General features: G+C 37.7%; 1 pseudogene; it reads right to left on the reverse strand.

Moving 5' to 3' along the window:
• Positions 1-15,847: 15,847 nt before the first annotated feature.
• Positions 15,848-92,479, reverse strand: LOC105856796 (cytoplasmic 60S subunit biogenesis factor ZNF622 pseudogene; annotated as a pseudogene).
• Positions 92,480-144,179: the final 51,700 nt, after the last annotated feature.

Here is a 144,179-nt window from a genome sequence, read left to right on the forward strand (position 1 = left end):
CTATTAATCCATTTTCTTAGCTCCAGTAAGGTTTGCTTTATGAATCTGGGTGCACCTAAGTTGGGTACATATATATTTAAAATTGTTATCTCTTCTTGTTGAAGTGTGCTCTTCACCATTATATAATGACCCTCTTTGTCTTTCACTACTTTTGTTGGTTTAAAAACTAAATCGTCTGAAATTAAAACAGCCACACCAGCCTTCTTTTGGCTTCTATTTGCTTGGAATATTGGTCTCTACCCTTTTATTTTTAGTCTATATGCATCCTTGCCAGTTAGATGTGTTTCCTGAAGACAGCATATACTTGGCCTGTATTTTCTTATCCATTCAGCCAGCCTTTATCTTTTGAGTGGAAAGTTTAAGCCATTCACATTTATTGAGAGAACTGATAGGTAAGGTAGATTACTGTTCATTCTGTTGGGTTGGATGTTGTTGCTATGATTTCTGTATTGAGCCATTGTAATATCTGGCCTTTAATATCTTTGGGTTTTGGTTGTTTTTATATTCGTGGGTTATTATTATGATGTTCCATGCGCAACGCTCTTTTATGTACTTCTTATAGGACTGGTCTAGTCTTGGTAAATTCTCTGAGCCTTTGCTTGTCTGAGAATGTTTTTATTTCTCCTCCATATACGAAGCTTAGTTTTGCAGGGAATAATATTCTAGGCTGGGCATTGTTTTGTTTCAAAAGAGTGAGAATGGGGCCCCAGTCTCTCCTTGCTTGTAAAGTCTCATTAGAGAAGTCTGATGTTATTCGAATTGGCTTTCCCTTGTATGTTACTTGCTTCTTTTGTCTTACAGCTCTTAGAAGGGCCTCTTTAGTTGATACTTTGGTCAGTCTGATGACTGCATGTTGTGACGTCTTCCTGTTTGCATTGAATCTCCCAAGGGTCCTCTGAGCTTCTTGAACTTGTATATGGAGATTTTGAGCAATGCCTGGAAATTTTTCCTCTATTATATCTTCAAACAGCTTGTCCAACCCTTGAGTGTTGTCTTCTTTCCCTTCTGGTAACCCTATGACCCTCACATTAGGTTTCTTCACATAATCCTACAGCTCTTGTACTCTTTGCTCTTTTGTCTTGTTTCTGTGCTCTATCTGTGACTAATTTATTTAATTGGAGGGTGTTATCTTCAAGCTCTGAGATTCTTTCTTATGTTTGATCTACCCTGTTCTTGAGACTTTCCACCGTATTTTGTAGTTCCTTGAATTGATTCTTCATGTCCAGGAGTTCAGTTAAACTTTTCGTCATTGTATCTATTTCTTTTTTCATATCCTGGAGGCTTTTTGTGGTTTCTTTGTGTTGGTTATTGAGTTGTTGTTGCAGCTGGGTGAGTGTTCTTATGATCCACATACGAAATTCCTCTTCTGTCATATTGGTTGCCTGATTTTGGTTGGTGTCCGTTTCTAGGGGGCTGGTGCTCCTCTTGGTGGTGTGTTTTCCGTTTGTGTCTTCATATTTCCTGAGTTCTTTCGCTGATTTCTTCCCATGTCGATCAGTTGTTGTTTCTTTCCTTTAGGTTATTGTTTGGGTATTCACAGACCTTGTTTTATTTTTGAAGCGTTAGGTCATGTCTGTGGGTGAGATTGGACCACTCCCTGTATATTGAGTCAGTGGGTGCAGTGGAAGAGCTGTGCAAGATGCCGTCCCCGTCAGTAGGTGGTGTTTGCTTGGAGGGACAGGCTATGCTGTTGATTTTGTGTCCTGTTATCAGCTCTTGCTCTGGGTAGAGCTGGGTTGGCTAATCCTGCCCTCAGGCAGTTAGCAGGGGTCAAAGTTCTGTTCTCTGCTTCCAGGAAAATTTGCCAGGGTGGGGCGGGAATGGTCCCTCTCAGTCAGAAAGTCTGTGTGTGAAGGTGGGGCTGTCTGAGACCCGCAGTCTGGAGTGGGCCTCGCTTTTTCCACCCTCCCCAACTCCACAGCTACTCGTGGGCCTCTGCCAGCAGGCCAGACCACAAGGCACCAGGCCTCCCCGGACTGTGATGCCGGCGCGGAGGTTCATTGCAAGGAAACGACACCTAAGCTGGGCGCACGGCCTCCTCCTGGGAGGAGGGTTGCCCTCTAGGATGCTGATCTGCCCCTGGAGGCACACACACCTCAGTAGGCTGTTCACGTATAACCCTTCCGTGTCCCGGGCAATGCTATCCCAAGGTTCAGGGGATCTGGTCTGTATGTCCGACCTCTGGGTCCCAGAGTTCAAACTGTATCCCCACCAGGGAGAGGATTTCCGGTCCCAATTCACCCACAGGGAGCCCAAGCTGGGTCTATGTCTCTCAGCCTCTGAGTCGGCACCTTTCTCCTGAGAACACCGTGCCAGCATCACCTGGGAGAGGTGGCGGGTAGTGAGCTCACAGTCTGAGTTCCCCTGAGTCAGCTGTAGGGTCCCAAACAGGAAGATCCAGTTCCCTGGAGGTGCCTCTGGCTGGTGACTGTATTGTCTCTCTGGGCAGCTGCGGGTAGGGTCAGCGGAGGGGAGGAGTAGGCCTTATGGCGCTTTCCGCGCGGCTCGGTTCTGTGCACATGGAGGTGCCCGGTGGAAGTTGGGAACCTGGTACCACGTCTGCTACAGGCTCACCGCTGGCTGGCGGCGGCCGTTTCTGGGCTGGTTTCCGCAGGTCTCTCTACCCGCTGGGGAGCCCACCCGCAGTCCCAAATGCAGGGGAGGGGAAACAGCAAATCCACCTACCCTTGCTGCTGGTTTCCGGGCTGCTATGTTGGTCTCAGCCTCCAGTTCTCCTCCACCTCCTCTTCCTGTGGAGTCTCTCAGGGTCTCAGGTACCCCTCCTTCCGGCCCTCGTCCACTGTATGCTCGTCTTCTTGCTTCTTTTTTCTAATTTCTGCTAGAATCCGTCTTTTCTCAGAGACACTCTGTCTGGCAGTGTTTCTCTTCCGCCATCTTGCTCCAGCCTGATTTATATTTTTTTTAAATTTCTTGAGACTAACTTTGTGTCCTAGGATATGGTCAATCTTAGAGAATGTCCTGTGAGCTGATGAGAAGAACCTATATTCAATTGATTTGGGGTAGAATGTCCTGTAGATGTCAGTCAGACCCAATTGTTCCAAGGTTTTGTTTAAGTCCATTATTTCTTTATTAATTTTCTGTTTGGAGGATTGGTCTTCTGTCATCAGTGGCGTGTTGAAATCTCTGGTGATTATGGAGTGGCTATTCATCCATTTGCTTAGATCCAGTATGGTTTGCTTTATGAAACCGGGTGCACCTAAGTTGGGTGCGTATATATGTAAAATTGTAATCTCTTCTTGTTGAAGTGCATCCTTCACCATTATATTATGACCCTCTTTGTCTTTCACTACTTTTGTTGGTTTAAAAACTAAATCGTTTGAAATTAGAATTGCCACGCCAGCCTTCTTTTGGCTTCCATTTGCCTGGAATACTGATCTCCACCCTTTTACTTTTAGTCTACATGCATCCTTGCAGGTTAGATGTGTTTCCTGAAGACTGCATACACTTGGACTGTATTTTCTTATCCATTAGCCAGCCTATGTCTCTTGAGTGGAGAGTTTAAGCCATTCACAATTATTGAGAGAACTGATAGGTAAGGTAGACTACTATTCATTCTGTTGGATTGGATGTTGTTGTTTTGATTTCTCTCTTGAGCCATGGTTTTATCTGGCCTTTCATCTTTGGGTTTTGGTTGTTTTTATATTCGTGAGTTTTTATTATGGTGTTCCATGCATAACACTGTTTTGAGTACTTCTTATAGGGCTGGTCTTGTCTTGGTGAATTCTCTGAGACTTTGCTTGTCTGAGAATGTCTTTATTTCTCCTTCATATATGAAGCTAGGTTTAACAGGGAATAAGATTATAGGCTGGCCTTTGTTTTGTTTCAGAAGAGTGAGAATGGGGCCCCAGTCTCTCCTTGCTTGTGAAGTTTCATTAGAGAGTCTGGTGTCATTCGAATTGGCTTTCCCTTGTATGTCACTTGCTTCTTTCTTCTTACAGCCCTTAGAAGGGCCTCTTTAGTTGATATTTTGGTCAGTCTGATGACTGTATGTTGTGACGTATTCTTGTTTGCATTGAATCTCCCAGGGGTCCTCTGAGCTTCTTGAACTTGTATATGGAGATTTTGAGCAAGACCTGGGAAATTTTCCTCTATTATATCTTCAAATAGCTTGTCCAACCCTTGAGTGTTGTCTTCCTCCCCTTCTGGTAACCCTATGACCCTCACATGTTATCTTCAATCTCTAAGATTCTTTCTTCTGTTTGATATACCCTGTTCTTGAGGCTTTCCACTGTATTTTGTAGTTCCCTGAATTGTTTCTTCATTTCCAGGAGTTTGGTTAAATTTTTCTTCATTGTGTCTATTTCTTTAGTGAACTTTTCTTCTAGGTCCTCGAGGCTTTTTGTGGTTTCTTTGTGTTGGTTATTGTGTTGTTGTTGCAGGTGGTGAGTGTTCTTATGATCCACATACGAAATTCTTCTTTTGTCATTTTGATTGCATGATTTTGGTTGGCGTCCGTTTCTAGGGGGCTGGTGCTCCTCTTTGGGGGTGTGTTTTCCGTTTGGTTCTTCATATTTCCTGAGTTCCTTTGCTGATTTCTGCCCATACGGATCAGTTGTTGTTTCTTTCCTTTAGGCTTTTATTTGAGTATTCACACGCCTTGTTTAGTTTCTGAGCCATTAGGTGGAGTCTGTGGATGAGTTTCAACCACTCCCTGTATGATGAGTCAGTGGGTGCCGTGAAAAGGCTTTGCAGGATGCCGTCCCTGTCAGTAGGTGTCGCTTGCTTGGAGGAACAGGCTATAGTGTGGATTTTGTGTCCTGTTATCACCTATTGTTCTGGGCAGAGCTGGGTTGGGTAAGCCTGCCCTCAGGCACCACCAATGCTGTTAGCAGGGGTCCAAGTTCTATTCTCGGCTTCCAGGAAAAGCTGTCAGGGCGGGGCTGGAATGGTCCTGTTCAGCCAGAAAGTCTGTGTGTGGGGGTGTGGCTGTCTGAGACCTGCTGTCTGCAGCGGGCCTCACTTCTTTCCACCCTCCCCAAATCCGCAGCTACTCCTCAGCCTCTGCCAGCAGGCCAGACCACTCGCCACCATGCTTCCCCAGACTGTGATGCCAGCGGGGATGTTCCCTGCGCAGGAACGCCACTTGGGCTGGGTGTAGGACCTCCTTTTGGGAGGAGGGTCACCATCTAGGACGCTGATGTGCCCCTGAATGGACACACACCTCAGTAGGCTGTTCACGTATATCCCTTCTATGCCCCGGGCAATGCTAGCCCTCGGTTCATGGGATCTGGTCTGCAGGACCGACCTCTGGGTCCCAGAGTTCAAACTGTATCCCAACCAGGTAGAGGAGTTCCAGTCCCAATTCACCCACAGGGAGCCCAAGCTGGGTCTATGTCTCTCAGCCTCTGATTCTGCACCGTTCTCCTGGGAATACGGTGCCAGCAGCACCTGGGAGGGCTGGCGGGTAGGGAGCTCACAGTGTGAGTTCCCCTTAGTCAGCTGTAGGGTCCCAAAGGGAAGGTCCCATTCCCTGGATGTTCCTCCGGCTGGTGGCTATATTGTCTCTCTCTGGGCAGCGGCATATAGGGTCGTCGGAGGGGAGGAGGAGGGAATATGGCGTCTGCTGCGCGGCTCAGGTCTGTGCACACGGAGGTGCCATGAGGAAGTTCAGAGCCTGGCACCGCGTCTGCTATAGGCTCACTGCTAGCTGGCAGCGGCTGTCTCTGGGCTGGTGTCCGCAGGTCTCTCCACCCTCTGGGAAGCCCACCAGCAGTTCCAAATGCAGAGGAGGGGAAACGGCAAATCCACCTTCCCTTCCCGCTGGTCTCCGGGCTGCTCCGGTGGTCTCAGCTTCCAGTTCTCCTCCATAGCCTCCTCCTGTGGAGTCTCCCAAGTGTCTTAGGTACCCCTCCTTCTGGCCCTCGTCCACTGTATGCTTGTCTTCTTGCTTCTTTTTTCTAATTTCTGCTTGAATCTGTCTTTTCTGCAGAGACATTCTGTCTGACAGTGTTTCTCATCCGCCATCTTGATCCACCCCTCCTCTTTCATATTTCTGACATCACTCAGCATTTATTTGCAACATTACTTGAACAAAATCTGAGGATCATATTATATCTATCTTAGCAACAAAATATTCCGAAAATTGGCACTAATTCTTGCTCAGCTCCCATTTTCCTTATTTCTGAGTCCTTAATGAATTGTGCAGTTGATGCTATTAAAAATATTTTGTATAGTTAAAGGGATTAATTATATGTTTGAAAAGTGGTTAAGCTCTTCTGGTCTCACTATCTCAGATTTTTATTCAATTATTTTCTATTGAATTGTACAAATTCTTCTAAGCTTTAGTAGTCTGAATTCTGATAGCAAAATCTAACATATTTACACAAGTAACTCTTCCATTATGTCCCTTAATATCTAAGGGGAATTTAGTTACAGCTCACTATAGAAATAAAACAGTATTGTTAGATAATCACAAGTTCACAAGAAGGCCAGAAAATAGTACAAAATATTTATATACCTTTACGTTTGTATCAGTTTGTTATTGCTTCATAATAAATTACCACATAATTAGTAGCTGTACCCATTTATCACTCACAATTTTATAGGCCAGAAATCCAAGTACATTTGAATTAGTTCTCTTGCTCAGAAGATCACAAAGCTGAAATTAAGGTGTTCACCAGGCTGGAATCTTATATAGACGATATGGGAATGTATATTGTTTTTTATAAAATCACCCAGGTCATTGGCAGAATCCAGACTAAGGTCCCTATTTTTGATGTTTACCAACCAGGGCATTTTCTCATCTTCTAGAGGCCATACTTTGGTTTTGTCCTGTGGCCTCCTTTATCTCAAAACGCACAAAAGCATGCTAAATATTTCTCACACTTGGAATTTCTTTTATTTTCATTTTTGCTGCCAGCTAGAGACATGTTTTAAAGGGCTCATGTGATTAGATTAGGCTCATTGAATAATTTTCCTTTCTGATTAATAAGCCATCTGAAAAGATCCCTTCTAGGTGAAACTGCAAACTAGTACTACTTGAGGAAATTTGCTATGTCTGAGTTGAAATCCTCCTCAAATATTTACTAGTTATAAGCCACTTAACTTCTATCTTTATACAACATGATTCCAAAAGCATCAGCAAGGAGATATGGGCTTTTGTTGAAAGAAACTATAGTCAAATCATTTTGAATCTTTAATGATTCACATAACCAAGCTGAAACAGTTCAGAAATTTCACAATCAAAGAAATGAGCTATTGGAAGAACTGATTCTAGTGGCAATATAACAAATCATAATGTAGAAACTGTTTACAGTTTGTGTCTCAATAAAATTGTCTTTGATGAATTGAATTATATGTATCATAAGAAATTTGTTTAAATGTTTTATTTGCTATTATTTTTAATGCCACTTAAAGGGAAGCATGGAATGAACTATGAACAAATTTACAAAAATACAATATGGAATGTACACTGCTGTGAATTTCAGCTCCATATTAACAAAAATAATGATAATTTGAAATAATAAAACAATTCTTCCTAAAAAATCTGATGAAAATTTATTAAGTCACTTTAATATACTTACAAAGTATCTAGAAGTTAGCTATGACAGAGGTAGGTTGCTGACCATCAAAGATTCTTGTTTTTCTTCCATACAATACCATTTCTCCCAGGGACTGTATTACCAGTTTTCCCTTGCATCTAGGTGAAGATACATGACCAGCTCTGTCTGACTCATTAATTGAGAATGCAGCCTCCTTCTGTAACTTCCAATCCAAGGTAGTTAATTAGCCATAGGGACTTCTTCATGCTCTCTTTTCTTTCCATAGTGACCTTGAATACCATGTGTTAAGGATGGCTATATCACCAAACCAGAACCTCCATCTCTGACCCAATTTCTGGAAGAGAGATATCCAGGTAGATCATCTAATCAGGAATTTTTTCATGAGGGACAGGTAAAACTCATTGTGCTACATCACTGAGTTTGGAGTTATTTGTTACAACAATGTAGTCTACCCTGAGTAATATAGTGACTCAGAAGTGAGCAGGGAGATCGAAAGAGAAACTAGTTTGAAGTCTTAAATAATCAATGAAATAATTAATGTAAAAGTGGTTTGAAACATATAAAGTACTTAAGAGATTCAAAAGATTTGTATTATCAATCTATAACACAACTAATGCTCTTGAATAATCAAATTGATATATGGGAACTTCATTTTCCTGGTATTTTCCCTATATTTCATTTTAGTTTTATTTAAAAAAATAATTTCAATTAATGCAATAAAAACATAAGCTGCTAATGAAAAATAAGTCATTCATTTGTGAACATTTAGCCAAAATAAAATAAATAACCTTTTAAAAATATTTCTTTGACCTCGTTTAGTTCACCACTGTTAATAAAGGAACTGTGTGCTACACTGAAAAGTAATACCAAACTGAGAAAATGGGGACAATGTAAACAAAGTAATAATGGGTTCCTTTCCTGACTATATAGTTTGCTTTTAAAAAATTAACAATACTATGTGGATTGTTGGACAGATGTGGGTTTGGTTCTAGCCTTGGCTCTTGACTAAGTCTCCTTAGTCAATCTTCCAGCTGGGTGCATTTTATTATCCGTGCAATAAACTGGTTAGACCAAATGTCCTCAAAGGTTCCTTCTATTTCCAAAATGCTTATATTTATCCATCTATCATTCATACAGTTATCCATTTTTTTTTGGAGAGAAATAATGGCAAAGAGGTGGGGTTTTTGGTTGTTGTTTTCTTGTTTGTTTAAGGAGCATATGTATATATTCTCTCAGCTAAGTTATCATTTCTATAGACAAGAAATAATTAGGGGAAGAGGGAAAAGTCAGACTTTCCTTCCACATTTATTTTATTTCTTTGGTCTCAGAATGATATTCCAGCTCCCTGTCACTAATAAAACATCTAGTAACAGGTGGCCTATTACACTATTCTGATAATAAAGCTTATAAAAAAGATCCCATAATAATCAATGTTATTTCTTGTACATTTATGGTATGTCAGGTACTGTGCTAGGCATTCAAAAGATTATCTTATTTGATAACAACAACCCTATAAGGTGACTGCTATTATTATACTAGCTTTAGTAATTAGAAAACTGAGGTTTCAAAAGGTTATCTAAGATAATACAAAAATAGTAAGTGAGACAGGATTTAAATCCAAATCTTCCTAACTCTTATAAACAAAAAAATATATAGAAAAGCTAACGTTCAGTGTCCAGAAATATACAAATATATAGATATAGACATAAATATATAGACATAGATATAAATATACATTAAATTATAGACAAATATAGATATATTTGACAGAGAAGGGTAAAGAAAAGCAGAGCCACCTGGAAGTTTCTTTTGACACTTCTTGCCCTAACTATTGTTTTCTGGATGTTCAATGCAGTATATAGGTATTTCACGGAAAATTTCAAATTACAGACACAGATTTCCTGCCAAACATGGCTTGAGTGATGAGAAAAAAAAGAAAAGACAAAACTCAAGAGCATTTTTTCTGCGGAATATTAACACTAGAATCTCTGTTTATTGGTACTGGAGAAATTATCTTTTTGATAGCTAATATTATGATCATAATGTACAGGGCATAATAGAACTGAGTTATGAAATCAAGATGGACTGAATTGAATGGAAATTTTCCATTGAGAAGAATATATCTAAACTTCTTGCTTATTCTGTCACTGGGGAAGTTGCCAGGTACACACCTATGACTATGGTCAACAGTCTTAGTTGGTATGGAAGGTACAGATCATCGCTTCATCAAGCAATAAAAAACAAACTCTCCAGGGATTGTTCTTTCAAATTCATCTTTTTTTCCCATCATAGTGCCACTCCTTGTCACCACAGGTATTCTGTAACCTGGTCAAAAGTTTGCTAGAATGGACTAATAATATCATGGCTACCCTAAGCCATTATGTCATTATATCCTTTAGATATTCTAAGGGGCACTTTGAAATATGCATGAAAAAAATTCTTCTCAATACATAAGCCATATAAACTCTAGGCAGGAAAGACAATTCAGGAGAGTGACAATTCTCTATGAGTTTAAGTTAAAAAGCAGAATGGCCACTTTTATCTCCTGACATATAAATTTCTTGGCAACCATGAGTGCTTAGTAAGTTTTATTCCCTGGTAAATCATCTGATAATCCTTATTGTGGCTCAATTTTTAACAAATGTGTTATATTGAAATAATTACAGATTCACAGGAAGATGCAAAGAAATATACAGGGAGGGCCAGGCGTGGTGGCTCACAACTGTAATCCTAGCACTCTGAGAGGCCTAGACTGTAGGATCATTCTGGACTCAGGAGTTCAAGACCAACCTGAGCAACAGGAAGACCCCATCTCTACTAAAAATAGAAAAAATTAGCTGGGCAACTAAAAATAGAAAAGATTAGCTGGGCATGGTGGTTAGCATCTGTAGTCCCAGCTACTTGGGAGGCTGAGGTAGGAGGATAGCCTGAACCTAGGAGTTTGAGGTTGCTGTGAACTAGGCTGATGCTATGGCACTCTAGCCTGTGCAACAGAGCAAAACTCCTTTTCAAAATGATAATAATAATAATTATTATATAATAACATTTATATAATTAAATTTATTCTTATAATAATATAATAATTGTATAAATTCATGATATACAATGGAATGGTTTGATATATGTTATGAAATTATTATCACAATCAAATTATTTAAAATATATATTACTTCATATAGTTCCATTTGTTTGCATGCACATGTGTATGTGTAGTGAGTACACTTAAGATATATTCAGCAAATTTCAAGTACATAATGCAGTATTATTAACAATATTCACCGTTCTGTACATAAGATACCCAGAATTCATTCATTTATAACTGAAAAATTTTACCCATTGACTAAAATCCCCCCTTTCCTCTCACACTCAAGCCGTTAAAAAACATTATTCTACTCTTAGCTTCTATGAGTTTGGCTTTTTTTAGATTTAATGTATGTATAAAAATATACCATATTTGTCTTTCTGTGGCTTATTTCATTTGGCATAAACCCTTCCAGGTTCATCCAAGTTATCCCAAATGGTAATATTTTCTTCATTTGTAGTTGAATAATATTCCATTATAATTATAAACACACACACACACATATATCACCTTTTCTTTATTGATTTATACATTAACAGACACTTTCATTGTTGGTATATCTTTGCTAACATGAATAATACACAATAACCATGGGGGTGTAAGTTTCTCTTCAAGATACTGATTTTATTATTGTTTTGGATATATAACAAGAAGTGGAATTTCTGTATTGTATGGCACTTATATTTTAAATGTTTTGAGAAACCTCCACACTATTTTCCAAAATGACTGTACCAATTTACAGTTCCACCAAGGGTATAGAAGTGTTATCATTTCTTCACACTCTAGCTAACACTTCTTATCTATTATCTCTTTGATAATAGCCATTTTAACAGGTATAAAGTAATATTTTTTTTCCTTTTATTTCATCATATTATGGAGGTACAAATATTGTTAGGGTTACAAATATTGCCTCTGCTCCACTCCCTATCCCCGATGTGTCCAATCTCCGGGTGGTGTGCACCACACACGTTATGTAAATATATACCCCTTTCCTCCTCCCCCCTCCTGGCTGCTGACCACCCGATAAAAAGTTTTTTTTTTTTTTCTTTTTTGTTTGTTTGTTTGTTTTTGACATTTTGGTTACATTGTATATCTTTGCCTTTCCCTAAAAAGGGTTAGAGTTATGCCCTTTCCCTCCAAAATGCTTGCCACATCCCTAAGATTGCGTCCCCCCACCCCAGAATCTCTGGTGAGCATTGCCACCATTTGAAAACCATAGTTTTAATCAGTCAGTACCAATTTGATGACGAGTAGATGTGGGGCCCATTGTCTATGTCTTGTGTCGCCTCACTTTGAATAATGGGCTTAAGCTTAATCTAGGATAGCATCAACGGTGCCATCTCATAGTCATTCCTTAGGATTGAGTAATATTCCATTGTGAGCATATACCACATTTTAATTATCCACTCATGAATTGACGGACAGTTGGGTTGTTTCCATGACCGTGCAATAATGAATTGTGCTGCCATAATCATTCAGGTGCAGATGTTTTTATAATAGAATGTCTTATGCTCTTTTGGGTAGTTGCCCAACAATGCTATTGCAGGGTCGAATGGTATTTCTATTTCTAGCTGTTTGAGGTATCTCCAAATTCTTTTCCACAAATGTTGCACTAATTTGCAGTCCCACCAGCAGTGTAAGAGTGTTCTTGTCTCTCCACATATAACTAAGTTCACATATTTCATATAACATAAACTTTAAAATAGCAAAAGTAAATAAAGACAAATATGGTCACTCTATAATGGTTAAAGTAAAACTCCAACAATAAGACTTAATAATCCTTAATATTTATGCACCCAACACAGGAGCACCAAGACACATAAAGCAAACCCTATTTGATCTAAATAACATGATGCACCATAATGCCATAGTAGCTGAGGATTTCAACACTACACTGACTGAACTACACAGATCCTCCGAGAAGAAAATAAGCAAATAAACAATGGACTTAAACAGAGATTTAGAACAAATGGGTCTAGCAGACATCTATAGAACATTCCACCTAAATAAAGCTGAATATACATGCTTCTCAACATCTCACGGAACTTCTCCAAAATTGATCACATTCTAGGCCACAAATCAGATCTCAAAATATTTTTAAAAAAATAGAAATTAGACCATGTATCCTCTTACAACACAATGCTATCAAATTAGAGTTTAATTCCAACACAAACACCACTTCAAAATGTCATGGAAATTAAACAATCTATCGCTAGTGTTTTAAAAATATCACTCCTTTGAGTCTAATGCCATACAATCCATTCTCCTCCTTCCCTGTGTCAGGTTCACACCTTTCAGCCATTCACTCTCATTTTTTAATTCATGACACCTAAATCACTGGCTATCTCTCTATCTTATATTCTGCTATCATAGAGATAGGAACAAGGGCTTCAGAGCCAGTCTTTCAGGCTTCAATTATAGATTCACCAATTACTAGCTCTGTGAGACTGGGAAAATTACCAAAACTTTCTGTTCATTTGCTTTCACATATATAAAATGGGGATAATGATAGCATGAAGCTCATAGAATTATAGAGAGAATTAATTGAATTAATAAATTTATGTCATCTAAAAGACCATTTGGCACTTGGTAAGCACTGTTTAAGTTTTATCTAATATAATTATTGTCCTATATGGTGACTTTTAAATATTATGGCTACAAAGTTTTCAAAATCTTCGATTCCCCAATTTATCCATATTCTACATCATTCCCCTTCACCCATGGCCATAACTTATACCTTATACCTTATTATCACCCAAGAGTTTTCTCATATATAAAATATTAAATCAAAATATGCATCTCACTGATAGCATGCATTGAACAATTTTGTTCTCACATCTCTTTCTCCAACTTCACTCATTTCTTTGTTATCACTGAAATCCTAACACAGACTACTAGACATCCACTAAAATTAGTAATTACTTCTTCCACTGCAATGAAAATAGAAGACACATGACTGGACAGCTACAGTACATTCCCATCCTTTATTTGAGATACACGTGTCTATATAACAAGTTATCATCAATGGAAAGAGAGCAGAAGCCATGAATTCTACTTGTCTTCTCCATTTGCTCATTACAATTTTTCCAGTTAGAAGCAGACAATGTTGAGTCCCTAGTTACAAGATGGAACACTAGAGTAAAAAAGGTGCTATATTTCTACCAGGAATTCTTACGTTGAATTATTTTTGAGCTAGAAATATAAACTTCTACCATTTTGTATCTAACTAATAGAAATTCTTAATCCTTGGCTGTCAACCGTTTTCCTTCCTTATAGAGGTATAACCTTGTTTTCCATCACTTTAATGACTCAGCTATTCAATTTACTCATCACTGGATCTTTTTTCCTTCCAGCACATTTGCCAGATATAGTACATATTATAGTGCTTTCTCCAGATGCATTCTTCAGGGTTGTTTTCATTGTGCAGCTGCTGGAAATATCAGCTACTGACAGTTCATAGCTCTGTCAATAATCATAGATTGACATTTCCCTAGGTTATTCCCTCCTTCCAGAGTACAGTCCATAACAGAGTCTATTTGTTGAAGACAAACAGACTCTAAAATGTTTCTTTTTGGTAAATTCTGCTCATTCACATCTCAATTTAAGACAATTTTAAAGAGTCATTACAGATGCAGAGATGCCCACAGACAGAACCTCAAATTTAACTGGGCACTTTGTAATTCAGAATAAAACATTACATTTTCCAGATTTCTCTGTAGATAGGTGTAGCTATGTGACTAAATTTTGGGAAATAAGTTGTAAGTGAATATTTTGTGGGTAACTGCTGCAGATGTAACTTAAAGAAAACTGATTCAACCAGGAAGTTCCCCTTTTTGCATTTGTTCCTACTTCTGGTGATGGTAATATGGATCTAATAGATGGAATCAACTGCCATGTTGAACCATGTTATTACCTTGATAATGGAGGTCATGTACTCCCAAAAAGACAGAAATAATTTATATCTCTGATAACTGATACCACAACACCAATCCAGACTTTCAATATCTAGGCTTTGTCTTACTTGTATTCTGTCTACTTGCATCAACATGTATACTGACTTAATTCTCTCCCGTTAAAAAAAATGTTCTTGTTCGCTGTGCAGAAGCTGTTTCAGGTGTTTATCACATTTTTATACATGTAGTTTAATCAGATTATCTTTTTATGATTGTTGAACTATGTATAGCTCTGAAATTAAGCATGGTAGACAAATGCTTAGGCAGTATGGTTTGAGATATTTTGGAAGACAACCACTTGGTTGAATCTGCCCACCCTTTCACTGGTCATTAGAGTGATAAATAGGTTAAGGAACAAAGACAGCAGTTTAAATGCTACTTTATTATAAAAGATAAGTTCCCACAAAGTTATTTCCCTTTTCACAGTACAATAAAAATGTTGTGACTCAGTCTCCAAACGGGTGTGATTTAGATGAGAGATATTTTAATGGTTGAGTGCCAGCATGGTGAATGGAAACTTTGTATGGCTGCTCCAGGTTAAGAAAATGGAATGAGGATTGTATAAAAGCCTCAGGGGCAAGGAGGGGAAGCTAAGGCCAAAATACTGGACAGTGACTGATCCAATGATGGTTCCCTCCTAATCTACTATCATAAAAGCTACCAGTGAACAGTTTGTGGTCTTTTTCCCAAAATAACACTTTTTTTTCTGACCTTCTGACACCTAATAATTCCCTTCTCTTCAGCTCCCTAATATTGCATGTTCCTCGTTATATATTTTTTCTGGCAACTACTTCTCTGCCTCTTTTACCCATTATCTAATTTTGAAAACTATATCAATTCTTCAGTAAAAAATAAAAATGAAAACAAACTTTTTTCCAATGCTAAACTTACAAAGTAATTTATCACATAGGACCGTGTCTAGAGGAAAATTATTATTATTTTTTTTTAACTTTGTCTGGATTTAATGAAAGTGCCCAAATACATTCACCACCTCCTAAGCCACAACATAGTCAACAAGTGACATTCAACTTTGCTCCTATATAAGCCTCAAAGCACCCTCACATGGATCCCAGTGCTGTGGCATGGTGAGTTGTTCTGAAAATTAAACTAAGTTTGAAGCAGATGAGTCACTCCTGAGTTTCCCACATTATTCTGACAGCCATAAATCATTCAACAGCTGAGGCAATGAAGCAACTGCCAAGCAGCAGTGCAGGTCCCAGGTCCAGCAGACAGACCACTCACTTTGTGACAACATAACCTTTAAACAATATTCAACATGAACTTTGAAAACCAGTATGATTCTGACTTTTATTATTAGGTCAGAACAAATGGAGTAGCAGCAAAAGGGCCCATCATACAATCTGGCCTTCCCTGGTCCTCAGACAAGGAGGAAACTTGAGCAGGAGGTTGACTTAATGCCGCAGACTCTCAGAATCTCACTTGGACCCTAAAGTGCATCTGCTTTGTGGCATTATTCTTCATTCCTGTCTTCAGCATCCACTTTGATTTCATCCTTTGGACATACTGCATGTCTCGTTCTCGCATAAGAGCCGCTCCTGTGCTGCCAGTCCATCCCAGGGCTCTGTATTGCTGAAGGACGTGGCCCACAGCCTTCTGGTTTTTCGCAACTGTCACAGCTCTTGACAAGCCAAATCGCTGTTTGTAGTATCTCATCAAGGAACGATGACCCACTCTGGCACCAGAAGGCAGAATCAGCTCCATGGTTTTATAATTATATTCTAAGTTCTTTTCTGAGGGCAACTCCTCAGACTCAGTGACATCCTCCCCTTCCTTGTGATCTGGGTAGCTACTCCTAAATTCATAGAAATCTGCAAATTCCAAAGCAGCATCGCCATCTGTGAAGAGCTTACAGTGGCTTTTGTCATTCATGTGTGCCTGCACAGCCTCTGTGGAGTAAAAGGATTTCCCTTTCTCATTGCACCACAAGCAAATCTTCCCAACACCAACTTTCTCTCCTAAGTATTTAATCAGTCCCTTAAGATCTGAAAGATATTCTATATCAGGAATAAAGAAGCTGTGGACTTTTGTCATATGAGCCACATTCTTCACGAGTGAGCTTGAATGATGGGAACAAAATAAGCAGTCTCTTATAGGGATGGCTCCAAGGGGTGGGTTTTCTCCAGCCTTTTCCTCCTCTGCCTCATGCTCCTCCACTGCTTCAGTATCCTCACATTCCAATTCTTCATCAGAATCAATATCTTCCCAATCGTCTTCACCTAAGTCTTCCTCGTCCTCACTGCCCTCCTCCTGCTGCTTTGCTAGAGGAAAATTATTGATATAATGGACAGCATCTTTGACAACAGATGGACAATAAATGAATAAACTATCTTCTAGTATATATTCCTTATTGATACTTGATAAAGGCCAAAAACATAACTTTAAATGATAGCTAATTGAAAGCTATCCTAAGAGAGTCTAAAAGAACAAACTTCATGCAGATAACTTTCTGTTGATCAAGTTTGATTGAGTAGGAGAATAACACATGCTTTTCTTTGAATGCCTTCTTAAAATATCACTATTTTTAGCCCAGAATTTGGTTAGCATGAATCATTTTATTTACATGCATTATAATGAACACTTGTATCTGATGGGCAACAGGAAAGATTCTTATTAATTATTTGTGTGATAAAAGAAAGCAAAGTGGAAAAAGTGGAATTTTGGAAAAGGAAAACATTAAAGGCAAATGGTAAAAACTACATGTTTTCTATAGATCTACCTCTATAAAAGAAGAGAGATTTTTATTTTGCTTTCTTTTATTTTGGGGGTTGTGGTATATATTTTTTCTCTTTAACTGCCTTCTCCTTTTCTTATATTTCTTTTCCCCAAAGGCAAGTCAAAGATATAATTTTGCCAAGGGGATAAAATAAGGGTCTATCTTACACTGTTCCTGTAATGCATAATTTATTGATTGTATTTTAAAAATGTTAAATGGAATCATCACACTAATTCAATGCTACTGAAATCTAATAGTGATTTAAATGAAAGAATTGCATGCTCCCTAAATGTTCTTAAGTAAATTAGAAAAAAAGAAAATACTGTAATAGAGCATGGCTTACTTTTGACTTTTGAGTACTCTGATTTTGTACTGAGTTGGTTTTCTCTGTGCTTGTTAAGCTCTCCATATTCCTATCCCTTTGGCAATAAACACACATATTTAAAAGGGGAAGAAAGTCATTGTCTACTATCCTTTGAATTATCTGCTCAGAAGGGACCTGAGCCAGCTGTGATTCTGGTATCTTATGTATGGCATAATAGTTAAGAGAACTACATCTACAGGCAGCCTGTCAAGTTCAAGACCTGGATCTACTATTTATTAAGTCTGTGAACTTGGAGGCCAGTTATATCTCAATTTCCTCACCTATACAATGGGGATATGATGTCATCAACTTAATAGGCCACCGTGAAAATTAAGTGTGATATCACATGTCAAATAAATGTTAGATCACTAATGGGTCTAGTGATTTCGGTGGTCTAGTTAGGTATCAAAATTAACTAGCAATGGTGTTGGAAACATGATAAAAAGTTTTTTTCTTGTTGTTATTGTTGTTTTTATCATCTGTTGGCTGTAACCTTAATCAGACAGTTTGTCTTGTTCCTGAGTTGTTCTACAGTGGGCATTTCATGTAAACTTTTCAAAAGATAACATCCACTAAGTTAGGTAATTCATATATACCTAGATAAGTTTACTCCAGTAACCCCAAATAAAAATAAACATTTATACACATAACTTTCATTCTTCCTTTTTATCCATTCATTAAATATTAGTTAGAAACTTTCATCTGTCAAGCCCTTTTATAGACTGTTGAAAGGCAATAATTTCTAAGATATAGTTTGTGAACTCAAGTTGTTCATAGGAAAATAGAAAAGGAATATTAAAAAAACACATAATTTATCAAGTGTTTATGATGTGCTTGACTTAAAGATGAAGTTACTTGGCCTGTCAGTGTCTTAAAACTAGTATGACAATTTGGAGGAAGTGGTAAATTTGTTATTTGAACATAAACTGTCTGGACTTCAAAGATCATACACATAAGCACCACTACTATATTGACTTTATAAACATATGCAGTTGGCTCTTGGAAAAACTGGGAATGAAGGAAACTGACTTACTGTGCAGTCAAAAATTCATGTATAACTTTTTACTCTACAAAAATTTAACCACTAATGGTCCACTGTTGACTGAAAAGCTTACTGATAACATCACAGGAAAGTAACACATATTTTTATGTTATGTAGCATATACTGTATTCTTACAATACAGTAAACTAGATAAAAGAAAATTTTATTATGAAAATCATAAGGAAGAGAAAATATGTTACTATTCATTACGTGGAAGTGGATCATCATAAAATTCATCATCTTCATTGTCTTCAAACAGAGTAAGCTGAAGAGGATGAAGAAAAGGAAGGGTTGGTCTTGCTGTCTCAGGGGTGGCAGTGGTGGAAGAGTTGGAGGAGGTGGAGGAAAAGGCAGGAGAGATATATTGAAATAAATCCACATATAATTGTAGCCATGAAGTTCAAATCTATGTTGTTGAAGGGTCAGCTGTAATTTCAATACAATGAAATTTATTTCTAAATCCTGCAATAGTTTTAGCATCAAGGCTTCAATATTGATGCAAATCAAAAATGCAATACACTTTACTATAGCTCCAAAGAAAATTAAATATCTAGGAGTTTATCTAACGAGAGATACAAAAGATTTATATAAGGAGAACTATGAAACACTAAAAAAAGAAATTGCAGATGCTTTAAACAGATGGAAACTCTACCATGCTCATGGCTAGGAAGAATCAATATTGTTAAAATGTCAGTATTTCCTAAGGTGATCTACAGAATCAATGTAATTCCCATCAAAATACCACCAGCATTCTTTACAGATCTAGAAAAAACAATCCTTTGCTTTGTATGGAACCAAAGAAAACCACGCATAGCCAAAGCAATCTTAAGTAAGAAAAAAAAACTGGGAGGGATCAGTCTTCCTGACTTTGAGCTATACTATAAGGCAATAATAGTAAAATCTGCCTGGCACTGGCACAAGAACAGAAACATCGATATCTGGAATAGATCTGAGATTCCAGAGATCAAACCATCTGTATATGGTAACCTAATATTTGATAAAGCACACAAAAATATACTATGGGGAAAAGATTCTCTCTTCAATAAATGGTGCTGGGAAAACTGGTTAGCAATATGCAGAAGAGCAAATCAGGACCCTAACCTCTCACCCCTCACAAAAATTCACTCAAGATGGATAGCAGACCTAAACCTAAGACACAAAACTTTAAGAATTCTAGAAGAAGATGCTGGGAAAACCCTATCAGATATTGGTCTAGGCAAAGAATTTATGAGGAAGAGCCCCAAGGCAATCACCGCCACAGCTAAAATAAACAAATGGGATCTGATCAAATTAAAAAGTTTCTGCACTGCCAAGGAAACGATCATTAGAGCAAATAGACAACCCACAGAATGGGAGAAAATATTTGCTCTCTACACTTCTGATAAAGGACTAATAACAAGAATCTATCTAGAACTTAAAAGAATAAACAAGAAAAAATCAAACAACCCCATCAAGAAATGGGCAATGAAAATGAACAGAAACTTCTCCAAAGAAGACAGATTAATGGCATGCAAACATATAAAAAATGTTCTCAACATCTGTAATCATTAGAGATGTCACTTAAGTCAGGTGAGAATGGCCTGTATGAAGTTTGCATTTTTTATACCTAGGACTATATGAGGAAATTTCCAGGCTGGGTCATCTGTTCCCTTGTGATAACAGTTTGTAATCTTGTCATAGATAACTCCATTAATGCAGCCTACAGCCCAGGAGATATGTAATTTTGAAACACGCAAAACAAACAAACAAACAAACAAACAAACAAACAAACAAAAACAATTGTCTACTGTTCACACATGGCCAAATTTCAATTCTCTTACAATAAAGATTTATAAAGAAAGTAGAGAAGCATGATCTTTTAACATATTAAAAACCACTTAGCCTCTGTTAACTTAAAACAGTAATAAAGTTTTGTAGCAGAGTAAATACAAGCTTCAGCTCATGATTTGCCCTTTGTCACATAATAAAATAATCGCCAAATGGATATTCTTTTCAGATAATCTTCTTTCGCCTTTAAATCCTGCCAATAGAAGAATTTGGACCTTTGTAATTAATGGCTTAATATCCCTATTTTTTTCTTTCATAGATTCCTCATTATATCTGATTACACAGTATATAGCAGAGTCCAGACACTTTCCCTCTAGAATATATGATTTTTTATTTCTTGATTTTCCAAAGTACTGTACCACCTGAAAATTTCTTTCATCAGAGTTTTGTGGACAAGAAACATCACCAAACAAACTCAAGAATTTTGATATGTTTCCACTTTAACACAGTGGTTCTAAGCACATTTTTACCACCCATTCTTCCCCAAACCCCTGTGTAATGACAGGAAGTAAAAAGTTACAAAGGAACTAATCTTATAACAGAGAGAGGGAACATAATCATCATTTAATGAGAGCATAGTAAGAGGATAAGTAAAGCATAGTATGTGCAGAAGTTTGGAGATGGGATCCAATAATTCCAGAGAAGTACCAGAGAAGCTCTAAATGAGTACCAAACATAAGAGTGATATGAGGTTGAAAAAAGGGCTGCATCACTAATATCCCTACACACACTCACACACACACACATACATGCCTCTTCTATAGTGATTGGAAACTTGGTACTTACCAGCAGGCAAAATAACTTTTAAGTTTATTTTTAAGAAATTTTAATAAAATACCCTCAGAGAACTATGGCTCCAAACGTGGGATATGGTATACTTGAATAAAGATCTCCTTATTCTGTTACTTGAACTCCCACAATTTATCCCAAACTATACTAATGTGCTGGTATACTCCACACACATGTACCCTAAATGAAATCTATGGTATGCAAATGCAAATTAATATATTTTACCTATGTACACAGAGCTATACTCAAACTGCACATTAGGAAAAAGATCAGTCATGAAAAAAGATGAATACACAGTTTAAAAAATGAAACCAACACCAACTACCTATAAAAATCAAATTAAATCATTCTTAAATATGAACAGTAAACTCATTATCAGCACACACACAAAAAATGTGCATAATATTTGACCATAAAAATCCTAATAAAAGGGAAAAAGAAAATAGGGCCTAAGAAATTACCACAAAGTTCGGTGACAACAGGAATTGATAAAGTAATCAGCTTCAAACTCCTGTTCCCTCACAGAAATATCAAAAATAATGAAAAACTATGTCAGAAATGTGAAAAACAATAAAATATTTATTGCAAAGCAAAAACGCAGCAGCTTAAAAATAGTAGAAGAGGTTTTTTTGGTATTTTTATTTGCACTTGGTTCATCAGCTATTTGGCTCAGTAGTGATCTTGAAGACAGCAGCTCATATTCGCAGTGTGGGACCATGGTTCCTGGTTCCTGACAAAGCAGAAGACAATATTTACAAATTAATTGTCTTATCTATTCTGGATTTTGTCTACGGGATACCTGAAGAAATTAAACAAGGTGCTTATCTCTGTTTTTTCTTACTGGTACCTTACTCTATGTAAAAGTAGCAGGCTTTCCTTAAAAATATTGTAAGGTGATAAAAAAAATCCCCAAAGCTACCTGAGGCAAAGGATTACAGTAAGAAAAATAATAGAAAACCTAAGATTTTAAATTTATCATTAAAGTGAATAGACAACCTACAGAATGGGAAAAATATTTGCATATTATACAGCTGATAAAGACCTGATAAGTAGAATCTAAATAGAACTCAGGAAAATCACTAAGGAAAAATCAAACAATCCCATTAAAAAGTGGGTAAAGGACAAAACCAGAAACTTTTCAAAAGAAGATAAACTAATGGCCAATAAACATATTTTAAAAATACATTCTATAATAAAGACATCTGCATTCAAATTTTTAGAGCAGCACAATTCACAGCTGCAAAGCTGCTGAAAAAATCCAAGTGCCCATCAATACATGAATGGATTAATGAAATATGGTATATGTATTCAATGGAGTACTACTAAGCTGAAAAAAACAATCATCTAATAACTCTTGTATTGTCCTGGATAGAGCCTGGAGCCTATTTTTCAAAGTGAAGTATCACAAGAATGGAACAAGCACCACATGAACTCACCCTTAAACTGGCACTTTTTGATAAACACTTATGTGTATATATTGAAGTCACATTCATAGGGTGTCAGGCAGGTGTCAGGGGAGGGGATGGGTAAATTCAGACTTAAGGGATGCAGTGCTTGTCGTCTGGGGGACAGGCACACTTATAGCTCTGACTCGGCCAGTGCAAATGCAATTTATGTAACCACTGTTTGTATCATTGTAATATACTGATATTAATAATAATAGACAATCTAATGAAACGACTCAAAGAGCTGGAAAAAGAAGAACAGACCAACACCAAATCCAGCAGAAGAAGTGAAATTAACAAAATCAAATCAGAACTCAGTGAAATTGACAACAGGGAAGCTATACAGGAGATTAATAAAACAAAAAGTTGGCTCTTTGAAAACTAAACAAAATTCACAAGCCTTTGGCTAGGTTAACAAAAAGCAGAAAAGAGAAATTTCTAATAAGCTCCATCAGGAACAAAAAACGAGATGTCGGGAGGAGGGTGGAGCAAGAAGGCGGATGAATAACACCACCAGACAGAGTGTCTCTGCAGAAAAGACAGATTCTAGCAGAAATTAGAGGAAAGAAGCAAGAAGACGAGCATACACCGGACGAGGGCCGGAAGGAGGGGTACCTGAGACCCCGGGAGACTCCACAGGAGGAGGCTGCAGAGGAGAACTGGAGGCTGAGACCGCCGGAGCAGCCCGGAGACCAGCGGCAAGGGTAGGTGGATTTGCTGTTTCCCCTCCCCTGCATTTGGGACTGCTGGTGGAGAGACCTGCGGACATCAGCCCAGAGACCGACGCCGCCAGCCAGCGGTGAGCCTGTAGCAGACGTGGCAACAGGTTCCCAACTTCCTCCGGGCACCTCCGTGTGCACAGACCATAGCCGCAGGACAGACTCCATATTGCCTCCTCCTCCCCTCTGCGGACCCTACCCCCGGCTGTCCAGAGAGACAATAAAGCCACCAGCCAGAGGCACCTCCAGGGAATGGGACCTTCCCTTTGGGATCCTACAGCTGACTCAGGGGAACTCAGACTGTGAGCTCCCTACCCGCCCGCAATCCCAGGTGCTGCTGGCACCGTGTTCCCAGGAGAATGGTGCCGACTCAGAGGCTGAGAGACATAGACCCAGCTTGGGCTCCTTTGGGTGAATTGGGACTGGAAATCCTCACCCTGAGGGGGTTACAGTTTGAACTCTGGGACCCAGAGGTCGGACCTGCAGACCAGATCCCCTGCACCGAGGGCTAGCATCACCTGGGGCACAGAAGGGTTATATGTGAACAGCCTACTGAGGTGTGTGTGCCTCCAGGGGCGGATCGGCCTCCTAGAGGGGAACCCTCCTCTCAGGAAGAGGACGTGCGCCCAACTCCTGTGCAGGGAAACTCCTCGCCGGCATCATACTCTGGGGAGGCCTGGTGGCTTGTGGTCTGGCCTGCTGGCAGAGGCCCAGGTAGCTGCTGAGTTGGGGAGGGTGGAAAGAAGCTAGGCCCACTCCAGACTGTGGGTCTCAGAGAGCCCCACCTCCACACCCAGACTTTCTGGCTGAGCTGGACCATTCCAGCCCCGCCCTGACAGCTTTCCCTGGAAGCAGACAACAGAACTTTGACACCTGCTAACTGCCTGAGGGAGGCTTACCCAACCCAGCTCCGCCCAGAACAACAGCTGATAACAGGACACAAAATCAACAGCATAGCCTGTTCCTCCAAGCAAACGCCACCTACTGACAGGGATGGCATCTTGCACAGCCTTTCCACGGAACCCACTGACTCAATATACAGGGAGTGGTCCAATTTCACCCACAGACACCACCTAACGCCCCCGAAACTAAACAAGGTGTGTGAATACCCAAACAATAACTTAAGGAAAGAAACAACAACTGATCGACATGGGAAGAAATCAGCGAAAGAACTCAGGAAATATGAAGAACCAAACGGAAAACACACCCCCAAAGAGGAGCACCAGCCCCCTAGAAACGGACACCAACCAAAATCAGGCAACCAATATGACAGAAGAGGAATTTCGTATGTGGATCATAAGAACACTCACCCAGCTGCAACAACAACTCAATTACCAACACAAAGGAACCACAAAAAGTCTCCAGGATATGGGAAAAGAAATAGACACAATGAAGAAAAGTGTAAATGAACTCCTGGAAATGAAGAATCAATTCAAGGAACTACAAAATACAGTGGAAAGGCTCAAGAACAGGGTAGATCAAACAGAAGAAAGAATCTCAGAGCTTGAAGATAACACCCTCCAATTAAATAAATCAGTCACAGAAATAGAGCAGAGAAACAAGAGAAAAGAGCAAAGCCTACAAGAGCTGTGGGATTATGTGAAGAAACCTAATGTGAGGGTCATAGGCTTACCAGAAGGGGAAGAAGACAACACTCAAGGGTTGGACAAGCTGCTTGAAGATATAATAGAGGAATATTTCCCAGGCATTGCTCAAAATCTCCATATACAAGTTCAAGAAGCTCAGAGGACCCCTGGGAGATTCAATACAAACAGGAAGACATCACGACGTGCAGTCATCAGACTGACCAAAGTATCAACTAAAGAGGCCCTTCTAAGAGCTATAAGATAAAAGAAGCAAGTAACATACAAGGGAAAGCCAATTCGAATAACATCAGACTTCTCTAATGAGACTTTACAAGCAAGGAGAGACTGGGGCCCCATTCTCACTCTTTTGAAACAAAACAATGCCCAGCCTAGAATATTATTCCCTGCAAAACTAAGCTTCGTATATGGAGGAGAAATAAAAAGTTCTCAGACAAGCAAAGGCTCAGTGAATTCACCAAGACAAGACCAGCCCTACAAGAAGTATTTAAAACAGCGTTACACATGGAACATCATAAAAATAACCCACAAATATAAAAACAACCAAAACCCAAAGATATTAAAGGCCAGATATTACAATGGCTCAAGACAGGAATCATAGCAACAACATCCAACCCAACAAAATGAACAGTAATCTACCTTATCTATCAGTTCTCTCAATAAATGTGAATGGCATAAACTCTCCACTCAAGAGACATAGGCTGGCTGAATGGATAAGAAAATACAGGCCAAGTATATGCTGTCTTCAGGAAACACATCTAACCTGCAAGGATGCATATAGCCTAAAATTAAAAGGGTGGAGATCAATATTCCAACCAAATAGAAGCCAAAAGAAGGCTTTTGTGGCAGTTCTAATTTCAGACGATTTAGTCTTTAAACCAACAAAAGTAGTGAAAGACAAAGAGGGTCATTATATAATGGTGAATGGCACACTTTAACAAGAAGAGATAACAATTTTAAATATATATGCACCCAACTTAGGTGCACCCAGATTCATAAAGCAAACCTTACTGGAGCTAAGCAAATGGATAATAGCAACTCCATAATCAACAGAGATTTCAACACCTCACTGATGGCACGAGACAGATCCTCCAAATAGAAAATTAATAAAGAAATAATGGACTTAAACAAAACTCTAGAACAATTGAGTCTGACTGACATTTACAGAACATGCTACCCAAAGTTCACTGAATATACGTTCTTCTCATCAGCTCACGGGACATTCTCTAAGATTGACCATGTCCTAGGACACAAAGTAAATCTCAAGAAATTTAAAAAAGTAGAAATCACACCATGTACCTTCTCAGATCACAGTGGAATAAAAGTAGAAATCAACCCTAACCGAAACACACATTTCTACACAAAAACGTGGAAATTAAACAACCTCCTACTAAATGATTACTTCATAAATTAAGAAATCAAAACGGAAATAAAAAAAAATCTATGAAGAAAATGACAATGGAGAGAAAAGTTATCAACTCGTCTGGGACACAGCTAAAGCAGTTCTGAGAGGAAAGTTTATCTCCATAAATGCTTATAACCAAAAGAAAATAAGATTACAAATAGACAATGTAATGAAACAACTCAAAGACCTGGAAAAATAAGAACAGACCAACCCCAAACCCAGCAGAAGAAGTGAAATCAACAAGATCAAACGAGAACTAAACAAAATTGAAAACAGGGAAGGAACTCAGGAGATTAATAAAACAAAAAGTTGGTTCTTTGAAAATATAAACAAAATTGACACACCATTGGCTACGCTAACGAAAAGCAGAAAAGAGAAATCTCTAATAAGCTCCATCAGGAATAAAAAAGGAGATATCACAACTGATCCCAAAGAGATACAAGATACAATTTATGAATACTACAAAAATCTTTATGCACACAAACTGGAAAATGTGGAGGAAATGGACAAATTTCAACAAACACACAGCCTCCCTTGGCTCAACCAGGAAGAAATAAATTCCCTGAACAGACCAATCTCAAGAGCTGAAATAGCAACGGCAATTAAAAATCTCCCTAAAAAGAAAAGTCCCGGTCCAGATGGCTTCACACCTGAATTTTACCACACTGACAAAGAAGAACTAGTACCTATCTTGCAGAAACTATTCCACAACATCGAGAAGAACGGAAACGTCCCCGACACCTTTTATTGAGCAAATATTACTCTAATACCAAAACCAGGAAAGGATGTAACAAAAAAAGAAAACTACAGACCAATATCCCTAATGAATATAGATGCAAAAATTTTCAACAAAATCTTAGCTAACGGAATCCAGACACTTCTCAAAAAAATAATCCACCACGACCAAGTGGGCTTCATCCCAGGGATGCAGGGATGGTTCAACATACGCAAATCTATGAATGCAATTCACCACATAAACAAAAGCAAAAACAAAGACCACATGATTCTTTCAATAGATGCAGAAAAAGCTTTTGACAAAATTCAACACCCTTTCATGATACGAACACTTAAGAAAATAGGCATACAAGGGACATAGCTAAAAATGATACAAGCCATATATGACAGACCCATAGCCAACCTCATACTGAATGGGGAAAAATTGAAATCATTCCCACTTAAAACTGGAACCAGACAAGGCTGCCCACTATCTCCACTTCTGTTCAACATAGTGCTGGAAGTCTTGGCTACAGCAATCAGAAAGGAAAATGGAATCAAACGTATCCAAATAGGGTCAGAAGAGATCAAACTTTCACTGTTTGCTGATGATATGATATTATATCTAGAAAACCCCAAAGATTCAACCAAGAATCTCCTGGAACTGATCCATGAATTTAGTAAAGTCTCAGGATACAAAATCAATACACAGAAATCAGAGGCATTCATATACGCCAACAACAATCTAATTGAGAACCAAATCAAAGACTTAATTCCCTTCACAATAGCAACAAAGAAATCAAAGTACCTAGGAATATACTTAACCAAGGACGTAAAAGACCTCTACAGGGAGTACTTGAGACACTGAGGAAGGAAATTGCACAGGATGTAAACAGATGGAAATCCATACCATGCTCGTGGATCGGCAGACTCAATATCATCAAAATGTCTATACTACCCAAACTGATCTACAGATTCAATGCAATACCTATTAAAATGCCATCAGCATACTTCACAGATATAGAAAAAATAATTTTACGCTTCATATGGAACCAAAGAAGACCCCGAATATCAAGAGCAATTCAAGGCAACAAGAACAAAATAGGAGGCATTAATATGCCAGATATCAAACTATACTACAAAGCTATAGTAATTAAAACAATATGGTATTGGCACAAAAATAGGAATATTGACCAGTGGAACAGATGTGAGAATCCTGATATAAAACCATCCTCATATAGCCATCTCATCTTTGACAAAGCAGACAAAAACATACGCTGGTGAAAAGAATTCCTTTTCAGTAAATGGTGCTGGGAAAACTGGATAGCCACCTGTAGAAGGCTAAAACAGGACCCACACCTTTCACCTCTCACAAAAACCAACTCACGCTGGATAACAGACTTAAACCTAAGGTATGAAACTATTAGAACTCTAGAGGAAAAAGTTGGAAACACTCTCCTAGACATTGGCCTGGGCAAAGAGTTTATGAAGAAGTCCCCAAAGGCAATCACAGCAGCAACAAAAATAAATAAATGAGACATGATCAAACTACAAAGCTTCTGCACAGCCAAAGAAATAGTCATGAAAGCAAACAGACAACCTACAGAATGGGAGAAAATTTTTGCATCCTATGCGTCCGATAAGGGACTGATAACTAGAATATACCTAGAACTCATGAAAATCAGGAAGAAATAATCAAATAACCCCATTAAAAAGTGGGCAAAGGACTTGAACAGAAACTTTTCTAAAAAAGACAGAAGAATGGCCAACAAACATATGAAAAAAATGCTCAACATCTCTAATCATCAGGGAAATGCAAATCAAATCCACAATGAGATATCACTTAACCCCAGTGAGAATGGCCTTTATCAAAAAATCTCCAAACAATAAATGCTGGCGTGGTTGCGGAGAGAGAGGAACACTCCTACACTGCTGGTGGGACTGCAAACTAGTTCAACCTCTGTGGAAAGCAATATGGAGATAACCTTAAAGCGATACAAGTGAATCTACCCTTTGATCCAGCAATCCCATTCCTGGGCATCTACCCAAAAGATCCAATGACACTCTACAAAAAGGACACCTGCACTGGAATGTTTATAGCAGCACAATTCATAATTGCAAGGCTGTGGAAACAGCCCAAGTGCCTATCAATCCTAGAATGGATTAATAAAATGTGGTATATGTATACCATGGAGTACTATTCAGCTCTAAGAAACAATGGTGATATAGCACATCTTATATTTTCCTGGTTAGAGCTGGAACCCATACTACTAAGTGAAGTATCCCAAGAATGGAAAAACAAGCACCAGATATATTCTCCAGCAAACTGGTATTAACTGAGTAGCACCTAAGTGGACACATAGGTACTACAGTAATAGGGTATTGGGCAGGTGGGAGGGGGGAGGGGGGCGGGTATATACATACATAATGAGTGAGATGTGCACCATCTGGGGGATGGTCATGATGGAGACTCAGACTTTTGGGGGGAGGGGGGGAAATGGGCATTTATTGAAACCTTAAAATCTGTACCCCCATAATATGCCAAAATAAAAAAAATTAAAGTAAAAAAAATATATGGAAACAACCAAAGTGTCCATCAGCAGATGAATATATAAATGAAATATGGTATATGAGTGTAATGGAATATTACAGTCATAAAAACAGAAATAATTTCTGATATATACTACAACATGGATGAACCTTGGAAAAATTATGCTATGTGAAATAAGTAATACACAAAAAGAAAAATGCATGATTCTACTTATATTGAGGTTCCTAAAATAGGAAAATTCATAGTGACAGAAAATAAAATAGAGTTTGCCATTCCTCCCCCCTATGGTATGGAGTAATGACTGTTTTTGCTTGACAGGTACAGAGTTTCTGTTTAGGGTGATAAAAAAATGTTGAAAATATATTGTAGTGAGGATTGCATAACATTTTGAATGTAATTAATTCCACTGAATTATGTACTAAAATATGGTTAAAATGACAAATTTTATATCCTCTTTACTCACTGTTTATTTTGTAATCAAGAAGCTACTTATATTAGTGGCCAGTTGATCTTTGTGGTATTGATTATGCCAGTCCTGTAAACCCTAAGATACATTTATAAGGGTGATAAAATGATGACTTTTAAAATGGACACATAGGTACTACAGTAATAGGGTATTGGGCAGGGGGGAGGTGGGCGGGTATATACATACATAATGAGTGAGATGTGCACCATCTGGAGGATGGTCATGCTGGAATCTCAGACTTGTAGGAGGGAAGGGCATTTTATTGAAACCTTAAAATCTGTACCCCTATAATATGCCAAAATAAAAAAATAAATAAAATGGCTACTATAAATTTAATATTGGGGTTTATACACAGGTACAAATTTCTTACACTTTTAATTCCTTTGGCAGTGTAATGGGTATGTGTCTGAACTATACAGGGCTGGTCCTTGCAGGTCTTTCTTGCATAATTAATGTCTCTGAATATTTCTGTCCTTCTCATTTATGGTTCACAGGTGGCCAGCACTCAAAACGATTCATCAAGAAATTTTGGGTCCAAATGCGAATACATAGTGTCTCAGAAAGTAGTAGTGAAGTAGATGAAGAAGAAAGGCAAATTTTAACGTGGAGTTGCTGATATTTCTTCCAGTTTTGACTGTTTTTCTTATTGAATAAATTTATTCAGTATCTACTCCAAAACATACCAAAGCAGCTGGAAGTAACGGAGGATAAGAAGCTTTGGCCTCAAACATTTCAAGGGAGCCACCACTTCACAGCTGTGTAGCATGTGCGTTTGATCCTATCACTCTGAGTTTCAGTTTCTTTATCTGAAATATGGTAATAGTAAATACCTCCCAACAGCATTAAAGTTCCTATTAACTGAGATATAATTTAAATCAGCTAGAGTACTAGACCAATAAATTGTGGCTAATAATGTCCTATACAGTAGGTAGAATCACCTTCTTCTTTCTGAGATAGTTTCCTAGTTTGTTCCTCTGTAACACTACTGAGCTAGTAGATTTTTGCTCTTACCTGTCACAGAAAAGAAGGATCAGATCTGTCTCCGGCTTAACTGATGGGTTGATCCTGGCATCTACGGATGAATAATCTCAGACTTCCTGCTATCTGATATGAGAATGACTATACAGTTTTATTGGAGATGCAACTGAGAGATGATCAAGAGACCAAAGGTCAATAATAGAATCTATTATTTCAAATTTCTGTTAGGAGAAATACATTTTGAAGTCTATTGCACAGCAGGGTAACTATAGTCAATAATAATAATAATGTATATTTCAAAATAAATTATAGATTACATCTCAAATATCTTACCACAAGAGATATGCAAATGAGGTGATGGATAAGTTAAATAGCTCGATTTAATCATTCCACATTGTATACATATACCAAAACTTCACATTGTACCCTATAAATATATGCAATTATGATTTAGCAATTAAATATCAATAAAAATAAATTAAAATAAAATATATATTGTTTACTGATTTATCATTTTGTTTTGTTCTTAATGTGGGATTTATTAGAATGTTTCTATATTTTAAATGAATTCCCATTATTTATCCATCAATCTTACATTTTTTACTCTCATGCCTTCTTCTAATCTATTTTCCTTACTATTCATTACTTCAATTACCTTATTTAAGAAAATATCTCATTCTTATTCTAATCAGGTTTTTAAATTCTATAAAATTTTCAATATTTTTAGCCTATATTTCTTCCTTTATGTAACATTCTCCATTAATATAGCAATCTATTTATTTTGAAATTCCTGAGTCTATTTTTATATTATTTCCTTTCTATTTGTCATATTTGCCTTTTTAAAATCGGTTTAATCTGTTTTGTTTCTGTAAGTAGAGATTCAGCAAACTAATGGCAACAGAAAAAAATGTATTATTTAGTTCAATACCTTAAATTCCAAATTATTATTTGTGGAACTACTTTTATAAATAGTGCTTGCACCTTCTTTCTTTTCTTAATGATGTTCCAATAATACTTATGTGTTTTTAAGAGTCTGCTGATTTGTTAACTCCTTCACAAACCTTTGGTGACATTTCTCTTACTCATACTCAAAAAAATGATTTTTTGTGCCTCTGTTGCAGATCTTAGCATAATCTTCCTCAGAGCACACTCTTTTAAGTTTGTATTTGTCTCCCCACTAGACATGGTGCTCCTTGAGAGAAGGGTGTCTCTTTTGGATATTTCATGTATCTCGAGTAACACCTAACACAGTATCTGAGACATATTAGCTAATTAGTTGAACTGCCTCTGTTGTTTGGTTATCAATGTAACTCATTTGTATTACAAATATGTCTTTATTGTCTGTCTGTAAATTCTACAGTCCTTCAGATCCCTGAAGGACAATGTTAGAATAGTTCAACCAGCAAACTCTTCACCAACTTAATGCCCCTTACAATTCACAGAAACATTTATTACTGAAAGACAAAACTTGTTTTTATTAATTCTTTGTATAATCTACTCCATGAGTTTAAACCTCACCTATCCACATATTCAGGGACCTAGAAACCCAAATTATCTCCTGCTATGTTTAAAGCCTCCCTGCTTGTGGATACAAGATAAGATTGTGGAGTCTTTGTTACTGTACTGTTTTTACACCCAAGCATAAGTTATGGATATAGCAACAGAGAGTGGAATTTCTTTGTGTATCCTATTGGCTTTGGTTCACTGCCTTAAATGGACTGAGTCAAGGCCATGTTTTCATGCCATAGACATGCTATTCAAAAACCAGTATGACCACATTTGAAAAGCCAGCCTGTACCACTTCATTGCCGCAGATGTCTTTTACATCTGGCAAGGGCCGTTTCTCCGCATGTCAACAGTAATTCAGTTTAACAGCTGTCTCTTTTGACAAGCTTAGTGTCAGACCCTAAAATGACAGGGTGACAGTTTTCTTTTTCTTGAACAGAACATAGTGCAAATTAACTATTTGAATACAGGAGCATTGAATATATTTAGAACACATTTTTTTTTTCTGAGTAAGCTGAATAGGCTTAGGGATCTTATTTGTATGATTACATGGTCTATAAAGCCATTGAAGCTGATGATTGAAGGCATTTTTCAGGGTGCCTCAATTGTACCTGAAATGTGCTCACCTGCAACTTAAACCTTAAATGAAGATAGGGCAATTACTCTAAAGAAAAAGTGGAATTTGAGAAACTGGAAGAATAAACAGTTGAGTTGCATTGTCTAAACTCCCTAGAGTTCTCTGTGGATTTAGGCTGCAGAGTTAAGTGCTTGCTAATATTGCAGCTCTTAGTATCATACAATAAAGCTTTTCAGTTTCAAAGAGTGTGCATACCATCTTCTGTAAATAAAACCACAAACAAGAACTGGACCTTGGCAAAATCATGAACATAGTAACAACACTGGCCTATGGTGCTTTCTTAAATCCTATTTATGTGTTTTTCTTCCTTATTCTAATGCCTGTCTGCCTCCAAGAGAGATGCAGGAATTTTATTTGTCTCCAGTTTGATTCTGTTGAGTTCACCAAATCTTGATTAAGCAACTGCTCTTTGCCAGGCACAGAGCTACACAACTGGGGATACTATGGTAGACAAAGACAGATATAATTCTTGTCTTCATAGAAGTTTCAGTCTATTGGTGTATATTAGATTTTTACTACTGCCATAATAAATTATCATAAGCTTAGCATTTATAACAGTAAAAATTTACTATCTCACAGTTCTGTGGGTTCAACTGGTTCCTCTGCTTAGAATCTTACAATGCCAAAATCAAGATATTGATAAGTCTGTTTCCTTCCAGAAGCTATAGAAGTTCCCCACTTCTCTGCAGTCAACTGGGGGTCATTTACAATTTCCAGAGGCCACCCACATTCCTCAGTTCATGATCCCCATTCTCCATATTCAAAACCAGCAATGGTAGGTGAAATCTCTCTCATGCTTTGAATCACTCCTTCCTCTTCTTCTGCCATATCTCTTTGACGTTGGCAAGGAAAGAATCTCTGCTTTAAAGGATTCATGTGACAAAATTGTGCCTATGTGATAATTTAGGATGCTCTTCCCTTCTCATGTTTAATAACCTTAATAGCATATGCAATGTCCCCTTTGCCAAGGATATGTAAAGTAACATATTCACAGGTTCTGGAGATTATAACATGGATATTTTGAGGGGAGCTATAATTCTGCCAACTTCATGGAGAAAGTAGAAAGAAAACAAGTATAATAAGTATTATGAAAGGAGGAGTACAGTATGCTATTTGGAATCCATTACAAGAAGAACCTAACCTAGAGGTTCAGAAAGTATCTTCCTAAGAGAATGATTTTTAAAGCTGAGACCTAAAGAGTGACTTGGAGTTAATCATGAAAATAAAAGTATGTGGAAGCAAAGTTTCAGAAAGAAGAAAAAGCAGGTGTAGAACTCTAAAGCTAGAAAAGTGATACCAAAGATATAATAAAGTCCATTTAAGGAATTGAAAAAATAGTGGTATTGCACAGAAGGAAAGAGGTGGAGATTAAGATAATAATGCTGGTAAAGTGGGCAGGAGACATATTATGTTGATCCTTCCAGTATATACTAAAAATTTAAGTCTTCTTTTTTAAGCTTTATTGAGGTATAATTGACAAATAAAAATTATATGTATTCAAGGTATACAAAAAGTGATATTTTGATGTACATATACATTGTGAAATGTTTATCACAATCAAGCTAATTAACACACCCATGTTCTCACATTGTACCTTTTTGTGATGAGAATACTTAAGAGCTACTTTCTTAGCAAATTTCAAGTATACAGTACATTATGATTAACTGTATTGACCATTCTCTCCATTAGGTTTCCAGAATGTATTTATCTTGTAACTGAAATTTTGTACGCTTTGACCCAATATTTCCCCATTCCACCACCACTGACACCTGGCAATGAAACTTCTACTCTATGTTTCCATAAGGTCCACTTTTTTAGATACCACATATAAGTGAGATCATGCAGTATTTGTTTTTCTATGACTGGCTTATCTGATTTAACTTAATGACCTTCAGGTTCATCCATGTTTTTGAAAACGTCAGGATTTCCTTCTTTTATACGACCAAATAATATCCTATTAAATATTTCACACACACACACACAGACGCACACACTTATGTTGATTCTATATCTTGGTTATTATGAATGAACATGGGAATGCCAATATCTCTTCAAGATGACAATTTTATTTTCTTTAGATATATATGAGAAGTGAGTTTGCTAGATCATACAGTAGACATATTCTTAATTTTTTGAGGTACTTCCATTCTGTTTTCCATAAAAGCTATACCAATTTACATTTCAATGAGCAATGTACAGGGTTTCCCTTTATTCATGCCCTAGCCAACACTTTTTATCTTTTTACTTGTTGGTAATAACCATCTTGACAGGTGCAAGATGATATTATATTGTAGTTTTGATTTTAAGTTCACTAATGATTAGTGACATAGAGAAAGTTTTTACTTACCTACTGACCATTTGTAGACATTATTTGGAAAAGTAATAAGATTCCTTGTTCATTTTAAATCAGTTTTTTGGGTATAGTTGTGTAAGTTCCTTATATATTTTGAATACTAACCCCTTATAGAATATACAGTTTATAAATATTTTCTCACATTACATTAATTGTCTTTTCATTTTTTTTATCATTTCTTTGCTGTGAAGAATTTTTTTAATTTGGTGTAGCATCATTTATTTATTTTTGCTTTTGTTGCCTATGTTTTCAGTGTCATATCCAAAAAGTCATTACCAAAGGCTGGGTATGGTAGCTTACACCTGTAATACTAGCACTTTGGGAGGCAGAGGTGGGAGGATTTCTCAAGGCCAGGAGTTTAAGACAAAGCTGAGCAACATAGTGAGACTCCCATTTCTACAAAAAAAATTAAAATTGTCTGAGTGTGGTAGCACATAACTGTAGTCCCATATACTCATGAGGGTGAGGCAATGGAGACTTTTTTTTTTTTTTGAGACAGAATCTCACTCTGTTGACCAGGCTTCAGTGCAGTGGCACGATCATAGCTACCTACAATCTCAAACTGCTGGGCTCAAGAGATTCCTGAGGCTCCTGCCTCACCCTCAAGTGTCCATCAATTCATGAGTGGAATAATAAAATGTGGTATATGTATACCATGGAATACTATTCAACTTTAAGAAACAATGGTGACATAGCACCTCTTGTATATTCCTGGATACAGGTGGAACTCATTCTACTAAGTGAAGTATCTCAAGAATGGAAAAACAAGCACCACATATACTCATCAGCAAACTGGTAGTAACTGAGTATCATATTTATTTTGTTACTATAGCTTTGCAATATACTTTAAAGACAGAAAGTGTGATAACTCCAGCTTTGTTCTCCCTGCTCAAGATTTTTTTTTTTTTTATGCTCAGGTATTTAACTTTTATTTGTCTCTCTTTTTTTTTTTTTTCCTTTTCGCAAGGATTTTTTTTTTTTATTTTGGCATATTATGGGGGTACAGATTTTAAGGTTTCAATAAATGCCCATTTCCCCCCTCCCCCCAAAAGTCTGAGTCTCCATCATGACCATCCCCCAGATGGTGCACATCTCACTCATTATGTATGTATAAACCCGCCCCCCTCCCGCCTCCCACCTGCCCAATACCCTATTACTGTAGCACCTATGTGTCCACTTAGGTGCTACTCAGTTAATACCAGTTTGCTGGAGAATATATCTGGTGCTTGTTTTTCCATTCTTGGGATACTTCACTTAGTAGTATGGGTTCCAGCTCTAACCAGGAAAATATAAGATGTGCTATATCACCATTGTTTCTTAGAGCTGAATAATACTCCATGGTATACATATACCACATTTTATTAATCCATTCTTGGATTGATGGGCACTTGGGCTGTTTCCACAGCCTTGCAATTATGAATTGTGCTGCTATAAACATTCGAGTGAAGGTGTCTTTTTTGTAGAGTGTCACTGGATCATTTGGGTAGATGCCCAGCAATGGGATTGCTGGATCAAATGGTAGATTCACTTGTATCGCTTTAAGGTATCTCCATATTGCTTTCCACAGAGATTGAACTAGTTTGCAGTCCCACCAGCAGTGTAGGAGTGTTCCTCTCTCTCCGCAACCACACCAGCATTTATTGTTTGGAGATTTTTTGATAAAGGCCATTCTCACTGGGGTTAAGTGATATCTCATTGTGGTTTTGATTTGCGTTTCCAGGATGATTAGAGATGTTGAGCATTACTTCATATGTTTGTTGGCCATTCTTCTGTCTTCTTTAGAAAAATTTCTGTTCAAGTCCTTTGCCCACATTTTAATGGGGTTATTTGATTTTTTCTTCCTGATTTTCGTGAGTTCTAAGTATATTCTAGTTATCAGTCCCTTATCGGATGCATAGGATGCAAAAATTTTCTCCCATTCTGTAGGTTGTCTGTTTACTTTCATGATTATTTCTTTGGCTGTGCAGAAGCTTTGTAGTTTGATCATGTCCCATTTATTTATTTTTGTTGCTGCTGCGATTGCCTTTGGGGACTTCTTCATAAACTCTTTGCCCAGGCCAATGTCTAGGAGAGTGTTTCCAACTTTTTCCTCTAGAGTTCTAATAGTTTCATATCTTAGGTTTAAGTCTGTTATCCAGCGTGAGTTGGTTTTTGTGAGACGTGAAAGGTGTGGGTCCTGTTTTAGCCTTCTACAGGTGGCTATCCAGTTTTCCCAGCACCATTTATTGAAGAGAGATTCTTTTCCCCATCGTATGTTTTTGTCTGCTTTGTCAAAGATGAGATGGCTATATGAGGATGGTTTTATATCAGGATTCTCACATCTGTTCCACTGGTCAATATTCCTGTTTTTGTGCCAATACCATATTGTTTTAATTACTACAGCTTTGTAGTATAGTTTGGTATCTGGCATATTAATGCCTCCCATTTTGTTTTTGTTGCCTAGAATTGCTCTTGATATTTGGGGTCTTCTTTGGTTCCATACGAAGCGTAAAATTATTTTTTCTATATCTGTGAAGAATGCTGACGGGATTTTAATAGGTATTGCATTGAATCTGTAGATTAGTGTGGGTAGTATAGAAATTTTGATGATATTGAGTCTGCCGATCCACGAGCATGGTATGGATTTCCATCTGTTTACATCCTCTGCTATTTCCTTCCTCAGTGTTTCATAGTTCTCCCTGTAGAGGTCTTTTACGTCCTTGGTTAAGTAAATTCCTAGGTACTTTAATTTCTTTGTTGCTATTGTGAAGGGAATTGAGTCTTTGATTTGGTTCTCAATTAGATTGTTGTTGGCGTATATGAATGCCTCTGATTTCTGTGTATTGATTTTGTATCCTGAGACTTTACTAAATTCATTGATCAGTTCCAGGAGTTTCTTGGTTGAATCCTTGGGGTTTTCTAGATACAATATCATATCATCATCAAACAGTGAAAGTTTGATCTCTTCTGCCCCTATTTGGATACCTTTGATTCCATTTTCCTGTCTGATTGCTGTAGCCAAGACTTCCAGCACTATGTTGAACAGAAGTGGAGATAGTGGGCAGCCTTGTCTGGTTCCAGTTCTAAGTGGGAATGATTTCAATCTTTCCCCATTCAGTATGATGTTGGCTATGGGTCTGTCATATATGGCTTGTATCATTTTTAGGTATGTCCCTTCTATGCCTATTTTCTTAAGTGTTCGTATCATGAAAGGGTGTTGAATTTTGTCAAAAGCTTTTTCTGCATCTATTGAAAGAATCATGTGGTCTTTGTTTTTGCTTCTGTTTATGTGGTGAATTGCATTTATAGATTTACGTATGTTGAACCATCCCTGCATCCCTGGGATGAAGCCCATTTGGTCGTGGTGGATTATTTTTTTGACAAGTGTCTGGATTCAGTTAGCTAAGATTTTGTTGAAAATTGTTGCATCTATATTGATTAGGGATTTTCGTCTGTGGTTTTCTTTTTTTGTTGCATCCTTTCCTGGTTTTGGTATCAGAGTAATATTCGCCTCATAAAAGGTGTCGGGGAGGTTTCCGTTCTTCTCGATGTTGTGGAATAGTTTCTGCAAGATAGGTACTAGTTCTTCTTTGTAAGTATGGTAAAATTCGAGTGTGAAGCCATCTGGACCGGGACTTTTCTTTTTAGGGAGATTTTCAATTGCTGTTTCTATTTGAGCTATTGATATTCGTCTGTTCAGGTAATTTATTTCTTCCTGGTTGAGCCTAGGGAGGCTATGTGTTTCTAGAAATTTGTCCATTTCCTCCACATTTTCCATTTTGTGCGTATAAAGATTTTTGTAGTATTCATAAATTGTATCTTGTATCTCTTTGGGATCAGTTGTGATATCACCTTTTTTATTCCTGATGGAGCTTATTAGAGATTTCTCTTTTCTGCTTTTCGTTAGCTTAGCCAGTGGTGTGTCAATTTTGTTTATTTTTTCAAAGAACCAACTTTTTGTTTTATTAATCTCCTGAATAGCTTTCCTGTTTTCAATTTCATTTAGTTCTGATTTGATCTTGTTGATTTCACTTCTTCTGCTGGGTTTGGGGTTGGTCTGTTCTTCTTTTTCCAGCTCTTTGAGTCGTTTCATTAGATTGTCTATTTGTGATCTTCTTGTCTTTTGGTTATAGGCATTTATGGAGATAAACTTTCCTCTCAGAACTGCTTTAGCTGTGTCCCAGAGGAGTTGATAACTTGTCTCTCCATTATCGTTTTCTTCATAGAACTTTTTTATTTCCGTCTTGATTTCTTCATTTACGAAGTAATCATTTAGTAGGAGGTTGTTTAATTTCCATGTTTTTGTGTAGAAATGTGTGTTTCTGTTAGGGTTGATTTCTAGTTTTATTCCACTGTGATCTGAGAAGGTACATGGTATGATTTCTATTTTTTTAAATTTCTTGAGATTTTCTTTGTGTCCTAGGATATGGTCAATCTTAGAGAATGTCCCAGGAGCTGATGAGAAGAACGTATATTCAGTGGATTTTGGGTAGAATGTTCTGTAGATGTCTGTCAGACCCAATTGTTCTAGAGTTTTGTTTAAGTCCATTATTTCTTTATTAATTTTCTGTTTGGAAGATCTCTCTCGTGCCGTCAGTGGGGTGTTGAAATCTCCGGTGATTATGGAGTTGCTATTAATCCATTTGCTTAGCTCCAGTAAGGTTTGCTTTATGAATCTGGGTGCACCTAAGTTCGGTGCATATATATTTAAAATTGTTATCTCTTCTTGTTGGACTGTGCCCTTCACCATTATATAATGACCCTCTTTCTCTTTTACTACTTTTGTTGGGTTAAAAACTAAATCGTCTCAAATTAGAACTGCCACACCAGCCTTCTTTTGGCTTCTATTTGCTTGGAATATTGATCTCCACCCTTTTATTTTTAGTCTATATGCATCCTTGCAGGTTAGATGTGTTTCCTGAAGACAGCATATACTTGGCCTGTATTTTCTTATCCATTCAGCCAGCCTATGTCTCTTGAGTGGAGAGTTTAAGCCATTCACATTTATTGAGAGAACTGATAGGTAAGGTAGATTACTGATCATTCTGTTGGGTTGGATGTTGTTGCTATGATTTCTGTCTTGAGCCATTGTAATATCTGGCCTTTAATATCTTTGGGTTTTGGTTGTTTTTATATTCGTGGTTTATTATTATGATGTTCCGTGCATAACGCTGTTTTAAGCACTTCTTGTAGGGCTGGTCTTGTCTTAGTGAATTCTCTGAGCCTTTGCTTGCCTGAGAATGTTTTTATTTCTCCTTCATATACGAAGCTTCGTTTTGCAGGGCATAATATTCTAGGCTGGGCATTGTTTTGTTTCAAAAGAATGAGAATGGGGCCCCAGTCTCTCCTTGCTTATAAAGTCTCATTAGAGAAGTCTGATGTTATTCGAATTGGCTTTCCCTTGTATGTTACTTGCTTCTTTTATCTTATAGCTCTTAGAAGGGCCTCTTTAGTTGATACTTTGGTCAGTCTGATGACTGCATGTCGTGATGTCTTCCTGTTAGCGTTGAATCTCCCAGGGGTCCTCTGAGCTTCTTGAACTTGTATATCAAGATTTTGAGCAAGGCCTGGGAAATTTTCCTCTATTATATCTTCAAACAGCTTGTCCAACCCTTGAGTGTTGTCTTCTTCCCCTTCTTGTAACCCTATGACCCTCACATTAAGTTTCTTCACATAATCCCACAGCTCTTGTAGGCTTTGCTCTTTTCTCTTGTTTCTCTGCTCTATTCCTGTAACTGATTTATTTAATTGGAGGGTGTTATCTTCAAGCTCTGAGATTCTTTCTTCTGCTTGATCTACCCTGTTCTTGAGACTTTCCACAGTATTTTGTAGTTCCCTGAGTTGATTCTTCATCTCCAGGACTTGGGTTAAAGTTTTCTTTACTGTGTCAATCTCTTTGTTGTACCTTTGTTCCATTTCCTGGAGGTTTTTTGTGGTTTCTTGGTGTTGGTTATTGAGTTGTTGTTGCAGCAGGGTGAGTGTTCTTATGTTCCACATACGAAATTCCTCTTCTGTCATATTGGTTGCCTGATTTTGGTTGGTGTCCGTTTCTAGAGGGCTGGTGCTCCTCTTTGGGGGTGTGTTTTCTGTTTGGTTCTTCATATTTCCTGAGTTCTTTTGCTGATTTCTTCCCATGTTGATCAGTTGTTGTTTCTTTCCTTAGGTTATTGTTTGGGTATTCACACACCTTGTTTAGTTTCTGAGGCGTTAGGTGGTGTCTGTGGGTGAAATTGGACCACTCCCTGTATATTGAGTCGGTGGGTGCCGTGGAAAGGCTGTGCAAGATGCCGTCCTTGTCAGTAGGTGGCGTTTCTTGGAGGGACAGGCTATACTGTTGATTTTGTGTCCTGTTAACAGCTGTTTTTCTGGGCGGAGCTCGGTTGGGTAAGCCTGCCCTCAGGCCGTTAGCAGGGGTCAAAGTTCTGTGCTCTGCTTCCAGGGAAAGCTGTCAGGGCGGGGCTGGAATGGTCCTGCTCAGCCAGAAAGTCTGTGTGTGGGGGTGGGGCTGTCTGAGACCCGCAGTCTGGAGCGGGCCTCACTTCTTTCCACCCTCCCCAAGTCTGCAGCTACTCCTGGGCCTCTGCCAGCAGGCCAGACCACAAGCCACCAGGCCTCCCCGGACTGTGATGCCAGCGGGGAGGTTCCCTGCACAGGAACGCCACCTGGATTGGGCGCACGGCCTCCTCCTGGGAGGAGAGTTGCCCTCTAGGACGCCGTTCCTCCCCTGGAGGCACACACACCTCAGTAGGCTGTTCACGTATAACCCTTCTGTGCCCCGGGCAATGCTAGCCCTTGGTGCAGGGGATCTGGTCTGCAGGTCCGACCTCTGGGTCCCAGAGTTCAAACTGTATTCACACCAGGGAGAGGATTTCTGGTCCTAATTCACCCACAGGGAGCCCAAGCTGGGTCTATGTCTCTCAGCCTCTGAGTTGGCACCATTTTCCTGGGAACACGGTGCCAGCAGCACCTGGGAGGGCGGGCGGGGTCCCAAACGGGAAGGTCCCGTTCCCTGGAGGTGCCTCCGGCTGGTGGCTTTATTGTCTCTCTCGGCAGCTGCGGGTAGGGTCGGCGGAGGGGAGGAGGAGGCAATATGGCGCCTGCCACGCGGCTCGGGTCTGTGCACAAGGAGGTGCCCGGAGGAAGTTGGGAACCTGGTGCCACGTCTGCTACAGGCTCACCGTTGGCAGGCGGCGGCGGACTCTGGGCTGGTGTCCGCAGGTATCTGCACCTGCTGGGGAGCCCACCAGCAGTCCCGAATGCAGGGGAGGGGAAACAGCAAATCCACCTACCCTTGCTGCTGGTCTCCGGGCTGCTCCGGTGGTCTCAGCCTCCAGTTCTCCTCCGCAGCCTCCTCCTTTGGAGTCTCCTGGAGTCTCAGGTACCCCTCCTTCCGGCCCTTGTCCACTGTATGCTCGTCTTCTTGCTTTTTTCCTCTAATTTCTGCTAGAATCTGTCTTTTCTGCAGAGACAGAGGTGTTATTCGTCCACCATCCCTTCTCAAGATTTTATTAGCTTTCAATGTCTATTGTTTTTCCATACAAATTTTAGGATTGTTTCTCCTGTTTCTGTGAAAGTGATTATCAGAATTTAGAGAGGAATTGCACTGAATCTATAGATCGGTTTGAGTGATATAAACATTTTGTAAATATTGATTCTTCTGATCCGTGAATATGTAATATTATCCTAATTATGTATGTCATCTATAATTTTTTCATCAATCTTTTATAGTTTTCACTGTATAGATATTTCACCTCCTTGGTTAAAGTCATTCCTAAATATTTTATTCATTTTGATGCTGTTGTATTTGGGATTGTTTCCTTAGGTACTTTTTTAGATACTTCATTTTAGTGTCTAGAAATACAACTAATTTTTATATATTGAGATTTTATCCTGTGAATTTATTTAATTTTTCTATTAATTATAACATTTTTGTTGGCACCATTAAGGTTTTCTATATATAAGATAATTTCATCTGCAAACAGAGACATTTTTTCTTTTCAAATTTGAATGCTTTTTACTTTATTTTCTTGCCTTAATGCTCTGACTAGGACTTACAGCACTATGTTAAATAGAAGTGGCAAGAGTGAGCATTATTGGCTTGTTCCTTTTCTAGAGGAAACGATTTCAACTTTTCACCATAGAGTACAATGTTACCTGTGGGTTTGTAATACATGGCCTTTATTGTGTTGAGGTACATTTCTTCTATACTTAATTTGTTGAGAGTTTTTTTTATCATGTAATGAGATCGAATTTTTCTGATGCCTTTATGCATGTATTAAAATGATCATATATTTTTTGTCCTTTATTCTGTTAAAGCAGTGTACCACATTTATTACTTTTTGTTAGTTTAAACGTCTTTACATTCCAGTTACAGAACACTTAATCATGATGTATGATCTATTTAACATGACATAAACTTTGGTTTACTACTATGTAGTTGAGTATTTTGGCATATATTTTTATCAAGAATATTGGCCTGTAACTTTTCTTATAGTGTCTTTGTCTAACTTTGGCATACGTGTAATATAGGCCTGGTAAAATGAATTTTGAAAAGTTCTCTCACCTTTCAATTTTTGGAAGAGTTTGAGAAGGATTACTTCTAGTTCTTATTTTAATGCTTTGTATAACTCACAAATGAAGCAATCATGTCCTGGATTTTTCTTTGATGGAATATTTTTGTATTAATGATTCAATCTCTTTACTCATTATTTGTCTATTTAGATTTTAAATTTCTTTATTATTCAGTCTGAGTAGGTTGTATATGTCTAGGAATTTATCCACATCTTCTAGGTTACCCAATTTGTTAGCACATAATTGTTCTGTCTATTGTTAACAGTGGAGAATTGAAATCCCATACTTTTGTTGTTATTGCCATTTATGTCTCTCTAATCATTTAATATTTCATATGTTTAGATAGGTGTACCAATGATGGGTGCTTATGCATTTACAATTGTCATATCTTCTTGATGAATTTATATCTTTATCACTATATAATCACCTTCTTTGTCTCCTTTTACAGTTTTTGATCTAAGGTCTACATTATCTGTTTTCTGTTGATTTTTCTTTGAAGAGAATATCATTCTTCATCCTTTTATTTAAGCTTATATGTGTCCTCAAAGCTGAAGTGAGTTTCTTCTAAGCAGCATACTATTTGGTCTTTTTAAATGTAAGTTGTTTTTATTAATCAGGGCTAGATAACCCACAGTACCCAGTCAGTGCTAATACATAGTTCATATAGACACTTAACATACACTTCATATTACACATGAAATATATATAGACAAACACCCTGAAAAAGAGAGATCTACATTCATTTTCATGTAGCCAGAGTGGGCTGATGCTTATGAAATGTGATTTGACAGTTACCAGAAAGCCCACTCTGATGAAAATCTCTCAGTATTATCCTGTGAAAGAGCCAGAAATTTTTATGACTGGAATAGAGACATCAATAGTTGTTAATTTAAATTTAAAAGCTAATACATTTATCAATTATTATTTTTAATACTTCCACATGAATTAGTTACTAAACTAATTACTTCCAAGGTATCTGAGATGATACAACAGAGAACAATTAAGATTTATTTTGTTAGCTTAATAATTCTTTTTTTTATTTTTTCAAAGTGTTACAAAGGTACATATGTTTTTGGTTCAAAGGATTGCTTTTGGAATGCTTGATTCAGGGTTATAAGTGTGTCCATCAGCCAAATAGTGATGATTGTACCTGTTAGGCAAGTTTTTCCACATCCTCTCATTCCACTACTCCACACTTGATTTCCATTGAGTTATACTTCCCTATATAAACATTTGTGCTCATTGGTTACTTCCAATTTAACAGTTAATACATGTGGTGCTTTTTTCCATTCTTATAATATTTCACTTAGGAAAACTGCCTCCAGTTTCATCCAGATTGTTGCAAAAAGCATTAAGTAATCTTTCTTCATGGCTCAGTATTATTCCATACATATACCACATTTTGCTAATCCACTCATAAATTGATGACTGTTTGGGTTGATTCCACATCTTTACAGTTGTGAATTATGCTAAAATGAAAATTTAAGTTTAGATGTCTTTTTGATAAAATGACTTATTTTCATTTGGGTAAATAGAAAGTAGTAGGATTGCTGGATGGAATGGTAGGTATACATTTAGTTCATTAAAAAATCACCATACTGTTTTCCATAGAGTTTGTACTAATTTGCAGCACCATCAACAGTGTATAAGCTTTCCTTTCTCTCTGCATCCAGGCCAACATCTACTGTTTTTGGACTTTTTAATAAAAGCCATTCTAACCAGTAAGGTGACATCTCACCTTTTAATTTGCATTTTCCTGATAATTAGTGTTATTGAGCATTTTAAAAATATATTCATTGATCATTTGTCTATCTTCTTTTGAAAACCTTCTGTTTATGTTTTTTTCTCAATTTTTAATGGGATTTTTTTGATTTTTTTTTTCTTCCTGATTTGCTTGAGTTCTTTGTAGATTCTGGTTATTAGCAATTTATTGGATATATAGCTTGCAAATATTTTCTCCCAGTCAATAAGTTGTCTATTTGCTCTGTTGATTATTTCCTTCATTGTACAGAAGTCTTTTGATTTAATCAAGTCTCATTTATTCCTTTTTGTTTTTTGTTGTTGTGATTGCCATTAGGAACTTCATAAATTATTTTCCTAGGATGCTATCTAGAAGAGTTTTTCCAACACTTTCTTCTAGAGTCTTATGGTTTCATGCATCACAGTTAAGTCTTTTATTGACATTAAATTAATTTTTGTGAGTGGTTAGAGATATGGATCTTATTTTATTTCTGCTTGTGGCTATACATGCGCCCCCGCACCATTTACTAAATAGGAATTTTTTCTCCAATGTATATTGCTGTCTGCTTTGTTGAAGATCACTTGACTGTATGTGACTGGTTGTGTGTCTGAGTTTTCTGTTCTGCTCCATTGGTCTAGGTCTCTGGTTTTGCGGCAATATCATGCTGTTTTGTTTACTACATCCTTGTAGTATAGTTTGAAGTCTGCTAATGTGATGCCTCCAGATTTGTTCTTTTTGCTTAAGATTTCTGTGGCCCTTCAGACTCTTCTCTGGTTCCAAATGGGGCATAAAATTATTTTTTCTACATCTGTGAAATATGATGTCAGTATTTGATGAGGTTTGCATTGAATATGTAAATCACTTTGGGAAATATGGACATTTTAACAATGCTGATTCTACCTATCCATGAGCATGACGTGTTTTGCCATTTGTTTGTTTTATCATCAATTTTTATCCTAAGCATTTTGGTAATTCTTTTTGTGGAGATCTTTCACGTTCTTAGTTTAGAATTTTTGTAGGTGTTTTATTTGTAGCTATTGTGAATGGTACTGAAACTTAGACTTGACTCTCAGCTTGACTATTATTGGTGTATATAGATGCTACTAATCTGTGTACATTTATTTTGTACCTGAGACTTTGCTGAATTTATGTATCAACTTCAGGAGTCTCTTGGTGGAATCTTTGGTGTTTTGTAGGTATAAGATCATGACATCAACAAAAAGTTATAGTTTGACCTCCTCTTTCCTGATACGGATACACTTAAGTTCTTTCTCTTGTCTGATTGTGCTGGTTAAGACTTCCAGGCCTATGTTGAATAGAAGTGGTGGGCATCCTTATCTTTTTTCAGTTCTTAACGTGAATGTTTTCAAATTTTCCCTATTGAGTATGTTGCTTGCTGTAGGTTTGTCATATTTGGCTTTTATAATTTTGAGATATTTTTCTTCTATATCAAGTTTGTTTAGGGTTTTTATCATGAAAGAATGCTGAATTTTGTGGAATGCTTTTTCTGCATCTATTCAAAAGATCATATTATATTTGTTTTTGCTTCTGTTTATGTGGTGAATCACATTTGATGATTTCTGTACATTTTACCATCCTAGCATCCCTGGCATGAAGCTCACTGAGTCATGGTGGATTATTTGATCAGCTGTTGAATTCAGTTTGCTAGTATTTTATTGAGGAATTTTGCATCTATATTCATAAAGGGCATTGGTCTGTAGTTTTCTTTTTTTTGATGTGTCCTTTCCTGACTTTGGTATCAATATGATACTGGCTTCATACAATCTGTTGCGAAGGATTCCCTTTTTTTCTCTATGTTATGGAATAATTTCTGCAGAATGGATGCCAACGTTTCTTTGTAGGTCTGATAAAATTCTTCTGTGAATCCATCTGTTCCAGAGATATTTTCTTGTTGTTGTTGGAAGTATTTTTTTTTCTTCAAACTTGTTGTTCATAATTATTCTATTTAGGAGTTCTATTTCTTCCTTATTGGGTCTTGGGAGGTTGTGGGTTTCCAGACATTTGTCCATTTCCTCTATGTTTTTGAGTTTATGTGAATAGAGATTTTCATAATATTCATAGATGATATTTTGTATTTCTGTGGTATCAGTTTAATATCTCCTTTTTCATTTCTGTTTGAGCTTCTTTGGGTCATTTCTCATCATTCCTTATTAATATAGGAAGAGGTATATCAATTTTCCTTATCTTTTCAAAGAACCAACTTTATCTTTTGTTGATATTTTGTATTATTTACTTAATTTTGATTTCATTTAGTGCTGTTGTTGTGTCTGTTATTTTTTTTTCTTCTGCTGGGTTTGGGATTGGTTTATTCTTCCTTTTTTAGGTCACTGAGAAGTATAATTAGGTTTTAATTTGTTATTTTTCTCTCTTTTTGATGTAGACATTTAACCATGAATTTTTCTCTTTAGGACTGCTTTTCCTGAATACCATAAATTTTGATAGCTTGTGTCCCCTTGTCAATCAGTTTGAGATTTATTTTGATTTCCATTGTAATTTCATTACTAATCCAATAATCATTCAGCAGCAGGTTGTTTAATTTCCATTACTTTGTGTAGAATTGAGTGTTTGCCTTGGAGTAGATTTCTAGTTTCATTCCACTGTGGTCTGAGAAGGTATATGGTAGGCTTTCTATTTTAATGAATTTCTTGAGCCTTGTTTTGTGGCCTAAAATATGTTCAATCTTGGAGAATGTTCTATGTGCTGATGAGAAGAATGTATACTTATTAATTTTGGTGTAAAATGTTCTTTAAGTGTCTGCTAGGTCCATTTGTTATAGAGTTCCATTTACAGTGTTTCTTTATTTTCTGCTTTGTTGATTTGTCTAGATCTCTCAGTGGAGTATTGATGTCCCTGGCAAACATGATGCTGTTGTTTATCTTTTTGCTTAGATGTAGTATTTTATTTTAATTAATTAATTAATTAATTAATTTTTTTATGAATCTGGGTGCTCCTGTGTTAGGTACATAAATATTTAGTTAGGTTTTTTTTTTCTTTTTTTGACAGAGTTTCACTCTGTTACCCTGGCTAGAGTGCTGTGGCATCAGTCTAGCTCACAGCAACCTCAAACTCCTGGGCTCAAGCAATCCTTCTACATTTGCCTGCTGAGTAGCTGGGACTACAGGCATGCACAATCATGTCCACCTAAGTTTTTCTACATATTTTTATTTGTCCAGCTAATTTCTTTCTATTTTTAGCAGAGACAGGGTTTTTGCTCTTGTTCAAGCTGGTCTTGAACTCCTGAGCTCAAATGATCCACATGCCTTGGTCTTCCAGAATGCTAAGATTACAGATGTGAGCCACCATGCCCAGCCAAATATTTAGTTTTGTTATGTCTTCTTGTTTTTTTTTTTTTTTGTTTGTTTTGTTTTTTATCTTTTTTTTTTTTATTTCGGCATATTATGGGGGTACAGATTTTAAAGTTTCAATAAATGCCCTTCCCCCCCACCCCCCACAAGTCTGAGTCTCCAGCATGACTATCCCTCAGATGGTGCGCCTATCACTCGTTATGTATGCTGGTGGGACTGCAAACTAGTTCAACCTCTGTGGAAAGCAATATGGAGATACCTTAAAGTGATACAAGTGAATCTACCATTTGATCCAGCAATCCCATTGCTGGGCATCTACCCAAATGATCCAATGACACTCTACAAAAAAGACACCTGCACTCGAATGTTCATAGCAGCAGAATTCATAATCGCAAGGCTGTGGAAACAGCCCAAGTGCCCATCAATTCAAGAATGGATTAATAAAATGTGGTATATGTATACCATGGAGTACTATTCAGCTCTAAGAAACAATGGTGATATAGCACATCTTATATTTTCCTGGTTAGAGCTGGAACCCATATTACTAAGTGAAGTATCCCAAGAATGGAAAAACAAGCACCAGATATATTCTCCAGCAAACTGGTATTAACTGAGTAGCACCTAAGTGGACACATAGGTACTACAGTAATAGTGCCTTCTTGTTTAATTGATCTGTTTATCATTATATAATGACCCATCTTTGTCTTTATTTAATATTGTTGATTTAAAGTCAATTTTATCTGATATTAGAATGTCTACACCTGCTTTCTTTTCATTTCCATTTGCATGGAATAATTTTTCTCATCCTTTCACCTTAAGTCTGTATGAGTCCTTGTGGATTAGGTGTGATTCCTGGAGACAGCAGATACTTGGCTTGTATATTTTTTATTCATACAGCCAGCCTATGTCTCTTGAGTGAGGAATTAAAACTATTCACATTGATTAATAGGATTTATATGTGAGATGCTCTTACGTCCATCCTGTTGGGTAATACATTATTGTGTTTTTTTACCTCTTGTAGTATTGCTTTGTATGAGCTCTGAGATTTATCTTTTGTGTTGTTTTACACTATTTGTTGACTCTTGTGCTGATCCATGTATAATGCACTTCTGATTATTTCCTGAAGGACAGGCCTGGTCTTCACAAATGCTCTCAGTTTTTGCTTGTTTGGAAGTCTTTATTTCTTTTTCATATATGAAACTTAGTTTTGCAGGATACAGAATTCTAGGCTGGCAGTTGTTTTGTTTAAAAAGACTTAAGATGGGGTCCTGATTCCTTCTGGCTTGTAAGGTCTCAGTTGAGAAGTCTGTCATTAACCCAGTGGGCATTCCTTTGTACATTACTTGTTTTTACCTTACGGCTTGAAGAAGTTTCTCATTAATGTTGACTTTGGCCTGTCTGATGACACTTTGGCTTGGAGATTGTGCTGTTGCAATAAATCTTCCAGGTTGCTGTTGAGCTTCTTGTACCTGTATGTTTAAATCTCTAGCATGCCCAGGGAAGTTTTTTTCTATTATTCCCTCAAACAGGTTTTCCAGCCCTGTTCATTTTCTTCATCACCCTTCAGGATATCCATGATTCTTATATTTTGCTATTTTACATAATCATATATTTCTTGTAGGTGTTGTTTATTTCTCTTAATTCTCTCTTCTTTGTTTTTGACTAACTGAAATAATTCAAAAGTATTGTCTTCAACCTCTGAGATTCTTTCTTTGGCCTGGTCTAGTCTATTTTTAAAACATTCCACTGTGTTTTGTATCTTTTTAAATACATTTTTCATCACCAGAAATTTCATTTTTTTAATATGTTACTTTCTTTAGTGAATTATTCATTTCCTGAATTGTTATTCTGGGTTCTTTGAGTTAGTTTTTCATTTTCTTTTGGATTTTATTGATCTTTCTTATAATCCATATTTGACATTCTTTTTTTTTTTTTTATCTTTTCAATATTTTCATTTGGGTTCATATGCATTCCTAGAGAGCTGGTGTTCTCTTTGTGGGGTATTGTTTTGCTCTGATTTTTCATATTTCCAGAGTTCTTTCACTGATCCTTCTCATCTGGAGCATCTGTTGCTTTTTATTTGGGGATTTCCTTTTATTTAAATGGGGCTTCCCCCTTGCCAATTCATACAGGTGTGTTTGTAGCATATGTTTGGTTAGAATCTTTGGCTTTGCTTGTGGGTGCTTTGATGGCATTGTAGTTTATGGATGAATGTCTTGGTTATAGATATCTTTAGTTTGGCAGTTCTGTCAGTTGCTAGTTTTCGGTAGGTTGTAACTGTGGTAAGCTATGTGTGTGGAAAAATTCCCTGTCTTTCTTTGATTAGAGAGGATGGAGGTCTTTGAAATCCTTTATCTTTCCCTAGCCTGTGGTCTTCTTAACAGTGAGAGTTGAATTTTCATGCCCAGTTTAATCCCTGAGAGAATAGGTGGTGCTTTTGGGTGAGACTCAACCATACACTGTATAATAAAGTCAATAGATGCTGAAAAGTGATGTGCAGATTGACTTCTCTGTCGGTAGGTAATACTTGGCAGAAGGCACGGGCAACAGTAGTTTTTGGTACCTGTGACTGTCTCTTGTCCCTCAGGAGAGGCACTTAAATGCCCCAGGTGGTGGGCAGGGCACTGGATCTTCTAGGTGAGTCGCCATTTACTGCCACAGCAGAGGTAATTAGAGGAGTGAGACTGGGTGGTGTTGGGTCGGGCAAGCCCACCCTCTGACTCCACAAAAGTTGGCAATGTAGCTGTTTTGTCAGGAGTCAAAGGTCTGCTTCCAGCTTCTGTTGAAATCCTCCACGGAGGGGCTAAAGTGGCTCCACACAACCAGAAAGCCTGCTTGAGGAGACAGAGCAATCTGAATTTCACAATATGGCTGTCAGGAACAGGAATAACTCTTCTTCCCACTCCTGTGCTCTATGATCTTCCTCCAATATCTGCCAGCAAGCTGGAGCCCAAACTACCCCATGATTGTGGTGCAGGGTGGGGAACTTCCCTGCCCAGGATTCTGATCTGGGCTGAGAGCACAGCCTTTTTGTTGGGGGAAAAGTGCTCCATGAGGACACACAGCTGGGACCCACACTGCACTCTCTTTTCAGTTCTGCCCAAGAGGGCTCCCTCACCTCCTGAGATTAGTTCAGAAATATCCCCACCTCCCCTCCATAGCACAATTGTGTCTTTGGGGTACTTAATCTGGCCTTCAGGCCTTCCCCCTATGTCCCTGACGATCAATCCCTGACCATGCCAGGGACAAAGGTGCTAGTCCCAAGTTGCTTCTGGGGTACTCCAGCAGGTTTGATTTTCCTCCACTTTGGGATATGCCCTGCTCTTTTGGAGTGTCTAGGCATGCAACATGGGGGGAGAGGTTAGCAGACAGGTCACAGTCTAAGCATGCCTTAGTCAACTCTAGGACTTTAGGAGAAAATTATTTGAGATCCACTCTCTGTAGAAGCCTTGATTTGGTGGCTCAATTGCCTCTCTCAGCAACCACAGTTGGGGGAGGGTATGGGAAGGAAAAGAGTCTGGATGGAGAAAACCTAGAAATCAGATCATCTCCATCTGCCTCTCTGCAAGGCAACGTGCTTGGAATTTCCTGTCTCTGCAGTCACTCAGATCCCCTTGTATCTACTGGACCACTGTGGCTCCTGTAGTCTGGGCCAGAGTTAGAAAATGTTTGCTTGGGAATGAACAAGCTAAAACTAAGAGACTGAAGCCACCTTGGAGAACAGATGTACATGGTGGGTAGAGAATAAATATGGCACCTCCTGTCTTGGTTTGGGTCTTTGGTAATGGGGAGTACCCCAGAGGGACTGGCATCCCAGTAGTTTATCCACAAGAAGTTCCCAGTTCTCTGGCAGCAGCTTTTGGGCTCATGGGGGTAGAAAGTCTCTCCATCAGCTCAGAAGCCCACTGCCTTTCAGAGATGTGAGGGTGGGAGAAACAAACCACTTCACCTACCCTTTGCACTGGAATCCAAGTCTCTCAGGTGTTGATCTCTGCTGATATCTTGCTCCTCCTTGTTGTGCTTCACAACTTCTAACTGTGGAGTACCTCACAGGTTCTGGCACCCTTCCCTAAGAATTACACTTTATCTATGTTTATCTGTTTGTTTGTTTTTCTCTCTCTCATGTAAGTGTTTTCATGTAAAAACACTTCCTTCCAACTGAGGTGCTCTGGCAGCTGATGTCTCTGATCAGCCATCCTTTCTCCCTCAATAGGGTATTTTATTTTTTAATTCATTCAACCAGTTTGTCTTTTGATTGGATATTTTAATTCATTTACATTCAAGGTAATTATTGATACAGACCAACTTCACATTGCCATTTTGTTAATTTTTTCCACTATTATGTAGGTCCTTTGTTTTGTTCCTCTCTTTTTTCTTCTTTTATGATTTGATGGTTTTATGTAGTGACATGCTTTGATTCCTTTCTCTTTATCTTTTGTATGTGTACTATAGATTTTTGCTTTTGGTTACTATGAGGTTTACATACGATTTATAATAGTTACATTCTATTTTAAGCTTATAACAAATTAATTTCAATTTTATATAAATACTCTCCACTGTTACTCCTCCATTTTATGTTTTTGATATTGCAGTTTATATATTTTATTATTAGGTACTTTTTAACAAATTATTGTAACTATAATTTTTAATAACTTTTTCTTTTAAGGTTTACACTTAGAGATGTGATTTACTTACCACCATAACAGAATTAGAGTGTCTGAATTTTACTATGTATTTACTTTTACCAGTGACTTTTACGCTTTCACGTTTCCTTGTTACTAAGCAACATCCTTTCACTTCAGCTTGAATAATTCCCTTCAGCTTATCTTCTTCTAATTGTGATGACCTCTCTAAGCTTTTTTTTCCTGAGAATTTCTCTATCACACATTCATTTATAAAAAAACACCTTTTCTAGGTAAATTCTTCTTCATTGGCATATTTTTTTCTTTAAGCACTTTGACTATGTTATCCTACTCTGCCTTGGCCTGCAAAGTTTCTGCTGAGAAATCTACCAAGAGTTTTATGGATGTTTCCTTGTATGTGAGGAACTTATTTACTCTTGCTGCTTTCAATATTCTCTGTTTGCTTTTGATCTTTGACAGTTTAATTACAATATGCATTGGTGTAATATTTTTTTGAGGTGATCTTTATTGGAGTTTTTTGAACTTCCTGGACCTAGACATTCATACCTTTCTCCAGATATGGGAAGTCTTCAGCCATTATATCTTTAAATATGATTTCTATCCATTTATATTATCTTCTCTTATATCTCCTATAATGCAAAAGTTAGCTCTTTTGATGGTGTCCCATAAATCCTATAGGTATTCTTATTTCTTTTTCTTTATTTTTATTTTTTTTTCCTTTGTATTTTTTTAAATGACTTGTGTTTGAGTTCACAGATTCTCTCTGCTGCTTTTTTGCCTTGGCTGTTGACATTCCTCATTGCATTTTTCATTTCATTCATTGTATTTTTAAGCTACATAATTTGTTTGTTTTTTAAAATTTCTATCATTCTGCTGAACTTTTGTTTATTTATTGTTTTCCTAATTTCATTGATTTATTTCTATTTATTCTTTAGTATCTCACTGAGGTTCCTTAAAATAATTATTTTTCAAATTAGTTTTAAAAACTTTTCAGGCAGTTTGTATATGTCCATTTCTTTAGAATCCATTAGTAAAAAAAAAGTGTTATTTGGTGGTGTCATATTTTCTTTTTTCTTTGTCATTTTTTTTTTCATGTTTCCTGCTGCCTTGCTTTGGGGTCTGCACATTGATGTAATAGCCACCTCCTCCAGACTTTATGGACTGATTTTAGTGGGGAAAGACCTTTGCATCTGAGTAGGTGCAATGTCACTGACTATCTGGTATTTGCCAGTTCTGGCTCCAATGGGGATGCAACAGTGTTGTCTCTGTACAGCTATATCAACTTAAATTGGCATCAGCAAAATTTGCAGAGGTTCTCAGCAGGTTCTCATTGCTATGAAAGTGTGCAGTCATGGTAAAGAATGTTAAGAACTTTGATGTCAAATACTACTGAGTTATTCCTATCACTTTTTCTCTCATGGGGAAAATTATAGCTGAAGGGATCCCACTTTAATATTCATTTGATTGTATTTGCAGTGGCATTGGCACCAGTGTCTGATTTGCAGCAACAATGGAGCAGCTATACAGCTAGTGTTCAGAGTGTGGGTGTGTGCAGAGCTACTGCTGCTGCAATGATTGGTATGATACTTTTTCCTGCAGCAGCAGTGATTCTAGTATCACTGACGCAGGTCCTCCTGGAGCATCCAAGGAGCAAGAATATGATACATAGGCATGTGCAGAGAGCTACAGCATCTCTAGAGTCTGAGGCTCAGGCTCTCCCACTGCAGCTGTGGCTCTGATGTCCTAGGCACAAATAACCATAGAGAAGGCACAGTGCCTGAAGCAAGGGAATATGAGGAGTGGCAGTGGCTCTGAAGTCCAGGACATGGGTTAGTTCAATGTAATAGTGGCTCTAGTGTCCAAAAGTACAGAACAGGTTTTGGAGCATGGACACATGCAGAGTGACAGTGGCTCTGGGGTCTGAAGTATGCTTTAGTCGGGGTGGGGGTGGCAACCCAGTCCCAGGACATCACAAAATTGGTTTCTTCTTGGAAGATAGTTTCAGCAGCATCTCCCTCTTCAGCTGTTTATGATGGTGATGACTCTTGGTTAATTCAGTGGCCAAAGCTTCCAGGATCCTCTGTGTATTAGGCCAATGAGGACCAGAGTGGCACATGCCACATCACTAATATTAATAGTCCTACTCTTCTTCTTTGTCCCCAGTAACCTTCAGGAATCTCAGGTATGCTGATGCTCCAAACAATCTTTTCTCTGTGGCTATTCTCTGTCTTTTTGCTCCACTATCTTACTGCAGGTTCTTAGTTTAGCACTCCCAAGGTTATCTTCATTCACAGATAGTTGTCATTGTTGTTTTGTGTGAAGGAATAAAAGCTGGTATCTCCTACTCTGTCATCTTAATGACATCACTCCCAGATATCAAAAAGTCATTGAATGATCTTCCTTAGAAATTTCCCCATACTTAAAACATGTGGTATAGGATCTAAAATTAAGCTTCAGTATTATGTGTGTCTTGACATATGGGACAGTTATGGTAAGCCTCAAATGGCCTAAATTCAAGTTCAAGTTTTCTTCCTCATTGTTATTGAAAGGTCCCTCATTTAAACAACTTTCAGCATTAAGGAGAAGACATAGTCCCTGTTAACCTTGAGTAGCAAGTTTCAGTTCAGTGCTAGACTACATAATTATCTTTTATTTTCATTTTTATTTCAGCATATTATGGGGGTACAAATGTTAAGGTTACATATATTGCCCTTGCCTACCCTTCCTCCTTGAGTCAGATCTTCAAGTGTGTCCATCCCCCAGATGGTGAGCATCACACTCATTATGTATGTATATACCCATCCCCTCCTCCCCCCTCTCACCTGCCCGACACTCGATCAATGCTTTTTTTCTTAACATTTTGGTTATATTTTATGTCTTTGTCTCTCCCTAGCAAAGGTTAGAGGTATGCCCTTCCCCTCCACAATGCTCACTACATACCTCAGATGTGGGTCTATCCCCCCACCCCCCGAATCCCTGGTGAACATCACCACCATTTGAGCACCACAGTGTTAATCAGTCAGTACCAATTTGATGACGAGTACATGTGGAGACCATTCTTCTGATCTTGTGTTACCTCACTTTGGATAATGGACGTAAAATTAATCCAGGATAATACAAGTGGTGCTAGCTCGCTGCCATTTCTTAAAATTGAGTAATATTCCATTGTAAACATATACCAAATTTTAATAATCCACTCATGAATTGATGGGCACTTGGGTTGTTTCCATGTCCTTGCAATGGTGAACTGTGCTGCCATAAGCATTCGGGTGCAGATGCCTTTATGATAGAATGTCCTATGCTTTTGGAGGTAGATGCCTAAGAATGCTATTGCTGGGTTGAATGGTATTTCTATGTTTAGCTCTTTGAGGTATTTCCAAATTCTTTTCCACAAAGGTTGCACTAATTTGCAGTCCCACCAGCAGTGTAAGAGTGTTCCTGTCTCTCCACATCCTCACCAGCATTTGTCATTTTGGGATTTCTTGATACAAGCCAATCTCACTGGGGTTAAGTGAGATCTCATTGTGGTTTTGATCTGCATTTCTCTAATGATTAGAAATGTTGAGCTTTTTTTATATATGTTTTCAGGCCATTATTCTTCCTTCTTTGGAAAAGTTTCTGTTCATTTCCATTGTCCATTTCTTGATGGGGTTGTTTGATTTTTTCTTGTTAATTCTTTTGAGTTCCAGATAGATACTTGTTTTCAGACCTACACTACATATTTTCTAGGGAAGTCATTCATACGCTTCTATGGGAGCAAGGTCACCTTACCTTCGTATAACTACAATGCTTACCACACATAGCCTGATGCTGAGGGCAAGCCATGTAGCCTTCCAAATCATGCTGTGTCAGCCTTCCTTCTGCTGTAAGTATATGTAACTACTACATTGCTATAAATTTTATCTGTTTAGTATCAGGTGTTAGGTGTTTCATCATCCCCATAATTCTAAATTCTCCTTCCACCAATGGGGTAAAGTGTGTACAAATATACCAAAACATAGGCCTTTTTCTTCACAAACAATTTTTTTTTCTTTTGCTTTTAAAACAAATTTTATTGTATATATTTGGGGTGTAAACCATGAGATTGTAAAACATGATGATTACAGCATAGGTATAGATAGTAAAAATGACTACTAGAGTGAATCAAATTAACATATCTCTCATCTCACATAGTTATTTTCTTTTCAGACAACAGCACCTAAATCTTTATTTAACAAAAATCCTAATACAATTTGCTCACACCACTTCCTCCCTTGATGATCACTGTTTTATTCTCTATCTCTTCATGCTTAACTCCTATTTTTAGATCTCATATTTAAGTGAACTAGTGCAATATTTTTCTACATCTGGTGTATTTGATATAGCATAATATCTTACAAGTCTATCCATATTCTGGCAAATGGAGAATCAATTTATTTTTATAAGGCTGTGTGATATTTAATTTTATATATACATATACACACATATATACATCATATTTTCTTTATTAGCATTTTAATTGATGGACATTTAAGGTTTTTTCCACATATCTTGGCTATTGTGAATAATGCTGCAAGGAACATGGAAGTGCAGATATCTCTTTTTTAATTTTTAATTTTTTTTTCAAAATTATAATCTGTCATTGTTTTTCATTCTTTTTCTTAATTCAAGATTTTATGGGGATAAAAGCATTTTGATGACATGAAATGCATTTGTCTAGCCCATGGCAGGGCTAGAAGCATATCCTTCACCCATACAGTGTGCCCCGATTCCATTAGCTGTGGGTTTACCTCACCTCCACCCCCCACTTCTCATCCCCCCACCTGACTGGCACACAGTGAGTATTGCTACCATGTGAACACCTTACTGTGTTAGTACCAATTTTTTGGTGAGCACATGTGGTGCTTATATTTCCATCCTTATGATACCTCACTTCAAAGGATGGGCTCAAGCTCTATCCAGGATAATATAAGAGGTGCTAAATCACCATTGTTTTTTGTAGTTGAGTAGACTCCCTTGATATATATATATATATATATATATATATATATATATATATGTAATTTTATTAATCTACTCATGCATTGATGGGCATTTGGGCTGTTTCACATTGTTGCAATTGTAAATTGTGCTGCTATAAACATTTGAGTGCAGATGATTTTATTATAGAATATCTTTTTCTTTTCCTTTGGATAGATGCCTAGTAGTGGCATTGTTGGATCAAATGGTATTCTATTTTTAGCTGTTTGAGGTATCTCCCATTTATTTTCCACAGGGCTTGTACTAATTTGCAATCCCACCAGGAGTGTAACAGTGTTCCAATCTCTCCACATCCACACCAGCATTTGTTGTTTTGGGACTTTTTGATAGAGGCCATTCTCACTGGAGTTAGGTGACACCTGATTGTAAGTTTGATTTGCATTTCCCTAATCATTAGAGATGTAGAGTACTTTTTTCATATGTTTGCTGGCCATTATTCTGTCTTTTGAAAAGTTTCTGTTCATGTCCTTTGCCCATTTATTGATGGAGTTGTTTGATTTTTTCTTGTTGATTTTATTAAGTTCAATATAGCTTCTTGTTATCAGTCCTTTATTGAATATGTAGAAAGCAAATATTTTATCCCATTCTGTAGGTTGTCTATTCCCCCTAATGATGGTTTTGTTGACTGAACAGAAGCTTTTCAATTTCATCAGGTCCCGTTTGTTTATTTTTGTTGCTGCTGTGATTTCTTTGGGAGTCTTCTTCATAAATTCTTTACCTAGACCAATGTTTAAAAGGGTGTGCCCAATATTTTCTTCCAGAATTCTAAAGGTTTTGTGCATTAGGTTTAAGTCTGTTATGCATTGTTAGTTGATTTTTGTGAGATGAGAGGTGGGAATCCAGTTTCAATCTTCTGCATGTAGATATCAAGTTTTGCCAGCACAACTTATTGAATAAAGATCAATTCAAACAGAAACACTCACTGGTTTACAAAGCCATGGAAATTAAACAATCTATCACTTAATGATTATTGGGTCAAGGAAGAGCTCCAGATGGAGATCAAAAAAATCTTGAATCAAAGGATAATAGGGGTGAGTGGAGCAAGATGGCAGACGAGAAACACTGCCAGACAGAGTGTCTCTGCAGAAAAGACAGATTCTAGCAGAAATTAGAAAAAAGAAGCAAGAAGACGAGCATACAGCAGACGAGGGCCAGAAGAAGGGGTACATGAGACCCCGGGAGACTCCAAGGGAGGAGACTGCAGAGGAGAACTGGAGGCTGAGAAAACTGGAGCAGCTCAGAGACCAGCAGCAAGGGTAGGTGGATTTGCTGTTTCCCCTCCCCTACATTTAGGACTGCTGGTGGGCTCCCCAGCTGGTGGAGAGACCTGCGGACAACAGCCCAGAGATGGCCGCCGCCAGCCAGCGGTGAGCCTGTAGCAGACGTGGCACCAGGTCCCCAACTTTCTCCGGGCACCTCCGTGTGCACAGACCCGAGCCACGCAGCAGGTGCCATATTGCCTCCTCCTCCCCTCTGCCAACCTTACTCGCGGCTGCCCAGAGAGACAATACAGCCACTACCCAGAGGCACCTCCAGGGAACGGGAACGAAACTTTTGGGACCCTACAGCTGACTCAGGGGAACTTAGACTGTGAGATCCCTACCCGCCAGCCCTCCCAGGTGGAACTGGCATGGGGTTCCCAGGAGAACGGTGCCGACTCAGAGGCTGAGAGACATAGACCCAGCTTGGGCTCCCTGTGGGTGAATTGGGACCGGAAATCCTCTCCCTGGTGGGGATACAGTTTGAACTCTGGGACCCAGAGGTCGGTCCTGCAGACCAGATCCCCTGCACCGAGGGCTAGCATTGCCCAGGGCACAGAAGGGTTATACAAGAACAGCCTACTGAGGTGTGTGTGCCTCCAGGGGCGGATCAGCATCCAGGAGGGCAACCCTCCCCCCAGGAGGAGGCCGTGCGCCCAGCCTAGGTGTCGTTCCCGTACAGGGAACCTCCCCGCCAGCATCACAGCACGGGGAGGCCTGGTGGCTTGTGGTCTGGCCTGCTGGCAGAGGCCCAGGAGTAGCTGTGGAGTTGGGGAGGGTGGAAAGAAGCGAGGCCTGCTCCAGACTACGGATCTAAGACAGCCCCACCTCCAAACCCAGACTTTCTGGCTGAGCAGGGACAAATCCAGCCCTGCCCTGACAGCTTTTCTGGAAGCAGAGAACAGAACTTTGACCCCTGCTAACTGCCTGAGGGCAGGGTTACCCAACCGAGCTCCGCCCAGAACAATAGCTGATAACGGGACACAAAATCAACAGCATAGCCTGTTCCTCCAAGCAAACGCCACTTACTGACAGGGACTACATCTTGCACAGCCTTTCCATGGCACCCACTGACTCAATATACAGGGAGTGGACCAATTTCACCCACAGACACCACCTAACGCCTCAAAAACTAAACAAGGTGTGTGAATACACAAACAATAACTTAAGGAAAGAAACAACAACTGATCAACATGGGAAGAAATCAGCGAAAGAACTCAGGAAATATGAAGAACCAAACAGAAAACACACCCCCAAAGAGGACCACCAGCCCCCTAGAAACGGACACCAACCAAAATCAGGCAACCAATATGACAGAAGAGGAATTTCATATGTGGATCATAAGAACACTCACCCAGCTGCAACAACAACTCAATAAACAACACAAAGAAACCACAAAAAGCCTCCAGGATACGGGAAAACAAATAGACACAATGAAGAAAAGTGTAACCGAACTCCTGGAAATGAAGAATCAATTCAAGGAACTACAAAATACAGTGGAAAGTCTCAAGAACAGGGTAGATCAAACAGAAGAAAGAATCTCAGAGCTTGAAGATAACACCCTCCAATTAAATAAATCAGTCACAGAAATAGAGCAGAGAAACAAGAGAAAAGAGGAAAGCCTACAAGAGCTGTGGGATTATGTGAAGAAACCTAATGTGAGGGTCATAGGGTTACCAGAAGGGGAAGAAGAGAACACTCAAGGGTTAGACAAGCTGTTTGAAGATATAATAGAGGAAAATTTCCCAGGCCTTGCTCAAAATCTCGATATACAAGTTCAAGAAGCTCAGAGGACCCCTGGGAGATTCAATGCAAACAGGAAGACGTCACGACATGCAGTCATCAGACTGACCAAAGTATCAACTAAAGAGGCCCTTCTAAGAGCTGTAAGACAAAGGAAGCAAGTAACATACAAGGGAAAGCCAATTCGAATCACATCAGACTTCTCTAATGAGACTTTACAAGCAAGGAGAGACTGGGGCCCCATTCTCACTCTTATGAAACAAAACAATGCCCAGCCTAGAATATTATTCCCTGCAAAACTAAGCTTCGTATATGGAGGAGAAATAAAAACATTCTCAGACAAGCAAAGGCTCAGAGAATTCACCAAGACAAAACCAGCCCTACAAGAAGTACTTAAAACAGCGTTATGCACGGAACATCATAATAATGACCCACGAATATAAAAACAACCAAAACAAGCTACAAAGCTTCTGCACAGCTAAAAATATAGTCATGAAAGCAAACAGACAACCTACAGAATGGGAGAAAATTTTTGCATCCTATGCATCCGATAAGGGACTGATAACTAGAATATACCTAGAACTCACGAAAATCAGGAAGAAAAATATCAAATAACCTCATTAAAAAGTGGGCAAAGGACTTGAACAGAAATTTTTCTAAAGAAGACAGAAGAATGGCCAACAAACATATGAAAAAATGCTCAACATCTCTAATCATCAGGGAAATGTAAATCAAAACCACAATGAGATATCACTTAACTCCAGTGAGAATGGCCTTTATAAAAAAATTTCCAAACAATAAATGCTGGCGTGGTTGCGGAGAGAGAGGAACACTCGTACACTGCTGGTGGGACTGCAAACTAGTTCAACCTCTGTGGAAAGCAATATGGAGATATCTTAAAGCCATTCAAGTGATTCTACCATTTGATCCAGCAATCCCATTGCTGGGCATCTACCCAAAAGATCCAATGCACTCTACAAAAAAGACACCTGCACTCGAATGTTTATAGCAGCACAATTCATAATTGCAAGGCTGTGGAAACAGCCCTAGTGTCCATCAATCCAAGAATGGATTAATAAAATGTGGTATATGTATACCATGGAGTACTATTCAGCTCTAAGAAACAATGGTGACATAGCACATCTTATATTTTCCTGGTTAGAGCTGAAACCCATACTATTAAGTGAAATTTCCCAAGAATGGAAAAACAAGCACCACATATACTCACCAGCAAATTGGTATTAATTGAACAGCACCTAAGTGGTCACATAGGTACTACAGTAATAGGGTATTGGGCAGGTGGGAGGGGGGAGGGGGGTGGGTATATACATACATAATGAGTGAGATGTGCACCATCTGGGGGATGGTCATGATGGAGACTCAGACTTTGGGGGGGAGGGGAGGAAATGGGCATTTATTGAAACCTTAAATCTGTACCCCCATAATATGCCGAAATACAAAAAAAAGGATAATAGGGACACAAGTTATCAAAATCTGTGGGATACAGCAAAGGCATTCCAGAGAGAAAAAGTAATAGCATTAAATGATCATATCTAAAAGACAGAAAGCTCACAAATCCACAAACTAATAAACCATTTCAAGGAACTGGAAAAGGAAGAGCAAATTAATTATAGACCTAGCAGAAGAAAGGAAATAACTAAGATCAAATCAGAATTAAATGAAATTGAGAACAAAAGAACTATACAGAAGATCAATAAAACCAAAAGCTGATTTTTTGAAATGATAAACAAAATTGATAGTCCTCTTGCTAGATTGACAAAACTAGAAAGGAAAGGATTTTAATAAACTCAACTAGAAATGAAAAAGGAGAGGTCACTACAGACATCATGGAAATACAAAACATTTCTTTGATTACTATAGAAATCTGTATGTCCCAAAACCACAGAATATGGAGGAAATTGACAAATACTTAGACAAAACCTCCCTAAACTGAATCAGAAGGAAATAGAATTCCTAAACAGAACAATATCAAGTGCAGAAATTGGAGCAGCAATAAACAACTTCCAAAAAACTCAGTCCCAGAACAGATGTGTTTACACATGAATTTTACCAATACTACAAAGAAGAATTCCTACCTATATTGCAGAAATTAATCCAAACACTGAGAAGGATGATATCCTCTCCAACTCATTCTATAAAGAAAATATCACCTTGATACCAAATCCAGAAAATGACACAACAACAACAAAAAAGAAAACTACAAACCAGCATCCGTCATAAATAGTGATGCAAAAATCCTCAGCAAAATGTTAGCAAACTGAATCCAATAGCATATCAAAAAATAATTCATCACAACCAGATGGGCTTTATCCCAGAGATGAAACGCTGCTTCAACATATGCAAATCTATAAATGTAATTCGCCACGTAAATAAAAGAAAGGACAAGGAACATGTGATTCTCTCAATAGATGCAGAAAAAGCATTTGATAAAATCCAGCACACTTTTATAATAAAAATCCTTAACAAAATAGCATAGAAGGGACATTCCTTAAAATTATTAAGGCTGTATAAGATAAACCCACAGCCAATACCACATTGAATGGAACTGGAACCACACAAGTTTGCCCGCTATCTCTACTTCTATTAAACATAGTGCTGAAAGTCCTTGCCAAAGCAATCAGACAAGAGAAGAGAATCAAAGGTGTCCAAATGGGGGCAGAAGAGGTCAAACTCTCACTCTTTGCTGATGATAGGCTATTATATCTAGAAGATATCTTTCTGAGTTCATGATTTATTCTCCTTTGTGCCTACCCAGAAGAGGAATTGCTGGGTTATATGATAGTTCTATTTTTTTTTATTATTTCTTTAGGAATTTCATACTGTTTTCCACAATGGCTGCATCAGTCTACATTCCTGCCAACAGTGTTTTAGTTCACTCACAATGTTAATCTGATCTTTCACTACTTGTTAAGAGGACAGTATCAGTAATAAAAAAAAATAATAAATCTCATTTAAGAATTTTGTGACAGACAACATTTAAACACCGTCCATCAACCCCATTTATGTAGGTTGGTATATAGTATATCTGTATTTTTATGTAGAAAAATTGAAGAGACTGTGCCTCCCCAAAATAATTTCTTAATGTTAAAGTTACATCAATATAGCTGACAACAGAAAAAAAAAATGTTTAAAGCATGGAGCTGTGGCTAATGCCATTCATTGTAGCATATAATCAATGCTCAGAGAAGGTCTTTCTGGCCAAGTAAAGAGCTATTTCAAACCCAAAGTTGGGAGAATTTTTAATCAGAAGCCAAATGATCTAAGTTTTTAAAAAAGCTTACTTTTAAGTCTAGTTCTGTTAGTAACTAGTAATAAGACTTACCTCATTTCTATTCCTTCACTATGAGCATTTTTAACTAGATAAAAATCCATGAAAGTATTATATTCAATGATCTCTATTCTTTCATTCATTTCTGACATTTTATAACTCAACAAAAATTGTTTATTCAGATTTTACAGAGATCAATTCCATCCTGAAGTCACAGACAGTATTAAATGTTGTGTCGCCTATTGGAAAGTGGTAAACCACTACAAATTGTACTTTCCTGTAATAACAGGAAATGTCATAGTTCATATTTTTTGGAGTCAATGGAAAATAGAAAAAGGGTTTATTTTTTTTAACTCATTCCCTTTATTCATTCCAATGTACCAAATATTCCCAATTTTTATTGATACATAACTGTACATATTTATTATGTGCAAATGTTATTGTCATACATGCCTACAATGTGTAGTGATGAAAGTATAGTAATTGGCAAATCCATTACCTCAAACACTTATCATTTCATTTGGCTAAGAACATTTCAAATCTTCTCTTCCAGTTATTTTGTAATATGCAAAAAATTATTAATAAATATAGTCACCCTACTCTACTATTGAATAATGGAATTTATTATTTCTATCTAACAGTACTTTTGTACTCAATAATGAGCCTTGCTTCATACTTTCTTCCCCTTATTTTTCCTATAATAACTACCATTCTACTCTCTACCTCCATGATAACCACATTTTTAGCTCCAACATGGGAGTGAGAACACACAGCATTTGTCTTTCTGTGCTTGGATTATTTCACTTAGCATATTAATTGGAATTTCAACATCTATGGAAACAATTATATAGTTTTTCTCCTTGATTCTATTAATGTGATGTATCATATTTATTGATTTGCCTATGCTGAACCATGCTTGAAACTTGAGATAAATCCCATTTTATCATGGAAAATGATATTTTTAAGTTGTTACTGAATTTGGTTTCTTAGTAGTTTCTTGAGAATTTTTGCATCTATGTTCATCAGAGATATTGGCCTCTAATTTTCTTTATCTATTATGTCTTTTTCTAGTTTTGGTATCAGGGTAATACTGACCTTATGGAATGAGTTTGGAGGTATTTTCTCCTCTTCAATCTTTTGAAATAATTTCAGTAGTTTAGTATTCTTCTTGGAATTTTTACAATAATTAAGCAATGAAGCCACCAGGTCTGGAACTTTCCTTTGATAAGACATTTTATTACTGCTTCTATCTCATTTCTTCAATTATTGGTTGTAATGTCTACTTTTATGACTCTGATTTTATTTATGTAAGTTTCTCTAATTTTTTTCTTAATCTAGCTAAATGTCAATTTTATCATGTTTTTAAAAATCAACATTTCATTTCAGTGATCTTTTTGTGTTTTATTTTGTCCAATTACATTTTTCCTCTGATCTTTATTATTTTTATTCTACTACTAATGTTAGGTTTGATTTATTCTTACTGTTTCAGTTATTGGGGATGCTTCATTCACTTATTTATTTGAAGCCTTTCCACTTTTTTTTTCACAGATGTCAATTACTATAAACTTCCCTGTTATTACTTGTTTTTCTGTATCTCAAAGGTGTTATTATATTGTGTTTCCATTTTTATATGTCTCAAATAATTTTTAAATTTCTTTTTAATTTCTTTATTGACTCTTCCATTGTTCAGGCATAATTGACTTTATTTCCCATTAATTTGTACAGTTTTAACATTCCTTTCATTAGTGTTTTCTAGTTTATTTCCATTGTCATAAGAAAAGATATTGAACATTATTTCATTTTTTTTTACTTTGTTCACACTTATAATGGCCTAACATACAATCTATCCTGTAGAACAGGGGTCCTCAAACTTTTTAAATAGAGGGCCAGTTCACAGTCCCTCATATCACTGGAGGGCCGGACTATAGTTTTTTTTGTTTGTTTGTTTTTGTTTTTTGAAACAGTTTTTGTATATCTATGACAGAAATATGAGGATAAATTTTTAATTTTTGCCCATTTGGACAGTAAAATAATGAATATAGCATCTTTTTATTTTAATTTTCATTTTCCTAATTGTTAATGAAGTTATGCATGTTTTGTTTTGCTTCTGAGACTCTGAGTTGTCTGTTAAGATCTTTTGGCCATTAGTCTCTTGGATTTTTATGTGCTTTTTGTTGGTTTATGTATACGTGTGTGTATACACTCATATATATGGGATGAATACATAGTATCTATATTTTAATAGTAAACAAGCACACACTACACATATATACACACGGAGAGAGAGGAACACTCCTACACTGCTGGTGGGACTGCAAACTAGTTCAACCTCTGTGGAAAGCAATATGGAGATACCTTAAAGCGATACAAGTGAATCTACCATTTGATCCAGCAATCCCATTGCTGGGCATCTACCCAAATGATCCAGTGACACTCTACAAAAAAGACACCTTCACTCGAATGTTTATAGCAGCACAATTCATAATTGCAAGGCTGTGGAAACAGCCCAAGTGCCCATCAATCCTAGAATGGATTAATAAAATGTGGTATATGTATACCATGGAGTACTATTCAGCTCTAAGAAACAATGGTGATATAGCACATCTTATATTTTCCTGGTTAGAGCTGGAACCCATACTACTAAGTGAAGTATCCCAAGAATGGAAAAACAAGCACCAGATATATTCTCCAGCAAACTGGTATTAACTGAGTAGCACCTAAGTGGACACATAGGTACTACAGTAATAGGGTATTGGGCAGGTGGGAGGGGGGAGGGGGGCGGGTATATACATACATAATGAGTGAGATGTGCACCATCTGGGGGATGGTCATGATGGAGACTCAGACTTTTGGGGGGAGGGGGGAAATGGGCATTTATTGAAACCTTAAAATCTGTACCCCCATAATATGCCAAAATAAAAAAAAATTAAAAAAAAAAAAACTAAGCAAGGATAGCAGAACAAATAAACATATATGCCAATCTCACTAATAAACACAAATGTAAATATTCTAATTAAGATATTAGCAAATAACTTCCATCAGAGCCTGAACATAATAACATATCAACACCAAATGTATTCTGCTCAAGAAATGCAGGGTTAGTTCAGTATTACAAAATCTACCAAGTGGATTTACTACATTAAATGATTACAGGGGGAAAAAATATAGTTTAAAAAAATATATGAACAAATTCCTATGCACACTGCACATACCTTATTTTGAAGTAAAAACACAAATAGGTAAAAACACCCACATATGGCCCACGGGCCATAGTTTGAGGACACCTGCTATAGAATGTTCCATGTGTTGTTTAGAAAAACATATATTCTGCATCTGTTGAATGAAATGTTCTGTATATGTCTGTTTGGTCCATTTGGTCAAAAGTACAATTTAACTCCAAAGTTTCTTTGTTAATTTTTCTGACTGGATGATATGTATGTTGCTGAAAGTGGGGTGTTGAAGTTTCCTACTATTATTCTATTGTAGTAAATCTATCTTTTTAGATTTATTAATATTTGTTTTATATATTTGGGTGTTTTGTGTTAAGTGTATATATTTACAATTTTTGTACCATTTTGCTGTATTTTTCCCTTTATCATTATATAATAACCTTTATGTTTTTTTTTCATTTTTACCATTCTTCACTTAAAGGCTATTTTATCTATATAAGTATAGCTACACCCATTCTGTTTTGGTTTCTCTTTGCATGGAATATCTTTTCCCATCCCTTCATTTTCAGTCTGTTCATATCTTTTTAGGTGAAGAGAATTTCTTGTAAACAGGAGATACTCAGAGCTTGCTTTCTTAATCCATTCCACCATTCTATGTTTTTTAATAGGTACATTTAATCCATTTATATTTGAGGTTTTTACTTACATGTAAGGATTTACTATTGCCATTTTGTTAACTTTCTTATAATCTAAATATTTTCTTTTTTTATTTCTTTTTCTGTTCAATCGATTTCAGAGCACAAGTGGTTTTTTGATATATGGATAAATTGTACAGTGATGAAGTCAGAGCTTTTAGTATACCTGTCACTGAAGAGTATGCTTGGTACCTGATAGGTAAATTTTGACTCTTCATCCCCCTTCCATTCTCCTCCCGTCTAAATTTCTAAAGTTCATTATAGCACTCTGTATGATATATGACTATGCATACACATTGTTGTGTTCTCACTTATAAGTGAGTATATATGGTATTTATTTTTCTGTTTCTGAGATGCTTCACTTAGAATTGTAGCTTCCAATTACATCCATGTTGCTGCGAAAGACATTATTTTATTATTATTTTTATGGTCGAATACTATTCTATCTTATATGTATACCATATTTTTTGTCCATTCATCAGTCTATGGGTACTTAGGTGGATTTAATATATATGCAATTGTGTATTGTTTTGCAATAATCATATGAGTGCATGAGCCTTTTTTATATAAAAATATATTTTCCTTTTGGTAGATACCCAGTAGTGGGATTGACAGATCAAATGAAAGGTCTGCTTTTACTTCTTTGAGAATTGTCCATACTGTATTCTATGGAAGTAGTACTGATTTACATTACTGCCAATATGGCATAAGCATGCCCTTTTTACTATATTTGTGCCAACATCTATTGATTTTTGACCTTTAAATAATGGCTATACTGACAGAGATAAAGTGATATCTCATTGTGGCTTTAATTTGCATTTCCCTGATGGTTAGCATTGTTGAGCATTTTTTAGTATATTTTTTGGTCATTTGTATATCTTCTTTTGAAAAAGTCTGTTTATGTCTTTTGCCCATTTTTAATGGAGTTACATGTATTTTCTTGCTGACTTGTTTGAGTTCCTTGTAGATTCTATATGTTAGTCTTTTGTTGGATGCATAGTTTGGGAATACTTTCTTCCATTCTGCAGGTTATTTACTCTCTTGATTATTTATTTTGTTTTGCAGAAACTTTTTTTAATTTAATTAAATCTTATTTATTTATTTTTTATTTTGTTGTATTTGCTTTTGGTATCTTAGTCATAAATTATTTTCTGAGGTCAATGTCCAGAAGAGTTTTTTCTAAGTTTTCTTCTACAATTTTTATGGTGTCAGGTATTACACTGAAGGGTTTAATCCATCTTGAGTTAATTTTTGTGTAGGGTGAGAGACAGGAATCCAGTTACAGTCCTCTGTGAGGGGCTTTCTGATTTTCCAGCACTATTTTTTGAATAAGGGGCTCTTTCCCCCATGTATGTTTTTGTCTGCCTTGTCAAAGTTCATTTTGTTGTCAAATACATGGAAATTAAACAATCTACTGTTGAATAATCTTTGGATCAGTTATGAAATCAAAATAAAAATAAAAAAAAATTTTGATTTGAGTGACATTGGTGACAAAGTTACCAAAATCTCTGGGATACAGGAAAAGCAGTTTTTTTAAATTATTTTTTTAGCACTGCCCTAGAGATTCAGAATTGTTTCCTGCTGCTTTCAGAGAACACTTGGTGGTGGGAACAATGTCATCCCTGACCTTGTCCTTGTTATGTCTGGCTATCTGTTCATGTACCTATTGAGTGAAGATGGGGCCCAAGCTGGTGACTAGAGAATGAAACCTTATTGATATCCACAAACAACTTATACTTTCACTCTGATTATGAACAAGATTTTCTGAAGTTTAGATATTTTTAACAGAATATTTTCATGAGACCAAATATTCTTACACTCTGGGCTTTTTCTGAAAGTTAAAGCCATGTATCTATCTCCACGCACTTTTATAAATAATCCATCTATCTTAATTCTTCCAAGTCCCTTGACTTTGGCCAAACTTCTAGCTATTGCTTATGAACTGTTGAGAATCCTTAATTCGGGCCATACCTCTTTCTAGAAAAAAGAGGCAAAAACCAAACCAAAACCAAAACTCAAAACTTAAAAAAAAATACTGTAAAGATTCACTTTATTTATTATCTTTCAGAATCATACCAAAATGTGGTAGCATTATTCCTGGGAAGATCTATACTCAGGTGATTAAGAAAAAAAAAAAAAAAACACAAAATTGAGCTTAATTTACAGGTGACCTTGCTAGATATATCAACACAAGTGAGGAATATGTTGCCACACATTCAAAGCTGGAGGCTCATAGTTAAAATATTGTGATCTCATTTATTCTAAAAATATAGTGAAATATGCATAGTGCATGAATTGGTCCTTCCATTTTGAGGAGACTCTGATATTCTCTGTATTTCTCCCATCACTCCACTGTTTTTGAAGGGCCCTGTGAGTTCATAGAATTTCATCTGCCATCTATAGGTCATTTCAAGTCACCCAGGACACTACTTTTATGGCCTGCTTTGCTGTTACTATCAGAATGACAGCATTAATGTAGGAATCATTATATTCAACTGTGAAATTATTAGAAGATGGAGTTTTTTTCAAAGTTGAGAATTTGAAATAGCAACGAGGCAGGGTGGTAGAAGGATAACAGAGCATTTTTCTCAGGCAAAAGCACAATGCTTTTCAAAATAATAGTATGCTTTACTTAATGGGATGAAAAATGAATTTCAAATGAACAGCTGGGCACAATTTATCTAAAGTTGTATTAATTAGGAAACAAACCCTGGAATAGCAGCTATAGTCTGATTCACTTTCTGATGAAATAACTATAATCAAGTTTATTTTTCATGATACACTTAACTTTTGTACTCAGCCCAAAGTCAAAGTAAAGTATAATTGTGATACAAATCATTATTTTGTGTAGTCATTTAATAGTAGTGCTAAGTACTAATGTAATTAATGTAATGTGACACATAAGATTGTAGGAATGTAAAATTGCTTTTGATTTACTATACTTTTGTAAGAAGAGGGTCTCCACCTGATATTTTCCACAAAATGCTCCCATGTCATCTTTGTACCAAATTAACCCACTTATACCACATAGCTCAGGGAGCCAAAGTGGAGATTCTTCTAAATCTCTAAAGCATTACCTAAAGATATCTATCTTGACTAGCTACTCTGGGGAAAACTTTTTAAAAGTGTTCAGGGTCTCACTGAGCCACACTCCTTTCATCACTTAACTTTGTGAGCACTTACTCTGCTGGATGATCACAGTGGAATTCTGTATCTCTATGAAAATTCTGTTAGTTCACAGCTAGTGATCAGTAATCCCTAAAGGGTTTGGATATTTTCTGTTTCCCGGTAAAGAGTTTCCCCTATAAATAATTGCAGATATTTAAGGAAGAAGAGGAGAAAGATTAACTAGACACATATTTGATGTGATTTCAGAATATTTCCCAAAGTGTTCTGGCTTCTTCTTATAATGAGGGACTTTGGTTTACATACTTATTCAGATACGGGAATGGGATGAATGTTTGCAATGATCTAACATTATGATTCAAGTCAGATTTCTCCCATTAAATCTCTCTCTTTTATTTTTTAACTGCTAGCTTCTCACCAAAATAAATTTACTTTTCTCCCTTGGACTGCAGCAAAGTTACCGTCCCAACCTTCTCCACAATTGCATGTGGCCACATGACTAAATTCCAACCAACTGAATGGTATCTCAAGTGATGTTTGCCACTTCCAGGTCTGGCCCATAAAACGTCTCCAATGGATTCCTTTATATTATTTTCCCTTCCAGAGTAACCCAGGATACCCCCTATGAAACCTGCATGTGGAAGTTGACAGAGAGGCCATCAGCATGGATCACTCATTGAGTTTCTGGAATCCTCCGTCCCTTTCCTTCAACCTCCACCAAAGGCCACCAAAGATCTCAGACCATTCCAATCATCACAATTACTTTCTTCCCATGGTAAATATAATCATTTTGTATCTTATTCTTATCAGGAAGCTTATTTCCAACTGCCTTTTCTCTCACTAGTATATAGTGCTTAGTTATTAAAAAGGCACAAACAAAACAAAACCAGCTGTGAAAGCACTTTTCAAAAATTCTGGTGTGCACCTCATTGTTTTTCCTTTTCTGGGCAATCTTGGGGAATATAGTAAAAGGGTAGGTCACAAATGATAGTTGTCCCCTATCATTTCTAATTATTAAATCTTTTAATTCCATAATACTAATAAAAATATCTTATTTCAATTTCATTTAGTGTGCATTGCCACTGAGTTCAGATTTTGGTAGACAATCTATGTAATTATTTTTTTAATTGTATTTATTTTATTTTATTTTTTGTTTCTTTGTTTTATTTTATTTATATTTTTATTTCAGCATACTATGGGGCTACACATATTAAGGTTACGTATATTGCCCATGCCCCCTTCCCCGCTTGAGTCAGAGCTTCAAGCATGACTATCCCCCAGATGATGCACATCTCACTCATTATGTATGTATATACCCATCCCCTCCTCATCCCCCTTCCCACCTGCCTGACACCTAATAAATGTTATTCCTATGTGTCCACTTAGGAGTTGATCAGTTAATACCAATTTGCTGGTGAGTACATGTGGTGCTTGTTTTTCCATTCTTGGGATACTTCACTTAATAGAATGGGTTCCAGCTCTATCCATGAAAATGCAAGAGGTGCTATATCACCATTGTTTCTTAAAGCTGAATAGTACTCCATGGCATACATATACCACATTTTATTAATCCACTCATGGATTGATGGGCACTTGGGTTGTTTCCACAACTTTGCAATCGTGAATTGTGCTGCTATAAACATTCGAGTGCAGGTGTCTTTTTTGTAGAGTGTCATTTGATCTTTGGGGTAGATGCCCAGTAGTGGTGTTGCTGGATCAAATGATAGATCTACTTGTATCACTTTAAGGTATCTCCATATTGTTTTCCACAGAGGTTGAACTAGTTTGCAGTCCCACCAGCAGTGTACGAGTGTTCCTGTCTCTCTGCATCCACGGCAAAATTTATTGTTTGGGGACTTTTTGATAAAAGCCATTCTTACTGGAGATAAGTGATATCTCATTGCAGTTTTGATTTGCATAGGAAAAGCAGTTTTAAGTATTTAGTTGCATAGAAGCAATGTCCCTTCTATTTAACATAGCGCTAAATGCATACATCAAAAAGAAACAAAGTTTACAAATTAAAAACCTAATCACATTTCATGGAACTATATAAACAAGAAGAAACCAAACCAAAAGCCAGCAGAAGTAAATAAATAACAAATAGCAAAACATAATTAAATAAAATTGAAACTAAAAATTATGAGAGATGATCAATGAATCTACAAATTGGTCATTTGAAAAGATAAACAAAATTGATAGATCATTAACTGGATTAACAAAGAAAAGAAGAGATATGATTCTAATAAGTTTAATCAGAAATGAAAAAAGAGACATTACAAGAAATGCAAAAGATCATCTGAGACTACTTTGAATACCTCTATGCACACAAATGAGAAAATCTATAGGAAATGAATACATTTTTGGAAATGTACAACTTCCCAAGCTTGAATCAGGAAGAAATAAAAATCCTGAATCGACCAATAATGAGTAGTGTGATTCAATCAGTAATAATAATATAAAACACCCAACAACAGCAACAACAAAAAGCCCATGACCAGATGCATTCATAATTGAATTCTACAATACCCATAAATAAGAAATGACACTTATCCTACTGAAACCTTCCATAGAATTGAGAAGGAGGGAACCCTCCTTGATTTATTCTACAAACCCACTATAACCCATATACCAAAGCCCAGAGAGGACACAACAACCTCAAAACCAATATCCTTGATGAACTTAAATGTAAAAATTCTCATCAAAATACTAGAAAACTAAATCTGAAAGCACATAAAAAAGATAATTAACCATAATTAATTGTGTCTCATTGCAGGAATACAATGATCATTCAACATTCACAAATAAATAAAGTGATCCACCACAGAAATAGACTGAAAAAGAAAAGCCATATGATCATCTCAATAGATGCGGAGAAAACATTAGGTAACATCCAGCACCACTTCATGATAAAAATCCTCAACACACTAGGCATAAAAGGAACAAAGCTCTAAATTAAAAAGTTATGCATAACAAACCCATAGCCAGTCTTGTACTGAATGGGAAAAAGTTGAAACCACTGCTCGTAAGATCTGGAACAAGACAAGGATGTCTAGTGACACCACTTTTATTCAACATAATACTGGAAATTCTAGCCATAGAAGTCAGGCAACAGAAAGAAAGAAAAGGCAGCCAAATCTGAAAAAAAAGGAGGTCACACTATCCCTGTTTGCTGATTATATGATCTTATATTTAGAATACCCTAAAGACTCCACCAAAAGATTCCTAGAATTGATATTAATATAGTAAGTCAAGTCTCGGGTTACAAAATTAACCCAGTTATACAAAAATCAGTAGTATATCTCTATACTTACATCAGCCAAGCTGAGAATCAAGTCCAGAATTCAATCCTACTTACAATAGTTGCAAAACAAACAAACAAACAAAATTACCTAGGAATATTTAACCAAGGAGGTGAAAGTTTCTTTAAGGAGAACCACAAGACATTGATCAAAGAAATTGTTGAAGATGATAAAATATGTAAAATATATCCATGTTCATGGATTGGAAAACTGAATAGTGTCAAAATGTCCATATTGCCCAAAGTGATTTATAGATTAAATGCAATTCCCATCAAATTAGCAACATAATTTTTCACAGAAATAACAAAAAATTCTGAAATTTATAGGAAATCTCAAAAGAGCCTGAATAGCCAAAGCAATCCCAAGCAAAAGGAACAAATCTGGAAGCATCATATTATCCAACCTCAAATTATAATACAAGGCTATAGCAACAAAAACAATGGTATTAGTATAAAACGGGACACATAGATCAATGGAACAGATTAGATAACTCAGAAATATATCTTTTTTTTTCTTTCATCCTTTCTTACTGTCTTCTTTTGGAGTTAAGTGATTTTTTTCTAGTAGTACATTTTTATTTGATTCTATTTATTACTAGAATATCTATTATGAAGTTTTCCATTGTGGTTGCCATGAGGCTTACAAAAAACTTCTTATAGTTATAGCAATTTATTTTAAACTGATAACAACTTAACTTTGATTACACAGAAAACCAGAATAACAACAAACTTTATATATTAACACCACCCCCTCCTCCATTTTGACTTACTGATGTTTCAAGTTGCATCAGTTTATATTGCCTATCTCTGAAATAATTGTTGTCATTAGTATTAATTTTAATAGTTTTGTCTTTTAGTCTTTATACTTAAGATATAAGTGGCTTTCTTACTTTAAAATATATTACAATGTTCTGAATGTTTTTGTTTTCTTTTTTCTACAGTTGAGTTTAATATCTTCAGATGTTTTCTTATTACACATTATTATCCATTTCTTTCAGATTGACAACTTTTATTCAGCATTTTTCTTAGGAGAGTTCTGGTGTTGGGGAATTCCCTCAGGTTGTATTTGTTTGATCTTTTCTTCATGTTGCAAAAATAAATTTGCTGGGCACAGTATTCTTATTTGGCAGGGTTTTTAAAATCTCTCTTTCAGCACTTTAATATACTACTCCACTCTCTAATTACCTGTAAGAGTTCTGAGAAATCTTCTAGAAGCTATATGAGGAAATTTCAAAAATGTCATGGAAATATGAAATTAAAATAAAGGAATTAAAGGTATTAACTTTATTTATCATCAATAACTCCATAAATGTCAACACACTTTTGTATGAAATAATATTAGTCATTTAGTCCATCCCTAAAGTCCAACCTATTCATGAAGGTTTTCATCTCAAAACCTAATTATCTCCCAAATAGTCTACCTTCAAATGCCATTGAGATTTAGGAATTCAATATATGAATTTTGGGGAGCCAATGATATTACATTAATTATAATCATGGTGTATAGTCCTCTTAATATGTTGGTGAATTCAATTTGCTAGTACATTTTGAGGAGTTTTGAATCAATAAGTAATAAATTATTTTTTGAATTATAAGTGATACTGGCATTCAGTTTTATTTTCTTGCAATGCCTTTGGCTTTGATATTAATGTAATTCTGATCTCTTAGAAATAGTTAGAAAGTGTGTTTCCCTATTTAATATTTTTTAACAGTTTGAGAAGGATTGGTGTTAATTCCTTTGCAAATAGTTGATAAAATTCATCAGTAAAGCTGTAGGACCTACAGCATTGCTTCTTTGGGGGACTTCTTACTACTGATTCAATCTATTCACTACTTATTAGTATAATCAGATTCATCCTTTCTTCATGATTCAATCTTGTAAGATCTCATGTCTCCAGAAATTTTTTTTTCCATTTCTTAAACATATCCAATTCCTTGGCATACACTTGCTTTTATTATTCACTTATAGTCATTTTTATTTCTGCAAATTCAATAGTAATTTCCCTCTTATTTCTGAGTTTTATAATTTGAATCCTCTTTTTTTTTCTTAGTCAATCTAGCTAAGGTTTTTCATTTCAAAGAACTAACTTTTCTTGAATTAATTTTTCTATTGTTTCATTTATCTACACTCTAATCTTATTATTTTCTTCTCTAACCTGTCTTTTTGTTTAGTTTGTTCTCCTTTTCCAAATTTTTCACAGACTAAAGTTAGGTTATTTATTTGAGATCTTTTTAATTCACGTGTTTGCAGTTATAAATTTCTCTCTTAGCACTGCTTTAACTACATCACATGAGTTTAGGTGTATTGCTTATTTGTTTTCATTTGGTATTTTTTATTTGCCTTGTGATTTCTTTATTAATTTGGAGGTTGATTAGTAGTGTGTTGTTTAATTACTCCATAATTTAAAATTTTAAATTTTTCTCTTTATTAAAGTTGACCAAACTTTCCACTCAATGAGTTCCAAAACTTATTATCAAACCAGTTACAAAAAAGAGTAGATCTTTTAATGGAAAATTTAAACAAGTGGAATCAAAATCCTAAAGCATTTACTTGAAAAATTGTGACATGAAATGAAACATAGCTTTATCAGTACAATCCTAAAGAAAAATCATAATCAAAGCAATGTCTATCATGAGGTGGAAGTGGTCTGGTCAAAGCAAAAGTGGACCAGTCAAGAGCAAAGATCATGGCAAGAGCTTTTTGGAATACTTAAAGCATTTTGCTTGTTGACTTTCTACAGGGCCAAAGAGCAATATCATCTAGTTATTATGTGAGTGTTTTGAGAAAATTGGCCAACACCTTATCAGAAAGATGCCAAAAAATTTTCACCAGAGAGTCCTTCTCCTCCATGCTAATGCTTCTGTTCATTCTTCACACTAATAAGGGTAATTTTGTGAAAGTTTCAATATTAAATCTTTGGGATTCCATCCTATAGTCCTGATTTGACATATTTGACTTCTTTTTACTTCTTAATGTTAAAAATATCTTTAATGGGCATCTATTCTTTTTCAGTTAATAATGTAAAAAAATGCATTAATATGGTTAAATTCCCACTGAGTTATTTTGGGATGGACTAAATGGTTTCTATCATTGCTTACAAAATTTTCTTGACTTGGATAGAGGTTATGTTGAGAAATAATGTTTATACTTTCCGTTTTAAACTTTCAAATCCACTTTTCCATGAACTTTTTGAAGTCCCTTCATATTATTCAGCATTAAGAGAAAACAAATCATGCCATTTGGGAAAGCGTGGATGGACCTGGAGGATATTACTTATGTGAAATAAAAAAAGACAGAGAAAGAAAAATACTTCATGATCTTACTTATACATGGAAACTTAAAAAAAGTTAAATTTAGAGCAACAGTGAGTAGAATGGTGATTGGAAGAAGCTAGTGAATAAGTGAAATGATGAAATATTGGTCAATAGGTATACACTTTTAGTTATAAGTTCTGAAGATCTAATGTACAGCATGGTAAATATATTTGATAATCATGTACATTTGAAATTTGGTAAGAGAATAAATCTTAAGTGTTCTCATCACAAAATAAAGTAATACATTACCTTATGTACATGTTAACTCATTTGACTGTAGAATTTATTACACAGGTACATTAACATAAAAACATCACCTGGTGTACTATATATATATATATATATATATATATATATATACAATTTTTAATTTGTCAATCATACCTCAATAAATGTGAAAATAAAACAAAGTAGAGTATTAAAGTTTTCAACTGTTACTGTAGAACTATTATTTCTCCATTCAGCTTTGTCAGTTTTACTTCCTATACTTTGGAGCTCTGTTGTGTGGTGCATATATGTTTTTAATTGTTATGTCTTCCTTACTAATTGACTTTCTATCCAATATTTAATGTTCTTCCTTTTCTTTTGCAATGGTTTTTGACTCAAAGTCTGTTTTGTCTTAGTATAGACATGTCAGCTATCTTTTGGGTTCTATTGTAATAAAATATCTTTTTCCATATTTTCAACATATTTTGTCTTTTTATTTATTTCAGTGTATTATGGGGGTACAAATTTTAAGGTTTCAAATAATGCCCTTGCCCCCCTCCCCCCACAAGTTTAAACTTAAAATAAGTTACTTGCAATCAGAATATAATTGTATCATGTTTTCTTAATCTTTTCTTCCTATCGCTACATTTTTTTTTGGAAATCTTTATTCACTTACACAAAATGTAGCTCCAAATAATAAAAGTCTTACTGCTGCCATTTTGCTATTTATTTTCTTTATGTCTATTAGCATTTTTGTGCCTAATTTTTCCCATTAATGCCTTCTTCTGTATTTAGTTTATTTTTATATTGACATATTTTCATTTACTTCTTCTTTCTTTTTGTGTATGTTATATGGATATTTAATATGTGGTTACAATTGGAATTATATATAACATCTTAAGTTATAACAATCTAATTTGAATTGATGTATCTTTACTTCCATCATATACAAAAATTAAGCTATTACTAAGATCTCCTATCCCTTTATGTTACTGCTGTCACAAATTATATCTTCACACTGTTCACCACATAATACAGTTTGTTCATCACTTTAAAGCATTTGTCTTTTTAATCATGTAAAAAATTGTAAGTGGAATTACACACCAAAATTACAATACTTATTTAAATATTTGAACATATTAGTCTCTTTACTATAGATTTCTATTTATTAATATACACTTAAATTATTTTCTTGCATCATTTATTTCAAACTGAATGACTCCATTTTTGTAGGGCAAATCCAGTGGAAATAAATACCCCTAAGGTTTCTTTTATTATTATTTCAAAGTATTAAGGGATTATAAATATTTTAAGTTACATGAATCATGTTTATAATGTTTGAATTTCAGCTATAGGTGTGCCCATCACCCAAATAGTGTTTATTTTACCCATTAGGTAACCTACCCATTAAGTAGGTTATTTTTCCCTCCTCTCACATGTGTGCTCATCAGTTAGTTCAAATGTAATAATGAAGATGTGATGTTTGTGTTTCCATTCTTTAGATACTTAACTTAGGAAAACACTCCCCAGTTCCATACAGATTGTTGAAAATGGCATTAATTAATATTTTTAATGGCTGATCAGTACTCCATGTTATACACATACATTTTGTTAAACCACTCATAAATTTATGGGCACTTGGATTGATTACATACCTTTACAATTGTGACTTGTGCTGCAATAAACATTAAATTACAGGTGTCTTTTGGATGAAAAGTCTTCTTTTCCCTTCAGTAGATACCCAGTAGTTGGATTGCTTGAACAAATGGTAGGCATACCTTTAGTCCTTTGAGGAAATGCCATAATGTTCTATAAGGGTGGTGTGAATTTGCATTCAAACCAAAAGTAGACAAGTATTCCTTTCTCTCTGTCCATATAAACATCTGTTGTTTTTAGACTTCTTATTAAAAGCAATTCTGGCTGGGGTAAGGCGATATCTCACTGTGTTTTAATTTGAATTTCCCCGATAATTAGTGATATTGAACTTTTTTTCCATAAGTTTATATGCCATTTGTCTTTCTTCTTTTGAGAAACTTCTGTTCCTGTCTTTTTGCCACTTTTTAATAGCATTGTTATTTTCTTCCTGATTTGATTGAGTTCTTTGCAAATTCTAGATATCAGCTTTTTTTTGGATGTGTAACTTGCAAATATTTTCTCCCATTCTATATGTTGTCTATCTGCTTTATTTATTGTTTCCCTAGCTTTGCAGAAGCTTTTTAATCAAATCAAATTTATTAATTTTTATTGTTTCCATGATTGTCACTCAGGTCTTAGTCATAAATTATTTGCTTAGGCCAGTATATAGAAGAGATTATCCTACATTTGCCTGTAGAATTTTTATAGTTTCATGCCTTAGATTCAAGTCTTTAACTAACCTGAACTAATTTTTGTGACTGGTAAGAGATAGGGGTCCTGTTTCATTCTTCTGAATGTAGCTATTCATTTTTTCCAGCACCATTTGTTGAATACCGCTTCTTTTCCCCAGTGTACACTTTTATCTGCTTTGTTGAAGATCAGTCAGTAGTACCTAGATGGTTTTATAACTCGGTCCTCTGTTCTGTTCTATTGGTGTAGGTCTCGATTTTTGTTCCAAGACCATGCTGTTTGGTTACTATAGCCTGGTAGTATAGTTTGAAGTCTGGTAAATTGATGCCTCCTAATTTGTTCTTTTTGCTTAAGATTGCTTTTGCTATACAAGGTCTTCTCTGGTTTCATATGAAGCATAAAATTATTTTTTCTGGATCTGTGAAGTATGACTTTGGTAACTTAATGGTGATTGCACTGAAGTTGTAAATCACTTTGGGTAGTATGGACATTTTGACAATGTAATTCTACCTAGTCATGAGCATAAAATATTTTTTCATTGTTTATATACACTGTGATTTCTATCCTCAGAGTTTCATAGGTTTCCTTGTACAGATATTTAACCTGCTTGGGTAAGTATATTCCCAGGTATTACATTTTCTTTTTAGCTATTGTAAATGGTATTGAGTCTTTAATTTGACTCTCGATTCACTGTTATTGGTATATAGAAATGCTACTGACTTATGTACATTGGTTTTGTATCCTGAAGCTTTGCTGAATTTATTTATCACTTTCAGGACAATCTTGGTGGAATCCTTGGGATTTTGCTATATACAATATCATGTCATCAGCAAAGAGCAATAGTTTGACATCTTATTTCCTGATTTGGATAACCTTTATTCTTTTCTCTTGATTAATTGCTCTGACTAGGACTTCCAGCGCTGTGTTGAATAGAAGTGTTGACAGGGGACATCCTTGTCTTGTTCCAGTTCTTATAAGAAATGCTTTCAACTTCTCATTAAGTATGTTGTTAGCTGTTGGTTTGTCATATATGCCTTTATATTTCTGAGACATGTTCCTTTTGTGCCTAGTTTTTTGAGCATTTTTATCATGAAAGTGTGCTGAATTTTGTTGAATGCTTTTTCTACATATATTGAGATGATCATATGGTCTTTCTCTTTGCCTTTTTTAAGTGGTGAATCACATTTATTGAATTTCTGTATGTAGAATCATCATTTAATTCCTGGGATGAAGCCCACTTGGGGTCCCTGTGTATTATTTTGGGGTGTTCTGTTGAATTTGGTTTGCTAGTATTTATTGAGGATTTTTGCATCTATATTCATAAGAGATATTGGTCTATAGTTTTCCTTTTTTGTTGTGTTCTTTCCTGGCTTTGGTACCAAGTTGATACTGGCTTCATGGAATGAGTTAGGGAGGAATTCCTCCTCAATATTATGTAATATTTTCTGTATTATTGGTACCAGGTCTTTACTGTAGGTCTGGTACAATTTTGCTGTGAATCCATTTGGTCCAGGTATTTTTTTGGAGGCATTTTGATTACTGCTTCAATCTCACTGTTCATTATTTGTCTGTTTAGAAGTTCTATTTCTTCATGGTTGAATCTTGGTAGGTTGTGTTTTTCTGAAAACTTGTCCATTTATTTTATGCTCTATAAGGTTATGTGTGTAGAGATTTATGTAATATTTATGGATGATTTTTGTATTTCTGTGGTATCAGTTATAATGTCAAATATTTTTATTTCTGATTGAGCTTATTTGGGTCCTTTCTCTTCTGTTTTTGGTTAATCTAGCACAAGGTCTGTTGATTTTATCTTTTTAAAGAACCAACTTTGAGTTTCATTAATCTTTTGAATTGTTTTTTGTTTGTTTGTTTTCCACTTTATTGAGTTCTGCTCTGATATTTGTTATTTGTTTTCTTTTGTTGGCTTTGGGTTTATTTTTTTCTTATTTTTCTAATTCCTTAATATTTCTGTCTTCTGATGTATACATTTAAGGATATCAATTTTCTTCTGATTAATGCTTTTGCTTTGTCCCATAGATTTTGATAAATTGTGCCTCCTTTGTTGTTCAATTCAAAGAACTTTTTGATTTCTGTTGTAATTTCATTCTTCACCCAAGAATCATTCAGCAACTGATTGTTTAATTTTAATGATTTTTATAAGTTTGAGTGTTTCTCTTGTGATTGATTTCTAGTTTAATTCTGATGTGGTCTGAGAAAGTACTTGGTATGATTTTGATTTTGTTTTTTAATTTGTTGGAACCTGTTTTAAAACCTAAGATATGATTAATTTGGATAATGTCCAACATACTGTTGAGAAGAATGTGTATTCTGTAGTTTTTTAGTAGAATGTTCTATAAATGTCTGTTACATCCATTTGATTTAGAGTTTGGTTTAAGTCTATTGTTTATTTACTTATTTTATGCTTGATGATTTGTCAAGCTCATGCAGTGGGATGTTGATCTCCCTAGCAATTATGATGGTGATATTTATTTATTTGCTTAGCTCCAGTAAAATTTGCTTTATGTATCTTGGAGCTCCTGTGTTTGATGCATATATATTTAGTATTGATATGTCTTCCTATTAAATTGCTAAATATAATGACGCTCTTTCTCTCTCTTAACATGTAGGCTTAATGTACATTTTATCTGATATGATAATAGATACTCCTCCTCTCTTTTGGTATCCATTTGCGTGGAATATTTCTTCTCATTCTTTTACATTTAATCTGTGTGTGTCCTTGTGGTTTGGATGTGTTTTCAGCAAACAGCACATAATTAGGTTGTGGTTTCTCATTTCTTCAGCCAGCCTATGTATTTTGTGAATAACATTCAGTCCATTAATGTTAATTAAAAGCATTGATATGTGGAATGTTGATATGTCCATCTTATTGGGTAATCCCTTACTGCTTTGTTTTACCACTTGTTATATTATTTTATAAGATTTTTGAATTTGAAGGGTTTTTTTTTTTTAGTGATTTTACACGAGTGGGTATCCGTTGTGCTGATTTCTACATAATGCTGTTCTGAGTATTTCATGCAGGGCAGGTCTAGTCATGACAAGTGCCCTCAGTGTTTGCTTGTCTAGAAATTCTTAATTTTTCCATTGATAGTGAAGGTTAGTTTTACAGGATACAAAATTTTAGACTGGCCATTGTTCTGTTTAAGTTGATTGAAAAAGGGTCACCAAACACTTCTGGCTTTAAGGTTTCTTTTTTTTTTTTTTTTTTTTCCTTTTCTTTTTTTTTTTTATTTTGGCATATTATGGGGGTACAGATTTTCAGGTTTCAATAAATGCCCATTTCCCCCCCTCCCCCCAAAAGTCTGAGTCTCCATCATGACCATCCCCCAGATGGTGCACATCTCACTCACAATGTATGTATATACCCGCCCCCCTCCCCCCTCCCACCTCCCCAATACCCTATTACTGTAGCACCTATGTGTCCACTTAGGTGCTACTCAGTTAATACCAGTTTGCTGGAGAATATATCTGGTGCTTGTTTTTCCATTCTTGGGATACTTCACTTAGTAGTATGGGTTCCAGCTCTAACCAGGAAAATATAAGGTGTGCTATATCACCATTGTTTCTTAGAGCTGAATAGTACTCCATGGTATACATATACCACATTTTATTAATCCATTCTTGGATTGATGGGCACTTGGGCTGTTTCCACAGCCTTGTAATTATGAATTGTGCTGCTATAAACATTCGAGTGCAGGTGTCTTTTTTGTAGAGTGTCACTGGATCATTTGGATAGATGCCCAGCAATGGGATTGCTGGATCAAATGGTAGATTCACTTGTATCGCTTTAAGGTATCTCCATATTGCTTTCCACAGAGGTTGAACTAGTTTGCAGTCCCACCAGCAGTGTAGGAGTGTTCCTCTCTCTCCGCAACCACGCCAGCATTTATTGTTTGGAGATTTTTTGATAAAGGCCATTCTCACTGGGGTTAAGTGATATCTCATTGTGGTTTTGATTTGCATTTCCCTGATGATTAGAGATGTTGAGCATTTCTTCATATGTTTGTTGGCCATTCTTCTGTCTTCTTTAGAAAAATTTCTGTTCAAGTCCTTTGCCCACTTTTTAATGGGGTTATTTGATTTTTTCATCCTAATTTTCGTGAGTTCTAAGTATATTCTAGTTATCAGTCCCTTATCGGATGCATAGGATGCAAAAATTTTCTCCCATTCTCTAGGTTGTCTGTTTACTTTCATGACTATTTCTTTGGCTGTGCAGAAGCTTTGTAGTTTGATCATGTCCCATTTATTTATTTTTGTTGCTGCTGTGATTGCCTTTGGGGACTTCTTCATAAACTCTTTGCCCAGGCCGATGTCTAGGAGAGTGTTTCCAACTTTTTCCTCTAGAGTTCTAATAGTTTCATATCTTAGGTTTAAGTCTGTTATCCAGCGTGAGTTGGTTTTTGTGAGAGGTGAAAGGTGTGGGTCCTGTTTTAGCCTTCTACAGGTGGCTATCCAGTTTTCCCACCACCATTTATTGAAGAGGGATTCTTTTCCCCAGCATATGTTTTTGTCTGCTTTGTCAAAGATGAGATGGCTATATGAGGATGGTTTTATATCAGGATTCTCACATCTGTTCCACTGGTCAATATTCCTGTTTTTGTGCCAATACCATATTGTTTTAATTACTACAGCTTTGTAGTATAGTTTGATATCTGGCATATTAATGCCTCCCATTTTGTTTTTGTTGCCTAGAATTGCTCTTGATATTCGGGGTCTTCTTTGGTTCCATACGAAGCGTAAAATTATTTTTTCTATATCTGTGAAGAATGCTGATGGGATTTTAATAGGTATTGCATTGAATCTGTAGATCAGTTTGGGTAGTATAGACATTTTGATGATATTGAGTCTGCCGATCCACGAGCATGGTATGGATTTCCATCTGTTTACATCCTCTGCTATTTCCTTCCTCAGTGTTTCATAGTTCTCCCTGTAGAGGTCTTTTACCTCTTTAGTTAAATATATTCCTAGGTACTTTAATTTCTTTGTTGCTATTGTGAAGGGAATTGAGTCTTTGATTTGGTTCTCAATTAGATTGTTGTTGGCGTATATGAATGCCTCTGATTTCTGTGTATTAATTTTGTATCCTGAGACTTTACTAAATTCATTGATCAGTTCCAGGAGTTTCTTGGTTGAATCCTTGGGGTTTTCTAGATACAATATCATATCATCAGCAAACAGTGAAAGTTTGATCTCTTCTGCCCCTATTTGGATACCTTTGATTCCATTTTCCTGTCTGATTGCTGTAGCCAAGACTTCCAGCACTATGTTGAACAGAAGTGGAGATAGTGGGCAGCCTTGTCTGGTTCCAGTTCTAAGTGGGAATGATTTCAATCTTTCCCCATTCAGTATGATGTTGGCTACGGGTCTGTCATATATGGCTTGTATCATTTTTAGGTATGTCCCTTCTATGCCTATTTTCTTAAGTGTTCGTATCATGAAAGGGTGTTGAATTTTGTCAAAAGCTTTTTCTGCATCTATTGAAAGAATCATGTGGTCTTTGTTTTTGCTTCTGTTTATGTGGTGAATTGCATTTATAGATTTACGTATGTTGAACCATCCCTGCATCCCTGGGATGAAGCCCACTTGGTCATGGTGGATTATTTTTTTGATAAGTGTCTGGATTCGGTTAGCTAAGATTTTGTTGAAAATTTTTGCATCTATATTCATTAGGGATATTGGTCTGTAGTTGTCTTGTTTTGTTGCATCCTTTCCTGGTTTGGGTATCAGGGTAATATTCGCTGCATAAAAGGTGTTGGGGAGGTTTCCATTCTTCTCGATGTTGTGGAATAGTTTCTGCAAGATAGGTACTAGTTCTTCTTTGTAAGTATGGTAAAATTCAGGTGTGAAGCCATCTGGACCGGGACTTTTCTTTTTAGGGAGATTTTTAATTGCTGTTTCTATTTCAGCTGTTGAGATTGGTCTGTTCAGGGAATCTATTTCTTCCTGGTTGAGCCTAGGGAGGCTGTGTGTTTCTAGAAATTTGTCCATTTCCTCCACATTTTCCAGTTTGTGTGCATAAAGATTTTTGTAGTATTCATAATTGTATCTTGTATCTCTTTGGGATCAGTTGTGATATCTCCTTTTTTATTCCTGATGGAGCTTATTAGAGATTTCTCTTTTCTGCTTTTCGTTAGCTTAGCCAATGGCGTGTCAATTTTGTTTATTTTTTCAAAGAACCAACTTTTTGTTTTATTAATATCCTGAATAGCTTTCCTGTTTTCAATTTCGTTTAGTTCTGATTTAATCTTGTTGATTTCACTTCTTCTGCTGGGTTTGGGGTTGGTCTGTTCTTCTTTTTCCAGCTCTTTGAGTCGTTTCATTAGATTGTCTATTTGTGATCTTCTTGCCTTTTGGTTATACGCATTTATGGAGATAAACTTTCCTCTCAGAACTGCTTTAGCTGTGTCCCAGAGGAGTTGATAACTTGTCTCTCCATTGTCGTTTTCTTCATAGAAGTTTTTTATTTCCGTCTTGATTTCTTCATTTACGAAGTAATCATTTAGTAGGAGGTTGTTTAATTTCCACGTTTTTGTGTAGAAATGTGAGTTTCTGTTAGGGTTGATTTCTAGTTTTATTCCACTGTGATCTGAGAGGGTACATGGTATGATTTCTATTTTTTTAAATTTCTTGAGATTTTCTTTGTGTCCTAGGATATGGTCAATCTTAGAGAATGTCCCGTGAGCTGATGAGAAGAACGTATATTCAGTGGATTTTGGATAGAATGTTCTGTAGATGTCTGTCAGACCCAATTGTTCTAGAGTTTTGTTTGAGTCCATTATTTCTTTATTAATTTTCTGTTTGGAGGATCTGTCTCGTGCCGTCAGTGGGGTGTTGAAATCTCCGGCGATTATGGAGTTGCTATTAATCCATTTGCTTAGCTCCAGTAAGCTTTGCTTTATGAATCTGGGTGCACCTAAGTTGGGTGCATATATATTTAAAATTGTTATCTCTTCTTGTTGGACTGTGCCCTTCACCATTATATAATGACCCTCTTTGTCTTTTACTACTTTTGTTGGTTTAAAAACTAAATCGTCTGAAATTAGAACTGCCACACCAGCCTTCTTTTGGCTTCTATTTGCTTGGAATATTGATCTCCACACTTTTATTTTTAGTCTATGTGCATCCTTGCAGGTTAAATGTGTTTCCTGAAGACAGCATATACTTGGCCTGTATTTTCTTATCTATTCAGCCAGCCTATGTCTCTTGAGTGGAGAGTTTAAGCCATTCACATTTATTGAGAGAACTGATAGGTAAGGTAGATTACTGATCATTCTGTTGGGTTGGATGTTGTTGCTATGATTTCTGTCTTGAGCCATTGTAATATCTGGCCTTTAATATCTTTGGGTTTTGGTTGTTTTTATATCCGTGGATTATTATTATGATGTTCCATGCATAACGCTGTTTTAAGTACTTCTTGTAGGGCTGGTCTTGTCTTGGTGAATTCTCTGAGCCTTTGCTTGTCTGAGAATGTTTTTATTTCTCCTTCATATATGAAGCTTCATTTTGCAGGGAATAAGATTCTAGGCTGGGCATTGTTTTTTTTTCAAAAGAGTGAGAATGGGGCCCCAGTCTCCCCTTGCTTGTAAAGTCTCATTAGAGAAGTCTGATGTTATTCGAATTGGCTTTTCCTTGTATGTCACTTGCTTCTTTTGTCTTACAGCTCTTAGAAGGGCCTCTTTAGTTGATACTTTGGTCAGTCTGATGACTGCATGACGTGACGTCTTCCTGTTTGCATTGAATCTCCCAGGGGTCCTCTGGGCTTCTTGAACTTGTATATCGAGATTTTGAGCAAGGCCTGGGAAATTTTCCTCTATTATATCTTCAAAAAGCTTGTCCAGCCCTTGAGTGTTGTCTTCCTCCCCTTCGGCTAAACCTATGACCCTCACGTTAGGTTTTTTCACATAATCCCACAGCTCTTGTAGGCTTTGGTCTTTTCTCTTGTTTCTCTGCTGTATTTCTGTGACTGATTTATTTAATTGGAAGGTGTTATCTTCAAGCTCTGAGATTCTTTCTTCTGCTTGATCTACCCTGTTCCTGAGACTTTCCACAGTATTTTGTAGATCTCTGAGTTGATTCTTCATCTCCAGGACTTCGGTAAAAGTTTTCTTCACTGTGTCAATCTCTTTGTTGAACCTTTGTTCCATTTCTTGGAGGTTTTTTGTGTTTTCTTGGTGTTGGTTATTGAGTTGTTGTTGCAGCTGGGTGAGTGTTCTTATGATCCACATATGAAATTCCTTTTCTGTCATATTGGTTGCCTGATTTTGGTCGGTGTCCGTTTCTAGGGGGCTGGTGCTCCTCCTTGGGGGTGTGTTTTCCGTTTGGTTCTTCATATTTCCTGAGTTCTTTCGCTGATTTCTTCCCATGTCGATCAGTTGTTGTTTCTTTCCTTAGGTTATTGTTTGGGTATTCACACACCTTGTTTAGTTTCTGATTCGTTAGGTGGTGCCTGTGGGTGAAATTGGACCACTCCCTGTATATTGAGTCAGTGGATGCCGTGGAAAGGGTGTGCAAGATGCCGTCCCTGTCAGTAGGTGGCCTTTGCTTAGGGGAACAGGCTATGGTGTTGATTTTGAGTCCTGTTATCAGCTTTCGTTCTGGGCGGAGCTGGGTTGGATAAGCCTGCCCTCAGGCCGTTAGCAGGGGTCAAAGTTCTGTTCTCAGCTTCCAGGGAAAGCTGTCAGGGTGGGGCGGGAATGGTCCCGCTCAGCCAGAAAGTCTGGTTGTGGAGGTGGGGCTGTCTGAGACCCGCAGTCTGCAGCAGGCCTCGCTTCTTTCCACCCTCCACAACTCTGCAGCTACTCCTGGGCCTCTGCCAGGAGGCCAGACCACAAGCCACCAGGCCTCCCCAGACTGTGGTGCCGGCGGGGAGGTTCCCTGCACAGGAATGCCACCTGGGTTGGGTGCAAGGCCTCCTCCTGGGAGGAGGGTTGTCCTCTAGGGCGCCGATCCGCCCCTGGAGGCACACAGCCCTCAGTAGGCTGTTCACGTATAACCCTTCTGTGCCCCGGGCAATGCTAGCCCTCGGTGCAGGGGATCTGGTCTGCAGGTCGGACCTCTGGGTCCCAGAGTTCAAACTGTATTCCCACCAGGGAGAGGATTTCCGGTCCTAATTCACCCACAGGGAGCCCAAGCTGGGTCTATGTCTCTCAGCCTCTGAGTCGGCACTGTTTTCCTGGGAACACGGTGCCAGCAGCACCTGGGTGGGCCGGCGGGGTCCCAAACGGGAAGGTCCCGTTCCCTGGAGGTGCCTCCTGCTGGTGGCTGTATTGTCTCTCTGGGCAGCCGCGGGTAGGGTCGGCGGAGGGGAGGAGGAGGCAATATGGCGCCTGCTGGGGTCCGTGCACACGGAGGTGCCCGGAGGAAGTTGGGAACCTGGTGCCACGTCTGCTACAGGCTCACCGTTGGCTGGCGGCGGCAGTCTCCGGGCTGATGTCCGCAGGTCTCTCCACCCGCTGGGGAGCCAGCCAGCAGTCCCGAGTGCAGGGGAGGGGAAACAGCAGATCCACCTACCCTTGCCGCTGGTCTCCGGGCTGCTCCGGTGGTCTCAGCCTCCAGTTCTCCTCCGCAGCCTCCTCCCGTGGAGTCTCCCGGGGTCTCAGGTACCCCTCCTTCCGGCCCTTGTCCGCTGTATGCTCATCTTCTTGCTTCTTTCCTCTAGTTTCTGCTAGAATCGGTCTTTTCTGCAGAGACCCTCTGTCTGGCGGTGTTATTCGTCCGCCATCTTGCTCCGCCCCCCCTGGCTTTAAGGTTTCTGCAGAGATGTCTACAGTTAGTTTAATGGGTTTTCTTTGTAGGTTATTTGATTCTTTCATCTTGCTGCTTGCACTTTCATTTTGGCAAGGTTGATTACTATGTGTCTGGGAGATTAACTATTTGCTATGAAACTTCCCAGTGTTTGATATCCATCTTGTGTCTGTATGTCTGAATTTCTGGTGATACCAGGGAAGATTTCCTGAAAAATTTTCTCAAATAAGTTTTCCCTGCTGTTAGCTCTTTTTTCTTCTCCCTCAGGGATATCTATAATTTGAATGTTATTTCACTTCACATAGTCCCCTATCTCTCTCAGTGATTACACACACTTTTAATTCTCTTCCCTGCCTCCATGAATGAGTGGATTATCTCAGGAGGTTTGTCTTCAAGCTCTGAGATTCTTTCAACTCCTTGATTTAGTCTGTTGTTAAAGCTTTCCTTTTTGTTGTGAAATGCCCCAAATTACTTTCATTTATTTAAGTTCTATTATGTCCTTTATTATGTTGTCTAGTTCTCTGATATATTTTTCATTGAATTTCTGAAACATTTTTGGTGTATTTTTTTTTTTTTTTTTTTTTTTTTTGGTTTTCAACTTTCTCTTCAATTCTATTGATCTTATTTGCCATCGGTATTCTGACTCCATTTTTGTCATTTTCGCAATGTTCTTATGGATGGAGTCTGCTATTGTAGTTCCAGTATTTTCCCTTGGGGGTATCAAGGTATTTTATTTTTTATTTTTTTAATTTTATCAGGGTTCTTTTGCTTGTTTCTTCTCATGTGGTTCTTCTTCTCTCAGTTCTGGGTTAACAGGATTTACAGGGCACCTGTTCTTCTGTGCTGGAAATTCTCTCAAATGAAGTTCAGGAGTTATGACTGCTCAGGGATGGAGGATCCTGAGTAAAGTGTTGAACTTCGAGGAGGTTCTGCCAACCTAGCAGTAGAAGGGGGGAATCAGTGGTGTGGTCCTGCAGTCCAGGCAAAACTCTAGGGTCTCAGTGGTGGAGTCACTGGCCTGGTGAGGGCTCTGTAGCTACAGGGCAGAACCTTGGGCTTGAGCACAGTGAGAGCTTAAGAGCTGTCTCTGGGAATTTCAGGGGCAGAACCACCTATATGGTGGGGTGTTATACCAGCCTGGGGGCTCCTGATGCACATTCACATAGGCAGGGATTTTTCTCAGCAGTCCAATGTCCTCTTAGGAGGGTCTAAACCACTGATCATCAAAAGTTCTCACCTAATGCCAATGATCCACTGAGGCAGTTGCCCCAGCCTTCCCAAATAGTGCCCGTGGCATCTGGGGTTCCTCCTTCATTCATCTTTCATACTGGAGTGGGATGAATGCTCAGCTCCCACTCATAGGGCATGACACAGTAGGGCATCTGTTCCTTCCCTGCCATGGCATAGTGATGCAAAAGTTACTGCTGGAAGGCTGGTTCCTAAGTGGACCTGGCTCCATATGTAACTGTGATCAAAGTGGTATTGGTTGCAGAAACCTGAGATTGACAAGTGCCAGATCTCTGCTGCACCAGTTCACTGGAGGAATGTATCTGCACAGATACTGAGCAGCTCCCCGATCAGCCCAGAGGCCTGCAGTGGAAGAGCAAGTCCCCTCACACACCAGACTGACTGTAAATTTTATTTTTCTCCTAAAAAGCAGTGTCCCCTTGGGTTGAATTTATCAAGCTCTCTCTCTCTTTTTATTTTTATATTCCAGCATATTATGCGGGTACAGATTTTAAGGTTTCAATAAATGCCCTTTCCCCCTCCCCCCATAAGTCTGAGTTTCCAGCATAATCATCCCCCAGATGGTGCACATCTCACTCATTATGTATGTATATGCTCTCCCACCTCCCCCCTGCCCAATACCCTATTACTGTAGTACCTATGTGGCCACTTAGGTGCTGCTAGTTAATACCAGTATGCTGGCGAGTATATGTGGTGCTTCTTTTTCCATTCTTAGGATACTTCACTTAGTAGTATGGGTTCCAGCTCTAACCAGGAAAATATAAGATGTGCTATATCACCATTGTTTCTTAGAGCTGAATAGTACTCCATGGTATACATATACCACATTTTATTAATCCATTCTTGGATTGATGGACACTTGGGCTGTTTCCACAGCCTTGCAATTATGAATTGTGCTGCTATAAACATTCGAGTGCAGGAGTCTTTTATGTAGAGTGTCATTGGACCTTTTGGGTAGATGCTCAATAATAAGATTGCTGGATCAAATGGTAGATTCACTTGTATCGCTTTAAGGTATCTCCATATTGCTTTCCACAGAGGTTGAAATAGTTTGCAGTCCCACCAGCAGTGTAGGAGTGTTCCTCTCTCCGAATCATTGCCAGCATTTGTTATTTGGACACGTTTTGATAAAGGCCATTCTAACTGGAGTTAAGTAATATCTCATTGTGGTTTTGATTTGCATTTCCCTGATGATTAGAGATGTCGAGCATTCTTTCATAGGTTTGTTGGCCATTCACCTGTCTTCTTTAGAAAAGTTTCTGTTCAAGTCCTTTGCCCACTTTTTAATAGAATTATTTGATTTTTTGTGGCTGATTTTCATGAGTGTTAAGAATCTTCTAGTTATAAGCCCCTTATTGCATGCGTAGGATGCAAAAATTATCTCCCATTCTGTAGGTTGTCTGTTTACTTTCATGACTGTTTCTTTGGCTGTGCAGAAGCTTTATAGTTTGATCATGTCCCATTTATTTATTTTTGTTGCTGCTGTGATTGCCTTTGGGGACTTCTTCATAAACGCTTTGTCTAGGCCGATGTCTAGGAGAGTGTTTCCAACATTTTCCTCTAGAATTCTAATAGTTTCATACCTTAGGTTTAAGTCTGTTATCCAGCGTAAGTTGGTTTTTGTGAGAGGTGAAAGGTGTGGGTCCTGCTTTAGCCTTCTACAAGTGGCGATCCAGTTTTCCCAGCACCATTTATTGAAAAGGGATTCTCTTCCCCAGCATATGTTTTTGTCTGCTTTGTCAAAGATTAGATGGCTATATGAGGATGGTTTCATATCAGGATTCTCACATCTGTTCCACTGGTCAATATTCCTATTTTGTGACAATACCAGATTGTTTTGATTACTACAGCTTTGTAGTATAGTTTGATATCTGGCATATTAATGCCTCCCATTTTGTTTTTGTTGCCTAGAATTGCTCTTCATATTCGGGGTCTTCTTTGGTTCCATACGAAACGTAAAATTATTTTTTCTCTATCTGTGAAGAAAGCTGATGGGATTTTAATAGGTATTGCATTGAATCTGTAGATCAGTTTGGGTAGTATAGACATTTTAATGATGTTGAGTCTGCCTACCACGAGCATGGAATGGATTTCCATCTGTTTACATCCTCTGCTATTTCCTTCCTCAGTGTTTCATAGTTCTCCCTGTAGAGGTCTTTTAACTCCTTGGTTAAGTATATTCCTAGGTACTTTAATTTCTTTGTTGCTACTGTGAAGGGAATTGAGTCTTTGATTTGGTTCTCAATTTGATTGTTGTTGGTGTATATGAATGCCTCTCATTTCTATGTATTGATTTTGTATCCTGAGACTTTACTAAATTCATTTATCAGTTCCAGGATTTTCTTGGTTGAATCTTTGGGGTTTTCTAAATATAATATCATATCATCAGCAGACAGTGAAAGTTTCATCTCTTTTTCCCCTATTTGGATACCTTCAATTTTACTTTCCTGTATGATTGCTATAGCCAGGAATTCCAGCTCTATGTTGAATAGAAGTGGAGATAGTGGGCAGCCTTGTCTTGATCCAGTTCTAAGTGGGAATGCTTTCAATTTTTCCCCATTCAGTATCATGTTTGCTGTGAGTCTGTAATATATGGCTTGTACCACTTTAGGTATGTTCCTTCTATGCCTATTTTAATAAGTGTTTGTATCATGAAAGAGTGTTGAATTTTGTCAAAAGCTTTTTCGGCATCTATTGAAAGAATCATGTGGCCTTTGTTTTTGCTTCTGTTTATGTGGTGAATTGCACTGATAGATTTACGCATGTCGAACCATCCCTACATCCCCGGGATGAAGCCCACTTGGTCGTGATGGATTATTTTTTTGATAAGCGTCTGGATTCACTTAGCTAAGATTTTGTTGACAATTTTTGCGTCTATATTCATTAGGGATAGTGCTCTGTAGTTATCTTTTTTAGTTGCATCCTTTCCTGGTTTTGGTATCAGAGAAATATTTGCTTCATGAAAGGTGTCGGTGAGGTTTCCGTTCTTCTCAAAGTTGTGGAATGGTTTCTGCAAGATAGGTACTAGTCCTACTTTGTAAGTGTGGTAAAATTAGGGTGTGAAACCATATGGACCAGAACTTTTGATTCTAGGGAGATTTTTAATTATTGTTTCTATTTTAGCTGTTGAGATTGGTCTGTTCAGGGAATCTATTTCTTCATGGTTGAGCCTAGGGAGGCTGTGTGTTTCTAGAATTTTGTCCATTTCCTCCACATTTTCCAGTTTGTGTGCATAAAGATTTTTGTAGTATTCATAAATTATATCTTGTATCTCTTTGGGATCATTTATGATGTCTCCTTTTTTGTTGCTGATGGAGCTTATTAGAGATTTCTCTTTTCTGCTTTTTGTTAGCTTAGCCAATGGTGTGTCAATTTTGTTTATTTTTTCAAAGAATAAACTTTTTGTTTTATTAATCTCCTTAATAACTTCCCTGTTTTCAATTTCATTTAGTTCTGATTTGATCTTGTTGATTTCACTTCTTCTGCTGGGTTTGGGGCTGGTCTGTTCTTCTTTTTCCAGCTCTTTGAGTCATTTCATCAGATTGTCTATTTGTGATCTTTTTGACTTTTGGTTATAGGCATTTATGGAGATAAACTTACCTCTCAGAACTGCTTTAGCTGTGTCCCAGAGGACTTGATAACTTGTCTCTCCATTGTCATTTTCTTCATAGCATTTTTTTTTATTTCCATCTTGATTTCTTCATTTATGAAGTAGTCATTTATTAGGAGATTGTTTAATTTCCACAATTTTGTATATAAATGTGAGTTTCTGTTAGGGTTGATTTCTAGTTTTATTCCACTGTTGTCGCGCCCGCCTCGCCAGCAAGGAAGACGCGGCAACCGGAGTTCTTCTGACCGTGCTTTAATGGGGTTCCCTTTAGGCTTACATGATACGGAAGACGCCGAGGCGTTCTCAGCGGCTGCTTATAAAGGCAGTAAGTACACTGGGCATTGTCTGATTGGATAAGGCACTTGGAAGGGAGGAGACAAACTCTGCACATGCGCTGAGCAATTGTTTGTCAGACTAACAACAGGGTTTGACCAAGAAGCGGGCGCCATCTTGGAATGGCGTTGCCACCGCGCCCCACATCTCCCCCTATTTTATTAATTAAATGAGAACTGAGCAACCGTTCAGCACCGTCCTTCGATAGTGCGATCAAGGATGCAGAGCCTCACTTACCCAACAACAACCACCTTACCTCGTGCAATGAGCAAAACTCTGAGATGTGCAAAGGCTGGTTGTGGGACTGAGGACATGCCTTCTCTGGTGCAAAGGCCATGTCTGCCAAATGCCTGGGGGTAGGAGCGGGTGCAACCCAAACCTAGGCTAACCCTTAAGCATGGTCAACCACACCTGTGTAGACTGTCCCAGTTCAAGCGCAGCAAATGCCTGTGCCAATACCACATGGTCACTCGGTCTCTGGGCCTGCAGCCTACAGATGCACCACAGTCCGCCAACAGCCGCAACGATCAGCAAAACGGCCACGGCTGCAAGACCGGACCATTCCTTCAGATGATGGTTGGCTTGTTGAATCCATGCTGTCAGTCCTGTGGCAAGGCTCAGATCCACACGAGTGGAGTTCACGTGCACGATGGCCAGTCTCAGGTCTCTGAGTGAGGAATCAAACTGTTCAGACCAGTTGCCTGTTAGATGCCTAGACAGCTGTTTAGAAAGATTAGCGGCAAAGGTAAAGTTCTCAGAGCACAGAAGTGACACAGAGGCCGGTCATTCTCCACTCACAACCCAGCTGCGCAAGCTGCCAAAGAGTGTCCACCTGGTCCTGTACTAAATCCGCTCGCTGATTCAGGCTTGAGTGTCGAGGGCTGCGGCTACTCCAGCAGATAGATTGTTGAGAGCCTGAGCAGTATGAATCGCAGCTGTGATCCCAAAATCTCTGCGAGATCTAAACAGAGTCATAGAGCTAGGCTGAGGCCACACCACTTTAGTCCAGGCAACAGAGCAAGTAGGCCAGCTTCCTCTCTGGACGGCGTCCCTTGCGGGGCTGCGTCTCCGTCACCCCGTGTCCCGCACACGCCGCGCGGAGAAAAGGCGGGCGCCTCTGCCCGAGGAGCACGCAGCCGCGCGGGCCTCTCTCTGCTTCTCGCATGCTTCCGGCGAAACTCCTCTGTCTTCTGTCCTGTCCTTTCCTTTGTCATTTTTATTTTTGGTACCTTTACATTTCTACCTCTCCCTTTTCTTCTACCTCTCCCTTTTCTCCTTTCTTCTTTCTCTCCCTTTTCTCCTTTCTTCTTTCTCTCCCTTTTTCTCCTTCTTTCTCTCCCTTTTTCTCCTTTCTTTCTCTCCCCTTTCTTCTTTCTTTCTCTCCCCTTTCTTCTTTCTTTCTCCCTTTTCTTCTTTCTCTCCCTTTGCAGGTCGGGCTGCGCTTTCCCTCCCTGCATTTTCCTTTTTTGAGCTCTATATTCCTTTTTTCCACCTTTTACCGCGGTACCTCCCTTACTGCTTCTCTCTGAGCTTGCTTCTTGCAAGTCACTCAGTGCACTTTGGCTAGCTGCTACGCGCGGGCCTGAAGTCTCATCATACAGGCATTTCATGATAATAGGCCACAAAAGGTGCCGCAGCAGAATATTACCCATTTTTTGGAAGCAGGGGAGTTTTGGCCGTCCCACACGTCAGTTCTGAACTCTACCTCTTCCGAGGTCGTCTTCCGCTGGTGCCTCAAAGTTGTTTCAAGTTCCCGGGTTTCGGCACCACTTGTCGCGCCCGCCTCGCCAGCAAGGAAGACACGGCAACCGGAGTTCTTCTGACCGTGCTTTAATGGGGTTCCCTTTAGGCTTACATGATACGGAAGACGCTGAGGCGTTCTCAGCGGCTGCTTATAAAGGCAGTAAGTACACTGGGCATTGTCTGATTGGATAAGGCACTTGGAAGGGAGGAGACAAACTCTGCACATGCGCTGAGCAATTGTTTGTCAGACTAACAACAGGGTTTGACCAAGAAGCGGGCGCCATCTTGGAATGGCGTTGCCACCGCGCCCCACACACTGTGATCTGGGAACATACATGGTATGATTTCTAGTTTTCTGAATTTCTTGAGGTTTACTTTTTGTCCTAGGATATGTTCAATCTTAGAGAATGTCCCGTGAGCTGATCAGAGGAATGTATATTCAGTGGATTTGGGGTAGAATGTTCTGTAAATGTCAGTCAGACCCAATTTTTCTAGTGTTTTGTTTAAGCCCATTTTTTCTTTATTAATTTTCTGTTTGGAGGATCTGTCTTGTGCCGTCAATGGTGTGTTGAAATCTCTGGTGATTATGGAGTTGCTATTAATCCATTTGCTTAGCTCCGGTAAGGTTTGCTTTATCAATCTGGGTGCACCTAAGTTCGGTGAATATATATTTAAAATTATTATCTCTTCTTGTTGAAGAGGGTCATTATATAATAACCTTCTTTGTCTTTCACTACTTTTGTTGCTTTAAAAACTATATTGTCTGAAATTAGAAATGCCACATCAGCCTTCTTTTGGCTTCCACTTGCTTGGAATACTGATCTCCACCCTTTTATTTTTAGTCTATAGGCATATTTGGAGGTTAGATGTTTTTCCTGAAGACAGCATATACTTGGCCTGTATTTTCTTATCCATTCAGCCAGCCTATGTCTCTTGAGTGGAGAGTTTAAGCCATTCACATTTATTGAGAGAACTGATAGGGAAGGTAGATTATTGTTTATTCTGTTGGGTTGGATGTTGTTGCTTTGATTTCTGTCTTGAGCCATTGTATTATCTGGCCTTTAATCTTTGTTGCGTAACACTGTTATGCGTAACACTGTTTTGAGTACTTCTTGTAGGGCTGGTCTTGTCTTGGTGAATTCTCTGAGACGTTGCTTGTCTGGGAATGTCTTTATTTCTCCTTTATATACGAAGCTTAGTTTTGTAGGGTATAAGATTCTAGGCTGGGCATTGTTTTGTTTCAGTAGAGTGCGAATGGGGCCCCAGTCTCTCCTTGCTTGTAAAGTCTCATTAGAGAAGTCTGATGTTATTCAAATTGGCTTTCCCTATGTCACTTGCTTCTTTTGTCTTACAGCTCTTAGAAGGGCCTCTTTAGTTGATATTTTGGTCAGTCTGATGAATGCATTGTTGTGATGTCTTCCTGTTTGCATTGAATCTCCCAGGGGTCCTCTGAGCTTCTTGAACTTGTATATCGAGATTTTGAGCAAGGCCTGGGAAATTTTCCTCTATTATATCTTCAAATAGCTTGTCCAGCCATTGAGTGTTGTCTTCTTCCCCTTCTTGTAACCCTATGACCCTCACCTAGGTTTCTTCACATAATCCCACATCTCATATAGGCTTTGCTCTTCTCTCTTGTTTCTCTGCTCTATCTCTGTGACTATTTTATTTAGTTGGAGGGTGTTATCTTCAATCTCTGAGATTCTTTCTTCTGTTTGATCTACCCTGTTCTTGAGACTTTCCACTGTATTTTGTAGTTCCCTGAATTGATTCTTCATTTCCAGGAGTTCAGTTAAACTTTTATTCATTGTGTCTATTTCTTTAGCGAAGTTTTGTTCTAGGTCCTGGAGGCTTTTTTTGGTTTCTTTGTGTTGGTTATTGAGTTGTTCTTGCAGGTTGGTGAGTTTTCTTATGATCCACATACGGAATTCCTCTTCTGTCATTTTGGTTGCCTGATTTTGGTTGGTGTCCATTTCTAGGGAGCTGGTTCTCCTCTTTGGGGGTGTGATTTCCGTTTGATTCTTCATATTTCCGGAGTTCCTTCGCTGATTTCTTCCCATGTCTATCAGTTGTTGCTTCTTTTCTTTAGGTTTTTGTTTGGGTATTCACACGCCTTGTTTAGTTTCTGAGGCGTTAGGTGGTGTCTGTGGGTGAGATTCGACCATTCCCTGTATAATGAATGAGTCAGTAGGTACCATGAAAAGGGTGTGCAGGATGTCCTCCCTGTCAGTAGGTGGCGCTTGCTTGGAGGAACAGGCTACGCTGTTGTGTTTGTGTCCTGTTATCAGCTCTTATTACTGTAGAGAGGCACTCTAGTGCCTCAGGTGGTGGGTGGGGCCCTGGGACATCCAGGTGTGTCCTTTTCTCCCCCTCGGTGAGGGCTGGTCTAGGAGAGAGTCTGAGCGGAGCTGGGTTGGGTAAGCCTGCCCTCAGGCACCACCAATGTCGTTAGCAGGGGTCAAAGTTCTGTTATCTGCTTCCAGGAAAGCTGTCACGAGGGGCTGGAGTGGCCCGGCTCAGCCATAAAGTCTGTGTGTGGGGGTGGGGCTGTCTGAGACCCGCAGTCTGGAGTGGGCCTCTCTTCTTTCCACTGTCTCCAGCTCTGCGGCTACTCCTGTGACTCTGCCAGCAGGCCAGACCACACGCCAGCAGGCCAGACCACACGCCACCAGGCCTTCCTTGCCTGTGATGCCGGCTGGGAGTTTCCCTGCACAGGAACGCCACCTGGGCTGGGTGAACAGCCTCCCTTTGGGGGGAGGGTTGCCCTCTAGGTCGCTGATCTGCCCCTCAAGGCACAGACACCTCAGTGTGCTGTTCATGTATATCCCTTCTGTGCCCCGGGCAATGCGAGACCTCGGTGCAAGGGATGTGGTCTGCAGGTCTGACCTCTGGGTTCCAGAGTTCAAACTATAACCCCACCAGGGAGAGGAGTGACAGTCCCAATTCACCCACATGGAGCCCAAGCTGGGTCAATGTCTCTCAGCTTCAGGGTCTGCCCCATTATCCTGGGATCACCATGCCAGCAGCACCTGGGAGGGCTGGTGGGTAGAGAGCTCACAGTCTGAGTTCCCCTTAGTCAGCTGTAGGGCCCCAAAAGGGAAGGTCCCATTCCCTGGAGGTGCCTCCGACTGGTGGCTGTATTGTCTCTCTGGGCAGCTGCGGGTAGGGTCAGGGGAGGGGAGAGGGAGGCAATATGGCGCCTGCTGGGTGGCTAGGGTCAGTGCACACGGAGGTGCCCCGAGGGAGTTGGGACCCTGGTGCCATGTCTGCTATTGGCTTACCGCTCACTGGAGGCGGCCGTAGGTCTCTCCACCCACTGGGGAGCCCACCAGCAGTCCGAGATGCAGGAGAGGGGAAACAGCCTAGCCACCTACCCTTCCTGCTGGTCTCCAGGCTGCTCAGGTGGTCTCAGCTTCCAGTTCTCCTCCAGGACCTCCTCCTGTGGAGTCTCCCGTGGTCTCAGGTATTCCTCCTTCTGACCCTCGTCCGACGTAGGCTCGTCTTCTTGCTTCTTTCTTCTAATTTCTGCTAGAATCTGTCTTTTCTGCAGAGACACTCTATCTGGCGGTGTTTCTTATCCACCATCTTGATTCCCCCCTATCCTGCTCTCTTCACCTCTTCCCATCAGTGTGAATTGTACTGGAACCCCCAGCTTAATCTCTAAGATGTTGGGTGATGGTGTAAGAATAAGCCACATCCTGTTTGATTGAGTTGGTAAATGCCGTAATGAGCTATAGATTTGTATTCCCCTTCAGTGGTTGATTTTGCAGGAAAGAGTCAATTGTAGAGATTTGGTGTTTGTGTGTGTGTGCATGTGTGTGTGCCTGAAATAAGCTCTAGTCCCACAGAAGGAGCATTTGAATGTCCTGGGCTGAGTATATTTAGGTTGGGTGAGCCTGGAAGGCTTTGCAAAGCCTTGACTGGATTCAATGGTCATTTTTCCAGCTGCTACGGGTAGCTGCTGGGAGAAGTTTTGAGACAGGCTTTTAAACCAGGACCACTGCTTATGAGGAAGGGGTCATTATTCCCTCACTGTCTAGCTCCACCCTTTTTGCATTACCCCTGTCCTCCTGTGTCTGGTTGCCAACAGATATCTGAATGTGCATAACTTGGTTGTTATGACACCATGGGCTGGGATCTTCCCTGTCAGAGGATCTACCCTAGTCCAACTCTGAGGCTTTCCTGTGGAGACATGGGCACTACCCTAGATCATCATATCTCAGATCCCCATGGTAGTCTCTCATCTGTTCCACCCATGTGGGCTTCCTCACCTCTCAAGTCTAGCTTCCAAATCTAACCCCCTATGTCCCCTAGCAACCACCTCAAATCCTGGAGGCACAGTATCTGGCCTGCATGTCTGACCCACTGGTGTTCATCTCTGGGAAATATCAGCAGGCAGAGAGCACTCAGTTCAGGCACCTCTGGTCCACTGTAGATCCTCAAGGGTAAATAAAGATGTGGGCCCCACTGTCTGTGGGAACATCAGACTGGAAGACACAGCAGCTGGAGAGAGTAGGCCACTTGCCAAATTCTCTGTTCAAACTGTCCTTCCAGTTGCAATGGGTGGGGGAGGGCTAGAGAAGATAAGAGTGTGAATGGAAGAAATCTGACTGGCCAGCCTCTCAGGTAACTCTCCTTGGAGGGGAACACTGATTGGAATGTCCATGCTCCAGGATCATGGAAGTTCTCCCCACAGTTTCGTAGTTGCCACATTACTTGGACTTGTGGGGATGGAAAACCTCCAAGTAACTTGGTAGCCTGCTTATCACCAAAGGAGTGTGGGAAAAGAAAGTGAGCCCCCTTTATGCCTTCTCTGGGTTTGATCTTCACTGATATCTTTTTTTCCTATATTTTCTTCCTTCTCTGTTTCACAGTCTTCCTCTGTGAGTTCCCCAGCAGGCTCTGGCACTTCTGTCTATGATCTCCATCTGAGCTGTGTCTCCTCTCCCGTCTTCTTTATCTGAAACCCTATCTTCCATCCAGGATGGTCCTGTACGTGATATCTCTAGTAAGTCTTCTTGCCTTTAACCCCAAGTTTTGTTTTGGGGGAGTGTCTAGTTTTTTCTTCATGTTTGAAAATAAATTTTGCAAGATAAATTATTGGTTTATGTTGTTGTTCTTGTTCATGTTGCCTTTGTTTTTGCTGTTTTCATGTGACATTGATAATCCTGACACTGTGGAAGTCTAGGCTAATGTGTGTTTGTGTCTTAATTTTTAACAAAAAAAAGTTTAAAAAGTAAAAATAAAAAATTTTAAAATTAGAAAAAATGATCATAGAGTAAGGATAAAGAAAAGTATTTTTGAACAGGTATATACTATGTTTGTGTTTTAAGCTACATGTTATTGCAAAGGAGATGAAACATTTTAAAAGATTATAAAGTTTATAAAGTAAAAAAGCCAGGACTAACATCCAGTGTGGAGAGTTTCTCATCCTGAAAAGAAGGTAATGGTGCTTCCTCACCCATTGTTCAATGCATGTTTGTGGAGAAGCTGATGTTAAGCCACTCCTAAATGATTTGTTTCTGTGTTGCAGTTTCATTTGTAGCAGAGAACCATCCTCCCTGAGATCTAGTGAAAGCCCTAAGCACAAGGGTTTATGGAAAAAGAAAAAAGTATGAAAAACATAAAAAAAAACTTATAGGAACCTAAGGTTAATTTACTATCAATGAAAGAAAAATATATTTATAAAGTTTTTACATAATTTTTAAAATTTACCATAGCATATGAGTGAAGATTTTATAAAATCTACAGTAGTGTACAATAATGTTCTAAACGTTTATAGTCACTTGCCATTCATTTACTCACTGACTCACCCAGTGCAACTTCTAGTCCTGTATGTTTCATTCATGGTAAGTACTCTATACAGTTGTACCATTTTGTATCTTTTATACCATAGATTTATGATAGTTTTCTAGTTAGATATGTTTATATACACAAATACTTACCACTGTTTTACAATTGCCTACAACAGTCAGTGCAAGTTTACATGCTATACAAGTTTATATCCTAGGAGCAATATGCTATAGAATAGAGCCTAGGTGTGGAGTAGGCTATACTGTCTAGGCTTAAGTACATTCCGATATTTGTACAATAATGAAATTGTCTAAGGGCATATTTTTCAGAATGGATGCCCATTGCTAAGAGATGTATGACTGTATACAATTACAGATGCTCCTACATATATGATGGGGTTCTGTCCCAGTAATTCCATCATATATTCAAAATATTGTGAGTTTTCAATTTATGATTTTTCACTTTATGATGTTTTGCTCAGACATGACTCTATCATAAGTCAAGGAGAACACTGAATGCTGTTGCTTTCACACCACCATAAAGTCAGAAAACCATAAGTCAGAGATCATCCGTTTATGTTTTCATATGACTGTAATTTTGCTTCATAAAATGCAATTAAATCATTATTGAGATAATTTTTAAATGTCTATCTACCCCGACAAATGATAAGCTCCTTGATGGCAAGGATGGACTTTGTTTTGTTCATGAATAAATTCATACCAACTTGCTTTCCCAATTTCTGAATATTACTTTACCTGTGAATTCGTTTCATAGCCTACTATTAAAATGACACAGTAAGTTTTTGCTCACATGTTAGAATTCTCTTAATTACTCTTCATTTAGCCAAAGTAGGAAGTTATGCTGATGGTATCTATTTGATAAGATTTTACTCCATTCACAAGGAGAAAAATAAATTCTCATTTCAAATGCCATTTATGCAATTGTTTGTCCAAAGTAGTAGTCCTTATCAAAGCCTTACCTTTAATTTAGAAATCTGTGTCTTTCACAATCTGTTTCAGCAAGAATTTTTCACAAATAGTTTTCACAAAAGCCCATTTCTCTTATACCAAGTAAAGCATTTTATTTTTTATTTCAGTAGATTTAGGGAGTATAAATGGATTTTGTTTTATGGATGAATTATATAGTGGTGAAGTCTACTGATCACTCAAATAGTGTGCATTGCACCAAAAAGGTATTTTTTCATCCTGCTTCCATTTCTTACAGTTCCCCTTCTGAGTCCCCAATGTCCATGTGTCACTCTGTATGACCATATATACGCATAGCTTAGCTCCTATTTATAAGTGAGAATATGTGGCATTTGGTTTTCTGTTCCTGAATTACTTCACTTAGGATAATGGCCTCTGGTTTCACCCACATTGCTGAAAAAGACATTATTTCATTCTTTTTCATGGCTATATAGTATTCAATGTGTGTGTGTGTGTGTGTGTATACACACACACACACACACTATATATATATATATATATATATATATATATATATATATATACAGAGAGACACTCCATTTTCATTACCCACTCATAAGTTGATGGGCATTTAGATTGGTTAAACATCTTTGCAATTGTAAAATGGGCTGTGAGCAACACACATGTTCAAGTGTCTTTTTGATATAATGACTTACTGTCCTATGAGTAGATACCCACTAGTGGCATTGCTGGATCAAATGGTAGAATCTACTTTTAGTTCTTTGAGAAATCTCCATACAGTTTTTCATAGAGGCTACATTAATTTACATTCCTACTAGCAGGGTATAAGTATTGCCTTTTAATCATATCCATGCTGACGTCTATTGATTTTGATTTTTTATTAATGGCCATTCTGACTGGCTTAAGGTGGTATGTCATTGTGATTTTAATTTGCATTTTCCTTATGACTAGTGATGTTGAGCATTGTTTTCATATGTTTATTGGCCAATTGTTTCTCTTCTTTTGAAAAAATTCTGTTCATGTCTTTTGCCCAATTCTTAATGTTGTTATTTGGGGATTTTTCTTGCTGATTTGAGTTCCTTATCAGTTCTGAATATTAGTCTTTTGTCAGGTGTATAGTTTGAGAATATTTCCTCACCTTATGTGGGTTGTTTATTTACTATGTTGATTATTTGTTTTGCTGTGCAGAAACTTTTAAGTTTAATTCGGTCCCATTTATTTATTTTTGGTTTTGTCACAATTGATTTTGGGGTCTTAGTCATAAATTCTTCACCTAGGCCAATGTTGAAATTAGTTTTTCCTGTTTTATTTTAGAATTTTTATGATTTTATGTCTTACATTTAAAGCTTTAATATATCTTGAGTTATTTTTTGTATGTTGAGAGATAGGGATATAATTTCATCCTTCTGTATGTGGCTATGCAATTTTACTAGTACCATTTATTGAATAGGGTGTTCTTTCTCCATTTTGTGATTTTGTCTGTTTTGTCCAAGATCAGCTGGTTGTAGGTATATAGTTTTATTTCTGCATTTTCCATTCTGTTCCATTGATCTATATGTCTACTTTAATACAAGTCATGTTATTTTGGCTACTATCACCTTGTAGTATAATTTGAAGTCAAGTAATATGATGAGTCAAGATTTGGTCCTCATGCTTAGGATTGTTTTGGCTGTTCAAGCTTTTTTAAAAAAAAATTCCATACAAAATTCAGAAATTGTTTTTATAACTGTAGAAAATGACATTTGCTTTTTTTTTAAATTAGAACATGATTTTTATTTTATCATATTATGGAGGTACAAATATTGTTAGGGTTACAAATATTGCTCCTGCCCCCTTCCTCCCCCTGAAATGTCCAATCCCCTGGTGATGTGCATCGTACATGTTATGGAAACATATATCCCTTTCTTCCTCCCCACTCCTGACATTTGCTTTTTGATAGAGGTTCCAGTGAATCTGTAGATTTCTTTGGGTAGTATGGTCATTTTAACAATATTTATTCTTTCAAACCATAAAAATGGGATATTTTTCCATTTGTTTGTATCATCTGTAATTTCTTTCATCAGTATTTTATATTTCTCTTTGTAGAAATATTTCAACTCCTTGGATAAACATATTCCTAGGTATATATTTTTGCAGCCATTGTGAATGGAATTGAGTTTATTTTTGTTTTTCTTTTTCTTTTTGATATATTTTTTACTTATATTTCAATATATTATGGGGTCACAAATGTTTAGTTTACCTATATTGCCCTTGTCCAACCCGAGTCACAGCTTCATGCCACCCAGCCCATAGACAGTGAACACTGCTCCCATTAGGTGTGCATATACCCATCCCTTTCTCCCCCCTTCCTCATGACTTACACCTGATGAATGTTATTACTATATATGCACTTAAGTGTTGATCAATTAATACCAATTTGATGGTGAGTACATGTGGTGCTTGCTTTTCCATTCTTTGGATATTTCACTTAGTAGAATGGGTTACATCTCCATTGTCTGTAATACAAGAAGTGCTATATCACCATTGTTTTTTGTGGCTGAATAAAATTCCATGGTATACACACCACATTTTGTTAATCCACTCATGTATTGATGGGCATTTGGGTTGTTTCCACATCTTTGCAATTGCGCATTGTGCTGCTATAAACATTCAAGTGCATATAACTTTTTAATACAATGTCTTTAGTTCTTTGGGGTAGATGCCCAATATTGGCATTACTCGATCAAATGTTAGTTTTACTTGTATCTCTTTGAGGTATCTCCATATTACTTTCTACAGAGGTTGTACTAGTTTGTAGTCCCACCAGCAGTGTATGAGTTCTCCTATCTCTCCACCTCCACAACAACATTCATTGTTTGGGGATTTTTTGATAAAGGGCATTCTCAGTGGAGATAAAGTGATATCTCATTGTGGTTTTGATTTGCATTCCCCTGATGATTAAAGATGTTGAGCATTTTTTATATATTTATTGGCCATTAGTCTATCTTCTTTTGAAAAGTTTCAGTTCATGTCCTTTGCACCCTTTATGATATGGTTGTTTGATTTTTTTCTTGCTGATTTTCCCGAGTTTTATATAGATTCTAGTTATCAGCCCTTTATCGGATGTGTAGCATGTAAATATTTTCTCCCATTCTGTAGGTTGTATGTTTGCTCTGATGATAGTTTCCTTGGCTGTGAAGAAGCTTTTTAACTTGATGAGGCCCCATTTATTTATTTTTGATGTTGCTGTGATTGCCTTTGGGATCTTATTCATAAATTCTTTGCCTAGTCCAATGTCTATAAGAGTTTTTCCAACATTTTCTTCTAGAATTCTTACAGTTTCATGACTTAGGTTTAAGTTTGGTATCCAGATTGAGTTGATTTTGTGAGAAGTGAATGGGGTGGATCCTGTTTCAGTCTTCTACATATGGCTATCCTGTTTTCCTAGCACCATTTATTGAATAAAGATTCTTTCCCCAGTATATGTTTTTGTCTGCTTTGCCAAAGTTTAGAAGGCTATAGGAGGATGATTTTATATTTGAGGTCTCACTTTCATTCTGTTGGTTTGTGTCTCTATTCTTGTGCTAGTCAAAGTGCTGTTTTAGTTACTATAGACTTGTAGTATAGCTTGACATCTGGTAAATTGATGCCTCCCAATTTCTTCTTTTTGCTTAAGATTGCTTTTGCAATGGGATCTTCTTTGCTTCCAGATGAAGTGAAGGATTATTTTCTCTAGATCTATGAAAAATGGTGTAGGTATTTTAATAGGGACTCAATGGACTCTGTAGATCCCTTTGGGTAATATAGACATTTTAACAATGTTGATTCTGTCAACCCATTAGCATCGTATGTTTTTCCACCTGTTTACATCTTCTGCTACTTCATTCCCTAGTGTTTCATAGTTCTCACTGTGTAGATCTTTTGCCTGCTTAGTTAAATGTATTCCTAGGTATTTTACTTTCTTTGTTGCTATTCTGAAGGCATTGAGTCTTTGATTTGGTTCTCAGTTTGATTGTTATTGGTGTATAGAAATGATACCAATTTCTGTACATTGATTTTGGAACCTCAGATTTTGCTGAATTTGTTTATCAATTCCAGTAGTCTCATGGAAGAATATTTGGGGTTCTCTAGATGTAAGATCATATTGTCAGAAAAGAGTGATAATTTCACCTCTTCTGCCCCCATTTGAATGCCCTTGATTTCCTTCTCTTGTCTGATTGCTCTGACTAGGACTTCCAGCACTACGTTGAATAGAAGTGGTGATAAATGGCAATCTTGTCTGGTTCCAGTCCTAAGTGGGAATGCATTCAATTCTTCCCCATTCACTATGAAGTTGGCTGTGGGTTTGTCATATATGGTTTGTATTATTTTTAGGTAAGTCCCATCTATGTCTATTTTATTAATAGTTCTTATCATAAAAGGATGTTGAATTTCTAAAATGTTTTTTCTGGACTATTGAGAGGATCATAAGATCTTTGCTTTTCCTTCTATTTGTGTGGTGAATTACATTTATAGATTTGTGTATATTGAACTATCCTGCATTTCTGGAATAAAGCTTGCTTGGTCATGATTAATTAATTAATTATTTTCTCTTTTTTTCCCAGGATATTATGAGTGTACAGACATTTTGGTTATATTTTTATGTCTTTCCATAACCTGAACAAGGGATAGATGCATGCCCTTTCTATCTACAATGTTCACTGTGACCTTTAATTTTTAGTTTGCCCTCCAAACCCCCTAATCCCTGGAGAATGTTACTACCATGTGAGCACCATAGTGTTGAAAAGTCAGTGCCAATTTGATGGTGATTACATGTGGACCCTATTATTCCGAACTTGTGATAACTCACTTTGGACAAGGGACTCAAGCTCTATCCAGGAAAACATCAGAAGTGCTAGATCATTGTCATTTCTTAGAATTAAATAATATTCCATTGTATACATGTACCAAATTTTAATAATCCACTCATGAATTGATGGGCACTTGGTTTGTTTCCACATCCTTGCAATAGCGAATTGTGCTGCCATAAACATTCAGGTGCAGATGCCTTTATTACAGAATGTCATTTGCTCTTATGGGTAGTGCAGATTAATAGTGCTATTGCTGGATCAAATGGTATTTCTATTTTTAGCTCTTTGAGGTATCTCCAAATTCGTTTCCACAGGTCTTGCAATAATTTGCAGTCCCACCAGCAGTGTAATAGTGATCCTGTCTCTCCACATCCTCACCAGAATTTGTTGTTTGGGGATTTTTTATAGAGGCCAATCTCACTGGGGTTAGGTGATATTTCATTGTGGTTTTGATTTGCATTTCTCTAATGATTAGAGATGTTGAGCCTCTTTGTATATGTTTTCTGGCCATTATTCTGTCTTCTTTTGAAAAGTGTCTGTTCATTTCCTTTGCTCATTTATTGATGGCATCAATTAAATCTTTTTTTTATTTTTTTGATAACAAGAATCTAGATAGATTCTTGTTATCAGCCCTTTATTGGATGTGTAGTAAGCAAATATTTTCTCCCTTTATGTGGGCTATCTATTTGCTCTAATGATAGTTTTCTTGGCTGTGTAAAAGCTTTTTTAATTTGATCCAATCCCATTTATTTATTTTTGTTGCCATGGTTATTGCTTTCAGGGTCTTCTTCAAAAATTCTTTGCCTAGGCCAATTTCTGAAAGGGTATTTCCCAACATATTCTTCTAGAATTCTTAAAGTTTCATACCTTAGGTTTAAGTCTGTTCTCTATCTTGAATTTATTTGTGTGAGAGTTGAGTGGTGGGGATCCAGTTTCATTCTTCTGCATGTAGCTATCCAGTTTTCCCAGCACCATTTATTTAAAATAGATTATTTTCCCCATTGTATATTTTTGTCTGCTTTGTCAAAGATTAGATTACCATATAGGGATGGTTTTATCTCTGGATTCTCAGTTTTTTCCAAAGGTCTATATCTCTGTTCTTTTGCCTGGATGTAAACTCCATACTGTTTTATTTACTGTAGCCTTGTAGTCCAGCTTGAATAGCAAACACTATTCCCACTTCTAAGGAAGGAGTCCATAGCACTTGGCATGAAAGTTCCAAGGCTGGGGATGGGATGGTGCCTGAAACTACAGCCATGGCAGTGTCTCCTGACGGGGACCCCAAAGTTTGTGGCCACCCATACCTTGAGAGCTAGCATTGGTGGCTAGCACTCAGGAGTTGGCCTAAGCAAGTCCGGTAGGATTAATCAACAGGCTACCAGCTATTATTTCAGCATCAAAGTCCCATAGACTCATGTTTGTCTAACAGATGACCCATTTCTCTTAGTCCCACGCAGAGTTGGCTAAATTGCTGGTGGTTTCCAAGGGCAGAGCCCAGTTTTTGGCATTCGCCTCCCATGTGCTGGCCCCATTGACATCCAGGGGAGAGGTGCCTGTCTCCAAACTCTCTCACATGGTCCCAGTTGTGGGAAGCAACCAGTTCGACCAGTCCCTCCCCTGCCCAGTGCAGTCCCAGCACAGAGCACCAGAGAGTTCAGAATGCTTCCCACTATAGTCTTCTCTCCACAGAGCCTGGTGTCCCATGCCACAGCTTTGCACCAACTTCAGGCGTGTCCTTGTCTGAGTGGGTGTGAAGGTCTGTGGGGAAGCCAGGCATCCTCCCGTGTCAGATCACACAGAGCTGACTGGCTGGGTGGGGGTGGGCATAGCTCTCTCATGCTGCACTCTATTCCCTATTGTATTTCTCATACTTTCTAGTCTTTGTAAATTTATTTCCCTTTCATATTTTTTCCTGTACTGTGTGTTCCATGCTGTTTCTCTGAAAATTCACAATGCTTTTCTCAGGGGGTAGTGACTCACTTGTGTGTAGCCATCTGAGTTCTTCACTTCTTTCTCTAGGAGCAGTGAGTCAGAAACCCATCTCTTATCCAACATTTTTTTTAATTATCTGAGTTTAAATGAAACAAAAGATCAAGGAGTTAAGATGACTCACTTAAAGTCACACTGTATGAAATTGAACTGTGGAGAACAGCCATGATGGCTGACTATAGATATTTCTCATTGGATCATCCAAGCTGGAAAGTAGTATATAAGATTGAGAAAAGTGGAAAGCAGTTGCAGCTCAGGTGTAGTTTGCAGGAAGAGACAGCAACGATATCCAGGGACCTAACCAAGAAAAATGGTGAAGTTTTGAGAGAAGAAGATAGAGAGGAGAAGAGAGAGGCATGAACTAAGCCCAGAGAGTCCTGGAGCCCAGTGAAATGATAAGGGAGGCTTCTCCTCCCACACCTATGTACTCTTGTGGAAAGTGGAACACAGATAATATTGAGTGTGTTTCCACCTTCCACAAGCCCAGGCATGGAGGATAAATAGGAATAGAGGTGTTAATCAGTGAACTCCAGGGTTTCAGGTGTTAAAAAGAGACACTCCATGGGAGAGTGCCACAGGACAATGGAGTGTGGGCTTTCTTGCACCTGGACACTTCCTCCTCTGCACCTCTTCCAGCCACTGTATCAAGAAAGTAATTTTGGCCCAAGCCAGCGGGTAGCAGCAGCCCCTCCTCCCCACTGCAACCTTGAGAATACTCTGAACTAAAAAGTGCACAAATTACTGTTTCTCTAGGGCAAGTGTGCATTCCTGGACAAGACCGCCACTGAGCGTGGGGCCACCACAATTTAAGAGATTCCTGCTCACCAGTGTTTTGCGGGATCATATGATGGCAACTTAAACAGGCAGGCCAAACCCGGTTCCCCTGGACATAAGAGCAGTGCAGGGGAACACATGGAAGAGATCTCAGTCGTGGACTCGCGTGGTGATGAAGCCCTTGTATGCATATCCAATGGATGAGTGTGGAAGAGAATTGAGAAACAGGGATCTGTGAGAATGCCCATCCTCCACCCCTACTGGAGAACTGCCATATTGGATATGGGTGTGACATTCAGAGTGAGTTAACATTATTCCTAGTTCCTATGAAAACCAAATGCCCCAGTCACACTGGTTGAGTGGCCCCTCCCCAACTCTTTAAAATAGGGAATGCAGCTTGAGTGAAGAAATTTGTGTATGGCTGCTTCTCCCAATGAGAGCATGCCCCTAACATAGGCCTCTGCAGACAGAGAGGCCTACTTCTCTTCCCTTGGGGTTTTATGGTAGAACAGGCATGCACAATTTGGTAACCCCCTACCCATCAGCACCCCACAGAGACACACGCCAGTGGATCAGACACATGGACTGTGGAGTATTTCCAGGACCAATCTTTGGCAGTGAGGGGATCCACATGGGCTATTCTGATTGGAGAGTGCTGTGGAATTTCAGGGAGTGAATAAGTAGGGAACTAACCCCGCCCTATAGAGAAACTGCACTAGTGAATAAAGGGAGAAGGAGCCTGGTATGGGGCCTCAGCACTCAAGTGATTAGGCCCCTCCTTTGGGAACAGCCTTCCTGGCTGTGGAGATTGTCCTGAATTTCATACCAGTGGCTCCCCCTAGCGGCAGGACAAGAAAATTATCAATTTTGCTGAGACTAAGGAAAGCCTCTGAGGCTCGTGAAATCCAGCCAGAATTTGTCTTTTTCATCCCACCACCTCAGGGGCAGTAGAGATCAAGCTCCCACTGGGAGCTACAGGGTAACTCTGAAAGCATGGTACATTCATGTGCCCCACCTGGGGGGCCAGAGCTTACAATAGGCATAAAATACCATATTGGCACCTGGTTTTCCATGCAAATATCAAGCAACAACAGGGGGAACAACCCCATATCTATGCATAGTGCCTTCCAACTCAAACAAAAAGGGAACAGCAGATTCATACTCACAAGTTAGACCCAGTATCTCAGACATTAAGCTGGGATAACTAACTCACTACACACTGTCGGAAAGAGGTCAAGACACCAGGTCAGAGGTAACCTGAGAGGTTCATCAAACCTGCTAGAGCACCTCTTAGGTAACTCATAACTAGCACCGGTCTCCCTGGGATGCTCAGGTATTGATCTTTAGGGACCCAGGGACCGGCCCATAAGCCAGGACAAACACTCTCAGGTCTCAACTGAGAGACCAAATGAGAAGTAACCAGGAAAATAACCCTGGAAACATGAAAACTCAGAGAAAACAAACAAATGGACAAATTTTTGGAAACATACAGTGACCCTAGACTGAATCAGGAAGAAATAGAATTCCTGAACAGACCAATATCAAGCATTAAAACTGAAGCCATGATAAAAAATCTTCCAACAGAAAATAGTCTGGGAACACATGGTTTCACAGCCAAGTTTTTCCAGACCTCCAAAGAACTGGTTCCTTGTTGAGAAATATGATTGAGGAATTAATGACATGTCACTTATAAGACCATTATTTTATTGTATAGTCCTATATTACTATATTAAAGACAGAAACAGGAGTTTGCAGATTTTTTCCCTGAAGGAATGTGTAGATTCAATGGTTCACTTATTAGAGGCTGCTATCCTGTGAGAACTCTCAAATCTCCGGTAGGGATGTTTTCCAGGAAGGCTTCCCGGTATCTCAAAATCTGTGAGCTTCCCTGCATCTCAAAAGACAAGACAAGGCAAATATGGCCCACAGGATGGGAGCCGGAGACAATGAGTGCACTTTTCCCAGAGATGCGCCCCGGTGGTTATAAACAACCTGTTTATTAGAGATAGGTTTTCTGCTCTCTTCTGTCTCTCTACCTTTAAGTCCACAATAACTCGATCAAAGAAATATAGAATCACTATACTTCTTTTGTTATACCTCTGTTAATTGACAACTGCCTCTTAGAATTTAGATGTTAGCCCCTGAAAGACTTTATACCTGTTTGTTCACCTAGATGGATTAGAAGCCCCTTGAGAGGACTTTTGACCCCAATCCACTACCTGTATCCTCTAGCAACTGCATTCCCTGATATGCAAATATGTTACTCTGACAACTGGTAATTGATGTCTGTGATTATAAAAACCTGTATGAATCTAAACATATTGCTGGCATTTATGGGGATATGCCAGTCTCCTGAATATCCTGCTGTGCCATATCTGATATTTTTATATATAAAACTACAAACTATACCTCAGTTTCTGCGTATTCTTTTATTCTATTTCCTATCAATTTCCTTATCCTCTGTGGTGATCCCTATCTTAGGGACTTGGCTCTGTGGGGAGAAGTAGTTAATCTCCTTGTGGGCCTGCCTCAAATACTCTCCCCTGCAGTTCCTATACTGCATAAATGTTTTCATAACATCAAGAAGGAAGGTATCCTCCCCAACTCCTACTACAAACCCAGTATCTTCTTGATACCAAAATCAGGAAAGGACTAAAGAAACAAAGAAAACTATAGACTAGTATCCCTTATGAATATAGATGCAAACATTTTAAATAAATTCCTAGCAAACAGAATTCAGCTGCACATCAAAAAAAAAAAATTATACACCATGATTATGTGGGCTTCATCCCCAAAATGCAAGGATGGTTCAACATATGCAAATCTATAAATGTGATTCTCTACATAACTAGAAGAAAAAATAAAGCCATACAATCCTGTCAACAGATGCAGAAAAAGCATTTGACAAAATTCAGCACCCATTTATGATAAGAACTCTTAACAATATATGTATATATGGAACATGCCTCAAAATTATAAAAGCCATAATTAAAAAACACCTAGCCAGTGTCATACAGAATGAGGAAAAATTCAAAATGTTCCCACTTATAACTGGAATGGGACAAGGATGGCCCATGTCACCACTCCTATTCAACATAGTGCTGGAATTCCTAGCCAGAGCAATCAGGCAAGAGAAGGAAATCAAGGTATCCAAAAGGGGAAAGAAGAAGTCAAATTATCACTCTTTGGTAATGACATGATCTTATATCTAGAAAACCCCAAAGATTCTGCCAAGAAACTCCTGGAATTGATAACTAAATTCAGCAAAGCCTCAGGTTACAAAATCAATGTATAAAAATCAGTAGCATTACTTTACACCGACAACAGTCAAGCTGAGAATTAAATTGAAGACTCAATAACTCTCACAATAGCAACAAAGAAAATAAAATACCTAGGAATATTTTTAACTAAGGAGGTGAAAGACCTCTACAGGGAGAAGTATCAAACACTGCAGAAGGAAATTGCAGAGGATGTAAACACATGGAAAAACATATCATGCTCATAGATCGGCAGACTCAACACTGTTAAAATGTCTATACTACACACAATGATTTACAGATTCAATGAAATACCCATTAAAATACAAACGTCATTGTCCACAGGTCTATAAAATAGTTATATGCTTCATGTGAACCAGACAGGACACTGAACAGCCAAACCAAACTTAAGCAAAAAGAACAAATTGCGAACTATCACTTTACAAGACTTCAAGCTATACTACGAGGCTATAGTAATCCAAACAGCATAATATTGGCATAAGAACAGATACATAGACCAATGGATCAGAACAAACAGCACAGATATAATGCCATCCACACAATGCCATCTGATTTTTGACAAAGCAAACAATGAAAGAATCCCTATTTAATAAATGGTGTTGGGAAAACTGGATAGCCACATGTAGAAGACTGAAACTAAATCCATATCTCTCACCACTCACAAAATATCAACTCACAATGGATAACAGACTTAACCCTAAGGCATGCAATTATACGAATTTTAGAAGAAAATGTTGGAAAAACACTAACAGATATCTGCCCTGGCCGAAAATTTATGAAAAGACCCAAAGGCAATCATAGGAACAGTAAAAATAAATAAATGGGACCCAATTAAATTAAAAAGTTTTTTCACAGTCAGGAAAACTATCAATAGAGTGAATAGATACCCTATAGAATGGGAGAAAATATTTGTATGCTATACATCTGATAAAGGGATAATAATCATAATTTACAAATAATTCAAGAAAATCAGCAAGAAAAATTCAATTTATTCCATTAAAAAGTTGACAAAATCCATGAACAGAAACTTTTCAAAAGAAAATAGACTAATGAATAATAAATATAAGAAAAAATGCTCAGCATCTCTACTTATTGCTTTTACCAAAAACTCCCAAAACAATAGATGCTGGCATGGATTCCAAGAGAATGGAACACTTATACATTGTTGGTGGGACTGCAAACTAGTACAACCACTATGGACAGTAGTATGGAGAGACCTCAAAGAACTAAAGTACACTTACCATTTGATCCAGCAATTCCATTATTGGGTAGTTACCCAAAGGTATAAAAGACATTTTATAAAAAATGCAATTGCACTTGAATGTTTATAGCAGCACAATTCACAATTTCAAAGATGTGGAAACAACCCAAGTGTCCATCAGTACATGAGTGGATTAATAAAATGTGATATATGTAGCACCATGGAGTGCTACTCAGTCCTAAAAATGGTGAAATAATACCTTTTGTAACAACCTGGATGGAACTGCAGACAATCCTTCTAAGTGAAATATTGCAAGAATGGAAAATCAAACACCACATGTACTCCTGTGCACATATGCTAGTAAAAGTAAATTGAAATAAGGCAGATAGGAATAGGGGAAGAGGAGACAGCTAAATACACACCTATCTGGTACAATGCACACTATCTGTTATAGGAACACCCATAACTTTGACTCAAACTGTATAAAACCAATTCCTGCCATCAAAATATTTTTACCCCTGTAATATTCTGAATTTTTCTTAAGAAATAAATTGAACTGGGGCTTGTGTTCAGATATTTGCATGCAAACCTCATTATACTGGAAGAGAATATGGGGAAATGTTGTCAGAGCCATTAACCCTGTGCCTTCCCTTCTCAAAAGTACAACTTTCTTCAGTTCTTCAATCAGAGCATTTGAAGAGTGGTTGACCTAGAAAATAAAATTTTCTAAGGAAGAGTTAAGTAACTCTGAAGTTTATTGCTCAGGACTTCTTTCCTTCTCCCTTCAGCATCAGAGATATTCTTCAAAAGTGATAAGACAATAAAAAAGAATACTGGGCAAGAAGCTCCTGTTTATGCTATATTTCTTCTCCAAGCTGAATGCCAAAAGGTTTTTTTTTTTTCACAATGCATTATATCAACAACAGGCCATTTGTATTTGTACCACAATTTAGAAAATAATGAATAAAATTACTTTCTGGGAATTGGCTGGGAAAGGTAATTATGATCTAAATTTGGATTTAGTGAAGAAATGCATTCCAGAATTCAAACAATGGTCCAATAAACAAAACTTTGTTGAAAACTCCATTGGTACATTGGAAATAGTCTGTACACATTTAAATAGCATATTTCTTGCTTCACATAGTGTCTCCAGCATTATTATTAATATCTGAATGTCTATTCAGTTCTCAAATAATATAAATAGTTACTTAGTAAGTAAACATGTTGAGGAGCTAGGAGGGAAATATTCAGCTAATGCTTACAATGACACCGTTTTCCAGGTAAGCTTTGTTCTTGTCTCAATCATATGTTCTTTGATTTTATTATTGGTCAGGTACAGAGATAGGGTAAGCAAATGATAACTACTATTTATTATGTGCTAGGAATTTTATTAATTCTTATAGTTGATCTGAGGTGAAACCTAGTTATTTTCAAAACTGCCCACCTGTTTTAGCTACATACTGATAGCTGAGGATAACTAACTTAAACTGTTTAAGATGAGTATTCTCCATGAATTCTTGTTCAACTTTTTCTGGTTCATGTAGGATTTATCTCCTCAGAATTCATGTTTTTCTTATAGACACACCGACACAGTAGTGCACTGCAATTTTATTTATTTATTTTTAATTCAGCATTTTATGGGGGTATAAATTTTAAGGTTACATATAATGCCCTTGCCCCTCCTCCCCCCCAAAGTCTGAGCTTCCAGCGTGACCATCCCCGAGAAGATGCACATCTCACTCATTATGTATATGTATACCCACCCCCTACTCCCCCCTCCCACCTGCCCAATACCCTATAAATGTAATTCCTATATGTCCACTTAGATGCTGATCAGTTAACACCAATTTGCTGGTAAGTATATGTGATAATTGTTTTTCCATTCTTGAAATACTTCACTTAGTAGTATGGGTTGCAGCTCTAACCGGTAAAATACAAGATGTAATATTTCACGACTGTTTCTTAGACCTGAACACTACTCCAAGTTATACATATACCACATTTTATTAATCCACTGATGTATTGATGGGCACTTCAGTTGTTCCACAGCTTTGCAATTGTGAATAGTGCTGCTATAAACATTCTAGTGCAGGTCTCTTTTTTGTAGATTATCCTTTGTTCTTTTGGGTAAATGCCCAGTCGTGGGACTGCTGGATCAAATGATAGATCTACTTGTATCACTTTAAGGTATTTTCATATTGCTTTCCACAGAGGTTGAACTAGTATGCAGTCCCACAGGCAGTGTAGGAGTGTTCCTATCTCTCTGCATCCATGCCCACATTTATTGTTTTGAGACTTTTTGATAAAGTCCATTCTTATTGGAGAGAAGTGATATTTCATTGCGGTTTTGATTTGCATTTCCCTGATGATTAGAGATGTTGAACATTGCTTCATATGCTTGTTAGCCATTATTCTGTCTTCTTTATAAAAGTTTCTGTTCATATCCTTTGCTCACTTTTTGATAGGGTTGTTTGATTTTTCTCTTCCTGATTTTCGTGAGTTCTAAATAGATTCTAATTATCAGCCCCTTATCAGATGTGTAGGATGCAAAAATTTTCTCCCATTCTGTAGGTTGTCTGTTTGCTTTAATGACTGTTTCTTTGGCTGTGCAGAAGCATTTTAGTTTAATCATGTCCCATTTATTTATTTTTGTTGCTGCTGTGATTGCCTTTGGGATCCTCTTCATAAATTCTTTGCCTAGGCCGATGTCTAGGAGAGTGTTTCCAACATTTTCCTCTAGAATTCTAATAGTTTCATACCTTAGGTTTAAGTCTGTTACCCTGGGTGAGTTGATTTTTGTGAGAGGTGAAAGGTGTGGGTCCTGCTTCAGCCTTGTGCAAGTGGTTATCCAGTTTTCCCAGCATCTTTTATTGAATAGGGATTATTTTCTCCAGTGAATGTTTTTGTCTGCTTTGTTGAACATTACATGGCTATATGTGGATGGTTTTATATCAGGGTTCTCAGTTCTGTTCCACTGGTCAATATTCCTATTTTTGTGCCAATACCAGATTGATTTAATTACTACAGCTTTGTAGTATAGTTTGATATCTGGCATATTAATACCTCCCATTTTGTTTTTATTGCCTAAAATTGCTTTTGATATGTGGGGTCTTCTCTGGTTCCAAACAAAGCATAAAATTATTTTTTCCATATCTGTGAATAATGAGGTTAGGATTTTAATAGGTAATTTGTAGATCAGTTTGGGTAGTATAGACATTTTAACAATGTTGAGTCTGCCCACCCACAAGCATGGTATGGATTTCCATCTGTTTACATCCACTGCTATTTCCTTCATTTCAGAGTCATTTTACAAAGCCAACATCGCTTTGATCCCAAAACCAGGAAAGGATGCAACAAAGAAAGAAAACTACAGACCAATATCACTTATCAATAAAAATGCAAAAATTTTCAACAAAATACTAGCTAACTAAATGCAGATGCTTATCAAGAAAATAATCCTTCACGACCAAATTGGATTCATCCTAGGGATGCAGGGATGGTTTAACATATGCAAATCTATAAATGCAATTCATCACATAAACAGAAGCAAAAACAAAGACCATATGATCCTTTCAATAGATGCAGAAAAGCATTTGACAAAATTCAACCCCCTTTGATGATAAGAACACTTAATAAAATAGGCACAGAAGGAGCATACCTAAAAATGATACAAGCCATATGACAGACCCACAGCCAACGTCATACTGAATGGGGAAAAATTGAAAGCATTCCCTCTTAGAACTGGAACCAGGCAAGGTTCCCCACTGTTTCCACTTCTATTCAACATAGTGCTATAGCTATCTGACATGAAAGTGGATTTAAAGGTATCCAAATGGGGGCAGAAGAGATCAAACTTTTGCTGTTTGCCAATAATATGATATTATATTTAGAAAATCCCAAGGATTCAACCAAGAGATTCAACCTGGAATTGATAAATGAATTTAGTAAAGTCTCAGGATACAAAATCAATACACACAAATCAGAGGCATTCCTATATGCCAATTACAGTCAAATTGAGAACCAAATCAAAGACTCAATACCCTTCATAATATCAATAAAAAATAAAATACCTAGGAATATATTTAACTAAGGAGGTAAAAGACCTCTACAGGGAGAATTATTAAATGGTGCACTGTAATTTAATTTTCTCAAATATATTGATCTGTTCATCCTTGCTAGAATACATGTGCTTTGTGAGTGAGAATATTTTCTTATTTTATGTCTGTCCACCATAGCACATTGTCTGCCTAGTGTGTGCCAGATGGTGTTATAGCTGCTATTGTTTGTTATTTTGTTGCATTTAATTCATGAGAAACCCTACGTGGTAAACATTGTCTCTAACTCAGGAATTAAGGTTCTGTAGCTTAGAGAGTTTAAATAAACTCACCCAAGAATACACAGATAGATTCTAAACTACAGAGGGTTCAAACTAAAATTTGAACTGAACTTTAAACAATGCCTATGCTCGCACTTTCCAGAATACCAGTAATTTCCTTAGAGGTGGATCCATTTCTTCAAGAAAATATCTAACACAGAATGTCAAGGCATAAGACAGGTAAAAACATATCTGCCCTAATTCAAGAATGTTAGTGACTCAGAATCCATAGACTTATCCATGCTTTTCCCCTTACCACTCAATTCCTACAACTCACTCCCAAGTTGGTTCTGAAATGACACTTTGGAACCTCCTTGTACTATAAGAAAAGCAATCCAAAAATGACACCATGCTGCCCTACATCAATTGGTATCTACTAGACGCTAAAGAAAATACTGCTTGAGGAAGGGAGAAAAAAATGGTGGAGTAAAGGTAACCCCCCAGACTCCTGCTAACAGAGAAGGAGACATAGATCTTGGTCTCCTACACGCCAGTGGATCTCCCCACTACAAGGACAGCATCGAGAATCCACAGAGGTGCAGCGGGGGACTCTCTCAAAAAAGGAAAGACAAGGAGATAAGATCGTGTTCTCTGTAGAGTCCAAAACAAACAATAGGGCGCGTGGGAGGGCGCCACCAGCCCAGGGGGTGAAGCGGAATCAGACACACAGGAGAACTCCTTGCTTCCCCATTGACCTCCACACCCATCCAGCCAGATCCCTGTCTGAAACTGGTGCAAAATCACGGCAGGAGAAGAGGGTGCTGGAGAGTGCCGTCATTAGTGGAAACTCCCTGAAGCCCCAAGCTAGGACAGCTCCAAGATGGAAGGAAACTGAACTGAGCTGATAGGGGAGGCAGTTAGATGTCTTGCCTCTGGTAAGAGAGGGGCAAGCCCTACAGAGATGTTCACTAAGTCAAGGACTCTAAGCTAGAACTGCCTCAGGCAAATAAGACTGCACAGGGAAGGTCAGTAAAAGTGAAAACTATGGCTGAACTCGCGGTTGGGAAGGTGACATAGAGGAGGCAATGGGGCGTGCTGATGACCCAGACCCCCAACTCAGCACCTGCCACCTCCTAAACAGTCACCTCCAGTGCTGGTGCCCTGTGAGTGGGCAAGCGGTGGCCATTGAGGGAGTCCACAGCCCAACTGCCATGGTGCTATACTGTACGGTGGGCAGATCCCCTCCCCCAGCCTAGAGACTCTCCTGACAAATTCCTCCCCTGCACAATCTGTGATCGGCTCATCAGGCCTGGCTCGATCAACGAACTACTGAGAAGACTAACGCCAAAAGGACCCACAGCCACTGGGGTGCTGGAGTGCAGGGAAGACTGGGGAGCTACTTCCTCCCCCTAGGCCACATCTCTTATGCTGAAAGTGGTAGCCTCCACTCCTGAAGGTGGGGTGAAACAAGAAATTCCACTCTCTCCCAGATCTAGGGAGAATCTGCTGGGCCTATGTGCAGTGCATAAGCGCACAGTATAAAAGACTTTGCTTCCCAGAACAGTTAAGGTCACACAGTTGATCAAAACGCTGGGGCTGGATATCCTCCCCTGGACAGGGCCATGGTCAAGGAACAAATCCTCTGCAAGCTGCCACAATAGGCTCCACAAGTAACCCCTCCCATCAAGGGTACCTTCCAAGTGTGGTGGAAGAGCTCCCCCCAGTGGCTAATCAAGAAACTGTAAAAGAGACGACCCCTGGGCACCATCAGCTGATCCGGATGGGAAGAGCTCAGCATAAGAATTCTGGAACTTCAAAAAATCAAACCAAAAACAGTACCCAAAGAGATATACCAGCTAACAAGAAATGGAGACTGAACAAACTCAAAACACTAAAATGACAGAAGAGGAATTCCAAAAGTGGATTGTAAGAAAGCTCAATGATATGCAAAAAAAATTGGGTAACCACCACAAAGAAAATTCAAGACTTGGAACAAAAATTCACTAAGTAAATTGAGATATTAAATAACAATCAATCTGATCTCCTGGAAATGAAGAATTTATTCAGGGAAATACAAAACACAGTGGAAAGCCTCAAAACTAGAGTGGACCAAACTGAAGAAAGAATCTCAGAAATTGAAGATAACACTTTCCGATTAAATAAATCAGTAACAGATATAGAGCAGAGCCACAAGAGAAAAGAGCAAAGTCTACAAGAGATGTGGGATTATGTGAAGAAACCTAATGTGAGGGTGATAGGGTTACCAGAGGAGGAAGAAAAAAACACTCAAGGGTTGGACAAGCTATTTGAAGATATAATAGAGGAAAATTTCCCAGGCCTTACTAAAAATCTCCAGATACAAGTTCAAGAAGCTCAAAGGACCTCTGGGAGATTCAGTGCAAACAGGGAGACGTCACGACATTCAGTCATCAGACTGACCAAAATACCAACTAAAGAAGCTCTTCTATGAGCTGTAAGATGAAAGAAACAAGTAAGATACAAAGTAAAATCTATCCGAATAACGCCAGATTTCTCAACTGAAACATTAAAAGCAAGGAGAGATGGGGGCCCCATTCTCACTCTTTTGAAACAAAATAATGTCCAGCCTAGAATCTTGTACCCTGCAAAACTAAGCTTTATATATGAAGGAGAAATTAAGACATTCTCAGATAAGCAAAATCTGAGGGAATTCACCAAGACAAGACCAGCCCTACAAGAAGTATTCAAAACAGTGTTATGCACGGAACAGCATAATAAAAACTCATGAACATAAAAACACCCCAAACCTAAAGATGAAAGGCCAGATATTAAATGGCTCAAGAGAGAAATCAAAGCAAAAACGTCCAACCCAACAGAATGAACAGTAACCTGTCTCACCTATCAGTTCTCTCAATAAATGTGAATGACTTAAACTCCCCACTAAAGAGACATAGGCTGGATGAATGGATAAGACAATACAGACCACGTATCTTCTGTCTTCAAGAAACACATCTAATTTGCAAAGATGCATATAGACTAAAAGTAAAGGTGTAGAGATCAGTATTCCATGCAAGTAGAAGCCAAAAGAAGACTGGCGTAGTGGTTCTAAGCTCAGATGATTTAGTTTTTAAACCAACAAAAGTAGTGAAAGACAAAGATGATCATTATATAATGGTGAAGGGCATAGTTCAACAAGAAGAGATAACAATATTAAATACATATGCACCCAACTTAGGTGCACCAAGATTCATAAAGCAAACTGTACTGGATCTAAGCAAATTGATTAACAGCAGCTCCATAATTACCGGAGATTTGAACACCCCACTGACTGCAGAAGACATATCCTCCAAACAGAAAATTAATAAAGAAATAATGGACTTAAACAAAAATCTAGAACAATTGGGTCCGGCTAGCATTTACAGGACATTCTACCCAAAATCCACTGATTATACATTCTTCTCATGAGCTCATGGAACATTCTCTAAGATTGACCATATCCTAGGACACAAAGTAAGCATCAAGAAATTTTAAAAAATAGAAATCATACCATGGATCATCTCAAATCACAGTGGAATAAAAGTAGAAATCAGCCCTAATGGAAACTCAGATTTCTACAAAAAAATGTGGAAATTAAACAACCTTCTACTAAATGATTACTTCCTAAATGAAGAAACCAAGATGGAAATAAATAAAATTCCTCGAACAAAATGACAATAGAGAGTCAAGTTATCAAATGCTCTGGGACACAGCTAAAGCAGTACTGAGAGGAATGTTTATTTCCATAAATGCCTATAACCCAAAGTCAAAAATATCACAAATAGACAATTTAATGAAATGACTTAAGGAGCTAGAAAAAGAAGAACAGACCAACCCCAAACCCAGTAGAAGAAGGGAAATTAACAAGATCAAATCAGAACTAAATTAAATTGACAACAGGGAAGCTATATAGAAGATTAATAAAACAAAAAGTTGGTTCTTTGAAAAAATAAACATAATTGACACGATTTTGGCTATGCTAATGAAAAGCAGAAAACAGAAATCTCTAATAAGCTTCATCAGCAACAAAAAAGGAGATATAACAAATGATCGCAAGGAGATACAAGATATGATTTATGAATACTACAAAAATCTTTATGCCCACAAACTGGAAAATATGGAGGAAATGGACAAATTTCTAGAAACACACAGCCTCCCTAGACTCAACCAGGAAGGAATAGAATTCCTGAAAAGACCAATATCAAGAGCAGAAATAGAAACAGCAATTAAAAATCTCCCTAAAAAAAAATTCCCAGTCCAGATGGTTTCACATCCAAATTTTACCACACTTACAAAGAAGAACTGGTGCCTATCTTACAGAAATTATTCCACAACATCAAGAAGAATGGAAACCTCCCCGACACCTTTTATGAAGCGAACATTACTCTGATACCAAAACCAGGAAAGGATGCAACAAAAAAAGAAAACTACAGACCAATATCCTTTATGAACATAGATGAAAAATTTTCCACAATTCCTAGCTAACCAAATACAGAAGATTGTCAAAAAAATAATCCATCACGACCAATTGGGCTTCATCCCAGAGATGCAGGGATGGTTCAACATACGTAAATCTATAAATGTAATTCATTACATAAACAGAGGCAAAAACAAAGTCCACATGATTCTTTCAATAGATGCATAAAAGCTTTTGAAAAAATTCAGCATCCTTTCATGATAAGAACACTTAATAAAATAGGCATAGAAGGGACATACCTAAAAATGATACGAGCCATATATGACAGACCCATAGCCAACATAATATTGAATGGGGAAAAATTGAAAGCATTCCCAGTTAGAACTGGAACCAGGCAAGGCTGTCCATTATCTCCACGTCTATTCAACATAGTGCTGGTAGTCCTGGCTATAGCAACCAGGCATGAAAGCGGAATTAAAGGTATGTCAATTGGGGCAGAAGAGATCAAAGTTTCACAGTTTGCTGATGATATGATATTATATTTCAAAAACACCAAGGATTCAACCAAGAAACTCCTGGGCTTGATAAATGAATTTAGAAAGTCTCAGCATACAAAATCAATACACAAAAATCAGAGGCATTCATATATGCCAACAACAATCAAATTGAGAACCAAATCAAAGACTCAATATGCTTCACCATAGCAACAAAGAAAATGAAGTACCTAGGAATATACTTAAACAAGGAGATGAAAGACCTCTACAGGGAGAACTATGAAACACTGAGGAAGGAAATAGCAGAGGATGTAAACAGATGGAAATCCATACCATGCTCATGGGTTGGCAGATTAACATCATTAAAATGTCATTACTACCCATGATTACTACTAAAATGATCCAAAGATTCAATGCAATACCTATTAAAATCCCAACATCATTCTTCACAGATATGGAAAAAAAATTTTATGCTTCATATGTAACCAGAGAAGACCCCGCATATCAAAAGCAATACTAGGCACTAAAATCAAAATGGGAGGTATTAATATATCAAACTATACTACAAAGCTGTAGTAATTAAATCAATCTGGTATTGGCACAAAAATAGGAATGTTGACAAGTGGAACAGAACTGAGAACCCTAATATAAAACCATCCTCATATAGCCATCTAATCTTTCACAAAGCAGACAAAAATATACACTGAGAAAAAGAATCCCTATTCAATAAAAGGTGCTGGGAAAACTGGGTAACCACTTGTACAAGGCTGAAGCAGTGCCCACACCTTTCACCTATCACAAAAATCAAATCAGGCTGGGTAACAGATTTAAACCTAAGGTATGAAACTATTAGAATTCTAGAGGAAAATATTGAAAACACTCTCCTAGACATCGGCCTAGGCAAAGAATTTATGAAGAAGACCCTAAAAGCAATCACAGTAACAATAAAAATAAATAAATTGGACCTGATGAAACTAAAAAGCTTCTGCACAGCCAAAGAAACAGTTATGAAAGTAAACAGACAACCTACAGAATGGGAGAAAATTTTCGCATCCTACACATCTGATACGGGGCTGATAACTAGAAACTACTTAGAACTCATGAAATTCAGCAAGAAAAAATCAAACAACCCTATCAAGAAGTGGGCAAAGGACATGAAATGGCTAACAAACATATGAAGCAATGCTCAACATCTCTAATCATCAGGGAAATGCAAATCAAAACTACTATGAGATATCACTTATTTTTAGTAAGAATGGCCTTTATCAAAACGTGCCAAAATAGTAGATGTTGGCATGGATGCAGAGAGATAGGAACACTCCTACACTGCTTGTGGGTCTGCAAACTAATTCAAGTTCTATGGACAGCAATATGGAGATACCTTAAAGTGATACAAGTGGATCTACCATTTGATCCAGCAATCCCATTACTGGGCATCTACCCCAAAGTTCCAATGACACACTACAAAAAAGACACCTGCACTCGAATGTTTATAGCAGCACAATTCATAATTGCAAAGCTGTGGAAACAACCCAAGTGCCCATCAATTCATGAGTGGATTAACAAAAGGTTGTATATGTATACCATGGAGTACTGTTCAGCTCTAAGAAACAATGATGATATAGCACATCTTTTATTTTCCTGCATAGAGCTGGAACCCATACTAAGTGAAGTATCCCAAGAATGGAAAAACAAGCACCACATATACTCACCAGCAAACTGGTATTAACTGAGCAGCACCTAATTGAGCACATAGGGACTACATTAATTGGGTAATGTGCGGGTGGAAGGGGAGTGTGGGGCAGGGTATATACATACAGAATGAGTGAGACGTGCACAGTCTAGAGGATGGTCACTCTTGGAGCTCAGACTTTTGGGGAGAGGGGGGTAAGGGCTTATTTGAAACCTTAAAATTTGTACCCTCTTAATATGTTGTAATAAAATAAATAAATACATATAAAAATAAAATAAAATACTGCTTATTTTCAGACCATCACTGCCCCAGGCATAGTTTCATTAAAGGGCACAGAAGAAAACCTTTTTTTTTGTTGTTTTTTAAGAAAGTTAAGGTAAAAAGAGAGAAACAAACAAGTAAGTGAAAAGAAGTAAAAGGCATTATGTTATAAAATAAGAATGGAGAGGGAGAGAGGGGGGGGAGAGAGAGAGAGATAGAGAGAGAGAGAGAGAGAGAGAGAGAGAGAGAGAGAGAGAGAGAGAGAGAGAGAACTTAAGCATTTTTAGCCCAATCGAGTCCATAATAAAAAAGAAATAATAAGTGGCCTCACTTCTAGAAATCTCTGAGATTAAACTTAGTCCTTGCAAGGCTCTAAGCTATTTCATGCACTCTTGGCAGTCAATTATATCAACAAGCCTTAGTCATCACATGATCTAGAATAATGTAGGGAAGCTCATTCCAGGAGGTTTTTAGGTTATAAAAGAAGAAAATAGCTAGAACAAGCAACCATATGTTTCCTTTCTGACAGCTGCCAGGAGGACCTGCCTGGAGAGGGCCTCAGATATACCTAGTTTTCCATTTGCCATTTTAAATAACTGACCCTTTTGATGATGTCAAACAAATGCCAATTTTAAGTTGCCATTTGAGCCCATCCTTGACAACATTTAATGGGATAAACTGATACAACTTAAACTTTACCTCTGCCAAAGAATTCAACAGGCTAAGGAAAATCCAGCAGAGTGCCAGACAGGAGACATAAACTAGTATCAACAGGAAATAATACCACTTTAGACTGGTGTTCTCTTGCAAAAGCCTTTGGTCTTACATGAGCAGACTATAATAGGGATACCCAATTCTGGATTGGATGCTCAGGAATTATTAAGTAATTATTTTATTTGAATACAGTCCATTTTTTGTTTATTTATTTTATTTATTTATTTCAAGAAAATAGGAGAGTACAAACATTTTGGTTGCATTTTGTATCTTTGCCTCTCCCTAGCAAGGGTTAGAGGTGGGCCCTTCCCCTCCACAATGCTCACCACATCCCTCAGATGTGGTTCTATTCCCCCAACCCCTGAATCCCTGGTGAACACCACCACCATTTGAGCACCACAGTGTTAATCAGTCAGTATCAATTTGATGGTGAGTACATATGGAGCCCATTCTTCTGATCTTGTGTCACCTTACTTCGGATAATGGGCTTCAGCTTAATCCAGGATAATATAAGTGGTGCTAGCTCACTGTCGTTTCTTAAAATTGAGTAATATTCCATTATAAACATACACCAAATTTTAATAATCCACTCATGAATTGATGGGAACTTGGGTTGTTTCCACAGCCTTGCAATAGTGAATTGTGCTGCCATAAACATTCGGGTGCAGATGTCTTTATTATAGAATGTCTTATACTCTTTTGGGTAGATGCCTAATAATGCTAATCCTGGATTGAATATTATTTCTATTTTTAGCTCTTTGAGGTATTTCCAAATTCTTTTCCACAAAGGTTGCACTAATTTGCAGTCACACCAGCAGTGTAAGAGTGTTCCTGTCTCTCCACATCCTTGCCAGCATTTATTGTTTTGGGATTGGCTTAAACAGAGCTCTTGAACAAAAAGGTCTGACAGATCTCTACAGAACATTCCATCCAAATAAAGTTGATTTTACATTCTTATCAGCAGCCCATGGAACCTTCTCCAAAATTGTCACATACTAGGCCGCAAATCATATCTCAACAAATTCAAAAAAATAGAAATTATACCATGTGTCTTCTCTTACCATAGTGGTATAAAATTAGGATTCAATTTCTATAGAAACACCACTTCACAATGTCATGGAAACTAAACAATCTATTATTGAAGAATTATTGGCTCAAGTAGGAAATTCAGAGGGAATTCAAGAGTTTTTTTTAACTAAATGATAATGGAGACACATGTTACCAAAACCTGTGGGATACAGCAAAAGCATACCTGAGAGGAAAACCAATAGCAATAAACACTCACATCCAAAAAACAGAAAGCTTTGATACTGACAACCTAATGAATAGACAGACTCAAGGAATTGGAAAAAGAAGAGCAAACCAATTCCAATCCTAGTAGAAGAAAAGAAATAACTAAGATCAAATTAGAACTAAATGAAATTGAGAATAAGAGAATTATACAGAAGATCAACAAAATCAGTTCATTTTTTAAACAATATATTTGATACTATATTTTCCCAGAGAGATTATTTTTAAAACTATAAACATTAAGACCAAACAAATTTCAGTGATTCAAAAGTGAAATAGAGTGAGGGCTTTTAGGTTAAGTGGTGGTTGTTCCAGCTAAAGTCTTTGGGTATCATAGCTTTGGCTTAAAGCTTCCATTAAGTCATTGTTAGGGTCGTAGATCCTGCATTTTGGCATAATCAGGGATCTCTTTTTGGTTTGGATATTCAATTATCTTATGTTCTACCTTACCTAATATTAGCCAAGGGACACATCTTACCTTGTATTATTCAAAAAAACAGTGGCTTATTTATAATAATTCATTCAACACTATTTATTGAGTGCATACTATGTACTTAGCACTGTTTTAGTACTAGGGATACAGCACAGAATGAGACAGATGTATATGCTCACAAGAACCTTTTATTTTAACAGAATAAGACAGACAATGCACAAATAAGAGGACAGTAGGTCCACCTTATTCATGCATTCTGCATCCATGAATTTAACTAACCACAGGTCAAAAATATTTGAAAAATGCGGAGTCTGTACTGAACATGTATAGGCTTTTTTGTTATCGCTATTCCTTAAAACACCACAGTATAACAGCTATATACAGAGCATATACTTAATATCAAGTATTATAAGTAATGTAGAGATGATTGAAGACTAGATGTCTAGAATGACTTAAGTATTGTAAGTAATTCAGAGTATTGTACACTGGAGAATGTGCACAGTTTATATACAAATATTATTCCAGTTTATATGAGGAACTTGAGCATCCATAGGAGGTCCTGGAACCAATCCTCTACTGATACTGAGGACAACTTTCTTTAGATAAATTTCAGATCATGACAAATGCTGGAAGAAAAATGTAAAAGGTAATGGGATAGAGAATTGAGAGCTACTCTGGATGGTCAGGGGAGGTCACTTTAAGTAAGCAATACTTGAACAAATAAACAAAAAATCATCCAAACAAAGACCTTTTTGAAGAGCAATCAATACAGAGGGAACAGAAAGTGCAAAGGCCACAAGGGAAGAATGAGCTTGATGTGTCTGAGGAAAAACAAAAAGCCTGTGTGGCAAGAGTATTGTCAGTGAGAGTGAAGGTGTATTGAAATGAGGGTGGAGATGTAGGCAAAGCTCAAATTATGTAGGACTATAACATACTGTTTACATTTTATTATAAATGAAATGGGTTTAAAGTCCTGGGTTTTAAGCAGAGAAGTAAAAGATCATATTTGAAATTTTAAAAGATTGGAGTGCATCCTTTGTGCAGAAAACCCTTAGAAGCAGGAATACCAGTTAAGAGGCTCTTACAATTATGCTGGAAAGGATGGTGGTAATCTCAAATATGATAAGAAATTTTGAAGTTAGACCAGACTTTATCTTAGTCCATTTGCTCTGCTTCTATAACAAAATGCCTTATATTAGTTATCTTATAAACAGCAGAAAGTTATTTCTCACAGGTATAGAAGCTGAGAGGTCCAAGATCAAGGTTCTGGTTCATAGATGGCACCCAGGCCTCTTTTTAAAAATGTTATTTTATTTTTAATTGACAAATAGTAATTGTATATATTTATGAGGTACAATGTGCCACATGTACTATAAAAATGTGATGTTGGGATACATGTATATTTTGTGGAATGATTAAAATCACTGTATTAGCCTATTCTTCAACTTACATATCATTTCTTTGTAGTGAGAATATTTAAAATCTATTCTTTTAGCAATTTTGAAATATATAATACATTATTATTATAACTATATTTACCATGTCGTTCAATAGATCACCAGAACTTATTCCTGCTGTTACATTGAAACTTTGTACACTGTGTCTAACATCTCCCCTTTCCCTGTCTACCCTCCTACCCATAATTTATGGTAATCTCCATTCTACTCTCTGTTTTTATATCTTTGCCTTTTTTAGGTTCCATATGTAAGTGAAATCATATAGTTTTTGTTTTTCTGTACTTTCTTTTTGTATATATACACAATATTTTCTTTATCCATTCATCTGTTGATGGGTACTCAGCTTGTTTCCATATTTTGGCTATTGTGAATAATGCTGCAAAGAATATGAAATATAATGGAATGCTATTCAGCTTTTAAAAAGAAGGAAATTCTATGGGCATTTATTGAAACCTTAAAATCTGTACCCCCATAATATGCCAAAATAAAAAAAAAAAAGAAGGAAATTCTGTCATATGCAAAAGCATGCATGAATATTCAGTACATTATGCTACATGAATTAAGCCACTCTTCTGTGGATACCCCAGTCAGGTGGTACCGTATTCTGCTTTCCTTAACACTGTATCCCATCTCTTTTTAAGAATTATCACACATTTCAGTTTGCCTGGGACAGGCTCAGTTTCTCCCTATTATCTCAGTATAAGTATTAATAACATCCCCTTTCAATCTAAAAAGTGTTTATATTTGAACAATAAATTACCTAGCCATTTAACTTTGACCCATAGCAATGTAAGCAGTTACTGGACTTTATAATACACCTTTCCCATTTGGGTTTTCTCCCAGTTGGGCAAGAATAGCACTGCCAGAACATTTTGGCATCAACTTCCCTCCTCTATTTTTTACTTTAATAAATATTTCTTAGGTATCTCAGAAGAAAATATAGGACACAGAAAGAGCAAATGGGTGGGGTGACGTAGAAGTTGATGAAGATGCACCTTGATGACACAATTTTACTAAAGTCAAGAGCTCCAATTGGAACTCTTGCCATTTGGCCACCTCACCCGTATCTGTTTCTCTGTATATTTTGCCTGCACTTCTATGTAACAAAAACATTTTATCCTATTAACAAACCCTATGTTGCCAGTTTGAATACTAAGTTGGAGTTCTGTTTCTTGAGCCCATGTGGATCTTGTTATCTTGACAGAGAATCTCATTAATTTACATCTAGATAGTAAACAATGGACATCATTAAACAAAAGGATCCTAATGAAAAAACTCATTACTCGTCAGCATTCATTTTAATAAATGATATTCATTAGGAGGAAGTATCATCCATAAAGTCGGAGGCAGACTTCTCTGGAATATGTTAGACCTGGGATCTAGTCCTGCCTCCTCTCCAATTCTGTATGTCATTTAGCAAGTCACATCCTTGCAATTAACCTCAGTTTCTCTATATGTACATTGACAGCATTAGGTTTAATAATCTGTAAGCTCCCTTCCATTCAGATTTACTTTGGTTTTACTCACAAACATTTGTGATATGTTCATTTCCAAGTAGAAATTACAATTCAAGGGCATTGCAAATAAACTCCAAAGTATTCTACTAGAAGTACAAGCTGGACTGTCTAGCTGATATTGGAATGGGGGAGGCTGTGAGTAAAATTATGCAAACAAGATTACCAGGGGCATATTTATCCCCCTTAAAAGAACAAACTGTTTTCAAGCACTTTTGAAGCATCCATTTACATACAAATCCATTTACATACAAATTCCTGATGACAAATAATTCTCAATTCATTACACTAGCTCCCAGAGGCCCTCTACTTGGCAACACTTTGTTAGGCTTCGGCTTGCTGTAGCTCCTTGACTGTAATAAACTTGCTTTCAAATATTCTATCACTTTTTTAATTAAAGAAATTTTAATTAAAAAAATTATTCAGGCCCCCAATTAGACTGAATTAACAAGGTTTTGCTTTACTACATTTTCGTTCATTAAGCTCTGCCAAGGCTCTTGCCACTGAATACCCATCTCCAGCTGCGCCCTGGCCCCTTCTCCAACTCAGTGAGTGTGAGAAACACTGTTGCTCCCTAAATGCCCACTGTGCCAGAGGAAGCCACATGGACCTAATTGGAAAGGGTCTGCTCCTGCCCTTCTGAAATCTTCTCCTCCCTTAGAATCTATTAATCCTTCCTTCCTATCCTGGATGACATTATGGAAATCTTTCTCAGCCTTTTCTTCTCATGGGCATGACAGTTGGTTTGGGAGGAGCTTAGATAACATGGAAAAACCATTCAGAAAATTACTATATTCCCAAAGGCAACTGGAGAGTTTCTAGGAAAGACTATTTCAAAATGCAGTCCAAAAATCACCTGCATCAGTACTGCCTAGGATAGTTGTTTAAAATTCAGATTTTTCAGCCAGGCCACGGTGGTTCATGTGTGTAATCCTAGCACCTTGGGAGGCTGAGGCAAGAGAACCATTTGAGGTCAGGAGTTCAAGGCCAACCTGAGTAACATAGCAGGATCTGGTCTCCACAAAAAATAGAAAAAAGTTAACGAAGTATGGTTGTATGTGCCTACAGTCCTAACTACTGAAGAGGGCGAGGCAGGAGGATCACTTCATCCCAGGAGTTTGAGGGTGCAGTGAGCTATGATCATTCCACTGACCTCATGCCTGGGCAGCAAAAATTTAAAAAAAAATAAAATAAAATAAAATTCAGAATGTTGGGAGCAACTTCTAGAACTATTGAATCAGAATCTATTGAATCAGGAGGTATAATTTTTACATGTTCCTCGGGTGATTCTGACACACACTAAAGTATAAGAATCACTGTGAATCTATGTTACCAGAAGCAGAATGGCCCACAATGGAATGAGGAAGAAAGAGGATTGGGAAAACTTCCGGAATAGCTAATGCTAATATTCATAATGCAAGGTAGTCATCCCAGGGCTGACAAAAGCTACAACCATCATGTATATCATAAATAATTCCATATAACAGAAAATAATTGTTGCATATTTACCATGTGTTCATCATTGTCATGATCCAAATAGCTCACTTCATCTTTTACCAGGTTTATTCCATTGAATTCTCTCAACAGCCTTGTGAAGTAGGCAATATTTTTATTCTCCTTTTCTAGATGAGTAAACTGAAGCTAAGAGAAGTTAAGTGACTTGCTGAATGTTGAGTACCTAGTAAAATGGAAGAGCCTGGAAGTGAGGTTTATCCCTCAACTTTAAGCTCGACAGAGGCAAATACAAAGCCTGCTTTGATTCTGAGCCCCCACTGTCCAATCCAGACCTTGTACAGAAGATAACCTAGTTAGGGTTTAAGTGAGATGAGGCTAAGGCTGTTCTTGGAGTGGGGGCCTCTGAGGGACCCAAAATCTCTGAAGCCTAGGACTCACCCTGACTGCCCTCCAGGTTTCAGGCTCAAGCACTTCGGTTCTCAAAATCCCTCTCTTACCTTCTCTCCCATTACTTTTGTGATCCCCCCCCCAAAAAAAATCAATGCTTTTTACATTTCCTTAATACGTGTACATGCAAGCTTCAGTCTGAACCCTGGCTATGCAGAAGCCCTTATCTGACTCAAGTGAGAAATTTTATCCCCTTACCAATATTCTCTGTCTTCATCTCCCAGACTCTTTTCCCTCCTTGACATGTGGAACTAATGTGATAAACTAATCCAACTAAACATGTTATGGATAATAAAGACATATGTTAACTTTTTCTTGTGTATATGGGAGTCTTCCAAACAATTAATCGAAAAAGTAACTAACGGTGGAAATTTCAGACATTCTTGCAGCCACCAATGTGGGTAATTTTAGGTCCAGATGGAGGGGCAAGGGCATTATGTAGAGGCATAAACTACACTATGAAACTGCTAACATGTAATTTAATTCCAAAGTTTATATGTAGTCCATCTGAGAGATTCAAAATAGTAGAAAAATTATTTCCTATACTTTAGAATGTTCATCATCCTCACAGCTTTTTCAGAATTAGATGCAATGAAGATACTGTTGAAATAATTTGCTCATTTGTTCACATTCATGAATACCCCCCACAGTGTCAGTAACTCAGAAATAATGCCTTTCACCTTCCAAGACTTAAATCACCTAATGATAAAAATCAAATGAGAGTGGAGGAAGTCAAGATGGCAGAGTAAAGGTAACCCCTTGGACTCCTGCTCCCAGAGAAGGAGACATAGATCTTGGTCTCCTACTCGCCAGTGGATCTCCCCACTACAAAGACAGCATTGAGAATCCACAGAGGTGCAGCACAGGACTCTCTCAAAAAAGGAAAGACAGGTTATCAGGAGATAAGATCGCATTCTCTGGAGAGTGCAAAACAAACAATAGGGCATGTGAGAGGGTGCTGGCCCACCTGGCCAGGGGCTGAAGTAGGATCAGACCCACAGGAGAACTCCTTGCTTTCCCATTGACCTCCACACCCACCCAGTCAGGGACCTGTCTGAAATTGGTGCGAAATTGCAGCAGGAGAAGAGAGTGCTGGAAAGTGCCATCATTGGTGCAAAGTATCGTGAACTCCCCTGAGCCCCAAGTTAGGACAGCTCTAAGACGGGAGGAAACTGAACTGAGCTGATAGGAGAGGCAGTTAGATGTCTTGCCTCTGGTAACCAGCTGTGCCAACCCTACAGAGCTGTTCTCCTAGTCGGGGGACTCTAAGCTGTAACTGCCTGGGGCAAATAAGATTGCACAGGGCGGGTCAATAAGACGGAGGGCTATGGCTGAACAGGTGGTCAGGCAGGTGGCATAGAGGAGGCTACGGGGCATCCTGACGACCCAGACTCCCAACCCGGCACCTGCCACACCCTAAATAGTCACCCCCAGTGCTGGTGCCCTGTGAGTGGGCAAGCAGTCACCATTGAGGAAGTCCACAGCCCAGCCATCATACAGTGTGGCAGGCAAGCCCCCATCCCCCGCCTAGCCTATAAACTCTCCTGGCAAATTCCACCCCTATACAATCTGCGTTGGACTCACCAGACCTGGCTTGATCAATTAACTGCTGAGAGAACTAGTACCAATGGGAGCTACAGCCACTGGGGAGCCGGGATGCAGAGCAGACTGGGGAGCTACTTCCTCCCCCTAGCCTGCATCTCTCCTGCCAGAAGTGGTAGGCACCACCCCTGGAGGCAGGGCGAGACAAGAAAATCCACTCTTCCCAAGATCTAGGGAGAACCCGCTAGGCCTGTGTAGTGGGTAAGCACACAGTATAAAAGACTTTGCTTCCCAGAGCAGCTTAGGTCACCCAGTTGAACACAAAACTGGGACTGGATTTCCTCCCCTGTCAGGGGCAGGCTCCACAAGCAACCCCACCCATCAGGGGAACCTTCCAAGTGTGGTGGAAGAGTTCCCCCAATGGTTAATCAAGAAACTACAGAAGAAAGGATGCCTGAGCACCATCAATTGACCCAGATGGGGTGGGCCCAGCATAAAATTTCTGGAAATTCAAAAAATCAAACTGAAAACCTTTCACCTAGGAGATACACCAGCTCTCAAGAATTGAAGACTGAACAAACCCAAAACACTAAAATGACAGAGGAAGGATTTCAAAATTGGATTGTAAGAAAGCTCAATGATATGCAAGAAAAAATGGATAACCAACACAAGGAAACTACAAAGAAAATACAGGAATTGGAGCAAAGATTCACTAAGGAAATCGAGATCTTGAAGAAAAATCAATCTGATATCTTAGAAATGAAGAATCTATTCTGTGAAATAAACAACACAGTGGAAAACCTCAAAAATAGGGTGGACCAAACAGAAGAAAGAATCTCAGAGATTGAACACAACGCCTTCAAATCAAATAAGTTAATCACAGAGTTAGAGCAGAAAAATAAGAGACATGAGCAAAGCTTACAAGAATTATGGAATTATACAAAGAAAAATAACCTGCAGGTCCACTGGATTCTGAAGGAGGAAGAAAAAATCCAAGGATTGGATAAGCTATTCAAAGAAATAATTAAGGAAAATTTCCCAGCTCTAATCAGTAACTTAGAGTTAGAAATACAAGAGGTCAAAAGGACTTCTGGGAGATACAGTGGAAAGAGGAAAACACCACGGTATGTAGTCATCAGACTGATCAAAATATCAACAAAGCAGACCCTCCTACAAGCTGGAAGGTTAAAGAAGCAAGTTACATACAAAGGAAAACCCATCCGAATAACGCCAGATTTCTCAACTGAAACAATACAAGCAAGGAGAGACGGGGGCCCCATTCTCACTCTTTTGAAACAAAATAATGCCCAGCCTAGAATCTTGTACCCTGCAAAACTAAGCTTTATATATGAAGGAGAAATTAAGACATTCTCAGATAAGCAAAGTCTGAGGGAATTCACCAAGACAAGACCAGCCCTACAAGAAGTACTCAAAACAGTGTTACACACGGAACAGTATAATAGAAACTCACAAATATAAAAACACCCCAAACCTAAAGATGAAAGGCCAGATATTACAATGGCTCAAGAGAGAAATCAAAGCAACAACATCCAATCCAACAGAATGAACAGTAATCTTCCTCAACTATCTGTTCTCTCAATAAATGTGAATGGCTTAAATTCTTCACTAAAGAGACATAGGCTTGCTGAATGGATAGGAAAATATAGACCAAGTATCTTCTGTCTTCAGGAAACACATCTACTTTGCAAAGATGCATATAGACTAAAAGTAAAGGTGTGGAGATCAGTATTCCAAGCTAGTGGAAGCCAAAAGAAGACTGGTGTAGTGGTTCTAATCTCAGATGATTTAGTTTTTAAACCAACAAAATTAGTGAAAGACAAAGATGATCATTATATAATGGTGAAGGGCATAGTTCAACAAGAAGAGATAACAATCTTAAATACATATTCACCCAACTTAGGTGCACCAAGATTCATAAAGCAAACCGTACTGGATCTAAGCAAATTGATTAACAGCAACTCCATAATTACCAGAGATATGAACACCCCACTGACTGCACAGGACATATCCTCCAAACAGAAAATTAATAAAGAAATAATGGACTTAAACAAAAATCTAGAACAATTGGGTCCGACTGGCATTTACAGGACATTCTACCCAAAATCCACTGATTATACATTCTTCTCATGAGCTCATGGAACATTCTTTAAGATTGACCATATCCTTGGACACAAAGTAAGTGTCAAGAAATTAAAAAAAAAAAAATAGAAATCATACCATGGATCATCTCAGATCACAGTGGAATAAAATTAGAAATCAACCCTAACAGAAACTCACATTTCTACACAAAAATGTGGAAACTAAACAACCTCCTAATAAATGAATACTTCATAAATGAAGAAATCAAGATGGAAATAAAAAAAATTCTTTGAACAAAATGAGAATGGAGAGACAAAATATCAAATACTCTGAGACTCACCAAAAGCAGTACTGAGAGGAAATTTTATTTCCATAAATTCCTATAACCAAAAGTCAAAAAAATCACAAATAGACAATCTAATGTAACAACTTAAAGATCTGGAAAAAGAAGAACAGACCAACCCTAAACCCAGCAGAAGAGGTGACATTAACCAGATCAAATCAGAGCTAAACAAAATTGACAACAGGGAAGCTATTCAGGAGATTAATTAAACAAAAAGTTGGCTCTTTGAAAAATAAACAAAATTGACACGCTTTTGGCTAGGCTAACGAAAAGCAGAAAAGAGAAATCTCTAATAAGCTCCATCAGGGAAAAAAAGGAGATATCACTACTGGTCTCAAGAAGATACAAATATAATTTACAAATACTACAAAAACCTTTATGCACACAAAATCCAAAATGTGGAGGAAATGGACAAATTTCTAGAAATACACAGCCTCCCTATGCTCAACCAGGAAGAAATAGAATTCCTGAACAGACCAATATCAAGAGCAGAAATAGAAACAGCAATTAAAAATCTCCCTTAAAAAAAATTCCCGGTCCAGATGGTTTAACACCAGAATTTTACCTCACTTACAAAGAAGAACTGGTGCCTATCTTACAGAAATTATTCCACAACATTGAGAAGAATGGAAACCTCCCCAACATCTTTTATGAAGTGAATATTACTCCAATACCAAAACCAGGAAAGGATTTAACAAAAAAAAGAAAACTACAGAACAATATCCCTTATGAACAAAGATGCAAAAATTTTCCACAAAATCCTAGCTAACCGAACCTAGTTGCTTATCAAAAAAAAAAAAAAATCCATTACGACCAACTGGGCTTCATCCCAGAGATGCAGGGATGGTTCAACATACGTAAATCTATAAATGTAATTCACAACATAAACAGAAGCAAAAACAAACACCACATGATTCTTTCAATAGATGCATAAAAGCTTTTGAAAAAATTCAGCACCCTTTCATGATATGAACACTTAATAAAATAGACATAGAAGGGACATACCTAAAAATGATACGAGCCATATATGACAGACCCATAGCCAACATCATACTGAATGGGGAAAAATTGAAATCATTCCCTCTTAGAACCGGAACCAGGCAAAGCTGTCCACTATCTCCACTTCTATTCAACATAGTGCTGGAAGTCCTGGCTACAGCAATCAGAGAGGACAGCGGAATTAAAGGTATCCAAATTGGGGCAGAAATGATCAAACTTTCACTGTTTGCTGATGATATGATATTTATTTAGACAACCACAAAGATTCAACCCAGAAACTACTGGAACCGATAAATGAATTTAGTAAAGTCTTAGGATACAAAATCAATACATAGAAATCACAGGCATTCATATGTGCCAACAACTATCAAACTGAGAACCAAATGAAAGGCTCAATTCCCTTCACAATAGCAACAAAGAAAATAAAGTACCTAGGAATATCCTTTAAAAGGAGGTAAAAGACTTTTGCAGGGAGAACTATGAAACACTGAGGAAGGAAATAGCAGAGGATGTAAACAGATGGAAATCCATTCCATGCTCGTGGATCGGCAGACTCAACATCATTAAAATGTCTATACTACCCAAACTGATCTACAGATTCAATACAATACCTATTAAAATCAACATCATTCTTCACAGATATGGAAAAAATAATTTTACGCTTCATATGTAACCAGAGAAGACCCCGCATATCAAAAGCAATACTAGGCACTAAAAACAAAATGGGGGGTATCAATATGCCAGATATCAAACTATACTACAAAGCTGTAATAATTAAATCAATCTGTTATTGGCACAAAAATAGGAATATTGACCAGTGGAACAGATCTGAGAATCCTGATATAAAACCATCCTCATATAGCCATCTAGTCTTTCACAAAGCAGACAAAAACATACACTGGGGAAAACAATCCCTTTTCAATAAAGGGTGCTGGGAAAAGTGGATAGCCACTTGTAGAAAGCTAAAACAGGATCCACACCTTTCACCTCTCACAAAAATATCAACTCACGCTGGATAACAGACTTAAACCTAAGATATGAAGCTATTAGAATTCCAGAGAAAAGTGTTGGAAGCACTCTCGTAGACATTGGCCTAGGCAAAGAATTTATGAAGAAGACACCAAAGGCAGTCACAGCAACACCAAATAAATAAATGGGACATTATCAAACTGAAAAGCTTCTGCACAGCCAAAGAAATGGTCATGAAAGTAAACAGACAACCTACAGAATGGGAGAAACTTTTCACGTCCTATACATCTGATAAGGGCCTGATAACTAGAATCTACTTAGAACTCATGAAAAACAACAAGAAATAATCAAACAACCCTATCAAGAATTGGGCAAAGGACATGAACAGAAATTTTTCAAAAGAAGACAGAATGGCCAACAAACATGAAAAAATGCTCATCATTTCTAATCATCAGGGAAATGCAAATGAAAACTACAATGAGATATCACTTAACTCCAGTGATAATGGCCTTTTTCAAAAAGTCCCAAACAATAAATGCTGGTGTGGATGCGGAGAGATAGGAACACTCCTACACTGCTGGTGGGACTGCAAACTAGTTCAACCTCTGTGGAAAGCAATATGGAGATACCTCAAAGCGATACAAGTGAATCTACCATTTGATCCAGCAATCCTATTACTGGGCATCTACCCAAAAGATCCAATGAAACTCTACAAAAAAGATACCTGCACTCGAATGTTTATAGCAGCACAATTCATAATTACAAGGCTGTGGAAACAGCCCAAGTGCCCATCAATCCAAGAACGGATTTATAAAATGTGGCATATGTATACAATGGAGTACCATTCAGCTCTAAGAAACAATGATGATATAGCACACCTTGTATTTTCCTCATTAGAGCTGGAACCCATACTACTAAGTGAAGTATCCCATGAATGGGAAAAGGAAGCACCATGTATACTCACCAGCAAACTGGTAGTAACTGAGCAGAACCTAAGTTGACATATAGGAACTACAGTAATTGAGTATTGGGCAGGTGGGATGGGGGAGGGTGGCGGGTATATACATACATAATGAGTGAGATGTGAACCATGTGGGATTGGTTACACTGGAAGGTCAGGCTTGTGGTGGGAGGGGGAACGGGCATATTTAAAACCTTAAAATTTGTAACCCCATAATATGCTGAAATAGAAAAAGTGAAATGTAAAATCATCAATACAAAAAGAATGCGGTTTGTGGCAAACAAACAAAGCCGATCAAATTAAATAACAATTAAGTAGAGACTAATTATACTCATGAGGGATAACAGAAGCAGAGCCAAGAAAGCAGGAGGTAGCAGGCTGCTCTGGTTGTAGCCTGCAAAGGCCATGTCCTCCCTAAATCCAGCCCATGGCATCTGAGATATGCAAAGATTCTGGAAACACAAAGCTGTAATGTGAGGAAAAGATGAGACGTTAAGTATCATTTCTCTTATTGTCATGTTTTTGCTTTTTTCCCAATATAAAGATTCCTTTTAAAAATCAGCAAATTTGAGAAGGTGAAATGTACTGCTTACTGTATGAACTTTCTTGCTTTCTCATAATTAAAAAATCTTTATAAGACTTAAGATGAAAATGGATTTTAGTTCCTTTCAATATCACTATAGCCCTTTAACATGCTTCAATCTGTCTTTCATAAAGATTGCATCATTTTTATTTTCTGTAAATAACTGGAGTAAACTCCACAATAAGATATGATTAGCCAGAATTTTTTCTGCTCTCTGGTCAGAATAGTTTGAATATATTCCAGAAGAAAATAGCGCACAATCTTTATCAGGTCTAGAAACTTCCCTTCGGTTCCAGTTCTGTGAAGAATCTTTGTCAGGAATGGGTGTTGCATTTTGTAGAATACATCTTCTGAGTAGATTAAAATGATTGTGTAATTTGTGTACAGTAGTGATATGGTATATTACATTAATTGATTTTTGGATCAATTAAACCAAACTTGCATTCCTAGAACAAATTCCCCTTGATCATAGTATATAACCTTTCTTACATGTTTTAGGTTTGGTTAGCAAATATGTTTTTGGATTTATTTCTATCTATATTTATTAGAGATATTGTTCTTTAGTTATACTTTGTCTGGCTTTGTTGTGGGGGTGATACTTGCCTCATAGAATGAGTTAAGAAGTGTTCCATCCTCCTAAAATTTTGAACAAATTAATGGAATATGAGGATATATGGCAATTATTTCCTTTTTAAATCTGTGAAAAAATTTACCAGTGAAGCCATCTGGGCCTGAGCCTGTTTTTAGATTTTTAATTACTAATTTAACTTCATTTGTTACACATTTATTCCAAATTTCTATCTTATCCTTACTGAGTCTTGTCAGTTTGTGACTTCTTATGTATTTATCCATTTTGCCTAAGTTGTAAAATTTGTTGACAAAGTTTTTCATAGTATTCCCTTATAAACATTTTAATTCCCAAGGGATTAATAGTAATTCTCCCTTTTGCATTCTTATTTTCTGTGGCCTGAATCATTCCTCTTTTTTTCATGGTTAATTCTATCTAAAGGTTTGCCATTTTTGCTGATATTTTCAAAAAACAAACTTTTGATTTTATTTATCTCCTCCAGAGTTTTCTGTTTTCTATTTCTGTAATTTATGCTCTAATATTGATTATTTTCTTCCCATTAGCTTGCCATCAGCTTGCTTAGGTCTCCTATATTTTTAAAGTGACTTTTGTGAGAGGTGAAAGGTATGGATCCTGTTTCAGTCCTCTACATGTGGCTATTCAGTTTTCCCAGCACCATTTATTGAATAAGGATTGTTTTCCCCAGT

This window comes from Microcebus murinus, chromosome X (genome assembly GCF_040939455.1).
Source record: "Microcebus murinus isolate Inina chromosome X, M.murinus_Inina_mat1.0, whole genome shotgun sequence".
NCBI lineage: Eukaryota > Metazoa > Chordata > Mammalia > Primates > Cheirogaleidae > Microcebus > Microcebus murinus.